This window comes from Protomyctophum bolini (assembly GCF_963924005.1).
Source record: "Protomyctophum bolini genome assembly, chromosome: 2".
NCBI classification, from domain to species: Eukaryota; Metazoa; Chordata; class Actinopteri; order Myctophiformes; family Myctophidae; genus Protomyctophum; species Protomyctophum bolini.
In genome coordinates, this window is record NC_137863.1 from 15,375,821 (window position 1) to 15,501,232 (window position 125,412).

A 125,412-nucleotide genomic window follows, 5' to 3' on the forward strand; every position below is an offset into this window, starting at 1 on the left:
AGTAGAAGACGTCATTAAAATTATGACAATGATAACGTAGACTACCACTTTTTATTTACTTATTAAAAGCCACTCTAGCTTTATAAAAGAAAGGCTGATAGAAGGCTATAAAATGCAAGGTCTGGAGACTGGAGGAAGCAAATAATTGTCTATCCACTTATCAAATTTATCAGCCTAGAATCTCAGGTGCCTCAGTTGTCTCATTAGGTGTGCCATCATCAATGCCGGCTAAACAGTGCTGTGTGTGTGTGTGTGTGTGTGTGTGTGTGTGTGTGTGTGTGTGTGTGTGTGTGTGTGTGTGTGTGTGTGTGTGTGTGTGTGTGTGCACGCGCATGCATGTGTCTGTGTGGAAGAGAGTCTGAAATGAAGGGGCTCTGTGATTTGATCTCTTGTGTCATGCACATGCACATGCATGGGTTCCCGTAGGGGAGAGGTGAACGTGCTAGGGACTGGGCTGATTGAGGGCACACAGAGAGCAGAGCAGGGATGTAACGCAGAGTACGGTACATGGATGCACATGCTGAGCATTGCATCATAAGAGAGACTTTATTCAGCATCAGCTCCCTGCGACTAGAATAATGAATAGGACAGACAGGAACCTTTTTTTTCTCTCTCTCTCTCTCTCTCTCTCCTTCTGTTGTTTAACCTCTATAGCATCCAAGTATATCTGATAATCTGTATGTACTGTACAGCATATGTTCCATCATATCAGGCCCTGTATATAAAAACTAGACCGGGAGGACTTGGAACGGTACATGAACTAATAGACGCACGCACACAGATAGACCGACAGATAATCTGTGCATTTATAGTATATAAAAATATAAATAGTAAATCAATTTGATTGATTTACTATATCAATTTGGTGGAATCTTGATTCCACCATGGTTTTATCGTTCAAGAAAGACATTCACACTTTGGATGATATTCCATTCATTGGTTTTATGTTTTATGTCAAAGCATGTTTTTGGAAAATACCATTCAGTGTTTTTAAATGACAATTTGGAATTGAACATTGCACCAAGGCCGCTGTTCAGACAAAACAATAGCACTTTTCCATATAGTCCTGGCTCACCACTCCTCTAGGCCTACTTTACTCAATTGACTTTTCCAATACATAGTAGTACCCCCTCCCACCAGAGATGATCATCATAGCAATGCCCATGAACACTGCTGTCTGTCTAAACAGTGCTGAAGCTTATGCTGTCTGGACACAATCTCCATTTTAACCTATAGGACATTGAAGCAAAGCAAAGCAAAGTTCTTTGTTTACCCAGGGAAGTGGACTAAGCCAAGGACTTGTTTACAGCCACACCCTGCTCATAGAACATTTCATGGTAGGGGTTCAATGCCTTGCTCAAGGGCACTTCAGCGGTGGTAATTTTAACGTGCCGGTCCGGGGATGCGAACTGGGGACCTTCCGGTATCAAGACCGCTCCACAAACCGTTCGGCCACCGCTGCCCTAATGAACCCCAATCTCTCACTCGCTAGACCGACACATAACCTGTCATGCCAATAGGGCTGAGCCCGATTGGCAGGGCTGTTGTGGGTGGGCCAGGTCTTGGCTGGGTGCTACAATCAGAGGCAACACCCAGGACTAATATCTTGTGCACTAAAATAGTCTATCACACAATGTATGGCTCTATTCTTTTTGACATTTACAGCAACAAACAAACATTTGACGTGTATACTTGCTTTGTCCAAACTAAAGGCCTCTATTACTTTTGATGGGAGTCCAGTGCAGATACATAGGCCCATATTTGCTCTATCAACTGTTTTAAGTCAGACAGAATCACTACAGTCATTCTGAATCTGACCGCAGTGATTCTGACCGCAGAAACACGACCACCGCATCACCTTTCCAGGTGATGTTGTAGCTTTTTACTGTCTGCATTTCTCCTTCCACCTGTGATCTTTTGATGAATTGAACAATGTGGACCCTGTTGTAAACAAGTGTAATGCTTAATTGGGTCGTCCACTCACAGTTAACATTGTATTGAGTTTGTGCTTGAAATGTACTGTAATTCTACAAACTGTTAATAAATATTTCAATCAATCAATCTCTCATCTCGGGCAGCCCGCGAATCCCACTCTAGACTAGAGGTGTGTCTTTTTGTTCTGCTCTGAACTACTGAGCATGAGGAGCCCTGAGCATCAGGAAGTTACCAGAGCGGGTATGGTATAGGGACTAGGGTTCTGAATCAACATAGAACAAATATAAGCATTCCTGCAATGGCAAATTAAATGAACAGATATCACGCCTCTCTGACAGAGAAGATAAGCCTGCATTCGATTCGCACACAATGGTGGGTACCAACTGTCACCCACCAATGGCCGCCATCTTAGAGCAGAATGGTATACAGCAGTGTCAAGGCACTTTAACAATTTATGGATTTGCAATCGAAAAGACATATAGATCATATTTTTCGGCATGCGACGCCGTCATGTGACAGAGCATACATTTGGCATTTTAGTGGCCTGCTGGTAGGCCTACAGCCAACAAATAGGCAGTGAAGCCTCCCTGGGAATGGAACACACACACACACACACACACACACACACACACACACACACACACACACACACACACACACACACACACACACACACACACACACACACACACACACACACACACACACACACACACACACACACACACACACACACACACACACACACACACACACACACACACACACACACACACACACACACACACACACACACACACACACACACACACACACACACACACACACACACACACACACACACACACGCACAGCATCAGTAACCTGATTACCCATAGCTGTCAGGCTGGATAAGGCCAGGCCAGGGAGCTCTCCATCACTTCCCATCCTCAGTATGGGACGGTCCTGCTCCGCCAGTCTGGAGACGGACTCGGAATAAGATGGTCGCAACAGTGCACAGGGTAGAGAAAGATACAACACAGAGGACTATATCTAAGATATCAACAGTGCACAGGGTAGAGAAAGCTACAACACAGAGGACTATATCTAAGATATCAACAGTGCACAGGGTAGAGAAAGCTACAACAGTGCACAGGGTAGAGAAAGCTACAACAGTGCACAGGGTAGAGAAAGCTACAACAGTGCACAGGGTAGAGAAAGCTACAACAGTGCACAGGGTAGAGAAAGCTACAACAGTGCACAGGGTAGAGAAAGCTACAACAGTGCACAGGGTAGAGAAAGCTACAACAGTGCACAGGGTAGAGAAAGCTACAACAGTGCACAGGGTAGAGAAAGCTACAACACAGAGGACTATATCTAAGTCAGCAGGTAAGACGGCGGCTAATGTATGAAGGGTGTGCTGTTATGCTGCTGCAGTGCTAAAGTTGTTATGAAGTTAGCTGTAATTGGTGAAGTGTGTGTGTGTGTGTGTGTGTGTGTGTGTGCGTGTGTTATTATGATTAGGCACAGGCATGTGACCTTTAAATCCCTTTCAAATGTATGGCATCTGATTATATGTGTGCGCCCGTCCGTGCGTGTAACACAGTACATTTGTGCGTATGTGCCCACGAGTGCATTTAGTTTGCCCGTGCCTTTGTTTGTCTCATCATATACTATCCTCTTTCATATAAACCTCTCCATGGGGAACATGACCACATGACACTCAATACGTTGCCGGATAAGGGATAACAAAAGCACACTACTATGAAAGGGATATGCAGAAAGTAAGTATGAGTAAAATGGAACAGGAAAGGAAACCATGAGCAGGAAAAGGGCGAGGGAGGGAGGAATCTCCAAGGCAGTCAGTCACACAGTCAGTTCATTTAACTCAGTCACCAAGGGGAGGGCCACAGGATACAACTTAGTGGGTGGACCCAGATGACATGCACACAGCCGCGCACCCACGCACCCACGCACGCACGCACACACGCACACACACACACACACACACCAAGCCTCTCATCATGCTGTTTCTCTCCCCGAACTACAATGCATTTTGTATTAATTTAGACTAGACGTTTATGTAGGTGGATTCTCATTCATATACAATAGGTTTAGGGCTAGAGCAGGAGATCCCTCTCGTGCGTGTCTAACATTCAACCCTTTCCTTCCGTTTTAACTGGTTTTCCACAGAATTGACCGGGAAAATTTGCGCACAAGGCAGCTGGACGGGTCGCTCTCTGAGACCAGTAACAGGAGCTATACTGAAACGTGGGGGGTGAGGGGGTGGCAGAGGACTCTGGGGGTCCCCTCTGGAAACATGGCAGAGTGCCCAGCACTGAATCCCACCGACCCACCCCGCGTGGTGGTCCACAGTCCAGGGGACAGGGTTTCATCTGAGGCTGTTCCGTTAGCACCCAGAATCAGACCATCGGAGCTGAAGTTGACACGGGGTCGGGCATTGTCCAAGTCGGACTCCGACTTGCTCGCCTCCCCGGCTGGAGGGGAGGACAGAGCTGGGGTCGACTGCAGGACCTCGGTGGAAAGCAGCAGCTCTGTGAAGCGGCCGTCCATGGAGCACTCCTTCGCCTCCGAGTGGGATGAGGTAAGAGTGAAAGAACAGTGGATGGACAGCAGTGACCTTGTAGGGGTTACAGCTTTTCAAACGTGTTTAGTATGAGTCTGTTTCTCTCTCTCTCTCTGTGTGTGTGTGTGTGTGTGTGTGTGTGTGTGTGTGTGTGTGTGTGTGTGTGTGTGTGTGTGTGTGTGTGTGTGTGTGTGCATGCGATATGAGTTTATGCATGTGTGAGAGAGAGAGAGAGAGAGAGAGAGAGAGAGAGAGAGAGAGAGAGAGAGAGAGAGAGAGAGAGAGAGAGAGAGAGAAGCAGTAGTTGTAGGCTTTCGGAGGCAGAGATAAAGGAATGTATGTTCAGACAGGTTGACTGAAAGCTAGTGTGACAAAATGTATACACATTAAGTTAGGAAAGAGAGGAGGAAGTAAAGGCAAGAGAGAAATAGTAGAGATTATACAGTATTACTGCAAAAGCAAGATAAGGATTCATAAGAGACAGAGACTGACTGACAGACTGATTAAAAACTAGTTTGAGAACTAGTGTGGTGAGAAAACAATAGAAAAGTGCAGTCATTGGAACACAGATTCCTGGAATCAGCTAAATCTAACTGATACACCTTGGCAAGACCCCAGAGAAAAAGAAGAGAGTGTGTAGGTGTAGTAGTAGGTGTAGAAGGTAGTAGTAGGTGTAGGTGTAGTAGCAAAAAGTGTGTTTTGAAGAAAACGCGAAAATCTAGTCTGGCACAATGTGGAGTTGCGTCATGATCCAAGGAATCCAGGGGAAAAAGGTTCAAGAGATATCGGCCAAAATGTGAACCGGGCTGTTATAGTGCCACCATGAGACAGATTTTAAATATTTGGGGTGGAGGGTCTTCCTAGGTCTACTGGCAGTGTGTGTGCAAAGTTTCATGACAATCAGTAATCATTCATGGAAATCGTTCACAATTTGAAGCATTTTGTGCAAAGCAGGCCCCTGCCGCACATTTTGAAAGCCAATAATAGCTTAGGAAGGGAAGGGAATAGCTGACATACTGTATGCGTGAGTTTTGGACAAAATCGGTAGGATAGTAGCCAGGCAACAAGTGTGTTTGGCATAGCCATATAGGCCAAAACGTAATGTTATAGCACCAACATGAGGCCAATTTGAAATTGGTTCCTCTTTGGTCTACTGGGAGTGTGATGGTCCAACAGTGCCTGAGATTAGCTGTTCACAGAGACAGACAGTCAGACAGACAGACAGACTCAAAGGAGCGATAACATAATCTCCCACCTTTAGGCCTCCTGGCGGGGATATACAAATTATCCTGTACTAGTGATCTAGTGAAGCAGGAAGGTAGAGAAGGGGAGAAGGCAGAGCCAGGAGAAGGAGGCCACAGGAGTCCAGCAGTATCTTTTGTACATCGCAGTAACTGCTACCCAGGCTGTTGTCAGCAGTGCCTCCGGGGCGAGCGCTGAATGCATGAATGGCTTGATCATTCCCTCCGACCTCCCTGTACCAGCCTCGGCATCTAACGCTAATTGGGCTTGTGCTGTCATCCTACATCCACTCAGCCTGCTTCCCAAGGGCTAGCAGCCCACGCTCTCCACTGTCTTTCTCTCTACCTCCCTTGCTCCTGTGCTCTCTCCCGCCTCCCTCCTTCCTTAAGCCTCATTTAGTCGCATGACCATCTCCTGGGTTCTTGCACAAATTTTAAAAGTAAAATTGAGTGCTTTTTCAGGCCTTTTGAAGACCTCAGCAATTATAATTTAAACCCCAGTGCCTAAAATAGGTGCTACACTCATGAAAGATTTAAGTATACAAAAGTTGAATATATAACCTCGCCTCACCAGGCTTTCCAAATGTGTGTAGGGCATTGGGGTAAAAGGTGGTACAAAAAAAAAGCGATTCTGGCTCAAATTATGTAGAACAAACACCTCGGAGGAAAGCCTGGTTGTTGGTTCCGGCATCACTTTATTTTGGTCCCCCTGTCCCGCCAGTCGCTACGAGTTGCAATAAAAGATGGATATACCAAACGAACTATTCCAAGAAGTATACTTGAAGAAACGTTGCATTAAGGGTTTTATTTTGTAGGCCCTACAATTATATAATTCCCTTGATCACGGGCAGTGGCGTGCACAGATATTTAGAGGGGCAGGTGCTCAAGTGAAAAAAGGGCACCTTGTGCAGCGCGTGGAACCGGCTGGTTTCCTTAATAGTGTGAAATGTATAGATTTTGGGGCATAAATAATATATTAGAAGCTTTTTTATCAAGAATTGATCAATGTCACCATGGTCCACATACTGTACAGTGTACACTGTACAAAAAAACTAAACAAAAAGAAAATCAAAAGGGCCTTAGATCTCCATATACAGTATAGATACAGTATATGTCAGAACCTGTTCTGACATTCCATATGTTGAGCCTTCCCCATCCTTTGATGTCTACCTTTTGTCTGAATGACACCTGTCCATTCAAATTTCAAACTCTAGACGGACCTGCCCCAAAGTCATTAGTGCAGCTGCTCCCGGCAGCTGGCGAAAACTAGAGTTCTCAACAGGCTCCAAAAGTAAGGCCCGGCCATACCTGGGCCCTCGTCAAACCCTGTACACTCAAGAGAATGTCCCCGCTACCACCTTTAGATCTCCATATGCTGTATGGAGCTGACCAGTTCTGACATTCCATATGTTGATCTGACCTCATCAAACCCTGGACACTCAAGACATGCTCCAGTACAGTACAGAATGCATTCCATGTCGATCTGATCCCGGATGCCAAAGTGCCAGCGCTCGCCCAGCAGTCTTCCGTCAACAAGGCGGATGTGTGCACGCAACGCTTCTCGCCCTCAGGCTTCTTACTGGTAGATTGGCTATTTATAGTGTCAAAATATGAAATATAAATCAGGCTTTTTTTTTCACTTTAGAGTGGAAGTACCAGTACATAGAAGTTATGTTATGAGTTGTACACAAAAATGTGCACTATCCAGTTATGACAGAACATTTAAAGTCAAATCATTTAAAATACCAGTAAGACGCGCAAACGCGGGAAGCGAACGCAGCTCGTACATATTTGGGTTCTTTTAAGATTTATTTTTAAGTTATTATTTTTTTAAGTCTCATGTCACCATGACTCAGCCATAACCATATAAGGAGTCCCCAAAGCAGCTATACGTCCAAATATGGAGTGTGTTGCATCAATCACAAACAAATCACTCAGCTCCATATATGGGCACAAAGGGGGGACACACGCACGCACAGACAGACATGATCTGCTAGGTCTCATAGTAAGTGCTCACTGAGTTCGCAATAAATATTCTATATATTTTCCCTACCGTGCCGCTATAGCAGCGCATACGTGCTTGTTCAGCTTCAGAGTTCTCAGATTGGATTCTAGCACATTAATTAATTCTAGAAGTGCTTGGTTCTAATATGGCATGCGTGTCACGTAGCCTACTAGTGATGGTTGAACAAGTAGTGCTCAGTCACGACCCACAGGGTGATTAACATTAACTTTATCTGGTTGGATTCCTGTATGTTGCTGACGGCCACTAAATCTATAAATAGCCTATTAACTAAGGGGGAAAGGCAGCTTTGTATTATAGGATATAACCCCCATTTAGTTTCACTTTGGTTTTTAATGGATTGCGACATGAACGTCTTTTGGCATAAATTGCTCTTTGCCTTGCCATCCCTCCATTTCTTTCCTCCAAATATTTTTCACTGAACTTGTATTTCATGGCATAAATAATCTGCGTTGTGAGCTAGATCAGCTATTTTTGGTAAAGAGCTTTGTTGTTGAGCGCGATGCGATGTGAGCTTGTAGATCTGCTATTTTCGGGAAATGGTTCCCCGAGTAATGCTAGGGTTCAAGAGGTTAATAAAAAATATAATAAAAAAGGACACAAAGACTTGGCAGACTTTGACCCCAGCCCCATCATTACGTCATACCATTTTCTACTAAACAACTTTTGCAACTGCTCATAACATCCCTTAACATTTTCAGATTACACTCATGACTGAATTCCAAACATTGCTGGGCCACAATAATCTACCTGGCCTGGCGGTCACCTTTGTTTTCAAATGGCCTCCACCCATCCGCTGGTGTTTCCCCCCCTGCGCGAGATTCTAATTAGCCCAGTCACATTTTTAATCCACGCTACGTGCCTGCGGTAGGCGCAGAATAGGCCACCCCTCATGACAACTGAACTTTCCCATTAGCCTTAAACACGTCATCAGTAAATGTATTACCAACAGCAGGTGTACGGTGAATTTAAGACAATTTATGTCTTATATTTCCCTGAATGTATTTGAATAAAGAAGAAGCATGAACCCTGGTATTCACGGCGCACACTGTCCTTGGCTTTTATTCTGCCTGGCTGTCTGTCGTTGCCATCGCTGCCACACTAATGGCAGTCCCCCACCCCACCCTGCTACTGTACGCCAACACCTTCATCTGTTGAGCTTCTATTAATTCACTTCATTGGAGGATATAGTGCTGCACGAGCAGCCATGACATGTCTCTTCGATTGTCATTCTTCCAGGAGCGTGCCTGAGGCGATGTCACGTAAAATGTTGTGGGCTGTTGACTCGTAAATACATACTGCACTGTATGTATATTTAATTGTACGTCAGTGTACAGTATGTTCCCAATAGTGATGCTGCTGTTGACTTGATATTTGTTAAAAAGCTTATTTTTTACTCTTGCACAGCAGTGAAAACACTATGGGCTCCAATTTTGTCGCCGCCATTACCCGAGACGCGGCCCGCAATTCAGCTGCTGCCCGAAAATTACGAATATAGGAACTTGCTTAATGGTATTTTGGTCACCCGTTATCTTTTTTGCCGACACCGGTATTTGCGCCTAGACGTGTGGTCATGGGCATGTTGGCACGCTTTCCCCTAAATTGCTATTTTGGTCACACATTTGGGAAGACGATAGTGGAGTTTAAAACCACCCGTAACTTATACCCGTAAGCCGTGCCAAATGACTTTGGTAGAGCGGCACACGCTGCACGCCTGCATGGAGATGTCCTTGGACTGGAGTAAGGCTGCGTCATCTCTCCTTATTCTCTTATACGCATCTCTTTGTCATTTTCCTATAATCAGCAGAATTGAGTGCCTGCCACTTCCTTGTGTCCATTGTGTTTATAATTATATAGTCAAAGACGTTATTTGGCTTGTGCCAGGCATTGTGCGGTGTGCGTAATTCCAATCCAATTGATTTAATTCCAATTGACCGACCTTTCCTTTTCGCTTGATACCGTTTTGTAGATACCTACACGCACGATCTATATACCAAATGAAAGCCCGGATTTCATAGTTTACATAGTAGTAGTAGTTTTTAAAAATGAGCCTGATTTGAGAGAGTTGTGACTGAATGAAAAGGCTCTGTGTGGGGTGGAGAAAAATAAAAGAACGGCACGCGGGGTTTGCAGCACAAGTGAGACTTCAAGGCAGCAACGCAACACTCTTCCATGGGATATAGACCGTAAGGCTATGAAGCAATATAGAACTGGGCATAACAGGCAACAGATCTCTTAAAGGCAATGGCACGTGGACTGGTGATTGGTTTAATTATTGTAACGCCCAAACCACACCTATGCATAATATAACGGATAGGTGTTTTAGGGATTTAGACAGGTAACCAAAATACCAACTTTAGTGGGGGAACACCCCTTCCCCACTGCTAAATCCCAAAACAGTGTATTTAGAAAGATCAGACGAAAATGGAGCCCTAGGGCAGTGGTTCCCATTTCCCAAACGCTTCAGGTCAAGACCCCAAAGAGATATTAGACTTGACTCAAACTAGTGAAAATTGCAGATCTACAAGTACACAGTGCTTGCCGTGACCCACAAATGGTTCCTGACCCACTGTTTGGGAAACAGTGGGTCAAAATTTACCATTACATCCAAGATACATGAATGCAAGCTGGCTTTGTGCTCATCTTGGCAAAGACACATACTGTACGTATTTCTCTCTGTCCAGTCTATGCAGTATAATGCCATTAGAGTACACTGTGCTGTCTGGATAGTGAGGGCATGTTGCTCATTTTCGACTTGCTTGTGTCTGTGCGGTGCGGCCACTTCGTACTGTATTTATTGTCTGTTCATATCTTCCATCAAGGACAAGACAAGAAAGTGAAAAGATAATCAGAAAGAGAGAGTAGAATAGACAATAGACAAAGACAATTATGTAGCCTATACTGTAGGTCTGTTATGGACAAACATATTTCCTCTCGGGGAGAAGGAATAGATCAAGATTGCTCTGATGAAGGCTCTGAGTACTTCATCCTCCATTGATTTGGAATTTGGGATGTGCTACCTTTTGAGGATTTTTTTTTAAAATTCCTGTTTTTGTTAAATAGACAATGCTTATTATAAGGAAATCATCACAGTAGGACCAAACAGCCCAATACCCCAAGAGGGCAAAACTATTGTATCACTTCTTCTACACAGGCCTGCTACAATTTAATAGAACGCTGATAGGTTAAGTTGGAAATAGCAGTGTAGAGCAGGGGTGCCCAAAAGGTAGATTGCGATCTACTAGTAGATCACAATGGCTGTGCAGGTAGAAAGCCATTTTCAGCAAGAATATTATGTTTTTGGTGGGTAGATCATGTTGAGCTGGTCATTTTGAAAGTAGCTCTCAAGTAAAAAAAGTGTGGGCACCCCTGGTGTAGAGTAATCCTTGTAAATCAGCTGTTAAGGGTTTATGACCAGGTGACCACAGGACATTCCTAATGCTCTACTATTTTGTACAAACGATATATACTGTAGGCACATTCGGCATTCTATAAATTCCTCCCACTACAGTCTTGCTCCACCCTCTGCCCTGTCTGCTGTCCCCTGTTCCCCTCTGTCCCCCATGCCCTCTGACAGTAAGTATTGTTTACTCAGACATTGGGTGGGGTGTCCTGTTCTCAAGGGCATCCTGTTTTGCAGCTGACCCTCCCCCAGTAGTGAGTGAGTGAGTGAGTGCGTGTGTAGAAGTGGACTGCCTGGTCACTAAACTGCCTCCCCCTGGCCAGCCGGGGCGCCTGATGGAGGGGAAAGGAACTGGTTGGAATAACGTGTTCCTTCCACACGCTACGTCCAACCAGGGAAACTCCCCCCTGTCAGGTGTAAAGGAGCAACTTGGACACTCAGGCATGAAGGAAGCACGAGTTCAAGTCCGTTGCTCTCCCCTTGTCCCCCATATATGGGGACTAGGTTGGTGGAGGTTGTGTAGAGCCCAGGATCACATTAGATGATTGACACAGGGGTGAAAAATGGGTTACAAAATCGTGGGATAAAAAAAATATAAATAAAAAAAAGTGGACTGCCTCCAGGCCGTAGCTCTGGTACATACGTAGCATTAAGGAGAACTCCTAAATAACGCTATATGGACCAGACACGGGAGCTCAGCCACAATGTAAACACTGCCGGGCACAGAAGGTCAGATTCATTAACCTCTGCCTCTCTTGTACACACACACACACACAAAGATTGGGGGCACCAACAACTATGAGCTTTGAATAACATTCAGTGAGTGACAGGGCAGGCTGTTTAGCATCTTACTCAAAGGCAATTTGACAGAGTGCATTCACCCATTCACACGCACATTCATACACAGATGGTCCGATGATGGAGGAAACCATGCAAGGCTACACATCGGGAGCAATTAGGGGTTCAGTGTCTTGCTCAACGACACTTCGACACCAACTCTGGGTGAGCCCGGGATAAAAATGGGAACCTTGCGATTCCCTTCCGGCCGCTCTACCGGCCACTCTACCCCATGAGCCACTGCCACCCCAAATTGACCCTTACATTGATTCCCTGTGGTTCTGGGTTATTTCAGGCATAACTTTGGCAATCTGTGAGCCACAGAGAAGTTTGTTTTAATCTCCACACTTCAGTGGGTGCAGCAGAGCTTGAAAAGCTCCACTGAATGTTTCATAGGTACAAGAAGTTGTCTATTTTTGTAATTTTGCTAGAATTACATTACCATGTGATGTAACGAACAGTCTTCCATGGGTGGATGTGTGGATTTTTGCTGCGTATGTAGGCCTGTCCTCGGTGGTCCCTAATTGGCTGTTGATGGTGATGACGTACTAACTAAGGTATGTTTGGTGATAGGCTATGGGTATTTATCTATGTACAGTATGTCAGGGTAAGAATGGTGGTCCCTTATTGGCTGTTGATGGTGACGCAACTAAGGTACGTTTCAAGGTTGGTTTAAGGACCTTGAAACGTACCTTAGTCCTAAAGGATTTAGAACAGCAGTTGTAAATAGACATTAGTTAGTAGCAGTACTTGCGCGCTCTGCGTGTGCTACTTGTGTGCAAGGCGCAAGTTGGCACCTCAGAGTGCATTTCTAGTTAGTCTCTGTGGTGTAGTAGAGTAGAATTATAAAATATCAGGAAATGGAAACACTCCAGTATAAGGTAAAAGTACCGTGACATTGTAGTGATCATTGTATTACTGCACAAGAATACTCTCACTGTGCGGAGGACGTATATGTATGATGATGATTAAAAGCAATATGTCTTCAGTTAATCTGTTCGATAACTATCTAAACTAACTATCACAAACACATCTTGCACATGATTGAATAGCTGTATGTGTGCATTACCCAGTGGTACTGTAGGCATTATTATGGATGCAAGCTTTTAAAGCCCATGTAATATATTGTGTGTGTGTGTGTGTGTGTGTGTGTGTGTGTGTGTGTGTGTGGGTTGAATGTTCATGCATTTCCTTGCTTGTGGTCGGCAGTGTTTTACATAACAACAGTCACCAGGGACCTGTGGTGGAAATTCCCACGTGGAACGGATTCATAAGAGATCTAAGAATATTCAATATTATATGTAAATGATAACTTATGCATCATCAGGTTAGCTTAAAGCTCTTGTACTTCATGACAAGACCTGGTTAAAAATGCACAGTGACACAAAAACTCATGCATGCGCCATATATAGACTATTGAACATCAATAAGTAAAGTCTGTATCAAATATCTCTTTAATAGCTTAGGCTACAGTGGCCACATTTCCAAAGCCTCGTGACTGATTTATACTTGGTTGTGCGGTGTGTTGCGCACTGAAAATAGCCCATCTACAAGGTCACAATGCGTCGAGCTGTGATACATTGTGAGCTTCAGATCAGCAACTTCTGGTGAAAACATCACGTATAAACCCAGGCTTTATTTCTTTGCTTGGGTGATTTCAATTGTAAGAGACGTCACGTATGCATGCACGTATGCACTGGTTTATAATTCATATGGCGGGCTATGGTAGAGTGAGCACATCCTAAGATTTGGTTTGACAGATGTATACATGAATACGAGCGGTAATGAAATAAATTTAAAAAAAGCTTCCATCTACCTGCCACATTTTCCTCTGACGATTCTCGTCATCAGGTGGAAGACGAAGGTTATATGCCACATCCGATTCAGAGCTCCGCTATTTGATGCTCATGACCCCATATACACTCTCCCAGGCAGACAGGGACTGTGATGATCTTGTCATGAAGAAGGAGAAGAGGGAGAACTTAAGAAGCTATATAGTGTGAAAACCTCTCAAGATTTATGTTTTCTTCTTCCATTTTTTACAACGTGGCTCTAGAGGTGAGCTGTCCGGAAGATCTGGCCTGTCTGACAGAGATTCCGTGAATATCTAGATAGGTTGATAATGGAAGTGAACAGGTGTCAGATCAGATTTAGGCCAAAATCTTGGCCTATACAGTCATACGTCATAGTTGACGGTGATGCCATAGACTGACCCTGTCTTGTTTTCCTTGTCCTAGCTCAGTGGTTCCCAAACTGTGGTGCGTGCACCCCTTGTGGTGCGTGAGCGCCTTCTAGGGGGTGCGCGACATGGTTTTATTTTAAATATATTAACATATTATGCCAATATATGGCAAGTATACAGAATATGGCCTATGCTGCATATATATGCCAGATATGTGAATATATGTGGATGAATTGGAAATATATGTCTCTATATAGCTTATGCAATTTATATTTCCATTTGGGGGGGTGCGTCAGGGGGGGAATGAAAAAACGAATTTTCAATTGAAATGAGCTAGGGCCTAGGCCTATAGCTCATTTCAACTGAAAATTAGTGTTTTCCCCCTGCCTCCTTCCACTGTACACTGAGAGTTACAGGGTCAGTCTGTAAAAAATATAATATCACACTCATGTGAACTAAGTGAGTGTCGCTCTTATCATCATACATACATCACATTCCGTGCTCAGCCAATCAGCCGAGAACATTTCGTGCTATACGGACAGACACACATACACAAAAAGCTATGCCTAGGAGCTGCATAGGAGCGGCTAGTGCCGCTATATACCTGTATAGTATAAGCTTATATTAGATTCTCATATCCTGACATTTATTTTTCTGGAGATACAAGTCTGTTCATCACAGGAAGGTTAAGCAGGGAGAGTGAATACACCTGAATGAGTAGCAAGGCATAAGTCTCATACATAGTATGGATTTATGGTGGTTAGGTGACCACGTGACCGAACTACAACATGACGTCACGAGCCGCGGTGAAGAGCAAACCACCGCCACCGCTCCAGCCCTTCTCTCTGTTTTTACTCACCACCGCTCAATGTTATTTCAGCTCCGGTGGTCAGCTCACCACCGGAGCGGTGGTCACCGCATCATCGAAAATCCAGACTATGAATAGACCTTTACCATTGACATTATGCTCCCATGCCAAACCAGTACACTGATCCCTTAACACCCAGACAACGACTCTATACCTCCTCCATACACTGTGGCGTGTGGCCCCCCCATTGAAGCCACAGTAGAATCTACACACCATAGAGTGCCGAAGTCCTGACGTCACTCGCTCATCCCCTGGTTCTGCCTGGTTCACAGAAGTAATTTATCTATGGAGAATAACATGAGGTCATCTTAAAATCGTTTCATATAAGCATTGTGGTCCAAAAATAAACAAGCTGTCTCAGCGTTATTGTCAGGGAGGTGTCTCTGTATCGTTTGTGACAGTCAGTCACTCATATGATACAGTCTGTCTCTAGCGAAAATGTAACTAATTCAGTAGCAGTAACAATAGCGTTTTCTCTCAGTCAGTTGATTCTTCATATCCATAATATGAGTGAAACGGCCGGGATGACATGTTTACTATATAAGGCGATCTAAAATCCCCCTATGGGGATTACAATGCAAATAAAAAGTACACGAACCCGTGGATTTGCGCCCTCTACCGATATTGACTTCAGACTTCGGTGCTCTATTTAGACATAAATAACATTTTGTTTGTGAATAAAACATTATTTTAAACAATCTGTAATGACAGGGTATGTTAATACAAAATAACTAACAACTGCTTCTCAAAGCTTCTCAACCTTTTTATGTTTTATGTAATTTTTGCCATAGCAGTTATTTTAGGACGGAAAGCAATCTCTGCCAGATGGTGGGTTATGTAATTTCAGAACACTTCACATCCAAGAAACAGTTGTGCAAACACGAGCACCATTTGCCAGAATTAGGACACCAAGCATAGCATAATATAGAATGAATAGTCCATCTGTGTTTTGTTTATTGACGCTGAGGAAGTAATTTAGCTTGCAGATGAATTTATAATATTCAGTCAACATGACTCATCCTGCAATTATTTTGGCACAATTTGCGTATAGGCACATGAACAATACTGCACAGGGATGTGAATTATCGATTAATGCATTAATTGTTAATTGCTAAGATTTGATAATCTTATCGATCCTGATTACTTTGATAAGCTGAGTTTTTGTAAAAAATCTGATCTGAATCTTTTCAGATTGGCAACCCACCTCAAAATGTATGGGATGGACCAGGATGCACGCAGGCTTGCAGGTGAAAAAAGGCCAGCAGAATGTGCACCTTCTGTGCATGGGAACCCGGGCGGTTAATTGCACTACGCAAACTACGCAATTGCTGGTGGAGGTGGACTCGGTAGAGCCCCCGCAAGGCATGGCCTCCTGGGTTGTCCTGTCCCCGAAAAATCAACATTGCAGATAGTGCCCGTTCCGCAGCAGTTGATTTTTTCCAATTAATAGTTTTCTAGGCTATAATATACCTGGCTTGGCTACTTGGCTGCCTATACTTCTATTTTACAGTACAATTTCAAAATATAACATGTACGGTATGCCTCGCTATCGCATTCAAATATCCAAATGAAATTGTAAAATAATAATAATAATAAAAACTCTTGTTTTCAAATGCGCGCCGGGGCCGGCCGCGGCGCTGTCGTCTACCGTGCGTTCTCCACGTGCGTAAAACAAAACAAACAAACACCATGGACATGAACACAAGACTTTGGGGCAAAACTTCATATTATTTACCAATTACCATGCTGTGTGTAACCAACAAAAGTGCGCTCTTTCATGGCATGCTCCTTGGCAGCACTCGGTGAGTAAATTGCTATTAATGCTGGCTTAGCCTAAACAAAGCCATATGGGTTCACATGACGCACAGTCATACAGTCATGTTGTTCCTGGGCTAATGCCGCTGGCTAAAGTTTTCTTTCCTACAACATTGCATTGCATCGGTCTATTGGAACACAGTCACCGACTCACATTCAGCCTAATAAGATTTAGACTCTCGTATATGTATTTATCGATCGATAAATACATTATGATATAGGCTATTTATCGCCTAAGATTTAGACTCTCGTCTAAATCTTAACTCACAATTCAACAATTCAACTCACACTGCTGCTCACAGATGCGTTGCTTCGTTCGTTGCCGTCACAATACAAACTGTCTGCCATTATCTTCTCTTGTTGCACAAATGTTACATGGTCTAGGGCTAGGCTACTCAGCTGTTTGCAATTCTAGGCATATTTTGTGAAGACAATAAATAACATATGATGACCTATGCTATGCTGAGCTTGTAGTAGCATTTTTTCGAGAAAATCACAGATTTCCTGCCTGGTAAATTCTTTGGAACGGTTTGACTACCAATTTGAGTGAAGTTCTCCCGCAGCTGAGGCAATTAAGGAATCTACTCTTAACTAGAAAAAGTGCCCTTCTGGGCACAAGTCTCCACCAGGAGGATAGGAGTGTGTGTGATGTTTGGCAAAATGTTTAGGCGTAATAGATTTTTGTTTTTGTTTTTTGCAACAATTTTCTTCATTTTGTTGAGGAAATGCAGAGCCAGATCACTCATAACTCATATTTAAGAGTAGACTATACACTACAGCTTCACTGCAAATATTCAATGACCGATCAATAAAATATATAAATTCAATTTAAATATCAATTAGGGATGCTCAAATCAGGTTTTTTGGGACCGATTGTTTTACTCATGATCAGCCGATACCGATCTTGGCAAATTTGAATATTTCCAAAATTATTATATTTCAAAACCCACATTAAAACTGTTCCTGGCTGTGTGTGGGGAGGAAGAGCAGAATGTTTAGGCCTGTCACAAAGATGAAAAATGATATTATACATCTGATTTACATTTATACCACTTAACTGGTGTGAGAGATTGGTTTTCCAGGAACGGTAAATTGCCGATCAGAGTGAATATCGTCCAGAACCGATCTGTGGCCGATTATCGGAGCATCTCTAATATCAATGCCTGTACAAAACCATAATCATCAGTATGAACACTGCAGACTGTCGAAGCCCCAAGTTTACATTATAGAATATATCAATACAAAGTTACAAACACAACTATAAAACAAACTGGCTGTATTCGGGCCAAGTAGGACGGACGGACGACAAGCTTGAATTATCCTCTTTTAATCAACAAAGTGTTTGTTTCATAAACATCCACTGTAGACATGTTATGAGCTTTCTTATGAGTTATGCTTCCAACTCCAACACAAAATATCACGGCATGGAATTTCTTAGCAATTTCTTAACGTTATGCAGATAATTCAAGCTTGCCCTACAGCTGCAATGTTGGTGAGTTTAACATCGTTTAATACAAGCGGAAATTCGATTTTCGATCAATGGTCTGTCAATGGAGGGTATTGCAACTCTAGATTCATCCCATTATACAAAAATCTAGAGTTCATAGGACCTACTCAATTATGACACGTTTTTCAGTATAGGTATTATACAGTTGGAGGAGGGGGGTCGGGGGGAGCTCACACCTCACACTGTCTTTGTAGCAGCCATCCCAACACACAACAGTAAGTACAAAGGTAATGCATTACTTGGCATTTATGGATTATGGATTGTTTTAATCATTCCTGGAGAGTGTTTTATTGTGCACTTATGATAAACGTAATTGATATGGGCCAGTAAGTTCACTGTGAAATAAGGAGTTACAAGTATTACAAATTAATTCATATTATCAAAGCCTTCATCTTTTACTGTTTGATATTCTGATGGAACAGTGTGGTAAGGCAGCTGGCAGGGAGGGAACTGCCTGCTGGGGGAATTGTTGGATCAGGTATATTAAGCATTTGTGTATGAAATAGGCTACACATCAGCATTCTGAAAGAGAGATCACAGCCAGTCAAGGGAGCAACACCCCGTTTAGTATGACAAGTACAACATTGCCATCTAATCTAATTGTCATCTTAAACAGGTTTCCTTTCAAGGCATTTCACACTTTATTGAACAGTACAGTGGATAGATGGGACAGATGGGGAGTGTCATGTTATGTAATAATACAGGTCATGACTCATGAGACAGATTTTAATGATGCCTGACATGATATCGCAGGCTCGCAGCAAGGTCTACCTGTCTGAGATAAGATGCCCATGAATTATCTTCTTCGTTTCACTATTAAAGTACATGCCCAAATTATTGGGCCATCGGACTCCTGTATGTGTGTATGTGTGTATGTGTGTATGTGTGTGTGTGTGTGTGTGTGTGTGTGTGTGTGTGTGTGTGTGTGTGTGTGTGTGTGTGTGTGTGTGTGTGTGTACAGTATTGTGTCATGCTTTTTTCAGAGAATTTTCCCTCCAGAATACGGATGCTAGGGTTCAACTGGTTGAGTCTATAAACCATTCATGTCTTTATGGGTTCCTGCCACCCCAGGAATTACTTACTTACTTGATTTAACTTACTTACACTGATTGACATAGTGCTGAGCACCATGACATGAGATATAGGCTTTGCTGGATAACACGATTAATAAATATCACTTTGCAATGCAGTTCTGTCACTTAGAGATGGGATCACTTGATGAAATTGTACACTCCACTCAGATCACTTCCAAACTGTGCCATCAATCCCATCGCCATGTGATTACATTTTCATCTTTGATTGCTTCCATCCTGCCCCTTCTCACTATTCACTGATAAATAAGCCACTCTGTGTGTCTGTCAAACATATTTCCACTGGGATATGTCTCACTTGACATTTACCATTCATGCCATGCTAATGACTTCCAGTCCAGACAATTGAAGGTTTTGTTTTATTACATGTGTAGCAAAATTTGCATAAGCTATTGTTGGTTCTGTGTACTGTATATCGTTCCATCCATCATGTCATGAACATTTTTAACATTTGCATAAAAAAATAACATTCTGGTTGAGGTATCAAGTCTAGTCTCACAATCTGAAAAAGAAAAAAAACGTTAGACCTGCATGTTTATTTTCAACTGCCATAGAAATATATTAGTCTATTCGTTATATCATCTACAATCTACATTGCCCATTCACTTTTATGAATGTAATGTGTAGTGAAAACCAGAGGCCTATTTGGTTATACTGCAGGCTGCTAGTTGTTTGTCCAGACTCAGAACAGGTCGAGTGTGAGGTATACACTGTACATTTATATTTTAAAAAGCCATAACACAAATTAGCTCATGTGTTGTTAGTGAAGTAACCTAAACTGCCTCCTTTTAAAGTTGCGAAACATGTTCAGCGCCAATACCCCGATCCCAAAACATCTGGCGAGCGTAATTTAACGAGCACGTGTGTTTATAGCTGCATGCTGCTGACGCATTTCGGCGTATTCATTGTACAGAGGCTGAAAAGAAGCATTTGGGGTGTGACTGTGAGGTGTATGAAAGGTGCACTTATACTCGGATGTAATGCTGTCCTGGGTAAGTGTGTGATATAGAATGCAACTGGGTTAATTCAAAGTGGAATATGTGAGGTCTGTATCGCTGGAGGCATATGCCATGCGTCCCACGTGCCTGACTTCCAAATGAATCAAGGCTTTTCCACAGTGTTGATGCCACTAGCAAAGTGCATATAGGGCTTTTTCAAACACTAAATATTACATCAAATAACCCTGGCGATGTCTCTGGTGTTTCTACTGAAAGCAGATTCCGTTTTTCATGCTTTTACCGCTTTCACCATATGCAGATTTCATCACTGATTTAGAATAGGATTCTGTATCTGTAACGTTTCTAAATTTAGCCCCCTCCCTTGATTTGGAAAGTATGTGCTTAGAATTTAAATCTGTAAGAAATCGATTAATTATGGACCCACATTATTTTAACCATACTGCATATAGGCCTATGTAATGTTTATTTGAAATGCAAATAAACAGAATAATGAATACAGAATATAGTGTGAGTTGTCGATTTCCCTTTGTCTGCCTGGATTTGCATATGTGGTCATATTGCCATGCCTTAATGTGTCCATTAATTAAAGTTGGAACTCAAAAATGGAAAAGTTGAAGGTTAGAAATAATATAATTTCTTGTGAAATTTCCATTTCATCGTCTTAGTTTTTCCTTACGGCAAAAAGGTAATGAGCTCTATTTTTGCTAAAAAATGTCAGGATGTTAATGAGAAGGGGAAAATCTCCTGGAGAGACAGATCGCACAGTTCTCACTCCAGGCCTTTAAATAGTTAGTTTTGTTCTGTAATCTACAGTGTGCAGCTTTGTGCTAGCATAAGAATGCAGTCACCTCACCTGACTGTTTCTTTATCCTGTTCACTCTTTGAAAAGGCAATCAGGGGGCATGGTGGCACAGTCGGTCGTGCTGTTGCCTCACAGCTAGAAGGTCCCGCTGGGGACACTGTGGGTGCTGGGGGCGTGTTCTCTCCTCCGCGTCATCAGTGCCCATACCCGAGGTGGGGTTGGCGAAAGGGCCTTTCTGTGTGGAGTTTGCATGTTCTCCTCCTGTCCCCTCACAAAAAACATGCAGTAATCCTGGTCTAGGAACTAGATCTAAACTGCCTCCACCTGGCCAGGGAAGGAGAAAGGAACTGGTTGGAATAACGTGTTCCTTCCATGCGCTACTTCCAACAGGGGAAACTCCCCCCGGTCAGGTGAAAAGAAGCGGCTGGACTCCTCATGCATTGAAGGAAGCATGAGGTCAGTCCGTTGCTCTCCCCAGAGTAGAGCCCAGGATTATATTAGATAATTGACACTGGGTAAAAAAATTGTTAGAAAATCGTGGGAGAAAGCTGCAAGATTGTAATTCACCTTATGACTCTGTTCTTTCACTGAGCCGTGGGGTGGATGGGTCGCCATTGAACTGCGGATCACGTTGGACTGTTTGTTGTACTTCATCACTGTAAAGCAGGGCACTGCCTGCCCTATAACAAGGCTTCTCAGCGTTAAGGTTCTTAGAATGACAGCTTTCTGGCTCTGGGATATCAAGGAGACGGGGGAAAATTGTTATTTGTATGTAATGGTTGAACTTGATCATTATAGAGTCCGCACACTAGTAATGCTGAAAATTCTCATCTGAAGTGTTATTGCTCATATACACAATATTTCTTTACATACACATTACACGTACTGTATGTCCTGATGAAGATCGAAATGTTGATGAGTGATACAACTTCAGAGGAGCTTTTCCAGCATTACCAGTGTGCAGACTCTTTTCTTCCTTTTGATATTCCTGTTTGTCTTACACCTAGGAGCCCACGGGTGTGCGTGCACTACCTTCTTCATGAACTTGATCATTAACATGTAACCTAATGTTTCATGCTTGTCCTCTTTGACAGATTGAGAAAATCATGAATCTGATCGGGGCTGGCATCGAGACGTCCAACAGTCACCAAGTGACACCAAGTACAGGTAGGCCTAATAGTTTACCATCATACGGTCATAACATTTATTTATCCCCAAGAATAGTGCAACTCAGGTACTTATTTTTTTTTACATATCAGAGGGTGGTTATTGGTTAATATTGACCATACTAACCCCCCCACCACCACACCCTCACTGTGATTGTATAATTTGTGAACAGTGCAGCCAGCCTCCCTCATAGACATGAATTTAATTTACCTCGCATATCTCCATAAGAGATAAAGAGGCGTTCTGTTTTTCTTTTTTAAATTGCTGTTATTTTTTCCACCAAGAATTCTCTTTAGTTGTTTGACCAAAGGTCAACTTTTCCTCATTATGATTCAACCCCGGTACCCTCCCTCGCCCAGCCACCCACTCAACCACGCACGCACGCACGCACGCACGCACGCACGCGCGCACACACACACACACACACACACACACACACACACACACACACACACACACACACACACACACACACACACACACATGCATTGGATGTCCTTCGGGCTGCACAGAGGGAGAAGCCAGCTGGCATCATGCTCATTTTGTTTAGATTACACCGCTAGTTTGATCCAATGTAAGGCACCCCCACTGCTCACATTAGACACCTTGCCATAAGGTAATTTCATCACACAGTATTGTATAACAGACCTTTACTAGGGTCCACTATGGACTGACTGCCTTTTAAAAATCTCATCTACTGAGATGACATCTTTCATTTGTTATGTATGGTCCATGCACTTAAGATGGGCTGAGCAGAGCAAGGTGGAGCTCCACTCAAGTTGAAAGTTATATCCCAGTACGAGGGAAATGCCTTGACCGTGCACAATATGCAAAGTCAGAGCCTGGAAAAGAGATAAAATACCCAAACGCTGGAATAAGATTTCAAGCCTAAAAATGAAGCCTTGGATGCCTCCAATTGCACAGTTCTGACCGAGTGAGTCGACCCCTTACAGAGTAGGTCAGTTAAATAATGAGTGCACAAAATGTTTTTTGCTCTTTTTATAATGTGAACAGACCAGATGAACAGCAAAATAAATGTTAATGAAGGAAACACTAAAGGAGAATCTTTAAGCCTAAAATAAGTCGTTTTGTAATATTCTATATGGACCACATTTTCTACAGGAAGACGGCTCTTTCTGGCCGTTACTGCAGTTCATTATCTTTTTTCAACTTGACGTACAGTACAGTGCACAAAGAAGCATTCCTAAATTAATTGTGGTCCAGTTACGACCTGGGATTGGGTGTTACATAACAGGAAACGTGTTTATATATATCTAAATGTGTGTGCTATTCATAGGCTTTGTTTGAACAACTGCATACTGAAACCATCCCAGATTCAGCTGAGTCACTCATGCCGTAGCTTTTGTACACAAGCAAAGTTGGAGGTTGTGAATTGTGAAGGGGGGTGGAGTTGCTTCTTGGTAAAGGGTGATTTTTCATTACACATAATGTAACAGAAGTGAAGAAACAGGTGCCCCTTTAGAGACACAGTAGGGAGGGAGAGGAGGGCAGAGGGATAGAGAGTTATGCAAAGATGGGAAGCCAAATTGTCACTCTTCATACCTCCTTCATCAATTTATTATGACATTTAATCAGGATAGCCCTTATCGTTTATCTGTATTTTCCCTTCCTTACTTCCCTTCCATCCTTCTTTCCTCGACTGCAGCCTCCGTTCGTTGCACTCTTTACAACAGAGCTCATTTTCCGACGGCTCGGAGCCAAGAAGTGTTGCCAATTAATTTTCAGGTAGCGGATCAGGTTACTTACTTACTTACTACATTTCCCCACGAAAAACAGACATTTTTGTATCCCTCTATGCATGCTCAGGAATGCAGCTGCTGGCGTTCTGACTGAGTACCTTGATTGTCTGATACGAGAGCACTGAGTAAATGAGCTTAAAAAGGGAGAAAGAGAGACGTACCGAGAGCTAGCACCTCACTATAGATGCTTTAGCTTGGGTTGTGTACTGGCACACACTGAAGTTCAAAGAGAAAATATCCTGTCTTCTCTTTCCCTGAATTAATTCAGCTTTGCGGCTCATTTTCTCCAGCACATGGGATGTGGTGACAACGAGCTTGTGACATTTCTCCTGACTGATAAAGAGACGCTGTTTTATCTAGGCACAACCTCTAACGCTGCCAGTAAACAAGCCTTCATGGCTGCTCTCTCTGCTATATGAGTCTAGAGCTAACTGGATTGAGACAGTACAGAAACCCACAGCTCGGCCCACTCGGCAGCAGTAGGTGCAGTAGGCGCCGCCACCCATACCAGACCCTCCATCAGTCAGTAATTAGGCCCTGTTTTGCCCTGTGTTGTTGTCCCTGATGAATGGCTGTAATTGGACGGTGGAGTATTCATTTGAGTGAAGCTGACTTTGGCGTTGGGCTCAGGAGTGACAAGTAAATAGATGAGTGGCGGTAGTGGGGGGTAGGGGATCTTTTGGTGAATCATAATTAGCCCACTTCAATCTTCCTTACTTCCCATTAGCATCTTATCCACTGCACACGTTTCATCACCAACCCCCTCTATTATTAGTCTTTGTCTATCCTCTTATCTATTTCCTGCTCTCGCTCTCTCTCTCTCTTTCCAGTTGTCACATGGTTCCCGTTCTTTCCTTTTTCCCTGCATCCTCTTCTTTCAATGTCTTTGCACTTGATGTTTTTCCCCTTTCTTGTCCTCTCCCTCTGTTCTTCCTCCTCATTTTTGGTCTCTCTCGTTCTGCCTCTCCTGTCTCTCTCTCTCTCTCCTCCTGGTATTCTAAAATGGTAAATGGTGCATTTATTTAGTCTTTTTATCCAAATCGCTTTACACAGATTGTGCATTACATTCACGCATTCATACACCCATGGCGAAGGAAACCATTGCAAGGCACCAACCTACACATTGGGAGCAATTAGGGGTTCAGGGTCTTGCTCAAGGACACTTCGACACTAACTCTGGGGGAGCCCAGGATCGAACTGGGAACATCCTGCTGCTCTTCCCGGCCACTCTACCCCTGAGCCACTGCCGTCCCTTCTGGCAGTAGGGTAGTCAAATACTCAATGTTCATTTAATTCTGAGCATGGGTCAATTGGGCCAATTTTGATTCTGAGCATGGGTCAATTGGGTCAATTTTGACACACTCAAGAAATGAACAACGAGGATGTTACTGTGTGCCGCCTTCTGATCTGGAGCCATGTTGAGCCATGACTAGAGACCTGGCCTGGCCTTTTACTTGACCACAACGGACTGCCGCAACTGGGCAACACGCAGCCATTTCTGGATGGGGCTCTCAATCAATACACCTCCTCACTTCGCCTCCTCTCTGTTTTGGCACAAACTCCCCCCCTCTGTTCTGGATGGCTGACTGGCTGCTTTGCTGGATGCATGGCGCTCTCAAATTGGCACAGGGGATGTAAGACGATTGCACGTAGCCTGAAAAACCTGCATAATTATGCTCCGCCTGCAGCTGCACTCAGATAAGGCCAGTGATGGACATAAGGGAGCGAGGCTGCATAGACAGTGTATAGTGCTGCTGTAGTCTACCGAGACGTCTTGCTGCATGGATGTAAAAGTCCGTGTCGAAACGCCGTAAACAGTCCTGCGGTAGCATCTATTTGTCTTTGCAACGGCGTTCCTGATAAAGTTTATGTAGCCTAATCGTGCTTGTTGTCTAAACCTGGGCACAGCAAGCTGCCACTGCTGTATTCTAAAAGGGTTGATGTGACATGAGCATCTGGCGCTAATGGAATTTGCATCCGCTCCGTCATGCAGCCGGAACGGCTGATACAGAAATGAAATGGGACTAGAGAGCTGTAGTTATGCGCTATAGTGTGTGTGTGTGTGTGTGTGTGTATGCGTGCGTGTGTGCGTGTGTTTTTTCTTCTCCCCCCCACTCCCAGCCGACAGCAGAGTTCTGCTGAAATTAATCAATACTGGTCGTCCCGTACCCCCCTCCCCCTCCCCCGGTCCATCATCAAAGTGCGATCTAAATGAATTAAAGCTATCTGCTAATAAGCGAAGGGGTTGGAAATGGCCTTCATTTTAATACCGCTTGTCAAAGAAGAAGCTGTGGAATCAGTGCTCAAGCTGCAGAATGAGGCCAGAGTAAGACCATCATCCCTTTATATTCTAGTGAGTCATTCCTTACAGTTGGGGCTCCCAATGCTTGTTCATTGTCTCTGATGTTGTCCTTTCCGCAGTGGCAAGATCAGAGTACCTCTGTGCAAGTCAAATCAGTGCAGAGGACAGACAGACAGACAGACAGACAGACAGACAGACAGACAGACAGGCAGGCAGGCAGGCAGGCAGGCAGGATTGTTAGACTGACTGACTGACTGACTGACTGACTGACTGACTGACTGACTGACTGACTGACTGACTGACTTACTCTGAGACAGAATGAGAGAGACAGAGCGAGATGGAGCGGAATTGTGTTTAAGAAGAGGGGGTGAGGGTACAGAGATAGGTGTGTGTGTGTGTGTGTGTGTGTGTGTGTGTGTGTGTGTGGCTGTGTGCATGTGCATGTGTGTGTGAGAGAGAGAGAGAGAGAGAGAGAGAGAGAGAGAGAGAGACACAGAGAGAGACAAAAAGAGTAAAAGAAGAAGAAGAGAGAATCGAGAGACGAGTGAAGTGCATGTGTGAATACTGTATATAAGAGTATGTATGTGTGTGAGAGAGAGAGAGAGAGAGAGAGAGAGAGAGAGAGAGAGAGAGAGAGTGAGTGAGAGTGAGTGCGGAGCTGATACAGTATAGTGGGAGGGAGACAAGGGGAGGAACAGAGTGTTGGTTACGCGGAGCAGCACCCATCAGGCAGCATACGGCAACCCTGCAGTGCAAACACATAGCATGGGGATGGGAGCATGATGAGATAGAGCGAGAGACAGAGAGAACGAGAAAGAGAGAGACAGAGAGAGATTTGCGCGGATGAGGAGGGGGATGAGCATTACGATTGTCCCCTTGCTTTTCTGGATGCAGGAAGGACGTGGTGACTGTGGCAGCTGAGCCAGGGGCAGTGCTGTGGTCTCGTGTGTAGCCTCCCCAGCATCGGGGACACTATGCCCTGCGAACGCTGAGGAGGAGGAGGAGGAGGAGGAAGGAAGGAGGGGGCGTAGTGTGCGAGCCAGGAGCAGCCGCTGTGACCGTGTCTGCCCCTGCCTGCGTGTCTGAGACAGGCAGGGGATGCAGCAAACCTCTGCCTTGAGCAGCATAGGGGCTTGTGGTGCTGTCCGTACCCCACCGCAGGAGGAGAACCGGGTGGGCTAGAACAGGGCTGATCGCCCCTAGAAATAGTGCCGGCGGAACCCGCTCCACGTTCCAGTGGGCACCCTCCGCTTCAGAATCAAAAGGCTTATACCTGCCATCCGCTGTCGGATCGAGCGTGGATTTTACAGCTCTGTAGAAACGATAAGGACGTTCTCTGGCTGAGCAGAGCAGCAGTCAAAGCAAGCCAGCCTCCTGGTGAGAGTGAATGCTGGGCAACACCGGCAGTGCTGGCAACACCAAGGACAACTGAGCCGCTTTCTGACGGCTTACCTGGAGCCTTATCAAGGAATCTTTCATTGGATTTCATTGCAAAATCAGGAGTTTGGAATCAACAACAACGCTGGAAATCCTCAGTCAACCTTTGTTCTTTTCTCTTTTTCTTGATGTAGGATTTACAATATCTCTGTCTGCCTGAGCATATATTCCTCATCATTCTGGAGTGCAAAGAACAAAACAGAAAAGGGGTGTAAGCATACGTGTGTTCCACGAGTACCTCCACAGTACAATAGAATGCTGCTACCTTCATTCTATGAGACGTGTTCCTAGCTCTCAAAGAGGTTGACCAATGAAGCCATGGGACTCAGCCAGAGCTTTACAAGTATGTGTGGTGAAAACCCTGACCAATTTAAATTTGGGGATAGTGACATATTTCTAAATCTAACCCTAAAGGTGTAAAACTAAATTATGGAGATGATTTAAGCCGAGTATGTGGGATTTAGGAAAATGTGGGATTTTGTTGTAGTACTAACTAGTTTCCATTTTGTCTTGGCCTGAAAGTTATTTCCTCTCTTTTGACTTGTAGTGATACTCTATTGTTATATACAGTATACACATATTTATATATATTTTCCCCCCTTTTGGACAAGCTATACCCGTTTGGTTTTTTTTTTCACTCGCTCATCTGCTCACTAAAGAAATGTTTAGTGAGCCCTGTTTGTTGGAAGATGCCACAATGGCTCGGTCCAACGTGTAACTAACACTACCCAGCTTCAGATGGGCTTCCTTTTCCTCCACCCTCACCTGACACCATCAAGCACTAACAGAGTCTTATAGAGATTAAGCCTAGTCGTATCACCCAGACCCCCCACCCCCTACTCCCACACCCCACCCCGCGCAGGGCTCGAACCGGGGCCGACCTGCGATCACCTCCTACCCTCCTTCCCCGCTGTGTCTTTTTGAGTTAGACCCTGGACCCTTGTCTCCCTCTCACTCCGCCTGGTGCTGCCGCACTTGGCCCTGCCCCTGCTGGCCGAGGATGATGTGGCAATGCCATGTGTCGTCCTCGGAGTGCCGCTGCTACCGGCTGAACGGCTTCTCCCTGCTGAAGCGCTTCCCTCTCTCGGCAGATGGGGCCTGCGGTAAAGCCCTGGACCAGCCAGTGGGGGAGTGGCTGGAGCATGTGGGGCTGCCGCAGTACGAGAGCAAGTTCCTGCTCAACGGCTTTGACGACCTGCGATTCATGGTGAGTCACGTGCAGTGCAAACTATCAACCTCTTGTCGGAGTCTGTCTGCTCCAGTTCACAACACTCCCTATGGTCCTGCCTACCTGCTTCTCTCTCTCTCTCTCTCTCTCTCTCTCACTCGGGCACTTGACTCTAGTGGCCTTGCCATTCTCTTCTCTCCTCACCTCACCCTCTTGCAGTGCATGACCCCATGCATAAAGATTTATGGCCCTACTATGAATCCCCGGTAAAGTATATGAGCTGTCACCAATGGTAAGACAAATCACGACCAAAACCTATTAACTTTTCCCAGCATCCTCCCCATGCCATCTCATTTACTGTACAGCCCCACAGCCCCCACCCGGCCCACCCCTCGCCTTCCTTCAGCAAATCCTCTGATTTATGCGGCTTCTGGCCTGGACCTTTGTGTAGATCCAGGCGGATCGCCTGGCCGCACAATCCCTGAGCCTCGCTCAATCTGTACACATACAGCACTGTGCTTTATTCTAAATATGCTTCTTGCATACAGTGTGGTTAAACTCAATCTCACTAAACCAGTTCTGCTCTGTTACACACACACACACACACACACACACACACACACACACACGCACGCATGCACGCACGCACGCACCACATCACATCACATCACATCACATCACATGCCTGGGAGATGCAATAACTGTAGCATGTGCAATAACACTAACACAGCATGCAATAATACTCATATAGCCGTTAACCACTTTAACCCTGGCGTCCCAATTTCGGCAAGTCATTAACGGTGAGAGAATTAACAAACAAAAAAGGAATCTGATCTATGCGCTTGTAGTAGAGCTTGTGAGCTTGTAGATTGGCTATTTTATAATAGTTTATAGTTGTTTTGTGGTTGAGTGGTGTTAGTTTGCCCGTTAACATTTGAGCACATAGAAAAGGATATTGATTATTATATTTGACTTATTCTTTATATTTTGTTACAGGGGTTATGTTATGGTACAGTTGTTAAGTAATGTATGCAAAGCTCTACTGGCTGCCCTCATCTGATGGTATCATGAAATTGGACAAATCCATGTTTCTGGAAAGCAGTGACACATTTCATACGAAGTGCACTGCATTTTTTAAAGGTTCTGTCAAATTACGTATTGATGAGTTCATTTAACTTCTGCAGTCCGACTAAGAGCGATATCATGTTCCCCCTAGCATACAGCTCTAGGACACTTGATCTGTAACATTTGGAAATGACTGCACAAAACACCTACAGTATTACTCTTTAAAAAAAGGCTGGTAGTACATTATGAGTAACCAGGCCAGCCCCAGACCATGGTGTAGCATTACAGCAGTGCTAAGGGCCAATGAGATGCATCTGCTTGCCACAAGTGGAAGTTCGTCAAGGGGAGATAATATCAGGAATTGCTCTTACAAAGAATGTCTGAATGTCATCTTTTTATAATGAATAAGGTCGCGTTGACAATCAATAACAGCTGATCTGTGGATTTAAAACCGTGCTATCACTGAACATGAGCATACACTGTATAGCGGTTAATAAGGACAGAACAGCTTTTTCGGTATCTCTGCATTATGGGCGGAGCGGAACTCTTCATTGTGATAGAGTGTTTCGGGACATAATGTGATGAGGAACATGGGTCATTAAGCATTCTGATGTTCACTCTCATGCCTTGACTAATGTGTCTCCTGGACTTGAAGCATCGAGGAGATAAATCGTTTGCCTCGTAGGACAAATTACCCAAGGATATTTACAGGGGTGTGGAGAGTTTACAAACGAGGGAAAAGGTCAGAGGAGAAGGCAGTGATTGTTTCTGATGCCCTTTCACAATTTCACCCGTCAGTGAAGACACCAGCATATACAGCATGAATGAAGTGGACAGATGAGCTATGGGAAGTATTAGTGGAATACAATACAATGTAGACCAGACAGGATAGCAGAATATGAGCTGAGATGTTCACAAATTAATTAATTCAGATTGTTAGAATTGTTATCATTGAGTGAGTGTAATATAATAATATAAGTGATGAAACCACATGTACACATGCATGCACGCACGCACGCACGCCTGCACGCACGCACGCACGCACGCCTGCACGCACACACACGCACACACACACACACACACACACACACACACACACACACACACACACACACACACACACACACACACACGTGCACGCATAATAAAACACAGCTGGACAGCCAGGCCTTGGCCAACCCCTTACACAGAACGTTGGTAGCGAGATTCTGCTCCAGTTCATAACAGAAAGTTTCTCAAAGTACGTGCGCCCCCAGAGAAAGCTAGAGTGCAGGAACATCCATTCTGCAGCGTGCTCTGCATATTGATTGCCCTGGGATGGGATGTAACTTTTGAGAGATCATACATTATAGACAACTGTGTGCCCGTAATTTTAACAAGATGATTATCATTTTGTGATCCTTTCATGCAACCAGAAATGGGACGCCCATGGCTATTACTAGATAGGGGAGAGAGAGAACCTCTTTAAAACCTGAATATGCTGATCATTGTCACGGCAATAACACCACCAATGCAAGCTAATACCACTTTCGTTACTAATATAAAGGGCCTAAATATGGACATGCGTGACCTCACAGCGGTGACGGCACGCAGATCAGCGTCGTTAATGGTTTCTGTCGTGTGTGATGGATGACCAGAGCTTGATCAGTGAGAGAGGCACGGAAGGAGAGAGCAAGGGACAGTGTAGTGAGAGAGAGAGAGAGAGAAAGAGAGCAAGGAGGAGGGAGGAGGGGGAGAGGGGAATGGGGGGGAAGGGAAGGAGGGAGAGTGATAGAGGGACCATTTCACCCACGCCATAACCCACCCAACGCCCATTAATGTTATCATTGCAATAACCCAAGCTAGGCAAGTTGATAAACTTGGCGGCACAAGGCTTGTCCTCTATTGTATAAAGTCATGGTGTGTGTGAGTTTGTACAGTATACTGTGTTTACTCTGGACACTCTGGGGGGAGAGAGAGCCAATTTTCCTACACAATAACTCTGGGTAACACCTGAACACTGATTGAGGCATGGCTGATTTACTATACATACAACATACTGTACGACATACATACATACATACATACATTTCAGAAGTTTTAGCAGTTTTTAAGGACCCACTTTTAGGCCAGTGCACCAGAGCAAGCTCTTGCCTTTTTTTAAACCCTACCCATTTTAACCAAATACATACAGATACAGTATATTGTGTGTGTGCGTGCGTGCGTGCGTGCGTGCGTGCGTGCGTGCGACTTTTCCAAACTGTAATTCATGAATGCATCAATGCTTACGACAAGCATGTACGTACATTAAAATGAGCGACTTAGAGTTACTACAGCATCTGCCAGTCATACCAAGTCAAAATCAAAACTAGCACAGCGCGTAAGCGATGCGAGAACTGAACCACACATTCCCATCACATGGTCAAAAGGCAGTATGAATAATAAGTCCATCGTCTCTCCCAGTCCCAGGGCACCATGCAGCCGACTCTAAACTCTCATTAATAAAAGTAGTGAATCTATTTTTGGCTCCATCTCTTACATCAGACCTCCTTGCTTCCTATTTTGATCCTTATTCCAGCGATCAGCGTGTAATCTTACAGTCCCCAACTGCGCCACGCTAAAGGCTCTCCAAACTCACAGCTGCATTGTGCTCTGAAAGCCACCATCAGGAGCAGATTGATTAAAGACTACAGCATGTTTTAACATTCTTGGCAAGGGAGAATCAATCTGCAGCACAACCCACTGGGAGAAAACGCTTAGCTCCACATTTTCAAGGCCTTCCTTGAAGCTTCATTCCTCCCTATAAACTTGAACAGGATGACAACGCAAGCAGAGCTCTGAATATGAACAGTGATGAGGGGCAAAAATTAAGTGACAATGATTTCAGTCATAAATAATTTTAGGGGAAACATTACGGCCTATATTTAGGCTTCCGCTATAAACTGCAGTGCTGAATGTGGGGGTTGTGTGTTAATTACTGTAACTCATGGATCATTTCATTTATGTATCGCTAATGTAACAGAGCAGTTCAGGGCCACTGTAGACATGGCTGCAGTTGCATGAGGCCAGATTGATTACTTACTTTTGGCAAGGACAATTGATTTGACTTCCAAAGTCCTTCCACCACGCAACGCCGGCTTGTGTATGTGTATGAGTAAATCTCTATTTGTGTATGCGTATACACTGCATATACACCGTGTATATGGATGCAAGCCATTGTGTTTGAGTTATAGTCATTGTACTATACTAATATGTTCTTGTTTGATTACTGTATGTCTATCTATTGTCTATATGTGTGTGTGCGTGTGCATGTGCGTGTGTGTGTGTGTGTGTGTGTGTGTGTGTGTGTGTGTGTGTGTGTGTGTGTGTGTGTGTTTGTGTGCGTGTGCGTGCGTGCGTGTGCGTGCGTGTCTGTCAATCCTTGTGTGTCTGTACATGTGTTTGTGTGTCTACGCATATCTATGTGTGTGTTTTCTGTCTCTGTTTGTGTGTGTCTGTGTGATGTGATCTCACAAATAGGGAAGTAACGTGATGGAGGACCAGGATCTCAGAGACATGGGGATCACTGACCCAGGACACAGGAAGAAGATCCTCCATGCAGCACGCGGCTTGCCCAAGGTATTTATTCACCATCAACCCAGCAGGGTTCTCACACATTTTTATTTTAAGCACCATTAATGCACTGAGCTCACCTGTGCATGGGCGTGTTGGTCTACTCTTAACATTATGTCAAAATGCAAGCCCCTCGGGGCACAGGTCTCCACCATGCAGGTCAGGTTGTGGCCTCCTGGTGGCGCTGTAAGTCAATGTGAAAAGGGTGCCATTTCTTCTTACAATGGCAATTGGATGATTTGAGGCATTTTGTTCCAAAAATGTGTTTTGCAAAACTCCACCTGTTGGTGGCGCTATAACAGGCCAATGAGGCACTTTTAGAAATGTCTTTAGTCTGGAGTCATGGGGTAGCAGAGTTTCAATGTATAAAGTCCTATTAAACCTTTTAGATATTGAATTTTATTTTCTGACTTCTGGACTATTTCAAGAAAAGCCAATTCACTGAAGTTTGTACCAGAGCTAGCTACTAGCCAATTTCAGTTCTATGGGCAAGTTTAGTGTGTGCCATGCCAAAACCATAGATTCTATAAATGAGTGAAAGTACCTTTTACTTATACCTGCCTGTCTGTTTGATGCTTAACAGCTGTCGGTTTAAAGTGACATCAGTCATTGGAGGAGTATAGGCTACTTGGAAGTTGAGACCGTGACATACAGCTGGCAGGCACATACTCAAAAGAGGCATTTTCAACCAGTGATTGAAAAGTTCTATAGCTCCAATTTTCATTTTATATAAAACAGATCGCACAAATGTCACCATTGTGAATAAAAGATAATTAAAAAAAAATACTGTATGTATAAACCAATTCCAAGACAGCCACTATCATAGCCCCCATTTGCCCTTTGAGCACCAACAGGTGTTCACATGCACCACACAGACACAATGATGGAGGGAAGTGAGGCTCCTCCTCACTGCATACCTCTTTTATGCAGTCAATGGGCTAAACAACGATATGTTAACTTCTGATCCTATCCATACCAGTGTTATTGTGCTATTTTAGCAGAGGTGGGGGAGCGTACCTCAGGGCATGCTGACTGTTCACCCACCATGCGCAACCACCTACTGAGAAACACTGTTCGCGATGCTGAAAGGTAGAAGTTACCAGTCACTTATGTGTTTGAAACATGGGATGAGCAGATGACAGTTCACGAAGGGGTACAAGTCCAGGTGGAACTTTTCTCCTCACCACAGTCTGACTAGTCCCTAAAAGCTGTAACTGTAGCTGCGCACAGAAGGCTGGACTTCTCACGTATAGAATTCTGCTGCTCCTTATAACACCTGTTGTGTCATTTTTCCACTCCCGTCAGAATCTAACTGTGCTCACATTGAAGAGAGAACGGACCCCCCGTGTCCGTGACCGGCGTCCCTCCTGTCACTGTCCCCCATCAGTGCCATCACTCCTGGTCACTGTCCCCCGGCAACAGATCACTGTATGTCCCCGGCTGTCTCTCTTCAATGTGAGCACCGGTGGGGAGTGGAAAAATGACACCGTAACTCTTATATGACTTGTTTTGTACGGAACGTTTGAATGAAGTAGTGGCAAATATACAGTGTGATGAACTATTGAACCCCCTTTATGTCTGTTTGTTGGTTAAACAATTATTGAACCAAAATTATTAAAGGCGCTTCTGACAAAACCTAACTCTGTTGGATCCTCAAACTGCCTGCTAAACCAGTTACTCCACCAGGGGTTTGATCCCAGCTCAGTGTATACTGTAAGTAGCATAGCATGACTGACTTGGGTGTGGCAAGCCATGTGGTAAGGACCTGGAAATTCTTTCTAGTGTTATTAATTAGGTTGTTAAAATGCAGTTGTTTAATGGCCATTGTCTAACAGAGAAACGGACCCAAATGTGCCCTCTACTGCAGGGATTTTAGCCTCAAGTGTTTAATGTGCCAGGTTTCGCTTTCAGCGAATGATAATAAAACATCAATAAAGCTAATGCTGCATTATGATGATTAGTGCATATTCTGCATAAACTGGCTGTGGGTCTCTGTAGTAGGCCATTTCAGCACATCATACACAAGGCCCAAGACAGTTTAAATTAAGGACATTTGTTTTTTGTCTGCTTGAGTCATCAAATTTGGCTTTTGCAATACGTGAGAGTGCTTTCAAATTATTCCAGACTGCTGCGACTGTGTGACCTTACCACCCAGCATGTTATGAGACCTTCTGGTGTAGCTGATGCTAACTATCTTTGATTCTGTGGGGATCGGCTGTATAATGTATGTATCCATGAGCATGAAGGACTGGAAGTGATTAACCCCGGCAACGTATGCATCTTTACAGTCTATGGTATGCATGCAGTTTTTTGCGCATTTCTCTTTCTCCGGCAACATGGTTAGTAATTTCAGCAGCACTGTATCTTGAATGAAGAGCATGTCCAAAGTCCACACGATTTAGCTGTGGAGTATCGTCAGAGTATCGTCTGTCTTTCTTGTCGAGAAGGTAGGCTGACCTGAAGACAGCAGTCTTGCCTGTAGGCAGGACTCATTCATAAATAGTCTCCTTGCTTTGCTCCTTTGCTGTGTCCATAATTTAATAATAACTTGACAAGGGTGCAGGTTCTGTGGACAGGATGGAAGTGGCACCGCCATCTGAAGGGCATAATAAAACCATTCCATTTGATTACCTTCCTTGAACTGTCTAAAAAATATCCTCTGCAGCAGCAGCAGCAGCAGCACTGACCTTATAGTATATGTAGGCCAAGAACAGTGGCGAGGATTCTAAAACTGGGTGACTTCAGTTCACAAAATACATAGCTAGCAATTATTCTTTTGCATACTTTGTGCGCATACACAATATAGACACAAATAAAACATATTTTGGACTGCCCATAGATCCGAAGTCCCGTTAGTCCGAACATGCAATAAGGTTGGCGAACATGCATTATTATTAAGGTTGGTGAACATGCATTAAGGTTGGCGAACATGTGCTGCTCCCGTGCTTGAGATGGGCCACATTAAGTCAGTCTGCCCTGGACAGCATGGACCTTTGTAGTCATCAGTAACATTAGTCAGCTCATTGGATTGTTGTAGTTTACTAGTTTTATTCATGAATTGTAATATCTGCGTCGACACATTCACAATACAAAGATACAAAACAACGCACATTATCTGTTGATCAACATGCTCGCTCTGATGTCTCATTCATCCGACGATTAAGAAATAATATATGAAGGAAAATATAAAGCTTGGGCTGATAATAACTTGCTTTCCCCCCATTACAAGCAGGAATTGTGTGAAAGGCAGGTGAGTGGAAATGGTTATTCAACACATTGTGCGTCGCTTTGGCTTCTATTGAAAAGGAATATAGCCTGTAGCTTTGTAGCTGCCAGTGTGAACGCTACATAATGATTGAGTTAGTTTAGAGTCTAAGGTAGAAACTAAAGCAATCAATGTGCATTTGGATAGGCATTCCTGCATGCGTGTGTATGTAGTCAGTGTATATATACACACATTGGTTTCGGGGGTCACAACTCATGAGACATGGCCACAGCATTTTCCGTTGAGAACCCCTGATCTAGGGCTTTAAATGGACAATAACATATATCCAGTGAAAGAATGGAGCTAGGAAACTGATGTTTAAAATGAACTCAAGAGTTTTATTTAACATATTCTGAACAAAAGGCAGGGAAACAAAATGGTGAGTGCCAAATCTAAATACCATGAAACCAAAACTACCATCAGTTTAAAAATGTAAATAACTTCTCTATAGACAACCTAACCTAATGTGTCTAACAGAAAATAACGTGATAATGTGATGCAAATGTACAGGGTACCCGGGCGGTCTTACCTAGTTTCCCTGATAGAAACAATAATTAAATATTGAATAGAAGGCTGAGACACAAAACAGGCCTGAATTTGACACAAAGCCCAACCAGCACTTTCTCTGTCTGACACGGTGGAAGGCAGAGGGGCTGATTGCAAGTACACAGCTGAATTTATTGGAATGGAAATTATGGAATGGAGATGAGCAATGTTTATTCACTGATGAGCTGGAACTGGGATTTTAGGACAGCAGGAGGAACTCAGTAGAGGGAGGAGAGAAACACAGAATGCAGTGCATGCTCCAAGGCCCATTTACACGGGCAGACAAATCTAGCCTGAATCAGATCTGTGCCACAGATCGGCTGTCATCACTTTTGTTGTACAAATAAAATATCTTCCACAACAAGTAGAGCATAATGTTAGTTCTGGCAGGACACAATAGTCAAGCTTACTTCTGAGCATCAGATGATTCCTAACTCAGCTGATGCTCGGCTCTCAGCCTGTCATTAGCCATTCACATTATGGAGCACTCAGTCATAACTGCTTCATCTAGCCTATTTCTGCCACAGCGTATACGCACGCTTACCCGCAAGCTCTTAGTAAACCCTCCTCCACCCCAGCTCCTCCTTCTCATGTCCGTCTGATACTTATCATGCATTGTCTGATGTCATTGTTGCTGCCGCTCTGTTCTGTAGTGTGTGTGTGTGGGGAGGGGTCTCTGCTTGCGGCATTCATGCCTATGACGACATCCCATGTGTGTGTATGGAAGGGCAGAGATCCCACAACAGAGCCGTGCTGCCAAAACATAATGAATGCTTGAATAGTCATTCATTTTTTTATTCAAATGGAACTATTATTTTCAAAGACATTTGAACTATTTAATCATTTTTCATGCGCGAGAGGACAACTGCATGCAGAAATGCCACGATGCGTAGGAACCCCGCAACCTCTGCCCTAGATGTAAAGAAAACAGTGACACTTGGTGATGAAAACCAACCACTATTTTCGTGCTCGGACACAGGGACACAGCCAGAGACACACAAAGCTCTGAATAGGAGTGGTTGCACTCAAAAAACATAGGCGGAATGTGCATACTACATTAATCTCACATGAGGCTCTTGAATGTTTCAACAGCACACACGTACTATCACACTTGGGAGTAGAATTAGAAATGGCCTAGCTAAGGCTTGAGAACTCAGCCATGCATGTAGCTAATGTAAATATAATCACTGATTGAGAGTTGCTCGGTAGCTGCTGACAGCGACATAAGCTGCTGCCTTCAGTGGGACAGCCTCAGAAGGAATAGTGCACTAATTAACAGTACACAAGTTTGAATAATCTCTTCAACTCTGTTTACCAAACAATCTGGAACATCTCCCCAACTCCCTTGTGCACCTTGAGGTGCACAGTATTTAACAAATCTATTGCTGTCATCTGAATATAATAGGTCATTGGCCAGATGCAGTGTGCCATATACACTTGAAGATTGTAGATCAGCTATTGACCATTTGCAGACCACGGCCATCAGAGTTAGGAAACACTCGTTTTCAGTAAAGCTATGTCCTGCTGCCTCCTGCATTATGTGCAAAACAGGTGGTACGCAGGGAAGTTGAGTGATATCCAACGAGCACTTAAGCTTTTCGTACAGCTGCAATGTTGGCGAGTTTGACGTTGTGTAATACAATCAGAATTCTGTTTGGATGAATGGGCTGCCAATGGGCAGTGCACCTTGTTAGCACCTTGCCATTAACTTATATGGTTATATGATTACGACGCACCGCCATTCCGACTACGTGGCTTTTGCATACAGTTAGGGTTAGAATAGCGGACTTCGGAATGCCGCTGTGTAACCATCAGCTAGGCCATTTGTAAATTGTGTTTGAGACAAGAAAAAAAAAAGTCCTGATAAAACAACCTGGTCAACACCAATAATGTTATTTCAGTGGCCGATGCCGATCAGCAACACTCATCTAAAAACAACTGCAGAGTGCAGACAGGGAAGCGCCATAGAAGACAAGGCAGCACTACACCATTGAAAAATTCCATATTTAGAGAATTGATTAGGCCTTAACAGTAATAATGTGAAACAAGAACTCTCATAACTAAAAACAATAGAACTGCCCTGTGTCACAGTGGCAGAATGACTGAACCCAAAATGCAGAGCAGAGTAGTTTCAAACTGTTTTATTATTAAAGAAGCAGCCTAGCTTACAAACACAGCAGCAAGGCAAGCACAAGCAAATAACTCAGGGAATCCAAAGGGCTAAACTATTCAAAAGTACAAAGCAAAATCCAAAAAGGCTAAACAAAACACAAGGCAAAACACAGGAAGTCCAAAGAACCTTACAGAACGAGAATATTCCAGGTACAGGAGAAATCACAGGAAACATCCAAGTAGAGCACCAGACAATGGCATATGTTCTGACAGTGTGAGTGTGGAATGAGTCTAGTCTTATAGTGAGCAGGTTGATTGTGGAAGTGTTTGTTTTGTGGGCATGGCCCTGCTGGGCTGGGGATGGAGTGGGAACAGGTGTGTGACAATGACTGAGGGTAGGAATGGAGAGTGGGAGTGGCTGACAGGGAGACTGCAGACCATGACACCCTGGCTGGTAGTTCTCTCCCACAAACAAATATCCCCAGTTCCCCAGACGTTATCCTTTTAGCCTAAATGTCTGTACATCGTGCTGTTTCTGACTAGTATTCAATCAATCACTCAATCAATCAACAAGTTATGAACCTGTGTATAGTATACCAGTGCACTTGCTCAATGCTCTAAAGCTGTGATAAAGATAGGCCAAAGAAAAGGAAATCGACATACATTTGACCAATATTGATAAATCATTACCGATTCATCAATATCGGACGCTTTTCTCTTTTGTTAGTCTGTAAAGAGTAAAAAAATACCTATCTGATTAAAACACCACAGGCAGAATTTTCATAGTCCGTATCATTCGAAAAATAATTGACTGATGCTGATTATATTTAATATATATATATATATATATATATATATATATTTAAAAAAAAAAAATATATATATATATATATATATATATATATATATATCGGTGCCAATGTCCACCAGTATATGGTTGAAGTTGTGAACACGTCATACTTCCCTCTCATCATCTCTCTCTTTCTAGGTGAAAGCGCTGGGTTGTGACGGCAGCACCTCTCTGGCCTCCTGGCTGGATGGCTTGGGTCTTCATGAGTACCTGCCCAACTTCCTCTCCAGTGGATACCGCACGCTGGAATGTGTCAAAAACCTGTGGGAGCTGGAGATTGTTAACGTAAGGGTTAATTACTGTAACTGATAAACCTGTGGGAGCTGGAGATTGTTAACGTAAGGGATACTGTAACTGATCCACTCTTACTTTACTTTCAGTCAATTTAATTGTGACACTGTTAAAGGCCAGATTTGTGTGCACTTAGTTGACCCTAGCTCATATACAGGGCAATTTTCAATGAATGAGCAAGCAGGGACTCAGTTGTCTCGCTCAAGGGCACTTAAGGATATGTGGTGTGGAGTGTGGTCGTTAGCAGCGAACACATTAGCTGTCTTACACCTTCCAGCTATGTGATTGTCCACTCACCAAGTAGTCTCTTGAGGCAGATAATTTTCAAATGCTTCCGCCTAAAGCTAGATTCATAATTCATGGTGCAATGGTGTTGCACGCAGAGAATAGCCAAACTGCAAGCTCACAATGTGCCATGGACGTGACCCGTTGTGAGCTGGTAGGTCTGCTATTCTCGCCTGTTCTAAATTAGGCTTAACAGTATCTACTTCTGAAGTGCTGCATATGTTTAAAAATAGCCCCACTTCCGTTTCGCCTTTGCAGTCATGCAAACAAGTACTGTAAATGAAAATAGTCAAAGCCTAGCTGTCTAGTTTAAAGCCTTGCAGAAGTGGAATTACAAAAATATATTTTAAAATAATGAAATGACAAAGAGATGACAGCTTCCTTCCTGGTTATAACGTTTGCAGATTCTCTGTAGCAGTCAAAGATTGTGGAAGAGTTGTCTGGCTTGAGACTACTCACCCAGAGGCCAGACCGACATTGTTTTTTGTATTTATTAGTGCATTAAAATTTCCCATCAACTTGAGGTCCTAACGAAGCCCTTTTTTCACTAAAACAAAATATTGATTCATAATTAATTTATTAGTGCATTACAATTACAACAAAAAGTATTTTTTTCTCAGAAACCATCGGAGCTACAGTTACAACACTTGGAGGGGAGATTCATAATAATTATTAAAATTAATCAGGAATGGTGGCGCTATAACAGCCCACTTTACATTTCGCCTTATAACTTGAACCGTAGGTCATAAAATCAAAATGTCACGCCCATTTGCGTCAGGATAGACTTTCCGCCATTTTGACTTTTCTTCAAAACACACTTTTTGGTCTTCCACCTACAGCTTTTGTGCAAATCTCACAAAAACGGTAAACATGATCTCTTGACCTATCTGATTAAAACACCACAGGCAGAATTTTCATAGTCCGTATGTTCGACTGTAATCGGCGTCCAAAGTTACTGGGAGGGGCCTGTTTTACAAAACATTACACAGGATAACAGGCATCTGCGAGAGTCTTAATCAGATTGTAATGCTGAAATTAAAAAAAGCCTAATAAAAGCATTAGTAACACCAACATTAGTTGCTTATTGCTAATTGCTTAGAACATAAATTGATGATTGCTGACAGGTGATATGTAAATTACTAAGTAAGCTGTTGACTACTATTAGGCAATGTGCAATTTACTCATTACTTGCAGCTTAATAGCAGGCAATTAGAAAGCAATTTGTGGAGACATTTTAAGCCAGTTGAAAAGATAATGTGGGCACTGGTGTGAGGACATGTGTGCGTGTACTTGGCTGTGTGTGACGAGGGATTACTACTTTAGACAGTCTTGATATTTTCCAGTGAATGATTGTCCAGTCAGTGTTCAATTAGTCACACAACATTGACCATTTACTCCACTTTCTTGGCAGAATGGTCTCTTTAGATTATATTTTCCAGCTGTAGGAGTAGCATAATCAGACACAAGCAAGTATGCAGGGTGTCACACACCTAGTGTACGGGTTGAAAAATTGCCCAAAACTGGAAAATTACTAAAAGAAATCACCAGACAGAGATGACATGGTTTCTTTATACACTTTGATACACAGAGTGCAGTGATCAAAATTAAGAACAAAAGTATCTAAAATAAGTGTCACATATTACTCAACAAAATATCCACATAATAATATAAACATAATAATTTGTACTCAATTTCCCACTTTACACAAATCCAATGTTGGTATGTTCCCTATACAGGAGCCAACAATCACTCATCGTTCAACAATCAACAATAACACACTATATGAAGTCAAATAAATATCACTCTGCAACATAAAGAATAATTCAAACTTGAACCCTGTTTGTGTGAAACATTCCTGTTATAAGTTACAGGTTGTTAAATACAGTCAGTGGCAGGGTGAACCATATAAGGCTAGATGGCTCATCTTGCTGACAGTACAGTATGTTCTATGGCAGCTCAAACAAAAATAGTCATAACTCGCTCAAGTCTTGATGGATTTACAAACGGGTTGGTTTATTACAAATGTTATCAACGTGGCTATGTGGACGTCTCTGACGTTTATAACAAACCAAACTGTTTGAAAATCGGTTGAAAATTGAGCAAGTTATGGTTATTTAAAAAGTACATGCCCTAGGCGTCTATCTATTCCACGTCCGAGCATAGACATGGTAACGCCCCGCCTGCCTCTGATTGGCCTACAGACACTGCCGGCGTTACCAGACTTTGAGGTGGATAGCTATATGCTGGATAGTCTGCCGCGAGGTTACTCCGTGGTGGGAAATAAATAAATACATACATACATACCGGTACATAAATAATACACGATACACGATATAAATATATATTTTTTTGGATAATAGTATTAGTTTACTATAATTAGATTAATACACGATAATCAACAATTCAAGTAAAACAGCACGGGTGAGCCATCTAGGCTTTCTTATATGGGGTGAACTGCCACACAGGGAGCATAACTAAAGTTAAAGTGTCCAAATGAATCGTCTGAGGTGCAACTAACTTGCTAACGTTGCCACTGCCACCATCTCTGTATAGCATCTCAAATTAGTATAACATTTATAATAGAACACATTATTAGCTGTGTCCCAATTCAGGGTCTGCTTATTACCCTCTTGCAGTCTTGGAAGAGTCTTGGAAGGACTTCTGGTACCCTTGGCTCGAGGTCTATGTTTTTTTTTTAATGGGTTAGATGCCTGAAATAACGTCTGTGGTTAACATAAGCTGGTGAATTTTCACATTTGGTTCAAAGACATAAAATACATCAGTGAATGTCCCAGTCGTTAATTCTGAAGCTTTTACATCTCTTTAAAAAAAAGACGTGGTGAAATGAAGTCGCTAAATGAGGCCGCAGAGGTAGTCGGGGACATTAAGTCATCACACTGTAGTGATGGTGACGTTGCGTCTTAGTGTGTTTATAAAGGGCTGTTCATTTGTGAAGTTTATCTTGCTGAACAAGTATCATTAACTTTTATTTGCCACAGAGTTTATGTTTGGCACAAAACGTCCTCTTTCTGCCTGCAATCCCATGATATCTCTAAACTAGTGTAGTGCTCTATAAATAAAATAAGTGCCAACCTGTAAAGTCTGATTTATACTTTGTTGCGTGCGGTGCCGTGTCATGCACCGAAAATAGCCCATACAAACTCGCAATGTGTTGCAGCATGAGTCATGACGTGCTGTGAGCTTGTAGATCTGCTATTTATATGATAGAGTATAAATTAAGCGTTGGTGCTTGTGTAAGGGTGGAGGCCAATAGTCTGCAGTAACAGCAGCAGCAAGAAAACAGAAAGCAAATATTTTATCTCATATTTAAACTTGTTAATATACTTCGCTATATTACAGATTACCAAAACGCTCCGTAGGCCTACAGCCCCATGTCTGACTCACAGAATGCTCTGTATAACGGCCCGGCTTGGTGAGAACAGTCGGTAGCTTACCAGAATGCTCTGTATAACGGCCCGGCTTGGTGAGAACAGTCGGTAGCTTACCAGAATGCTCTGTATAACGGCCCGGCTTGGTGAGAACAGTCGGTAGCTTACCAGAATGCTCTGTATAACGGCCCGGCTTGGTGAGAATAGTCAGTAGCTTACCAGAATGCTCTGTATAACGGCCCGGCTTGGTGAGAACAGTCAGTAGCTTACCAGCGAGGTAAAATGAAGCCCCTTACATAAAGTTGGTTCGAGAACAAACTACATCTCCTGAGATCAGATTCTAAAAATGTCTTCTACATCCTGACAGTTTTCTGAAAAAGCCATGGTTCTTCGATTTAAAGAAAATAGCAGACCTACAAGCTCGTAGCGCGCCACTCGGTGTCACGCTATGAGCTTGTAGATCTGCTATTTTTCAATAGCTAAAGCATAACATAATGCTAACACCAAAAGGGGTTCCCACCCAAAATGGGTTAAGTTAGTCAAAAACAGTTAAAACGACGAAGACGCCAGATTTGTGGGCCTAAATGTTCAGAGGTCGCCGAATTTGACCGGGTCCGACACCGACTACCACGACTAGGTTGTTGTACCGCGTGCTTGTATACTAGTAGTAGTATTACAGTGTCACACAAAAGTAGCAAAAACATCCGGACTACACAAGCTCAGAACACACGTATCGCGATGCATTGTAAGATTGCAGATTGGGTATTTTTGCATGCGATTTGTGCAACTGTGGGTTTTATTATTATTTTAAGTATCGTGCCACAATTTTCGTATTTTTCCAGTACTTCATTAGACACCCTGGAGTCGTTTTTATGTGCAATGGTGTATTAACTTTGTATTTAGGGTTTCTTCCTGGAGGCTGAACCATTGACAGACAAACGGGCCAATGAAATAAACCGTAATATAGTGACATGACACCATCAGCCCCTCCCCTAACCACTCCACCTTTATCATACAACTACAGCTGTGGGTGCAGCTTCAGTTCAGGTGGTCACCCATCACCACCCACCAGGTAAACCAGGCATACTTAATGAACTGGTGGGCGTGTCCACATAAAAGCATGATTTTAACAAATACTTGTGCACACTTTTTGGAAAATGTTCTTCCTCCTTATATTAATACCTGATGATCATGTTTTAATAATACCTACACTGGATCCATTGGAACACAGGTTTTCCATTTTGTGTAAAGATACAGTTTTGGACATACAAGGTTCCAAGTGACGATATGAGCAATGTGAAAAATGGTGTGCAGCTCAGTGTGATGCAGTGTAGTAGCAGCGTTGGTATTAATGGGTTATTACAGCAGGCTGCACAGTCATTCACAGAAAACTGCCTGTGAGCATCCAGAACTCTTTACTGTCCCAACACACAGCAGTGTGCCGCATCAAAATGATCTATGAGGTGATTTTCTTTCTCAAATCATCCGGAGGTTCTTTATTGTTATTTAAGTCTTCTCTCATTTCACACACTGTAGGCTAAAGATCCCTGCATGCACACTGCTGCGTTTTTCGGATTTGTAGCAGCGTCGGTTTTCCGAAAAACGCGTCCAGTCTCCTTGTCCTCTCTCTGGAATCTGTGAGAAGAACGATGCTGGCAACAGCTATATAAAAAATTGGCCTTTCATTTTTCCTCTTTTCTTAACCTGAAGCCTATAAAGTAAGAATGTATTGTAAAAAAACAATGACATTTCAAATGTACAGTGACTCCCAAACCATTTCGAATAATCAAGAAGCATATTTTTAAATAATTTGTGAATATTTTGCATAAACCAACAAATACTAAATTATGATTTGTGTTACATGAAACTACTACTACTACTAATCTACAAGTGCACTTGTGAGTGTCTTGTGAGCTTGCAGATCTGCTATTTTCGCATAATAAACTAAATTCAAAATGATTAAGAAAGTCTATTATTTATTATTAAAATTGATTCATCATTGATTATTATTTTATATACCGTAATTGATTAGTTTGATTAACTGTTCTAATTAAAGCCATATACAGTAGTGTTAGATGTACAGTAATATTGAGCTGCTAAGGAGGCACTGGGTGTTTATATGAAAACAGTAAATTAAAAACAGCTCAAAACAACGTACAAAAAATATAATGAAACAGGTCGTTGACATACTACGTCCTAGTATATGCATACCATTAACACATCACAGCCGTATTTGCATATAGTGCCTGTTATCTTGTCCATAAATCAGCCAGTCCTTTACTGTTATCTCAGCACTATATCACAAAGCGCTACAGTGAATTATAGCATCCCGAGAAGACAGGGCTGTGAGCTTGCTGTGAAACAGACTGAGGCTGAATTATTCAGCAGAGTCATTTCTGTTTGCTCGTGGAGGCATGCCAGGTTGTGTGCCACGGCACAGACTGTGTGTCGGGTGTATTTTGGATCATGTATTTGTATTAGTTCAGTCTCTATAAATGACGTTGCATAAGAAATTGATGTGGCTGAATAGTCCAGCTAATGTTAGTGCCCCGTTGTGCTTGTGCTCCAGGTTATTAAGATCAGTGCTCTGGGACACAGGAGGAGGATCATTGCCTCATTAGCGGAAAGGCCCTATGAAGAGGCACCAACCAAGTCCAACCGTCTCTCCAATATGATGGTAAGAAGTGGTAGTGAGTTAATATACAATATAATATACAGGGTGACAATAACAAAGTACATTTATGAGTACTGTACATTATTTTAGTATCTGTACTTTACTTGAGTATTTGCATATTTAATACTTATGACAATCACCCCACTACATTTCAAAGACAACTATTGTACTTCTTCTGACTCCACTACATTTCCAGGAAGGGAAAAAAAAGTAGGCTATACATTAGGTTGTGAACTTGTAGAATTGCTATTTTGCCAAATGTTGGTTCCAGAAATCCAGAATAGAAAAAGGTTCTGAGAACTTTATCTGAATCAATCTTAGCTATAGTGTACAGTATGCTAACAAATCCAGAACCAAATACGATCCAAATATGTTTCAAGACAAGGCACAGTTTACTAAGTAATGTAGACTAAAAGAGCCATTAGATTAATATGGTATTGGGTTAGGGCTGTTCTTCCTAGTCTCCATATTAAAGATACAGTACATTTGAAAATGTAGTGGGCATACTGGTGCGGAAGAGGTGTCAGTACTGTGATGCTTAGTTTACAGTATAATATACAATAATTATCCCTCTCCAACCCATTCTTGTCCAATAGACACGTTAGCAGAGAGGAGACAGGGCAAGCTCCCCTATGGATTTCTCCATATACATAATCGATCATTTCAGTAGCAAGAGCATCAAAATATCTTCTAAATCTAGTCAACCAGGCCTGCAGTAGGCTATGCACTGGACAAATGTGCATGACATTATTTCAATAAACTAGAAATACAAGGAAATGACAGAGGGAGAAACAGTATATTAGTATTATTGCCATCACCTGGGTGGGACAGTCGTGTAACTTTCTTGACGTTAAGCTGTGTATGTGTTCAACAACACAGCCATGCAAAATAACATTGACAGCTATGAGACCAACGAAAGCTTGTCCTGCATAGCAATGGTTAAATTCTCAAATTTTAGGCCAATTTCTCATTATCTAAAGCTCTCGTTTTTAATTTTACATGGCATCCATGAACAATTTCAATCCGGTTTCAAACTAGGCCGCAAGACAGAAACGGCTCTACTCAAGGTCTTTAATGACCAAATGTTTACCTCGGACTCTGGGCAACCAGCAGCCCTGGTACTCCTTGACTTATCACAGGTATCACTTTAGCATGGTTTATCATACCTGTAGAGGCATTCGACATCCAAACCTCTAACTCCACATGGTGAGGGCCCTGGGGTGTTTTGACTCGTACTCCATCCAACAGAAAAAAGGTGCAGAGAGGATTTGTAGTTCAACTGAAGACTCTTTATTATCTCCAAATATATCTCCAAACAAAACATGAAATAATAAGTGAGTAAGCGGTCAAAAACTGTATGCCTTCCTGGCCTCACCAAACATTTTCTATTGTTCCCAAAATGCATGTCAAGTGACCTTAAACAAGCAACGGTGCTTCCTGGCTCCCAGTGAACCTTTCAAAATAAAAGTTACAAATAACTGTTCCACAATCACTGCAGGGGAGCTTTTACTTTGAAGGGGAGAAATTATACAGGAAGTGCACTAAATTGACATGACATACCTAATCCAAATGAACAAATAATGAAAACATAAAACTGGCTCCAACAATACCTATCTGATAGGAGTTTCTTGGGCCAATTAGGCCAATTCTCCTCTCCTGCCACCATTGGGGTGTGAATGTGGGAAGTGAAGACGCTGGCCTCGACTGTTTGCCGCTTCACCTCCGAATAAATGAACCATTTTAAAGCGCTTTGAGCACTTGGAAAAGCGCTATAAAAATGCAATTCATTATAAAAATGCAATTCATTCCAACTCCTTGCAAAGGTCAAACCATATCTTCCCCCAAAACAGTTAGAAAATGCAATCCACGCTTTTATTTCTTCTAGGCTCTATATTGCAATTCGCTCTATATTGGCATCGAACAGTCGTCAATTAGACGACTGCAATTGGTCCAGAACGCCGCTGCTCGCCTATTGACTGGCACTAAAAAGAACATATAACCCCCGTACTGGCCTCCCTTCACTGGCTCCCGGTTCATTTTAGAATCGATTTTAAAGTTCTCTTATTTGCTACTCATTCCGCGCTTTATAGTCTATAATTACATGTTACATTGACTGCCGGTGTTTACAGTTACCTTTGAGGCATCAAAGGTAACTGTAAACATGATGAAAATCCGGCTGAAAATAGTCCGAACGTTTGTTTTTGCGCAGACACAAAAGCCACTTACGCGATCCCACTCATAGACAAAGAGCAAAGCGAGCTAAGACTGTCCATACCACCTCGTTCACTTTGCATTGGACTCAGATTCCCAGAAGCCCTTGCAAGCCAGTTATATGCCGATTTCCGGTTACGTCATCATAACGCGAATTAAACACATAAAACAAATAGCGGGTTTAGCGTATTATGCAGGGAAAGACAATGGAATAAATGTTGTGTATGGGGGGTTATGCAGTCAATGTATTAAATGATTAAATGGACTGGCCCCCCGGGCCCCCAGTATCTCTCCGAGCTCGTGAACCCTTTACCCCAGCTAGAGCTCTGAGATCTGCTGATCAGCTACTGCTGGTCGACCTAACTACTAAAAAAAGTAACAGGGGCGCACACGCTTTTGCGGCAGCCCTTCTATATTACAGCAGATCTGCCTAGTCTATAAATGTCTTTAAGCCTCAGCTCAAGACTAATTTAGTTCTTCTGGCTTTTAATCCCATTTGAGACTTTGAGTCCACATAATCAAAGTCAAAGTCGTACGATTAGTCACACACGTTACCGCAGTGAAATTTGTTCTCCGCATTTGACCTCTTGGAGCGGGAATCATTAGTTGATTTGACCCCCAATCCAACCCATTGATGCTGAGTGCCAAGCAGGGAGGCATTGGGTCCCATTTTTACAGTCTTTGGTATGACCCGGCCGGGGATCGAACCCCCGACCTACCAGTTTCAGGGCGGACAGGGGACACTCTAACCACAAGGCCACTGTCTGTTTTATTTTAGCTTTCTTTGTTTTTTATCTTTCATGCTTATGCTTCCTGTGGTCATGTCAACATTCCTCATATTGTGTTGTTTTTTGCTTGTATATTGTGTTTCTTGCTTGTTCTGTTTTGCCTCTGATCTGTACAGCACTTTGGTCAATCTTGGTTGTTTTAAACGTGCTTTATAAATAAAGTGTGATTTGATTTGATAATCACAACTGGAAATAATGCTCTGGTAGTGTTGGTGCCATGTTCTATCCACAAACCTATAGGACCTATAAGACATTATAACATAATTGTGTGTTAATGTTTGCATCAGAAATCACTTTGTGACAGCAGGTACAGTGTTAAACAGTGGATATCACATTCTGGAATTCTCAACAGTCAAGCTGATTTATCCGACAAAAGAGAGCAGTGAATCTCCACTGAGAATGTCCTATTGTTAAGGATTAATTCTGGATGTTGACTAGGGAATAACCAGTATTGTGTGTGCGCACGTGCGTGTGTGCGTGCATGTGTACTGTGGCAACCCAGGGGAGAATAGGCAAGATACACAATAAAATAAGAGATACCTATTCATACAGTATATTTGCGTAGGCATAATAAAATAACCTAAAACATTTGAGGACAATAAAATAAAGACAATAAAATCCGGGACAAATTTCTGTGCTTCTTGTGGCGTGTATATGGCGTATTCTGTGTGCGTGCACGGCTGCGCGTGCGTGTGCGTGTGTGTGTGTGTGTGTGTGTCTGACAGTTCCACGACCTCCTGTCCCAGAACCCGTCACCTCTTGGCCAGATGGACCCGTACACCAGCAGGTCCATGGACATGCTGCTTCCTCCCAGCGAGTCTGGTCGCAGGAGGAGAGGACTGGACCAAGACGCTACGGCATCTCTGCGCTCCTACAGCGAGAGACCACGCTCAGTAGTCAGTCTCCTGGCCCCTCTGTTCAGTGTGGTTTAACCACTAGATATTAGATACTTAGTAAACTGGACATGAGTTGCCGCTGTTTAAGCCAAAGTGCAGTATCTGCAGGAAAATAAATTGGCTGACATTGGGTTTAAAAGTGTTTCAACTGGTCAGCCAAATGAGATATCGGCAAATAAGTGATATATATATTTCAGTAATTGTTCTTGAGGTAATTGTTTATCCCCCAAAATCATGAAGGCTTAACCTTTGGGATACACAAATAAGTCGGTGTGTCCAAAAACGTAGTTACTGCACTTTGGCTTTGTAGGGCAGTGTACATGGTGTGCTCTTTTTTCCCCTCTGCACCAAATGTCTTTGCCAAAAATAGCCGATCTACAAGCTCACATGCTGTGAGCTTGTAGATCTGCTATTTGGGCCCAGAATCGTGTACACTCTCTGCGAGTTACAAATGGTAAATGAATAAATTAAGACTGAGGATTTCATAGTGTAAATTAAAAAGTAAGTCCCAGTTTAGTCAGAATTGAAACTGCTAAAAGTAGCCAATACAGATGTAGATGCTACATACCGAGTACTACTACAGCTGTACTACAGATAATATGTAGTACAGCATATTTGCTTGGCTAGCAGGCTGAAAGTAGAAGCCAGAGAAAAACGAATTAGATGAAGATGAGAGTTCAGCTTCATTTGGTACAAGCCATTGGGATCGGTTGTGGTTCTGCATGTGGTTCTGCATGACTGCACCTGTCAACGTCCATGTCATTGTCCATGGCTCACTGAAGCTCTGCATGTCATCCGGTGTCAAAATGAATGTTAGTTGCAGAGAGAATAAACAGCACCTGTTGTAGCATCTTTGATCTTTTGATCATCCCGTGTTAACCTGAAAGCAGTTTGTACCTAGCCTGGGATCCAGACTGCTTGCTACTCCTCTGCGTTTACTTTTTTCTCACGTCGCTTCACAGTAGTAACGCAGTGAGAAATACACGAACGTAGCAAATCAGGATGGATGCCAGGCTAGTTTGTACCATGTATTGTACTCAACCTGAGTGACCTACTGTAAGAAATACAAGCATACAAGTATTCAGGCCACATGTTTCAGTTAGCTGCTGAGTTACCAGTTCCTTCTTTTTGAGAATGTCCACCATCCCAATCGTCCCTACAGGATAGACAGAGTGATCGACAACGAGACTCTCGGTTAAACCTCCGGCCGCCGAGCCAATCTGCTACCTATGCCACGGTGTCTGCCTGGCACCACCAGCCTGAAAAACTGATCCTGGACTCCTGCGGGTATGAGGCAACTGTAAGTCACCGCCATGGATTAAAATTCTCAGTCGCCAAGACTGATTTCCGTCATTTGGATTCCATAGAAGCCAGCATACACATGTCTTCTAAATTTGCATATTACATCATATAATCCTAGGCATTTTCCATTGTTCCTCATTCCCCCATACCCTTAATCTTTATGTTCGGTCTTAAAAATTGTCCATTTAATTTCAACCATTTGTCCTCCATTTGTTCTTCCTGCAGTCTCAAACGGTGTGTCAATTTCCCCATTAGATATATTTAATGAATCAACTCTTCCCATTGTTCCTGTGTTGGAGGTTCCATCTGTCCCCATTTCCTTGTGCCTTCTTTCCTGCTGCCAATAAAATGTTTACCAGATATCTATCCTCTCCTTGTATCTTTCCCTCCATCACGTTTCTTAAATACAAAACTTTGTATTGGTACCGTACCTCATATCCCAATATCTGATCATGTATCATTTTCCAAAAACCATCCATTTTGGGACATTTCCAAAACACATGAGTGATCCACATTTACATCTCCACATCCTCTCCAACATTGTATCTGTTTCTTTCACTGTTTACTCTTAATTCTTGGTGTTGCATAGATCTGCATAGATTTTTCCAAGAGATATGATATTTCATTTTGCTTTATTCCATGCACCCCCATGCATTATCTCCACTCTTGAATGGTGGCGTTGTGTGTAGCTCGAGAATTATAATTTTTCACTTGGAAAGCCTTATGTTTTCAATATGTAAAATCATAAATCCTTCTATTTACACCTTTTGGTGTGCTCTCTTGTGTGCTTAATGTGACTGCTGTCTCTCTTCTAGTACCTAGGATCAATGATAATCAGGGATCTACGAGGGATTGAGTCCACTCAAGATGCTTGTGCTAAAATTAGGGTAGGTCTGCCTGATTCCGTATAGTGTAACGTCATCATGTAATGTGAATGAACCTTCGTGTGTCAATGGATAGCTGCTGTCCTCTCATGCTTTCATTGGTTCTGTTTACAATAGAAATCTAAGGATGCCAGAAAGGGTCCTGTTGTCATTCTATCCATCACTTATAGAGGCGTCAAGTTCATTGATGCAGCCACTAAGGTATGTGTGTGTAATGTGTATATGTCCATGTATACACGTGTGTACACCGCACGCACGCACGCAAGCATGCACACACGCACGCAGCCACGCACGCGCGCACACACACACACACACACACACACACACACATCTTCCTCTTTCTCCTCCTCTGCGTACTGCTCTCCTCTCTATCGATCTCTTGAAGCCAAACATTCTAGCAGTTTAAAGACTCTCCATTAGCAGTACATTTCCAGCTGTCCCTCACCTTCTTTCCTTCCCTCCTCTCCCCTCTTATACCCACTGTTGCCGGCCTCCTATCATCAGACCATCGTGGCAGAGCACGAGATCAGGAACATCTCGTGTGCGGCCCAAGATCCAGATGACCTCTGCACCTTTGCCTATATTACCAAGGATCTGAAGAGTGGACACCAGTTCTGTCATGTATTCAGCACTGTGGAAGTGGTGAGTGATGCACCCACGCAGCAGGGGCACAAACATCTATAGAGTAGTATACATAAAAAGATCACTTTAAAATGCAAAGAAATATACCAATAATTCTCCACAGAGACTGCCAACACATCTAAATAGATAAAATAAACATGAAGATAAAGTACTGACTGCAAAACAGCAAATGTGAAACTGGATATCTACATGGGCTTGCCCACTTCCAACCCATGCTAGTTAGCCCACATTAGTGCTGCCAACGAATATTCTATATCCGAATATAGATTCGAATCAAAAAAAATAATTAATAACCGAATATATAAAATTAAGGTTCGAATTAAAAATAATAAAAAATATTTATTTATTTATTATTATTATTAGTTTTCGGTGCCATGGGTAAGCGTTGTGACTTGTGAGCTTGTAGATTAGTTATATTTGCCACGCGACACGCCAACAACGGCATACATTGAAGAATAAATCATTTCCTAAACACAGACTATACAGCGCAGCGCAGCGCAGTTCTGATTGGCTGCCTCGTCTCCAGCCGTGTTGCCTCAGAATTCTTTAGGGTCACTAATTTGAGCATAACAGCGGAGCGCAGGCGCTAGCCAGCCATAAAGTTTCATAACGTCGGCACTCGGCAGCAGACCCACAGTCCACAGATAATAATAATGCAGCAGAATTAACACTGCCTCCGTGCCTCGTTTTGATAAGGCTGTGTGGTAGGATTGCTCATTTAAGAAAAATGTTTTACTGGAGAAGGGAGAATGTATGCGTTCCGTTCCATCTCAGTTTTCAGCAACACCAATGCGCGGAGAGAGAGAGTTGCGCCAGCAATGCGATCTTAAATGTTATGTCTCAGGTTGTATTGGTGTAAATATAATTATTTAAAAATCCGATTGGCTCGAATTAAAATCCGAAATCCGAATGGCTCGAATTGTTCGAATCCACGTGGGTTTTTAAAACGAATATCCGAATCCAATTTTTGGACAATTACGGCAGCCCTAGCCCACATGTAGACCATGTGGGACCTACATGGGCTTGCCCACTTCCAACAGGAAAGAATATAGAATAATTAAACATAAAGGCTTTCTACATTAAATGACTAACGATGTGGGGTTTTGAAGCTGTTCTTCATGGGTTTGTGATTTCCAGGGAGAGCTAACCAGGCTACGGAATTATTTGAAGTCGCTTTCTTGACGTTGTCAAAAGTGGATTGAGCAAATAATATAATTGACTCATTGGGAGATCTAAAAGTCAGAGGTCCTTTGATAAATGACTGTGAGCTTCAGTGCTTGACTGTTTCCTATATGACCCTCTACCATATTACCGAATTCCGTGGAAAACGACTGTGAAAAATGGCGGAATCCATAGGAATAAAAAATAAAGGGGAACCATAAAAATGTGTCCGTGACACACAAATAGGTCCCGAGTCCTGACCCAGTGTTTGTGGAACCAGTGCTCTACACCAGTGGTTCCCCTCACAGTACCACCCCCTCCCCCCGGGGTTCTGACCCAGTGTTTGTGGAACCAGTGCTCTACACCAGTGGTTCCCCTCACATTACCACTCCCTCCCCCCGGGGTTCTGACCCAGTGTTTGTGGAACCAGTGCTCTACACCAGTGGTTCCCCTCACAGTACCACTCCCTCCCCCCGGGGTTCTGACCCAGTGTTTGTGGAACCAGTGCTCTACACCAGTGGTTCCCCTCACAGTACCACCCCCTCCCCCCGGGGTTCTGACCCAGTGTTTGTGGAACCAGTGCTCTACACCAGTGGTTCCCCTCACAGTACCACTCCCTCCCCCCGGGGTTCTTCATCCTTTAGCGATGCCCAGAAAGACCAAACAAAAGTAAAAGTAAAAACCTAGACGAGAGTAAACTGAACAGAACGTTACAAGAAACATCCTATGGACAGGAATCTTCCTGATTGGTTCATTGAATCAGTTATATTGAAATTCAACTCATGTTCACAGTGAAGGTCAATGTTGCACTCCGGCCTTCTGCAGAGGGAACATTGCTCATCTCTTTAGTAACACTTAACAGACACCAATGCATTTCTTTGAGGACATGTTTCTAAAGGCCATCAGACAATGCTATATTTCACTGAATAAGAATGAGAGCAGCCTGCACTGAGTGTTCCGTATGATCAAATAAAAATCTTGCTATTCTGGTGTCCATACGTATTCACACCCCAGCCAAAGCCTTGGGGTAGAAATGCCTATAATACTGTATAGACCAAATGATTCATTATAGGATATCTTGGAAGCACAAAAGAACGAAGGGCAAATAAAATAGCTTAAAGGATTATTAAAGTGAGGTCCATTAAAGAAGTAATTCAAATGCTGGTACTGATTTTGCTAAGCCAAGCTCTGTGGGATAAAGCAGTCCAACGTCCGGAATATTAATAGCAAAGATAGACTCTTTTCACAGCCGATAAAGGCTCTGTTCAGACTGCAGGCAAAGCCAATTTGTTTCTCAACAATCTTCAGGACTGGCTGTACACACTGTTCTTTGGAAGTGATCAGAGGAGATGAGTACAAAGAAACCAGTGCCAAACAACAAAACAGCAATCGATGGAAGATGGAGATCTATTATCTCACCCTTCATGCAATTCCTTTAGTCACAGACGGTACAGAAGGGGCTATTTTTGTCCTACACAAACATTAAATTCCCATTGACAATGAATGGAGAATTTTACATCATAGTGTCTGAGCAAATAGGCATAGTGTCTATTTTACGTAATGATGATGTACGATGATACACACGTGTGATTTTTTATCTAAGTTTAATTTTCTGATGGAAGTCAATGGAGCTTTTTGAGATGACTAACATCATCAATGTAACGTTATTGATATGAGCAAATGACATCATCGATATAATAAATGATCAAACCTGTGTGCGATGCATGTGCCATCACTGTCGCTAAGGGTCCATATGGTTCTTAACCCATTCAGGCCTGACGTCGAAATAAAAAAAAACGTTCTGAAACTAAATATACCTATTCAAAGATTTGTGCCGCATTTTTACGATTTTTCTAAAATAGCAGACCTACAAGTTCTACAAGCTATGAGCTTGTAGATCTGCTATTTTTCAATAGCTAACGTATAACAAAATGGGTTAAAGTGTAATGTCACTTATTTTGCTTTAACACTGAAAAAAAAAATGATGAACTGAGAGAAAAATGAACATGTCTTATAAAATTAAACAAATTGCCTGTAAATGAGCTTATAATGGCAATATATACAAGTTAGAAAAAAATTAATCTTGATGAAAAACAAAAACAGGTATGTTTAAAGAACATTGGTAGTAAAAGTATATCCATAAAAAAGAGGGATGTCATTAAGGGAGTAAGGGAGGTGGTCAAATGGAGTTGTTTTGGAGTTGTGAACTGTTAAATGCCCGGATGCAAACTGTAACCCAGATGAAACCATAGAGAACCTGCTAGTGGACTGTCAGAGGTCAAGAGATGTATGGGGAATGCCACAGATCGGTTTTTAACATTAACGTTACTTATATAATGCAGTATTGTATGGAGTCTTTGATGAAAAACATGTCTGCTATGGAACAAGACTTTTATTGGGCTGTGGTTTGCACTGTGGTCAATAAGATCTGGAACACCAGGAGTGATCAGGAGGGCCATCTCTGGAGAGGTGGTCTTCATACAAATAGTAACTGAACTGAAAAGACAGAGAACCCTGGACTCAAGACAGAAAAACTGATACCAACACTCTGTGTGTGTATTGCAATTCCTTACTACTATACTGCCAAACTCAATGTAATAGGAGTGCCATGAATAATTTCAGGACACACACTCTTACACCAAATGGTAGGGCTGTAACGATTACAAATATAAGTTTATGATTAAGTGTCACACATAATTGGGTGCTTGGACATCACGCAGGCGTCACGCATCACTAACATGTCCTACACATACAAGACAAAGGAAGTGTCCCTCTCTCACACAGCAGTCATCAGTGCTGCTGTACGGTACCTTCTCTATGGGGCCGAGACATGGACACACAGGACAAGGGCCCTGGATGGAGTCAGTCTGCACAAGAATGTACTAACTAGGTGTCACATGGACGGACCACACCAGAAATGTGAACCTCAGTCTACTCTACAGGGACCTACAGTATACCAGGGGTCGGGTCACAGACAGACAGAGACAGAGAGAGAGAAGGATGAGGCTACATGCAGAGAGAGAGAGAGAGGCCTACATTGACAGAGGTGTTGACACAAGCCAGTGTCATATGAACCAACCAGAGAGAGAGCGAGAGCAAGAAAAGAAAGAAAGAAAGAAAGAAATAATTATGGCCACGGCGGGCCATGAGGAATTGACCAGTACATAGAGATAAGTTTTACCATCAAGCCAGTCATTAAACAATAGCCGTCACAACACATTCTTCAACACACCCACAACACAGCAGCCGCACACTTAGTAACAATAACTAACTATCTATACTAACTATAGTGTAGATGAACATCAGTCTTAAATGATGGCGGTCGTCATGTGAAAGCCCAAAACCTCTAGCTTGAACTTAAAAGGCTAATTGAAGTGGCCAAGATCCACATGATAATACTATTCTCTGTTACAACAACTCAGTTTGTTCAGTGGCAAACACAACACAACACAGACTGCAGCATCCACCCAATCCCAGAGCAGACACAACACAGACTGCAGCATCCACCCAATCCCAGAGCAGACACAACACAGACTGCAGCATCCACCCAATCCCAGAGCAGACACAACACAGACTGCAGCATCCACCCAATCCCAGAGCAGACACAACACATACTGCAGCATCCACCACCCTGGGCAAGACCTAAGCTGAAAAGACTATCAGCGGATGTTGCAGGATTTTAGCGGAAGTTAAATAGTTGATGCTTTACAAATCAGTTTACATTCTCTGCGAATGAAACAAGTGTTGTGATTGGTCGGGAAAATATCGTATCCGGGGGAAATACATTTGACGGCTGTTCCGTAGGATAGAACCGCCGATAGCTTCTCTGCCTTAGGTTGTGACCAGGCTTTTCTTTTCGCAGATAAGTAAGCCTGGGACCGAGGCTAAGCATCCACCCAATCCCAGAGCAGACACAACACAGACTGCAGCATCCACCCAATCCCAGAGCAGACACAACACAGACTGCAGCATCCACCCAATCCCAGAGCAGACACAACACAGACTGCAGCATCCACGAAATCCCAGAGCAGACACAACACAGACTGCAGCGTCCAATCCCAGAGCAGAAACACAACACAACACAGACTGCAGCATCCAATCCCAGAGACACAAACAGTCACTGACTGAACATGTTTCATTAATTGCCACCCAATCATTGCGTCCTAAAATCACAGCAACAGCTTGCAGTGTACACACAGCTTAATTTTCTTACAACACAAGCAGCAGCAGCAAAGATGGGGAAAAGGGTTCGTACCTTGAGCTGTCTTCTACTTCAGTTGTAGAAGAAGGGATGGCGGCCAGCAGGGTCAAAGTTTGGAACCCACCAATGGATAGAGAGAGATAGAGCAGTCCTCTTTTAGTTCGTCCTTAGATGAGCCCTCCAGCGGGGTCTCCAGTCCTCTCCATCCTCCATACATCCCGACTGTGGCGTCTGTGGCTCAGGAGGTAGAGCAGGTCCTTGGGCAAAATTGCTCCCGATGTGCAGGTTGGTACCTTGCATGGCTTCCGCCGCAATCAGTGTATGAATGTGTGTGTGTGTGTGTGTGTGTGTGTGTGTGTGTGTGAGAGAATGTAATGCATATGTAAAGCGCCTTGGATAAAGGCGCTATATAAATGGCACCGTTTACCATTTAATCCCAGTGTCAATGGCACCGACCAGGCTCATTCTCCTCCTCCTGGAGGCCATCTTCTCTCACCCACTCTCGGTATCACTCCATACAGATGCATGTTGGTAACGTGTTCAATTCATCCTGGTTGATGTTTAGCACTGCACGTAGCATTCTGGTGTAGCACAGTGGGGCCAGGGACGATAGAGCAGGCTTCAGGGTCCAGCATTCAGAGCTATAGGAGAGCGGACATCATGAATGGTAAATGGTGCATTTATATAGCGCCTTTATCCAAGGCGCCTTACATAGATTGTGCATTACTGTACATTCACCCATTCACACATACATTCATACACAGATGGTGGCGGAAACCATGCAAGGCACCAACCTGCACATCAGGAGCCATTAGGGGTTCATAAATCATAAATAATAATAACTTGAATTTATATAGCACCTTAAAAAAACAAGGACACTTTACATGAATATACTATGAATATAGTAGAGTATATTTTTTACATTGTATGGTTTTATTACTGTAAATTGTTTGACATTGACTTACATTTGCACATAGCTTGTATAAATGCCTATTCTCATACTTTAGTGTGACAGTCTTGTATGAAGAAGTATAGGGCATTAAGCCCATTTTGGGGCGGGAACCCCTTTTGGTGTTTTAAACATTATGCTATACTTTAGCTATTGAAAAATAGCAGATCTACAAGCTCATAGCGCGCTATGAACTTGTAGGTCTGCTATTTTTGAAAAAATAGTGAAAATTTGCCTCAAATCTTTGAATATATATTCTTTCAGAGTTTCAGTTCAAATATTTGCTTCTGGGGGGTCCCTGGAACAACATATTTTCAATGGGGGTCGGTGGCATATTACATATCATTTTTGGGGTCCTTGACATGAAATATTGAGAACCACTGATATAGAAACATGAGGTTTTTCAGAAAAAAATATTTTCTTTAAATTTCAGGCCTAAATGGGGATATGATATTTCTGCCTAACAGCAAACAAACAATATTATTCACTTCACAGGCACAGCACACAAACAATGCTTTATATCCTGACTAGTTCTTTCATTTTACTTTTTGTAAATATAATTAGTGACATGACATTACACACAAACAAACAATTCACCTCTATTAACCATGAATGCTAAAGCAGCTAATTAACTGTAGGTAGTAGCTAGGTAAGCTAACGCACCTGGTCTCTTGGGGAATGGACTCCCTTTTTTTCCAAGGACGATAATTAAACTTCTCCTCCTGCTGTCACCGTCATGTCTCTGGGCAGTTTCCACTCCCTGACAACACTGACAACTCTCCTCAACTTCCATGAGGTGGAAGTTGGTACGTTTTAACTTGTTTATTTATTTCACTGTTTTACTAACAAACACGAAGGAGTTTGAAGCCCACCACACACCGGCTGCGACTGTCTGCGGCGCGGCGCGTTGCCGCGCGTCGGCGCGCGGCGCCGCCTGTGTTCTATCGGCGCGCCGGGCGGCGCGGCGCGGCTCCGCGCGGCTCCGCGCGGCGGACGGAGCCGGTGTGCGTTAGGTTCATTGAAAATAATGGAGGCGGCTGTGTGCGCCGCGCATTTTTAGCTGCAACCCCCTCAAAGACTCCCGGATCCCCACTTTGAGAACCACTGGTCAATGCTTTACAACAAATTGATCGATTGTGCAACTGCAAAGCACAGACAAATAGATTCAGAGAGAAAACAAAAGGCTGGAATAACAGAAACACCAGAAGCTGCAGACCTTCTGCGATAGTCAATCAAACACAAACCGCTCGACCCAACAGCGGCAAAAACAATTGCTTTAGAATTTGTTTTTTACATTTCTCCTATTCCATTTATCCTACCCATTGTTGTTCTCCCTCCCTCTGTTTGCCTCCCCAACTGCAAGGCACATGGAAAAGAATCACACGTGTCGCGTGTGAACGGTGAAGTGAGGGGCGCTCTTATCATCGTACATCATCATGATGTAAAATAGACACTAACTATGCTTATTTGCTCAGACACTATGACGTAAAATTCTCCATTCATTTTAATAGGAATTGTTAAAGTCCTTTTTTAAGTCCTTTCAGTTCTTGAGTGATTCCCACAACCCTCTACTGTATATTGCCAAAAATGGCATACGAAAACCCATTCAGGCTTGACCCTTAATAATATAATAATAATAACATCAATCTCCAGTACACATAATAGTCTGTTTTACATTCAATACACTGCTTTCACTGACCTTATTGTTTTTTCTCTATATCTACACAGACCCAGACCTATGAGATCATCTTAACACTGGGACAGGCATTTGAGGTGGCCTATCAGCTGGCTATGCAGTCCAGAGCCAGACACTTTGTCCCGCCCTCAACTCTGAGCTCAGAGGTGATTGAGACAAAAACCAGCCGACCTGTGTCTCAGTCCTACAGTAGCATGAGGAGATCAACACCAGTGAGTACCACCCACACAAATACACGTCTGGTCCGGAGACCACTAGGGGTCCACTCCAAATTGACTCAGGGGTCATCGTCGCCATGTTGGCTTGTGGTGGACTGTGGACATGTTTTGTCCAAATATTTTTTTTTGCCAAGGACATACAAAATTAGTAGACAAAGATATGACCAGACAGACATAAAGAAGAGTCTAAATGACCATAGCAGGTCTGTAACTCTCAGAGTTATGGGGTTCCTTGCAAATAAAACGTTTAAGAAGTGTAGTAAATAAGTGTCGAACATATTCTGGAGAAAACCTGGAAAGTTGGCATGCAGTAATTGGGTATTATGATGAAAATGTAAAATAATAAAATCTAAAATGTGCCACGGACAAGACCAAGTCTTTGCCACAGACAGTCTTTGCCACAGACAGTCTTTGCCACGGTCCGTGTACGAACTTATTGATGACCCCTGATTAAAGGACCTCACGCATTTGTAACTCTGTGAGTCTACAAATGCAAATATTTTAAATCTTTGGGACCTCAATCTACCCTGTAAATATTCTCAGGGTTAATTTAACTCTTGAGAGCATACAAATGGGTTGAGAACGTTGAGAACCAGTGATCCTATAGAATTGACCTTTCCATTCAGAGCAGAGTTGTGCCTCCGTGCGAAACATGAGAGAATTATTTTATTTCATACAGAAGGATGGTCTTCCTGCTTTCGTTGTCGCACCTCCAACGGTGCCATGGCGGACTATGCATGGCAGGGGCGTCCTCTTCCCTGAGCCAAGCCCATGCCTGACCGCATACCAATCGATGATTGATTTGTCAATACTAAGACATGTAGGTTATGCTAGTGTCACTGTGTCCCCTAAGAAAGCTGCGGTGAACAAAGAAGTAGGGATTATCTGTGCTAACCATCCTATGAAAAAAAAACATGATGAAACATGGTGCTGCGCGCACAGTCGTGTGTGTGTGTGTGTGTGTGTGTGTGTGTGTGTGTGTGTGTGCATATTTGAGAGGGTTTTTGTGAAGATGTGTGTGTGCTTGTATGTGCCGCTGCATACTTTATTCTGAAGGTGCCCTCTTCGGCTCAAATTAGACTAGAGGAATGTCAGTGTGCCTCCATACTCCATAGCCACATCAGGAACACAGACAAACCTGTGACTGACGTTCCCTCTGCCACCTACAAAGGAAGCTTTGCTGTGTGCAGCGGTGAAAGTGATGACTCATTATTTCTCTACCAATCTTGTCTAGTCCCCCCCCCCCTGCTCCCCAAACTCTGAGTCACGCAGTCCATTTTTTTGTTTCTCTCCTGTGGGGCATACAGTATGCGAGGCATGATTAATACATAGCATTATTTCTTGCTCACAGTCAGGGGTGTATGATTTCCTCTGGGACACTTCATGGGAGTGCTTGTCTCCCTCCTGCAGGGGCCATGTGTATCCTATATTTGCTCAGCGTTGACTGAGTACGTTACGTAAATGTTTACGTATCATCCCCCTAGACTAGAGCTACGCATTGATGTATTGACCTCGTGGGCTGCATATAATGAGCACTCAGTGATCACTGTCACCTGAAAGAACTGCACCGTTGGGCAGCACACACTGCTGAGAAGCATGCTCCTGCGGGCCTAACAAATCACTCTGCTTTACTTTACTATCAGCCCATAAAGATAATATATGGAGTAATCACTGAGATGCATAATGATGAGGAAACAGTCGTAAAAACTCTTATCAGCAATTCTCTTCCTTTTTTGGGGGGGGTTTATGTACTTGAAATGTGTCATAGACCATAATGTGACAAATTACAAATGATACCAACGTGTTTCTTAATCTCCCAATGTTTCTCACCTCCCAATGTATGAATGAATGAACCATTGTAAATCGCTTTGAGCACTTCGAAAAGCACTATAAAAATGCAATTAATTATTATTGTAAAAAAACAAAACAAAAGAACATTTACTGTAACAGAGTAGTCCTATCTGAATACCATAAGCCCAATATATCCCTTGGCCAGGAGGAATTCCTATTTTAGCTTGGTTTAAAAACAGATGGTTACATTGGGGGCTCGTCCGGGATCAGGCTTCTCTTGTGGGTGGGGGTGAAGCGCAGAAACCTAATAAAGCCTAATATCTCCCTTAGCCAAGGGGGATGAGTGGTGGATGTTTGTTTTCCCCCTTATAAATATTTAGACTTCTTTATTTTCCATTTGGTGCACTTTAATACTCTGTCCCTCTTCTCTTGCTCCCCCCTTTTTAACATTTCTTTATTCTTGTCTTCTTGGTCCTCCTGCTTTCCAGGGTGGCCCTCCGCTAGAATGCCGCTGCTGTCACTGTCACACGTGTACTACCCACCGTCCCTCCTTCCTCCCGTTGCACTCTGTTAGCCCTGGAGTCCAGGTCCTTCTATTTCCTTTCCTCTATTCATCCCTCCATCGTTCACGCATCTGTTCACGCCACCACTACCCCCCTTCTCCCTTCCTTTTTTTGCTCTGGTGTGCTGCAGTGCACTTTATCTCCCAGTTTTGTTGCCCTGAATATTTTGAACACAAAAAGTACTCCACGTTCCTGTTCCTTTCTCATTTCGCATCTTCATCTTACACGTTTTTTAGACATTACTACAGTAGCTCTGTTTTTATGTGATTATGTGGTTTTTCAGGAAAGAGCGGGTCTCTTTGTGACTTCCATTACTTGAAGTGCTTGGTTAATTGCAGGTGTTAATTTTGTAGCAGTCATTATTATAAATTATGGTAGTTGGTTGAAGTGGTTTCTGTAAGTTGTTTTCTCCTCTAAAGCTTCTGGAATTTTAATATTGGAGTTACTTTCTCTAATGTTTTCTTTAATAAACACAGATTTCCATGAACAGGTTATGGTGAAGATCAGAAATATTTTAACAGGCCATCTAGAAACTTGCTCATTCTAATTAATATGTTTATGATGTATACAATATACAAGGATGATGCATTACAAATCCTGTAACTGAATGATGTTAATCTTACATGTAGCCCTGCAGGCGATTGTTAGTGGTCTCATATTTCGGCAATGGCATATTGGCAAGACCTATCCGTGTTAGAGTGCCATCACTCTATTTGAACCTGGCTTCAGCTTGTTCGCTGTTTGTTACTCATGTGCACTCCGCCCCTCTAGTGGACCTACTTGTCAGACGTCATAACCCATGCTGGTGGATTTGAGCCCTGCTTGTCTGTGACGCTACCATGAATCGCTGGACTGTACCTCTGATCCACATGCACGTGTGTGAGCCGAGGCCATGTCAGTGCGGCCGTCACGGCACCTAACGCTGCCTCCACCAGTCTCACGTCCTCCCTCTCGACCCTTCCCCCCTTCCCCCTCGGCAGATGGATCCCCTGGAGATGGACGCAGACATGCAGTCCCTGGGCAGCACCACATGGCTCTTGGACCACCGGGACTCCAACAGGCGCCCCGCCAGCACCAAGTACGAGACCACCATATTCTGATAACTGATACCTGCGTCCCGTCTCGCCCCTTGCGCCCACCCCACCCCCCCCACCCGTTTCCTCTCTGCCCCATCTGCAGCAACATCCTGCCCTGTGGTCTCTACCTATACCTTCTCCCCACACTCTCTCTCTCTCTCTCTCTCTCTGTGCCACTCTCATACATACACGTGAGACCTGTGCCTTCTCACTGTGATGGTATCGCATTCTGCAGGGCTGCCAACTTCCCCTGCCCACTCGTTTTCCCCCGTCGACCTACGCCGACCTTCCACCTGCCATGACAGCCTCCTCCCTGGCTCTCCCTCCCTCCCCCCAACCACCACCACCACCACAACCCCCTTCTCTCCTGTTGCTGCTGCAGTTGATGGCAGCCTGGAATGGATGGTCCTGGATTGTACTCTACTTTTTTCCACGTCCTCTCAACCAATCTGCCTCCTCTTCCTCCTCTGACCGACATCTTGCGTCTGCATCCTAATCCCCCAGCCCCCCTCCTCCCAGCATTAGCCTCCTCATCTTTGAAGAGGTGCTGTTTTATTACACTACTATTTTCACACAATTTTGAAAACCAATCCCCCCCAGGCCTAATGAATCAGTGTAGTTTGACTAATGGCTAGGTTGACAATGTGAACTAATCTTGAGACTTTGTTACAATCCATCATGTATTGCTGAAGGGGCCAAAACTGTGAATGGGCCCACAAAAAAAAAAGCCAAGAGTTAATTCCCCAGCCTATCCAGTTACACCTTATGGATTCTGGTCCGTATCTAAAATGTATGAAGAATTTCTCCCTTATCTTCTCTTAACTCCCTGGATCATTTCATAACACTTATTTTGCCCCAAAGACAGTTAATTTGTTTCCCTTTTCCCATCTGTAGCTTGTCCTGTCTTACCAGGCATCTACCACTGTGAGGCACTATGAGGAGACTGATTTGCTAGCAAGGGATGCAAGATGGAGATTTACCCAGTGGAAAGACAAAAGCAGCAACGTACAGCTTTTCTACACATTTGTACAATAATCATGTGATGGATCGCTCATCAATCTTTCACTGATGTCTACAATGTCAAATCGGACCAAGTACTGAGCCCTGTGTGGCCCCTGTAAACACACACACACACACACACACACACACACACACACACACACACACACTCACACTCACACACAGTCACACACACACGCGCGCGTGCGCGCACAAAAGGCACACACACACACACACACACACACACACACACACACACACACACACACACACACACACACGCACGCACGGACACAGGAGGACACATTTTGCTACACTTTAAGGACAGTAGCCTTATTACCTGTCCGGTTACCTATAATCAGCTGAGCTTCCCTCAGATACCAAACCACGGTTCCCACCCTCCACAACTGCACGTCTCCCTCCTTGCTTTTGAAAAGACTCGACAGGACTTCTGAATTCCAGAATTTGGATGCGGAAGGAGAGGCGTTTCTATGATGGTACAGTTTTGTCCACGAAGACGATGTAGCCTCTTACTCAGTCTGGCCTTTGTTGTACTGCCCCTGTGCCTCTCAGCATCCATGGTAGCACTGAGAGTCTGCAGCTGTCAAATGCAGAACATACTGTGTTAAAAAAAAACATGGCACTATCCCTTTTAATGACTGCTTTTTCTTTCTTATGGTGCAAAATGCAAATAGGACACCGTAACGTAATTCAATTTGTAATGGATTTTTGATAGGCAGGGGTTTAGTGAAACACTTTGTTAAGAAGAGTAGGCTATGTTTAAAAAAAAAAAGGATCATGAAGGATCGTGATGCAATTGCAAATGAAAGAAACAATACCACCAACAAGTAAGTGTATAGAGCATAGTGGTATTGGGTTTACATTAAGCCTGAGTTGTACTTGGTTGCATGCCGTGTCGCACACTGAATATAGAAGTTCTACAAGCTCACAACACGTTGTGAGCTTGTAGATTAGGTATTTTTGGTACGCGTCACAGGCGCTAAACTAAGCATAAAACACCCTTTAGACTATTTTTGTCATCCACATGTAATATCCCCAACGTGATTTAATTTTATTACGTGTTAGTCAGCCAAAGCACAAAGTGCTACACATGTCCCAACATAGCATCTTAATATCATGATTACACGGGTAGCTATCCATGTCGTCTTACATCAATTCAACATTAGGTAAAGCTAGTGGAAAGTGTGTCATTTGGGAAATGAAGAGCAGTGGAAAGCGAGTAATTCCCTGTGTTTGAGGAGCCACATCTAAATGTTGCTGGGCACCACATCCATGGAAAATGGATTTGACATGCTGAAATTCTGACACCATTTTTGTTTTATTATGCACTGTGACTCAATGCTCTTCGTGCGGGTCTGCACACACAGCCCTGTGGGTTCCCCCTCGTCTGCACTACTGCCTACTGTGCGTGCTGTATGCCTTGTTTCCTTGTCTTGTCCTCATGAGGGACCGTTACATCACTGTCCTCATTGTTATGTGTGTGTGCTGCAGGAGTAGTGAGGTATTGCATTGATCCCCTCTCCAGAAGACAGTGTTTGTTGAATACAGGTCTCTCTGCAGACCGACTGGGAGGCATTGGCTGGCCTGTGTGTGTGGTGCTTATGGCGCTATGTTCTGACCGTTATCCGTCAGCTTCCACTGACCGATGCATGACGTGGCAGTTGACGTGTGTGTTTTTGTACTCTGATGCACTTGGCCTTGTTGCAGTCTCTGTCTGTACTGTAGCAGTGTCTTGTTTCGTTTCACCCAATATACCATTTGCTTTTTTAAATTTTGTTATGTTCTCCTCTCTTCGTTTCCACGCCACAGCAACTCCACTCATCCATCCATGTATCCACCGTCGTCATTTCTCAGGCATTTAGTAATTTGATGTTTGTTCTGTGTGTGTATGTCGCCAAGACACTTTCAACCTGCTCTAGTATGTATGGATGCATAAATATAAAAGCATTACATTTTTGATGAGCAGAAGCTTTATAAAGCGAACACAAGTTGTTGGTGGCATGATATGGCTGTGCATGTTCTGGTCTTTTTAACATCAGTGTTTCTCCTGTGTAGCTCACTCCAACCTTCAAGTTTCCGGATACCAAGCTGTGAGTTGAAGGGGAGCAGCCGATGTGAGTGCGTTTGCGTGTGTGTAAAAGTAGCAAGGGGGCAGACGAGTGGGAAGACATAGAAAGAAAGGAGAGAAAATAAGAAGAGGTAAGCGCTGTGTGAAGTGCTCGGAGACAAACAGAACTACCTTTGCCAATTAGATCTCACGCTATATGTAGCACCATTTTCTCCCTACACTGACCCGATATGAATCCCAACACACAAGAAGGTAACCCGCTTAGCATTGGCTAGGTAGGGCCTGTCTCTCACTCCTGTCTTGAGAAAGGTCAGTCAGAAAGGTCAGGTCTATTTAATGCCCTCCTTGTGACTGTCTGATCTTGTCAATGTAGGTACTGTAATGCATAGAGACACATTAGAGCATTATAGAGAGCATTTATATTGATTCAGGTCTATTGGAGATATTGTTACTGTGAGAAAATATTAAGGGTATACAGAAATGTAATTAAAATGTAGAGAAAAAAACTGTACCAGCATACAATGCTTTGCCCATGTTTGTGGACAGAGTATGGTTTGTCAATGATAATGTGATACTGTTTAAAATTTCAAAGCAATATATAAATGAAATTAAATAATATATGGGAAAAAAGAAGAATCATTTTCAAGTATCATTTGCTTTCTTTACAGAGTAATTGATCAAGACATACAACACAACATGAATCACAAGACCATTAATGTACAGTATACTATATATTTGGTTAATATTCAAAAGTGTGGCACTTTTTATGATAAGTGCTTATGCTTAGGTTATACATGCTCATTCTTAAACAAATCTCACGTCATGATATAAGATTACAAAAATAAAGACAATAAAGGAAGAAAAATATAACATCAATTCTCACTCTAATTACGGTATTTACAGTATTATTATTTTTACAGGGAATTTTCACAATGTCTTTGGTACGTTGCTTTTTCCTGAGGACAATGACTCCCGGTGTGGTTGTGAACTGAAACTGACCAAATAATCTCCCAGCCTGTGGAGCTTTGTGTTTGTCATCATGTGACATAATGCAGTGATTCTCAACCTGTGGGCCTCCAAATAATTGGCAAAACACACTTTAACGATAATATAACAAAAAAAAAAAAGAAAGTATGGTATTTTATGATGCTCTTAGTTACTTCGATCCTATCTATTGAGTGATCATTAAAATAAACGTGTCCTGAAAATGCATGGCATGGCCACAGAGGTTTCAAAGTGGGCTCTGAGCCTCTGATACAGAAACAGTTGAGAACCATTGACGTAATGTCACTTTCACATTTGGTCCAGGGTCTTGCTGCAAGCAGGAATGAATGCCAGTAACCAGCACTGATAGAGGTTTAACCTTGATAGTAGGGTGCAACTAATCAAGTTGAGCAAATTATATATATATAATTATATATATATTAAAATAATTAAAAAAAAATAACATTTTATAAATGCATGTATTAGTTGAAAACTTTTAACAGACCCACAAGCTCACAACGTGGAGTGATGCGACGTGTTGTGAGTTTGTAGATCATCTATTTTAACTAGCCATAATCGATGGCTGCAGCCCTACTTGATAGTCAAAGCAAATTGGACAAATGGACACGGCCATCATTGCAAATGTTTTTTGGCCTTTAGGTTATTACAAAATAATGCAGCATCAACAAGGTTAAAGTTCTGCAAGTGCTGATGTTTTTACCCACTAAAGGCAATGCACCTGCAGGGTTTTTGTTGACACACTGAGTGTGCGAAACATTAGGAACAAACTGTATCTGGGAAAGAGTCTGAAGCCAAATGATTTGTCATACAACAGTGTCACATGCCAAAGATTGCAGATGTACAAGCTCACAACACATCGCGGAGGTGACACATTGTGAACTTGTAGATCTGCTATTTTTGGCATGTGACCATAGTACAACAGAGCATAAATTAAGCATAACCCTATTGACCAGAGAGGGGATTTTAATCCACTTCATTCATGCAGAGATATTCTATTTAAAGTTGGATTATAAATGGGGAGCGTAACACAATCAGCAGGATGTTCCTAATGTTTTGCACACTCAGTGAGTAACATTGTCAATTCTAAGAAAAACAGTAAATGTGCCGACCTCATCCATGATTTCATTTTGAGGTTTTTCTGGTAAGCATTCCATTCCTGTCTGTACGCAAATTACAAAATGACAATTACAACCACAGAGGGAAAAGAAAAAGAAACACAGATGGACTGAACACAAATCTGCAAAACAGAAAACAGCACACAAATTCGATACATTTCTGAAAATCCAATTTCCAAAGTAATGCCTTCGAATGAAGAACCAGTACATTTTACATCATAAAGCTCCAGGCTTCTGCTTTGCATTTGTTTACATTCATAATTAAACACAGCAGAATTTGTGCACTTGTACTAGTTCTTATGTAACATTTGCATTCCCACATTATTTGAATTGCAACTGTAAGTGTGTGTGCAGTAAAAGCTACAAAATGGAGTACACTACTACTTGTTGTCTTTTTAAGGATGTCTTTTGTGGAGTTTGTCTTTGAGTATGGCATCCCAATATTGAGATTAATGCTCAAGCATTGTATTTACATGCTATTTAGTTAACATAATTTGAATCTAATTTAAAGTTGTTTTTTTTACACAATACGATTTTCACCATTACTGATGTTATGATTGATAGCAAAAAAAGAAACCCACTTTTTTCTGGTGTATACATTCAGGTTACAAATGATAATACATTCTCATACTGGCCATAATATTTAAAATCATACAGTATATAAAACAAAGATCTTGGAAATGCTTTAAATGCCAGCTTATGAAGGTGACCGTGATCTATGAGCTGAGCTGAGCCTAGCGCGAGTCATCCCCTGCCTCCGCCTCTCCCGCTGGGAACAGAATTTTCCTGAGGATGGGGGCATAGAAGGGGCCGAAGACTGAGCGGTTGAAATGGACCAGTTGCCCGAAGGCCGCCCCCAGCTGGGCGAGCTCAGCGCTCAGCAGCCGCAGGCAGGCAGGCGGCCCTGGAGTCCTTTGAGTGGGTCCGCCCCGCAGCATGGCCTGGAGGTAGCCCTGTACTCTCTCTCCTGCGGTGTGGAGTCAAACAAAGATGCCAGCACTCAGCAGAGTCAGCACACATTACAACTAGGACCAACGCTACAGTATGTAGGCCAGGCATATTTAGAGCACGGTTTCCCAAACAGTGGATCGAGTAATTTTCGTTTCCTACATCTGTTTTCTAAAGAATTTCACTAGTTTGGGTCGCGGGGAGACATCAAATTTCTCTTTTGGGTCTCCTGTGCCCATATTATTATATGGGTCTTTGACCACGGGCCAACATCTGACAATATTTTGAGCCAGCGACCCCCATAAAAGATTTCTGTATTTATTAATTTTTTTTCAAAATTGTTCCAAATCGGACTTTTTCAAGATAAAAGAAAAGCAGAGGTACACACTTGCATTGCGACCTGTTGCAAGCTTGTAGATGTGGTTAACTAATTTAGCTCTGGATCCCATGGAACCCCGTCAAGGATCGCTGGGGGTCCCCGGACCCCACTTTGAGAACCATTGATATAAAGAACACATTGTACTTTCGAGAGTTAAATATCACTTGTCATATTCACACAGCTATAAAGTGTTGGGATTCTTACAGAATGCCATACTGTCAGTGTACATGAAGGAGTTATGTGTTTGGCATTCCCACTCTTCAGCTGAGAACTGACCTATAAGTGAGCGAACAGGATTATTTGGCTTCCACAGGTCTGCTATTTGACCCCTCAGTAAATCCTGGTGGTCCTGAGGCAGGTCAGCTCCATCATGGGCGGTCAGTGCCTCCTTCACCTGTGCCAGTACTTGCTCTGAGAGTCCCAGCAGTGCACCCTTCAGGTCAAAGTCCCTGTAGCGCCAGAGAGAGCCATTGCTTGATCATGCATCTTTGGCTTGTAAATATTATTATCTGTCCTGTCTTAACCCATTTTAGGCGGGAACCACTTTTGGTGTTAGCATTACGTTATGCTTTAGCTATTTTTGAAAAATCGAACATAGAAACATAGCATTTTCAGAAAACTGTCAGGATGTATAAGACATTTTTAGAATCTGATCTCAGGTCATAATGGGTTAATAGAAATAAATTATTAAAACAGAGAAATGCCCTGCTTGTCACTATATTTTCCTGTAAGGGGTTAGGGGTTAGGTTTCAAATGTCATGGGCACACAAATCAGTCAAGAATCAATCAAGATTATTAGTCTGTCTTTCATATGAAAGGATGTTTTAGTTTAAATTCTCTACAAATGCAATGATAAATAGATTTAGACTTTTTGCTCATACATTTTGTGTATTCTTTAGTATTTTCTATTTGTATTGTAATTATTTAAAGTGATTGAAATGATAGTGGAATTGAACTGGGAACCCCTGGAGGTCCCCAGACACCACTTAGATAATCACTGGCCTATGACCGTACCTAGGTCTTAAATCACAAGTTGTTGTTCCACATTATCACCAAATCATGATGTAGCTTCTCCCGAACTGGAAGGAATGAGGTTAGCTGAATCCACTTAATGGATCCTGTCCCCTGTCCCTTTCAGTGCTTTCCATTCCCATACATTACCTGTCCCCAGTGACAGCCAGTGCACACATCACAATATTCTCTTCTTACCTGCTGTGACAGCCCTCCAGCAGGGCAACGGTGGTCTGCTTGAGTTTACCTACAAACCCGTGCAGAGAAAAGAGAGCTCCACCGCAATGAGTGCTGGTCAGCAGTAGCACTGCCGCCTCCAGAACCAGCCTATTGAGGGTCTGCCCCAGGGTGTCCAAGCGTGCGCGATCCATCAGCAAGGTCTGTGATGGGACCATAAATGATAGATAAACAACTTATAACAACAATGTTTATAAATGTGACTATAATGCATTATAGGCCCAACCTTAAAGTAAAGTGTTACCTAGTAGTTGTAATGTGCTGTTCCACTGAGTTTATAAGTTGAAAGAGAGCCAAAAATACACGCACATGCAAAACTAGTTTGGGGGCTGGACCAAAAACAGTAAAAGTATAAGAATAAGTCCACACATCAATTGATACTCCCACAATCATGTTTACTAGCTGTAACGTTTCAAGCCAACCAGGCTCTTCTTCAGACCACTGAGTTTATAAAGCATATGGCCAGCACTTGTGAATTATATTATATTAGTTATAATACTTCATAAACCTCGTTATAAAGTTGTTAAGCCTAATTATACAATTTATAACAAATGTTATAAATGTATAAATCTAGTTATAACGCATTATATACCCAACCTTAATATAAAGTCTTACCAAAATGGGTTCTGTACTGTTTCTGCATATATAATTGTGCTTTTGAAATACTGACATTGAACATAGTTATTATTACACTGGGTTTGAGGCAGCCATTACAACTATCCATGTGACGCGACTCGTCTCTCTGGATAAAATACCACTCTGCCAGATATTTACACCACCGCTCCTGAATGGCCTGTACCTGTGAATGAAAGTCTTGCCCACAACTAACCTCAGGATACTTGTGGTCCTGTGGATCCCAGCGGAGAAGGTGCAGATAGGCCCGGGTGAGGACTGCAGTGGGGCTGACTGGACCAGGCTGGCTGGGAACATTGGTGGGGGCTTCGTCTGGAACCAATTCAAATGGAGATCTGGCAACCGATACCTCTTCTTGTGCTGCTATCTGCAGCCAAGCAGTGGTATTATCCAGAGAGCCTGCAGAGACACAAAGTCAATCTGTAGACTAAAGAAGAATTTGTCTTACTGTAATAACATTGGCAGAGAACATAACACTCAGTATTCACCCACAGCATTAAATCAGTCAACAGATGAGAGGATGGAATATTAAAGCCACATAGCCTTTTCTTTAAAGTGTATATCTATGGTGCAGGAGGTGCATCAGCATAACATCGGAATCCCTCACCTGGCTGCTTGTCCAGAATCTGCTGGAATTTGGCTCTCTCGTACTGAACAGCCTGCTGGAGGAGATGAGGCCTCAGGCTCTGGACTGTGAAGTTTACCATATCCGTCTTCATCAGCCCCAGGACACTGAATATTTCCCTGAGTGAAAGGTGACAAAAAAGGCCACTTTTATACACGTCTTGTTATCACTGATTAGGCCTATATGAATTAACTATGCTCACATTTACATTGTATACATTTTATCAAGCTCTATGTCAATAGGTAATTAAGCTGAAACGGCTGTTAAATCCCACTACAGCTGGGCATGCTGATTGAAGAGTTGTCCTTTTCCACAAGGGAACACGTTATTGGTATGACAGTAAATCCTCAAAAACTCCCCCTTTGTTTTCCTCTCTGACCAAAACCCCAGAGCATTTCAGGGTTCTTATGGCCCTCAACAGGTTAGGTCTCAGAAATGTCTCACCTGAAGAGCTCCACAGGGTCAGCTCTGAGCTGAGTGAGCTCCCTTAATGCCCTGATCTCCGGGTCCCTGACTGGAGCACACAAGGAACCCATGGTGTTGACGATGTATGCCGCCAGTCTGCGGAGATCCAATGCACCGTGATCAGCTTCCTGACGGATCAGTTCGAGGTCCAGAACCTCATCAAACTGAGACCTCAGTCTCACATGGCCCGGTAAGAGCAGAGCCTGCAGTGCCTAATATAAATCATGAGACCACGTTCAATGTTAATGGAATTATAGAACTGAGCAAAACGGCATAGAAAGAACATTACTGTCCACACAAACTAACTTAATCGTTATACAATTAAGAAGGACACGAATACAGGGTCAACATTTCGTTTCCACATTGTTTTTGTGGTTCTTGTGGATGTGCTGATGTGTTTACACAACCACCTTGACTGTACCGGCTACAGTACTATCATGTTAAATACTCACAGTCTTGACCTCCTGGAGCAGAATGATGGCATGGCTGTAGTCTATAGGAATGCTGGATAGCTGCTCTCTAAGACAGTCCCAAAATGCACGGTGCACTATCTCTGTGATTTTTCCTTCCAAGCTATATAAGGAGGGAGCATTGGTTTAGGAAGAAGGAAAAACAGCAAACACCACCATTTACATTAATTGTACTTTTTCAATTGAAAAGAAGGTTAAACACGTGTGGTTAGTGGTTTATCTTGCCTGTCTTTCGGAGGGTTGTTAGGTTTGAAGTGGAAGTCCCTGTTCACTACTATCTCGTGCGCAAGACTCAGGTTGGAAACACAGTTCTCCAGTTGTATCCTATCTGATAAAGAGGCACTTTGAGGTGGGCTTCCTACAGAGACAGAAATATAAAAAGGATTTTGAGCTTCTTGAGGCCTATGAGCAAGTTGAGCACTATTACACACACACACACACACACACACACACACACACACACGCACACGCACACACACAGTATCGTAAGTTTAAAGATGGAGAACCACAATTTTTGTATTTTTTCCAGTTTTTCATGTGTCTATGAGGTGACAGTACTTCGTTAGACAGACACCATGGAGTCCTTTTTATGTGCAATGATGTATTCCCTTTGTATTTAGGGTTTCTTCCTGGAGGCTAAACCCTTGATAGTCAAACATGCCAATGGAAGAAAAAAAAAACAGTAATACACACACTATCAGCCCCTCCCCCTTTATCATACAACTACAGATGTGGGTGTTCAGGTGGATCACATCACCCACCAGGCATACTTAATGAACTACATGGTGGGGGTCAACATACAAACGACATTTAACAAATACTGTACACAGATTATTCCTCCTTATATAACAATAAGACCTGATGATCATGTTTTAGGGTGGAAAAAACCTTGCACTCCATCTTTAAGTAGACCTGTCGTTTTTCATGGTTTTCGACGATTAAAAACTGATGAAAATCATAAGAAACAATTGACATATATTACATTAATGTTAATATGTCGTTATAACATAGTTATATGGCCTACCATATTTAAGGTCCATTTATTAGCCTACCTGTTGGAGAGTCAAGTTTCTCCAGATGTGGCACGTCAGTGTGCGTGTCTTCGTCTGTGTTATTTGGCATTGCTGCAAGAGGAGACTTTAATTGGAAGATTAAAAAATTACCTGGCAGTATAACGCATAAAACAAATAACGTATCATTTATAACAATATTGGAAAAAAAATTGTAATTTCTAGATCACAGTCACACTTAGGTTAAAATACATACCTGCTGTTGTTTCAAGTAATGGTCATGCGAATGTAGGACTACCGTATATTGCAAAGTAGCCCCAACACCACGTAATAGTAGGCTACGCTTAGCTATTAATGTCAGATATATATCGCACTCAGTCAGCAGCACTGAGCAAAAAACAGCTGCTTGTACAGTAACACCACACCACACACCGTGTCTTGCAACTTCTGTCTATATTAACGTCAGCGCTGAAGTTTAAAAGAGGACCAAACCATTACACGTTTGTGAAGGGGCGGACGTTTAAAATCAGACGTTTAAAACTACTCCAGTAGTTACAACTAACTCGCTCGATTTAATCACACCCACACCTATTTCTAAATGTGACGAAGCGGATCATCGGATGTGAATCTGAATGTGTATGTGTATGCAGTTTTTTTTAACTGTACGAGAAGTAGGCCTATTTCAGTGCCATGTGGTACAGTCCATGATACTCAAATCAAAACATAACAGAGGGCGTCAGCGTCACCAACAAACACTACTGTAATAGCCTAGTGCATGCCATGCGTGTTACGTACAGTTCAGTGTGAATGATCTGTCCACTGGTTCTCTGATCCGTTTCTATTTTGATCTAAAGCAACTTTCATTAGACTAGAACATATAAGAATATATTAAAAATAAGCTAGAACGTTTGTTCAGGAGATGGGACAAAGACTACATTATATTTGCAACTCTGTTGAACTCGACTCGTAATTTCGTAAACGTTTAATAATATTGCTTACAAAGAAAAGCGGGGTTGGTTGTTGTCAATGTCAGTCACGCCACGGTCGGGCATCGTCTATTGGGGTCCAGTGTTGCAGGATAATAGGAACACTGAACGATCTGTCGACAGTACACAACGGGAAGCTTCCTTGTTCCTCTGCCGACCAGAAGGGACCGAGACCACTGAGACCAGTCATAATAATATTTTCATTTGTGAAAGCTGCCTGTAACTGTAAATACTGGAATAGCTAACCTACTAGGTGGAAAGCCTGGTGAGGTTTTACTAATAAGTAGATGTTCTTAGAATTATAATCACATTATGCGCACACACAGGAAACGGACCAAATCGTGAATCGGGTTAATTTTATCACTGAAAAAAATGTTGTGTAACAAGTCATTTCTTTGATAAATAGGCCTACAGTCATTTGAGCAGTCTCATAAAAAACGAAAAACTCATCACAGCCACAAAACTTTTTTTTTCTCAATAAAAAAAACTTTCCTTGAGTCATATTTCACCCATTCTTGAGATAAGGGACAAAACTTTTTTCAAACTGGATTTTTTTTTTTTTTAAGATACATTCAAATCAAATAGATGTATTTGTAGACACAGGTCTCAACTACCAATCTTGAGAAGGAACAGGTTTTTCGCATAACATTTCTTTCTAAAATGGGACATTTATGCACTTAATACCTGATTCATGTCAACTCCGTCAGACACACTAAAATCCCTTTTAATTTAATTTTATCATTTCAACAATAATATAAAGTCCTCAGTTATCTTATAATGGCTTTCAGTAATCAAGTTAAGTAATACAAATCTTTTAATATTATTTTGTTCCAATATCACACTATTGTGAAATATCCAATTTCTCAAAACCGTCATTTCAACCTTTATTTTCAATATTATAACATGAAAACCATGTAAAAAAAAAAAAAAATCATCATTACGTATCATTTCAGTTGGTGTTTCAATACATAAGCACAAAAGATTTGACAGCGAATTTTCTATTTCTTTGGAAATTAACAAAAACATCACGGGACGAACGTCTGACGGAGTTGACGAACATCTGACGGAGTTGACAAGTTTAAATGATTTAGGTTCTAGACCACCTAGGATCTTGATTCTGGTGACTAATCCCACATTTTCAAGGATGAGGAATACAGTGGTACTATTTAGATTTGCCCTGTGAACATGGCAGCCATTTTTCAAAATGGCCGCCAACTTTCTGTTATTTCCCAATAACTCAAGTTCTACACCACCTAGGATCTTGATTCTGGTGACTAATCATACATTTTCAAGGATGTGGGATACATTGGTACTATTTAGATTTGTCCTGTGACCATGGTAGACATTTTTCAAAATGGCCGCCAACTTTCTGTTATTTCCCAATAACTCAAGTTCTACACCACCTAGGATCTTGATTCTGGTGACTAATCATACATTTTCAAGGGTGAGGAATACAGTTGTACTATTTAGATTTATCCTGTGACCATGGATGGTAGACATTTAAAAAAATGGTGGACCTGCTATTATTTTACCAATTTACTCAGGGAATATTATCAGAATAATATAAAATCTGTGAATACATTTCTTACCAAGAATTTTCTTCACCAATGTTTGTAAAGGTGTCTACTAACATATCCCACATTGGTTTCTATTTGACCACCCTAGGGGCATGTTTGACAGCTGCTGAAAGTTGGGTACCATCAACAAACAATATAAGGCTAAATGTTTTAAATTTCATTATGCTTTAAGTAGCATGTGGCATGTCAAACTAGGGGCTTTTCATGATTCTGGATCCATTCCAAGCATTAGTTTTGCACAAAAAACACTACGTTGGCTAAAAACGGCCATAGCCATCATCACAGATGTGATGAGGTCAGCACATGTCGGCACATTTGGGCAAGTGGCTATGGCCAAACTAGGGGGTCTATGGCCAAACTAGGGGTCAAACTCCTTGGGCTAAATTCGGTGAGGTGAACAGTGAGCAGTGAACAGTGAGCGAAAGACTGAAGACAGAAGATTTGGCTTCAGGACCATCAGGCAGGATGTGCAGACACTGAAGGCATCAGTGTCTTTCTCTGTGTCCCCAGCATGTCAACCAAAGCAATGTTACCAAATCAAAGGAGCCTTCACCTCATGTCACCTGGGGCTGGGTGAGCAATCGTATCCTGTATCTAAACTCACAACTAAATACAGACACTTGGCCAGACTGCCGTTTGAAAGGGTCAAACCCCTCATCCTGATTGGGGAAGACCACCCCACCTAATCACACCAACCGAACAAGTGAGGTTGGGGCCTCCAGGTGGGCCAGCAGCCATCTGCACAAGACTGGGCTGGACCCTGCAGGAAAGCAATCTCCAGCCAAGACAATGTAAGTTGACTATAACAGAGCCCCAGAACACAGAGCTCAGGAGAAGGATGGAGAAACACTGGCAGGAGGCCACCAAGATACAATGCCCCAGAGACCCAGAGTGTGCCACCACTGGCAATAAGGAGATCAACTGCTGCAGCAAAGATGTCATGAAAGGCAAGTCTCCACCAAAAAAAACCCTGAACCTAATCGGGGTGTCAAGAGACCAAAGTTTCTCCCCCACAGTTCCCTGCAGTGGCCAGTGAAGTCAAACTGTGCATCTGTACCTGAAAGGGGCAAGTCAAAGGCCAGAAAGCCCACCTCCTTTTAATGTCCTGTCAGTAGAAACTCAACCTGCACCTGAAATAAGCCCTTACCTCTCCCAGAGAAAGATCATCCTTGAAAATGTAATGATTAGTCGCCAGAATCAAGATCCTTGGTGGTCTAAAACTTGAGTTATTGGTAAAATAACAGCAGGTTGGTGGTCATTTTGAAAAACAATGGCTGCCATGGTCACAGGACAAATCTAAATAGTACCACTGTATTTCTCATCTTTTAAAATGTATGATTAGTCGCCAAAATCAAGATCCTAGGTGGTCTAAAACTTGAGTTATTGTAAAATAACAGCAGGTGGCGGCCATTTTGAAAAAAAAATGGCTGCTATGGTCACAGGACAAATCTAAATATTACCAATGTACCCCACATCCTTGAAAATGTATGATTAGTCACCAGAATCAAGATCCTAGGTGGTGTAGAACTTGAGTTATTGTAAAATAACAGCAGGTGGCGGCCATTTTGAAAAATGGCTGCCATGGTCACAGGGAAAGTCTAAATTGTACCACTGTATCCCTCATCCTTGAAAATGAGGTCTTAGTCACCAGAATCAAGATCCTAGGTGGTGTAGAACTTGAGTTATTGTAAAATAACATCAGGTGGCGGCTCTTTTGTAATATGGCTGCCATGGTCACCACGAGACAAATCTGTGATGGCCCCATAGCCAAAAATGTTCCTTAAGGCATGCTCTAACTGTGTGCCAAATTAGAATACTGCCCATTATTCAAAAACAATAATTTTATTGTTTTAGGAACACTTTTGTCAACTCCGTCAGATACACGTCAACTCCGTCAGACACAAAATCTGACGGAGTTGACGTCTGACGGAGTTGACAAAATGGCATTTGTTTTCATCTTAACCCTCTTTAGTACAATGTAGCCATTTTGTTTTTGCTTAATTTTGTTAGCTAAACCTAACCCCTAAACTAAAATAATAAACATTATTTTTGAATTCTTAACAAAGATCATAATAATGTCCTGACGGAGTTGACATGTAAAAGCTGTGACCACATTGTTATCAACATTGTTTGTTTAAAATATCAAACAATTGAATGCTTGTCAGACCAGGTACTCCACTGTTGCAACAAATATAAATGGGACTTGGAAAAGGAGTCTTCAGGCTAAATCTGTCGACAATATTTTCTGATTAATTTAAGACTTTAAAAAAACCTGACGGAGTTGACGGAGACGTGGGACGAACATTTGATATGAGATATTTAATAGAAAATATGAATTAAAATTAACTGTGTATATTATTTGCTATGTTGTTGACAATCTACTTTAATGTAGTATGTATATTTATGTGATTGTGACAGTATTAGACACTTTTTTGGCAGTTTGAAATTGTGGCCACTTGCTGGGGACAGGCTAAATACAGGCCTTTTTGGGTACAGGGCCTGCTTTTAACTAATTCAGATGGAATATGAAAACAATTATAATGAAATTAAGGGCATAATAATACACAACTGTATTACACTTAACTTTGCAAGTGCTTTTATTTTTATGAATTAATTTATTTTTTACATAAAATAAGGCTCTTATGTGTGGGACATGTTTTTTCCACTTTTGTCCCTCATCTCAAGAATGAGTGATTTACATAATTGCATAATTCAAAATAAACACCATTAATAGCATTAAAAAAGATAACTTAAGGAAAAGGAAATGGCATATAATTCCTCACAGGTAGTCTTGTCAGACTCATGACTCATGTTTAACAGTCTTTTTTTCCACCTCTCAATAGTATATACAGACCTTTGACTCGTAGGTACATACAGCAAACCTCTGGGACACAGGTTTTCATTGATCTCCAGGTCTAGCTCTTTAGAAAGAATAAAATCAATGATTACATAAGTGCTAAAAGTGGTACTGTGAGTATCAAACCACCGGAGTGCTTAGTGTAACTTAATCGAATACGTCTTATATCTGTGAAAAATTGGGATTGGCTATAAATAAGCTACCGGTATGCATTTTCATGAATCAATTCAGGGACAGAAAACATATTTTAAACTAACTGAAGAGAGAAATCGATGTGAAAAGAAGCTGCCTCAACCGTTTCTCAGCACAGGGAAACGCTTTGCTTGATAGTGGAAAACAAAGCAAAAATAACCATCTATTAAAGAATGGCAACATACAGGCCTTTTTTGTCAGTTTTACACACTCTCCCTCTCAAGTACACACATTGCTGACATGACAAAACAACCCAAAACTAACATGTATAATAATATAATATAATAATAATAATAATATAAAATATGCAAGTCATTCAGAATTTCAGATGTACCCACATTTCATGTCATCATGAATGTATTTTTTTGCAGCTCTCCACCTTGGCACTCCAGAGAACACAAGTAGTGCCCTTTGACACATGTACGTATGCTGCATTCACTGGCAGATAGAAATGAAACAAAGATCCAAAGCTACAGAGCAAATTTGTAGCTTTGCATCTTTGTAGCTGAAGTTGAAACCAGCTCAACCTTTATTTGTAGCTTTATAGCTGTTGTAGCTTTTGTAGCAGCTACAAATGTCAAATGTATCATTGTATCTTCATGTCACTGGCTTAAGGAGCTTTCAGACAGGGAGCAAGGTGTTGTCGCCTGGATCAGCGACAGGTCTGCTCATGAGGGGGCGCGGGACGCGTAGCGTGAAACAAGCTCTCCACAATCCAGGTCTAGTTGCCCGCGGGCGTATGCACGTAATGAGCATGCGCCAGTGAAAATACGCTTGTGTAATCGCCCATCAACTTCTCTGCACGTCCGAAATAAACGCATGCCTCCCATTTCGGACTTGTTGTACAATTGTGTCCAATAGCCTGCCAAAGGAACTGATCTAAAAGTTGGGGTGAGCAATCATGAGATCCTAGTGCAGAGGTAAGGTGGTCATCAGTGCTATGGTGATGGACTTCTCACTCATATCATACGCGCACACACACACACACACACACACACACACACACACACACACACACACACACACACACACACACACACACACACTTCATGGCTAAGAGTCTTTTAGCATGTTGATGCGTGCAAAGATCTTGAGTGCAGGTCCCAGTTTAATGTTCATGGCGCTCATGAGGTGGTCCTCCTTTAACAAGAGCAATGCCTGTCCATCTATCTCCTGAGAGCGGAACTCATCTGCTATCTCCTGGCAACCTGGTATAAAGGTATAAAATCAGCTTAGATTTTGCATTTGTACAAGGTAAGAGTGATTTTGAGGCACAAACGTTGCTCTGCGCGACCATATTTGGGTGTAGCTCCATTTAGACTCTCGTAGAGAGATTCGTCAGAATCGAGAAAAAAAACCCTCTACGAGTCTAATGTTTGGGCTAATACAAGCTGTTCAACGAAGGCCAGCAAATTTTTGGGTATGTGCATTTTTCAATCAATATGGTTAAAATATTCAAAATAATAAAGCATTGAAATTAAAATGGGATTATAGAGGAAAACTGACAGCACTAGTGTGTATATCCTGTTTATTGTGAGCAAAAGTTGACAAATGTTTTTAAAGTACTAGCTCAAACGGTTTCCCTTTTAGGACAATAAAATCCTTGAACCGGGAAGTCATGATTCACAACACTGACCTGGTAAAGAACGGATGAACTCGTAAACTTCTTCCACGTTCCACTTGGTGGGGTCATTCCGTGCGAAGTGCTGAGAGAGACTAGGCACATCTCTAACACCGCCACCCGCACAGCCGTCCTGGTCAGATGCCCTGCTTGGCTGCCGGTGAACAGGTACCTGCACTGATGCTAGGGCTGGAGCTGGAGCTGTGGGCCCTGAGCTGGCTGCAGACAGGGGAGAAGGTGGCTCCTCATAGCTGGACATGTCTGAACATGGGCTGGACTCCCCCTGACTGGGCTGTGAGGGCTGAGGGGAAGACACAGAGCCTCCACCCTGGGTCTGCTGTGCCGAGGGAGACAGTTTCTGGAACATACCATCAAGACCAGCGAGAGAGACAGAGGGCAAGTCAGCCATGATGTAGGCAAGAATTAGATACTATACTATTTGTTCAAAATGCTGCCGCACGACTTTTAACAGGAACCCGGAAATATGAACACATCACGCCCATTTTAGCAGCACTCCACTGGCTCCCAGTACGTTTTAGAATCCATTTTAAGATTTTATTGTTTGATTACTGTATTGCATTGTATTATGTTTTGCTTTGCCTAATTGTACAGCACTTTGGTCAACTTTGTTGTTTTAAATGTGCTCTATAAATAAAATTGGATTGGATTGGATATAAAAGAAAGCAGGTGTTATAGCAGTAACACAGCATTAGTCAACTGCTGTTGACTAATTATTTGGACAATTATTTTTTGTGGAATTAATTTGAAGAATTGACAGTGGACTTCAAATTCAAAGTTCTAAAACATTATTCTCTATCCTCTATGAAAACTTCTATAGCCAGGGACAATTAGCATTTGGTCTGGACAGTAACTTTGAGGCTCTTGTACACACAATTGCTCACCTAATAAACCTGCCAGCCTATTTAAGGCTGGCCTGGTGATAAGACCAAACCAGTTGCATTAAAGGGGTCTGAGAAATTGGTTGCAATGCAATGAATGCAGTGAACTTAACATCTTAAAGGGACACTTGCAAAAAAGAATAGTTAATGACGTTTAAAAGACCTAGAACACTTCCATGGGGGTCTTTTGGATTTAGATATTTTTGATTTTAGCAGTGAGCCCAGTGTCTCCGATGTCATGGTGCACTGCTCCTCCTAGTGGATAGGGGGAGGGCTGTCCTACTGAGACAGCATGTAGTCGAGTTAGTAAGTGAGCCCTGTGTCCATGACATCAGAGACACTGGGCTCACTGTTAAAATCTAAAATATCTAAAACCACATATTACACACCAGGAAAGTGTTCTAAATCTCATTAACATATATTTTTTAGTAAAAAGGGTGAACTTTAATAATGGGCAAACCCCTCTTCATGCAGTTTGGATTTCACAAACTACAGTCATTTGTTTGTTGTTTGAGCTTTTAACGATGTACATAGTAGTGGTGTCAAAATGAATCGATTCAGCAATGCATCAAAATTCGGTCGTGCATCAATGCAATGCAATGCAGCAATGTGACATAATGATTCAAAATTGAATCTAAGTGAGGGCAGTGCCAATGCACCTCTACAATTTTATTTTTGAGTGGTGCAACCACTCCTACAACCAGCAATATCCGTGTACCTACCCGTTTGTATTAGTGGTCATGAGCACGAGTGGTGTGGCATGCCTGAAATTGGAACACGGGGTAATGCTGCGTGCGTGCATTTATTAATACCAGTAGGGGGTGCCAGAAACAGAGAGGGGTAGTGCTGTGTGAGAGAGAGAGAGAGAGAGAGAGAGAGAGAGAGAGAGGAGGGGTTGCACCACTTGGTTCACACAGGTGTGATTTTTACCTGTTTCTTGGCCTCGGCACTGGGGCGGCCCGGTGCTCTTCTTCTGAAACGATTGTTAGGCTTACTCCTCTCTGGACGGAAAAGGCCTATTCGCTTTGTGCAGCCCACATTGTACCTGTTTCATAGACAAAACATCCATGGTTATTAGGGCATTATTCATCTCCATCCTGTAAGCATATTTCCAGGAAAGGACTGACTGTAAAACCGAAGATCACTTACCTCTTTGCACACACCATTGAGCAGAATCTTTTAGAACCCTTGAACTTGAAGGCAAAATCGACCCAGCCGCAGTATTCACACGTCAGCTTGGGTTCATCGTCTTGTTCTTTCTCTGGTGGGATTCACATTTACACTACCATCATTAACACATTTTGGAATATAATTAAATCACATTTTGTAGCTTAATCTAAAATACCCAGTTTACCAGCATATCCTCAAGTGATCTTGACATTCTTATGGGAAAATAAATGTACACTAGTATTTCTGTAAATTTGTTAAATGCATTTAGTTCGTTGTTACCAGGCTGACTGACGTCCTCAGGCTCAGAGTCGGTAGTGTTGGCTGCGTTGCTGACCGGGGTCTTGTCAGGGTCAGAGGACAGCTGATGGTCCAACTTCTTTGGGCTGTCTATCAGGATGGGAAGACGCTCCACCTTCAGATGACCATGGGGAAAATAAAATGAGTGATACTCCTACAACCCCAACAAAATATGCCTGAGTGAATGGAATCGCGTGCAATCGTGCATCCTCCCACAGCTGTCACGAATTCTCTGCTATAACTAGTCTCTTACTTTATTTCGTTTAATTTGAAGATTACTTCGATTGGTATTATACAAGAAATCTGTGATGAGAGATGGAAAAAAAACAAGCCCTATATTATTAATAAACCTTTTGAGAGCCCTATAAACCATTTGAAATCCAACATTAGCAGACATAAATGTAGAATACTGTCCCTGGCTCCTATAACTACAAAATATTTCACAGAACAATGCGTTTTTTATTCTTCATATGAAATGATTGAACAAGGTACAGGAGTATTCAGTGCTCTTGCATATTCTTCTCAGTGTTACGTCTGTGTTGTTTGATGTTACAGTATTCCTTTTGCCAACAGTCAACATCCTTTTGCCAACAGGACACTGAGCTCTCATTTCCAAAATATCATGGAATGTGGCCTCCTACATCAACCTTTCATTTTTGGACAGGATTTTGAACCACAGCAGAATACAGTCTCAGTTTTATACCCACCTACCAGAATATCCTCTGTGTGTTTATACCGTGTCTGATGAAGTAATTTATGCTGGCAAGGACTATGTTGGGAGACCACTGAGGTAACTGCCGTCTATTGTTATGCAAAATACAATCAGAGAGGAGGAGACTGGTACAAACAGCGAGCAGAAAGCGGTGAGGGTGGCATCAGAGGGCTTACATAAATAAATGTTGGTATTAGTTATTTTCTTTTTCTCATGTTGTCTGTCGGTGGTCAATTTGACACCTCTGCTTTAGCAGAACAGAGGAGTATAGTCAGCGACAGACTGATCTCACCCTAATACAAGGGGATTTCATGCTGACCCAGTCAGTCCAAGTGCAGAATAGATGTTCAGGAACGACTTTAACAGTTTTCTGAAAAACGTGTGTTTCTATGTCAGTGGTGCTCAAACCTTTTCATGTGAAGGACGCCCAAATATTATATGTATTTGGCTGCCGGACCCCCAACTAAAAATATGTTGTTCCAGGTAACCCCCAGAGTTAAAACCATTTGCTCCCCCTTAGATTCAAGAGAAGACGCACAGGTCAACCTCGCGTTACCAGACTTTCCAAGGCGCACCAGTGTTTACTACAATAACTGAAGGTAGTATGCATTATTGCATTTGCAACAGATATCCAGTAGGAGGCAGTAAGTCCAAATAAAAATTACAACTAGCAGTTCAAGTATTATATAATTGTATTGCTTGCAACCTTTCATAGTTTAATGTAAACTTTTTTGCTAATGGTTAAGGTTAGCTAGGACTAGCATGTGAACAAAGAGAAACGTCCAATATCTAACAATAATCCTTTGATTTAATTGTGGTTTTCAATACATTTGTTTAATAAAGCGAAGAAGTAATTAGTAAATTGATGGGTGGATATTCATTTAAGAAATCACACCTGTGTGAAGTGAGGGACGATCATTCATCATACATCATCATCTCATCAGAATTTGCGTCCTCAATGTTTGTGTTATGCAATGTTTGTGTTTACACAAACACTCAAAATTGTCCATTCATTGTCAGTGGGATTTAAATGCTTGTGTAGGACAAAGTTTGTGCACAGATACCAAAAGCTGGGCTAAAAAAGAAGAAAAAAAACTATTTACATTAATTACATGGAGTTCAACCTCCATGTAATTATTTATTAATGACCATTTCAAACAGCAGCAGCTCCGAAACTTATGGCGGTCACTCACTACCACTGGGACAGTGAGTCTAGTTAAAGTGTACATGACAATGTTTGCTTACTAATAAACATGGCAGGTCAATGACTGACACACACACACACACACACACACACACACACACACACACACACACACACCCCCCCCCCCCCCCCCCCCCCCCCACCTAAGTGAGAAGGGGAGAATATGCTATAGGGTAGAGGCAGAGATAGCTACTTACACACACAGGGAAGGGCTCAGCTCCTTCCTGGATGACAAAGCCCTCGATGACATGAGTGAGGACTTGCGGTTTGACAATAGCCTGGGGTGGCTTGTTCTCTCCATTCTGGGGTGCACTGCCTGGCACACTTGGCGCCTCGCTCTCATTTCCTGAGGTCATGGCTGGAGGTGGGGGGGTCCCGGGTGTGGTGCTCAGCCTCTTGGGAGTGACTGGTCCTTAAGAGGGAAATGAGCACACGACATCTCTTTTCAGTGGTGGTTCTCAAATTTTCAATAATTCTCAATCATTTCAAGGACGCCCATAACTCTGATTGTGTACACATTGATAAGGGTCCATTTGGTTCAGAGTTACAGACCTGAAAGGGTCCATTTGGAACTTCACAAGGAACCCCGGGGATCCCCCACTTTGAGAACCACTGACATAGATCAAAACACATCAAAATCTCTCATCAAAAAATAACCAAGCCCAAGGTATGAGGCTACCATTTATTCTGTGAGGAATTCATATTATTACAATGTAATGTAATATTAGTGCTTATATTCTGCCTGCCACCTGGTGAAAGGTTCTGTTATTTCTGAATGGACAAGAGTACTATACGAATAACAGTCCAAGTCCTAAATGTATTCTGACCCCTCCACGAAAAGGCTTAGTTGTCCTGACCCCTTATCCATCATTTATACATTATGGATAATTAGTGTGGACCTAGATTGTTTTTCGTCTATAACGAAGTGTAACAGACCAGATACAGACACATCGTATTAATAGCAACGATGCATCAATAATATGATATAGCTCGCACGAATGCACCTGCCAGTCCAGAAGCGGTTATGCCAGGGCTTCTCGGTTTGACGACGAGCAAATTATATACGCATATGACTATTCATCACATTAGACGGGATACAAGTTTATCAAGTTGATTCATTGACGCGTCCCTCCTCGCACAATCACAGGCAGCGTCTCTCTTCGCGATCATAATACTAAACACGAATGTAAATACACAACAGCGAAACCCCGAGTTGAGTAAATCAAAAGTATTCTCACCGTTCGAACCTCCCGTTTCTTTGAGCGACCAAACATGTGTCGCTCACCTACTTGTGGTTTGTAATTTTGTATCCATTCCAATAAACGTGAACTTGTTTTGACACGCACACGCAGTGACGCATATAAATATACGGCGACAGCCGACAGGCAGTCACATTGAACAATTTCAGACACACTTCTTCCAGTCAGACGGCAGTCAACTCCATAATAACTAACTATGATCCCCTCCCAGGCTCAGGTTGGAGACTGGAGAGCGACTCCAGCCCTTCTCCAGCCCCGGCCAGATGCTAACGTCGACCACGGGTGACGGGACCACTTTGAATATCCCGACCCTGGTCCAGTGCGTTGGACCCATAGAGTAGAGGGTTGGACCAGACCAGGCCTACACATTGTACACTACACAAGTACACAAACACACTTTGAACCCCCCCCCCAACCCCCGAACAGACTCCACTCCAATGATCCCATAGCCCGGAGGAACGGCCGTGCTGCGATTGGCTCATAATATTTCGACGCACGACGGTGTCGCGCGCTGAAAACAGGCGATCTGCCAAGCGTGTTGTGTTGTGTATTATTATAGTCTATAGACCAGTGGTTTTCATGTCAAGGACCCCCAAATTGTCACCAATTAGCCCGCGGACCCCAATTTGAAAAGATATGCTAGGGTCCCCCATAAGAGAACATCTTTACGGCTCTAGCAGTGATTCTCAACCATTTTAATTTCAAGCACCTTCAGTTTGATTAGCCCCACAAGCAGAACCCAATGGTAGTAAAGTTTCTGACATTTTTAAGAAGCTAAGTCCACATTTCATAAAAGCTTTATGGAGGGTTCCGAGAGGGGCTACAGTTTGATATGCAATAGGCTATGGACCCCCATTTAATGGCATTTCTATCTCTGGGACCCCCCAACTCTGAGATTGTACAAATGTAACCAAATGGACTCGTTAGGGTTAATTTGTACAGTTACAGACCCATAAGGGTCCATTTGGTTCCAAACTAATAATATCCCGTTGTCAACTTCATAGCACCCGTTTTAACTATCTGTCTGTGTCCCACACATAGACTGTAAAAAATAGGGTCCCACATGGAGATCTCTGTGTTTGCCTGTGTCTGAAGAGTGCAAACTGACCAGTAGGAGTGGTTAAGTAATCAATTTGCAGGTGTGGGGTTGCCAGGGCTGAGGCAGAGGCTGGAAATTGCACAGGTGAGAGGACTTTGGCTCATTAGGCCCACTGGCAGAGCCTGACCAGAGCCTTTTGTGGTGGTTCTGTTTCAGTGATGAGCATTTGTGTTCTAGCAAGAGAAGCAGAAGCAGGGGCACAGCTATGGGCGGGCCTCTATTTGACAAGAAATAGAGTAGGCCTATACCTGGCCAACAGTCTGAAGGACAGACAAAGTCACAGTAGAAACATGCTTTCTTCTCCTAAAATGGACAATATCCGCTTGTACTCTGTAAAAGTATCGAAATTCCGTAATTTACACTACCTTATCTCTGCCACACTGTCTTTGCATAAGACAAGTCACACAAAAACACGTTGTAATCCCATTATCTGAGCCAACGAGTCTAACAAATGTGCATAATAAGCAAGAAATGCAGCAATGTAAAAATAAGTTCTACTGACTCTGCAAAATGTCTTGGCATTTTGGTACTGATACTTGCAGTTTGCAGTCTATAAAACGGCACAGTTCTTCAGGGTATGTATCCTCGTTGTACAACTTGAATATGCCTTGCTTGGGCATTTCAATAGCCTACACTTATAGGGGAGCTACAGTTAATCGAATAAATGGATTTAATCGTAAAAAATATATATACGGTAGATTTTTTATAAATACCGGTAATACATTAAATATATATATTGTCACAGAAGACATATGCCATTGCCAAATCACACTAGTAAAAATTTAATCAATTCATCATATTTATGTCAAATCACAGCAAGTTGTCTCAAGACAATAATCTTACAGAAACAATTCCCCAAAGAGCAAGCACTTGGTGTAGGCAGAAAGGAAAAGCTGTTCTTTAACAGGACGTAACCTCAAGCCGAACCTGGCCCTAGATGGGCAGCCTAAATTAGTCACTGGTCACAGGTTTGATTCCCACATCAAACTATACAGTGTGTTACACAGTACAAACCCATAGGCAAGACAGTGCTCAGTGCTGCACAGCATGTGTAATCCATACTCGTTTCTTGGTAGTGTGCAAGTTACCACTTGGAATGCTTGAGTCAATAGAAAAGCCATTGCACCAACTGTAAAAGTATACTGCTTGAGTTTGGACATGATGGGAGGCAGCGGTACGTTTCATTCCGGCATTCTATATACTTAGTAGAAAACCATGAATGCTGATGTGTTACCTTGTGGCTGTACAGCTGGTGTGGCTGGGTCAACCTTGGGCAGTTCTATAGGCTTTGGAGGTTGTGGTGGAGAAGGTGTCGGCTGCTGCTTCTGCTGCTGCTGCTGTTGTTGCAGCAGCTGCTGTTGTTGCAGCTGCTGCTGTTGTTGCTGTTGTTGTTGTTGTTGTTGTTGTTGTTGTTGCTGTTGTTGTTGTTGTTGCAGCTGCTGCCGTTGTTGCAGCTGCTGTTGTTGTTGCTGTTGTTGCTGCTGTGGCGGCAGCGGCGGCTGTGGAGCGGGGGTGGAACACGTTTCTCGGACCACCAGTGAGGTTGGCTTATCTTTATTGTCCTGGAGCAGTCGAGAGGCCTAGGCATGCGTCACAGTAAACAAAAGGCCAGTGGAAGAACACATGTAAAGATAAATTATCCCAGAATATGATGCAAAGACAGATCAACCGTTAAGTCTCACGTAGCCAGACGAACAGAGTTCTCTTCCAACCGTCTATTTAATGTAGGGGCTATAGCACACCAGAGAAAACCTCTGCTAAAAACGTATTACCACTGCTTTAGAATCTAATCGTATCACATCGCAATTTTAGGGGACGCTCTAACCTTTGCAATGGTTCCACCGAATTACATTTAATTTATATGTGACCAGATGCATCGGTAGGCGGGGATTTTCAGATCGCCTGGCTGCGTGAGACTAATTGGCAGTTGACATTTTCTTTTAGCAGACCCCCAAACAGATCATTTAACAGTCTATGGATAACCATCTAAAGAGCCCAATTTTTTTGCATTTGTTTGTATGAGATACAATTCAGAATACAGAATACAGGTATCGGCCGATCACAGCATTTAAACACCGGTTTACCTGTGATGGTACTGTATAGTGGCCTTCCCTGGACCTCAGACCGATTATGCAATCTAATTGAATTCCACCAGTGCGCTAATGCTGTATGCAGTATGGATGCAGTCCCAAAATGTATATTGGATCATCACATGTTACACTTGTGGTTGTGGTGAGTAACTATTTACCGTCGGCTGTATCTGAAGGTTGATGGCCGTAAGCTGGACGGGCTGGGCCTTGGCGTGACACAGGGTGGAGTGGAGGGCGTGGGGGCTGATTGTGGAGTGGAAGATGGTGGCTTGCTGGCTAGGTGCTGATGGCTGGTGGGGTGCAGGTTTGGGCAGCACTGGGACTGGGTGCTGCGATGGCTGGATGGAGGCCGTTTGCAGCAGCTGTCCCTGGGTCCTGAGCGAAGCTTGACATGGTTGCACCACAAACTGCTGCGGTTTGTGGACCAGGGAGTGGGGTTGAAGCTGGGTGTATGCTGGGGACAAGAAAAGGACGCAGAAGGTAATGACAGTTGATGCAGTGGTTAAGATGCTTGCCACCAGAACCCCATACGTACCCCAGTCCAGTTACCCTACAATGTCTTCATCCTCTCGATGTTATTATTTTTGGTATTTGGACAATGGATGTCCATCTGTCTGCGGCTAATCCCACGAACACTGCCCATCAGCAGCAACTTTCTTGTGCACGCTGCAAGTAGGCCAAATTCCTCAATATATATTATAATATTCCTTTCACATATTGTGAATATACATATATTTTGAGTCCTGTCCAAATATGAGTTCCACACTGACTCGAGTTCTCAAATTCTGCCAGAACTCGACCCTACCGGGCCTAACATTATGCTAATTAAGTCTGGCGTGGCCACCCCATTCTCACTTCCAGGGATGCAAGCAGCGGCACCATCTCCTTCCACTCCTTTAATACAGCTATTTTGAATCGTCCAAAGTTGTATTGAAAGTGATGGTGAAATGGCATAGTGCAGGAAATATCTGAATGAGACCATGCGCGCGCGTGCGTGTGTGTAAGCATGCGCGCACCGTGATGTAGCTTCATGAAGCAGAGACATTCCTTTCCTCTCAATAGTTATTCATTAGTTAATTTGATTGGTTCAGGAAATGTCGCAGTGCTATGGCCGACACTCCATATCAGTTTCTCACTGACACGATATCAGATGGATCATGGCTCACTCACTGGCAGTCAGGATGAGGTGTAAGAATGGCACTAGAGGAAAGGAATGTTTTCATTCTGTTGTGTTATATGTATTGTTATGTTTGTTGTGAACCCCAGGAAGAGTAGCTGTTACTTTAGTGGCAGCTAATGGGGATCTGAATAAAAAACATAATTAAGACGTCAAGCTTGTTGGGACCAGTGTTTTTTTTACCCTCCCAATCACTACTAAAGAAAGAAAAACTGTGACCTTCTTTGAATCATAAATAAAGACATCTGCAAAAAGGAACTTGTTTAATTGCTAACCCTTCGGCCGTGTGCCCCTCATTAATGTAATAATTAAGAGCTTGTTGAAAGCTGTGCAGACAGGCTTGCTGCTGCTGTTTTGGCCCTGGTAATTACTCATAAAGCTTCTCAAAGTGTACCCATCACCGCCTGTCAAAACTGGGCTAGCACAGACAAAATGACAACTTAAGCGAATGACTTCCTGCAAACCTTCAAATAAGGCTCATCAATCATACGTTGTACTGTGTGTGTGTGTGTGTGTGTGTGTGTGTGTGTGTGTGTGTGTGTGTGTGTGTGTGTGTGTGTGTGAGAAAGAGCTCCTGAAAGTGTCGAAAGTAGCCCCGGGGAAGTATACTCACAGGACTGGTCTGGGGAGAGAGAGAAACCCATTGCACAGATAATTATCTATGACACATTATACAGTGAGTATGTAGTCAGTGGTGAGTCAGTGGGGCCCCAATCCTTTCGCTGCCTCCTTTCTTAAGACAGTGTCTCTCAACTCAACCAGGCAGGAGAACAGTGAGGACGAATTTAGTCATTGTATATCTTGTTGCCATCAGGCAGATACCTCATATCTTCATATTTCAAAGTTTTCATTTGTAAATTCATGGCCTACTTCATCCTACAACAGTGTCGCACAAAAGTGCAGATCTACAAGCTCACATGATGTCTATTTTCACTATTTTACAATGTTTTTAACACAATAAAAAAGGAATGGTTTTGGACACACAACACAAGGTTTAGCCTTGCAGTGGCCAGGAGGATTGTTTTTGCCAGTGAAAAAACTTTTGCCCGCATTGTTCTATACTAATATCCACGCAATGTGATATTAGTATGGCCAAGCCAGGCTACACAAGGTTATGAAACAGCTACATACTATAAAATAATATATATATATATATATATATATCTCTCTCTCTCTCTCTCTCTCTCAGGGATGTTCAACAGGAAGCTCTCCCAAGCGCTAGCACATGTCTCAAGCACTATTAGCACATCAGCAGCATGAGCTCTCCTGCCCAGGGATAAACAGTAGCGTTAGTCAGATGACTAGTGCGAACACAGAGAGTATGTGCTGCCGTGCCATTAACACCCTCATTTTTCCACACCCTCTCGTCCGCCCACCAATCTACGGATGGATTACCACCAAAAATGCCAGTGCTCGGTCTCCCAGACCACCCCCTCTCTCCCTTCCCCGCATGTTTTGCATGGGACAGACTCCATCTGGTTTTGAAGATTTTCCTGTGAAGCACTCACCGCCAACCACAGTCTGTAACCCACTATGGAAAATGTAGACGTTTCTGTCCCGGCAAAGGTAGATGTCTTTAGCCCCTTTAAATGTCATGGGACCGGGTGGAGAAGTGTTTATGTGGTGAGATGCAGTGGAAACCACATACAAGAATGTGGTAGCTACGCTACGGTATTGCAGCCTAGGAAGGAGCTAGGATGTGCATTGTGCACATTTCAGCCCACATGGTCTAAAAATGGTGTGGCTTCCCTGAGGATCTTTGACATCATGCTGGTGATTTCATATTGATGAAGTCAATGTGGAACTCCATATTTGGGTGAGACCGATAGGCGGATCAGCGGGACAGTGAATATGCTTGAGGAGTTGAGGTGAACACAAAGCGTGCTGTATGGGGTCTAAAGTTGTTTTATTTTAAGTGTGAAATCGGGGGAATACTGAAATAATAATAAGGGTGGGCAGATTTATAAAGGACTAAAATAAATGAGAGACCATCAGGGGGCTCGGGCTGCTAGGAATTTGATCAAGTGCTGCTGTAAGCGGACCTGTGATCAGATCAGATTACTGCAGCGAAATATAGGCTATGCACGCACGCAACGCAAAACCTCCGTGGACTCAAATCAATGGTTTTAGTGATCATCATAATCATGGTCATGGAATGGATTACTTCATCGATTCATCGAGGTGAAAACATGCGTGGGTACATTTTCTTTCTTTTCTGTCGGCTCCACTCCGATCCCAGAACCACCACCGGTTGTGTCCATCGTTTTGAACCTGTGAAGAGCTACGTGTATACTATAACTATATAATTGTGTGTGTGTGTGTGTGTGTGTGTGTGTCGTGAAACTTTGCCCTCACACACTCCCCCCCCCCCCCCCCCCCCCCCACAAAACGGGTGTGTATGCGACGACTATGCGTGTAAGGTTTTGAAAAGAAGAAAACATAAAGAATACTAATTGTGAGGTTTATTATCCTATATGTTACTATAACATTACTTTATTTACAATCTAGTCTTCATAACCAGCGAAATAATCAGCTAATTAAATCTTGAGGAGCCGGAGGACGCATCCATTTGATTTGGTTACACTTTTCGGAGCTACATGAAAACATAAACGGATGCTTGGGAGAATAATAACATCCATCAATCTGCCGGCTCTGAACATAACCGGGGGATATCATACAAGAACCAGCCCCCTCAGTGAATCTCCACAGCTTTCTCAGGCCCCTTAATGAGGAACAGAGAGAGGGGTCGAGGAAGAGAGGGAAATTAATTTAAATGCTATTCCCCCTCAAGGCCCTGGGATTAAGGAGTGGAATGACTCATGCCCCTACGCCCACACACATACTTATACAGTGTGTGTACTGTCTAATATCTATAGATACCGCACGCACACGCACACGCACACACACACACACACACACACACACACACACACACACACACACACACACACACACACACACACACACACACACACACACACACACACACACACACACACACACACACACACACACACACACACACACACACACACACACACACACACACACACACACAATCTGTTGTTGTCTCTAGGAAAGCACTCTACATGTTCCCAATGGGATTTTAACATCCCTGGAAAATCCCAGAGTTTCCACATTCTCACCATGGCTACTGCCTTGTCTTACTATTTCAGTGAAACACTTTCTAGACGCGTGTGTGTGTGTCATGAAACTTTGCCCTCACACTTTCCCTCAAAACGGGTGTGTATGTGTGTAAGGTTTTGAAAAGAAGAAAACATGCACACACACGCACACGTTTTGAAAAGAATACTAATTGTGAGGGGAATGTTTCATGTCGATCCGTCCAGCGGTGCAGGAGATTAGCTGCTCACAGTCACACAGGGACGAAAACATATATAGTCTCTGGCCTTCTGTCCAACTAACAAGTAACAACTACATGAACCCAAAGAAGAAAATGGGGGCTTCATGCTGGATGTTTTTTCTTTCTTTATTTTTATTCTTTTTACAAATAACAGCATCGCCTGCCTTTCGTTATCTATTCATTTATTTTTGTAATAATGTCCAACTTCAACCTGGCAGCTATTGGATGCCGTTGTCTGCAGCTACATTCATAAGCCAACATGCCGACAAGCCATCACTCTGTGTAAATGTAATCTGTGCCATTTAGCCTATGAGGTGGTGCTTTGCAAAAACACTAAAGAAACACAATGAACCATGCAGTGGAACAGCTGCCTCCCTGTCCGCTCCATATTCAAGATAAACGCTCTGTAGTCTGTGGTGGTTGGAATTACAACAACACAGCTCCCAGAAGATTTGCTCTCTCCCTTCCCTCTGACGGCTCAATTACAACCCCGAACCAAAAATAAACGAGTCCACGGCACAATAAACCACGCCTGCTCTTTCCGAATGTGCATTGTCTTGTTTCACATTGTGTTTGATCATGGGGCAGAGCTGCTGATGTTGACAATGAGAGTGACTGAGATATTACACCTCTGTTCTTTAAGCACTGAAACCCTACCAGTCACCAGTGTTCCCAGGTGTCTATACTTGGCCTGTAGATGCAGAGCCTGGGTACTATGGGCTCCATTTCCGTCACCGCTAAACCCCTTATCCCTAAACTTCTTTGCCTTTTGTTTTACTATTTTTTTTTTTTTTTTTTAATAGTTCAACTAGCCAATCTACATCGACACATTGAGCTTGTAAGACTGGCCATTTTAACTATTTAAAAATGTTTTGCAAAATAGTAAAAAAAAAAAAAAAAAAAAAAGGAAAAGAAGTTTAGGGATAAGAGGTATAGCAGTGACGAAAATGGAGCCGTATGCTATGTCCAAAACATCTACAACCTTGGAACCTTGGAAAACTAATGTTATGGGTAACATCTACAACCTTGGAACCTTGGAAAACTAATGTTATGGGTAACATCTACAACCTTGGAACCTTGGAAAACTAATGTTATGGGTAACATCTACAACTTATAATGCAATGAACAGAACATGCATGTCCAACAATTTAGGATAGCTGCAGGACAACATTCATACAAAATAACTAGTGAAATTAAGTCTGCACACCGCAAAGTAGATGACTTTTTGGCGTTCATGCCCACATTCTGAAGAACAGTAAAACATTATTGAAATCAACTTCTTTGCAATGTGCAAAGAAGTTGATTTTAGTTGACGTTATTTTCCATGTGCCACTAGCCTTACTGCCAAATCTTTGGTTTGTCTAAACTGACGGGTAACCATCGCGGGTAACCATGGCCTGTAATAAAACATGGGTTGCTTTCCTTGCATAATTGGATGCTGTAAATCAAAGTTCGGAATCTTTCAGTCACGATCAACTTGTAAAGAGAAAGTCTTCGCCCTGTCTTGCGTTCCGGCAGCACACCATGGCCCTGTTCTCTCCTAATCCTCAACATTCTTCCCTCAGCATCTCACACAAGCACACCTGTCCGTCGTGGTTGCCTGCCATGGCAACCCATGTTAATTTTTCAGACAGCACGCAGCCATGTTTTCAGCTTCCATCCCGCTTTCATTTCATGTAAATCCATTACGGCAAGAAAGCCGGACAAAGCCACAGTTGTGTGCTCACATGCTCAACCCGCAGTTAATCAGTGTAAACTTCTGGCATATTCAGATATTCATGCATTCAAAATCTTTTTAAGGGAGAAAAGCTGCTGACTTAAGGCTCATACATAGTCTGGATTTTCGGTGGTGGGGTGACCACCACCGAACCACTGTTTTTACTCACCACCGCTCAACGTTATTTCAGCTCCGGTGGTCAGCTCACCACCGGAGCGGTGGTCACCTCACCACCGAAAATCTAGACTATGAATAGGCCTTTACAGGCACACAATAACTGGTCTACAAAGGCTCATGTGTGGTGGTGTTTTTCACAGCTTAGCAATCATGTAGTTTTGGTTACAATTTCATAATACGGTATAACATTTTCTCTTGTAATGAAAATCAGTAGTATTACATTCAGAATCCATCCCTGTTTTTAGGCCAAAAAAATCTATTTGGCACAATTTAGAAATTTCTGCTGGCTAAATGGCATTTGGAGGAGGTGCAATTCAGAGTTGGACCAAGGTACACCTTTGAATTTCTGCTGTAACTCTGGCCTGGTGAAATTGTATCTGCATTCTCCCAGGTGGTATCTATCCATCTATAGACACCAAGATTGTGTATCCAGACCTTACTGTTGTAACTTGTAATGTTAGACCTTACAGTTGTGGAGCTATTCAGGATTGACGTTGGGTATGTCAGTCATTGAAAATCCTTGAAAATAACCTAGGCCTAATTGGTTAATTGGGCAACAAAATCATAATCTGCACATAATCTGCCTAGTGTCCCTAAAAGGAATGATCAAAAGTAGCTAAAACAGATGATCCACAAGCTCCCCGCAATGTGAGCACTATTTATAAACATTTTTGTTATAGTATATTTATAAAATAAGCCTTGTAGTGGTGGTTTCGATGTATAATAAGTGTCAAAGGGAAAATAAAATGCACCTCTGATGCAGGGGATGAAATCATGGGGGAATCAAGGCAATGCGCAGAGTGTAATGTTCCAGACAGGATCAGCCACACTCTCCTTCTCTCTTCTAACACACAGTAGTGAGTGAGTGAGTGTGTGGTTATGTGTGGTGCAGGTCCAGACATGCCACACGTATATACAGTGGAAAAATCTATCAAAAAGCAACAACAACTCTCTATTCTTATCTTACTGTAAACACAGGGGCATGCAGCTTCTATATGTGATGACTGCCCGAAGCCCCAAGGATAATTTGAGGCTTCAAGTGTACATCTGCTACATAAAGGGAGTGGGAGTGCATTGGTTTGCAGACCATTTGGCAGTTTTGATGTATCAGCCAATGAAAATGACAGCAAAGAGCCACAGCAGTGAATATTTAGTTTTATCTCTGCATACAAAAAAACCCCACATACCAGCTAAGAATAGCGAGTGGACTCTTAGAAGTAATCTCTTTTTATCTCTTGTATCATACTTGATACTACTGATAACATAACCATGAACTGTAAATCTCTTATCAAAGCAAAAAGACTTCAAGTAGGAAACTAGCTTCTCCATCCGCTGGCCACTATTGGCTGCTGACCTTGACCATTTATAGATCAATAAAATAAAAACTGAAGGTACTTGTATGTATTGGAGTGTCTAACCGGATTGTCTAGTAAAAATGCCAATTAATCAAAACACGATAATAATGCGGTATAGCCGTTTTGAAGTTCTACATACCTGGAGCAATAAGCGGCTGTGCGCCGACGGCTGTGACACTGCGACTCATGTTTATGGCGACCGCCGGCCCAGCGTTCTCCCCTTTCCTCCCTCCTTCAATGAGGCTGTCAGAGGAGGCAGACCTCCCCCCTACAGAGCCCTGCTGCTGGGACCCCTGGCTGACATTCTTGATCAATGAGGCGGGCTGGATGGGGACAGGGGTCTGCTTCAAGCTCAGTGCCTGCAGGCTCTGGGTCTGAGAGGAGGACATGGGGGCCCCCTGCTGGCCGCGAATAGCCAGGTTCTGGACCTGGTTCTGCAGAGATACACAAGGGACAGGAGGATTGTTGATGTTCTGGACCTGGCTCTACAGGAGGTACGCAAGGACAGTAGACAGAATTGTTGATCTGGTTCTACAGAGATACTGTACACATGGACAGGAGGATTGTTGGATGCACAGATTAGTTGGAACTGGGTGGGATGATCATTTAACCACTTAAAACTCCATATTCTGTTGAGCAAAGCCCACCGGGGCTCTATGCAGGTGACTTTTCTGTTTTGGCTCTATATTAAATAAATATCTATACATCGAGTTCCTCTGTTGATGTAATGAACATAAAGTGTGCTTTTTTTTTTACCTATCTGAGACAGAGATAATGCTTTATGTGTACTTATTAGGAAAAACTATGACAGAAAAATTTCATCACATAAATGCCCACATTAATATTTTCCATTAGCATCTGATTCTGCCTGCCATATGATGCCCTCTAGTGCACGTTAATGTTACTACAATAATACAGTTTTAGATTACTGAATATTCTGAGCCACTTTCAACCTGGAAACCCCATTTTGGGCATCTCATTAAAAAAATTAAAATTAATACATAAATAATTAAATTGGCAGCTTTATCAGCTCACAACACATTGCGATGAGCCATGTTGAGATTCTAGATCTTCTATTTTATCAATTTGCCATTGAACAAAATATACTGTAGTCTAGTGCTTAAAGCATTTAGTGTCGTTTCTAAACTAAATATAATAACCTATTATATAATATTATAATACAAGCTTGTAGATCTGCTATTCTCACAAATATATTTTGGAAAATCATCTATAATGGCATGCCCAAAATAGCGATAGATTATTGTTTTTTTTAATTACCTTATAAATTATATTTTTTCCCCTACATGGAACATCTATTATTCTAAACTGTCTTCACTGTTTTTTCAGTCATTGAGCCAGCTGCTTACCTGTGAGCAGCTCTCTGATTGTACGGCCGTCACCGTTGCGGTTGGTGTGAAGATGAGCTGTGGAGAGAGAGGAACGGCCCGGCCCAGACTCCTAGCCACCTGGACGAGGTTGCTCTGCTGGGCCTGGGGGGGAGAGACACACGCACGCGCACACGCACACACACACACACACACACACACACACACACACACACACACACACACACACACAAACACACAGTGAGCTTGAAGATCCGCTATAATCGCTACATGATACCAGTGCACAATGAACCATGCAGTGGAACACTAAATCATCCGTAAAACAAACTCTAAAAATAATTTCTGGACCAGGTGGCTGGCGTAGCCATCTGGGCACCTAGAATGGTAATCCATCTTGCCAGTGTGTCGCGGGTTCGAGTCCCAATCCAGACGACCTTTGCTGCGTGTCACCCCGGCCCCCATGTCTGCCAGAAGGACTACAGCCACAACTGTACCCAAAGTGCCAGCAAAAGCCTGATTGATACTTCCGTTGCCATGTTGTAGGTTAGCCATTTTAGGCGTACTGAACATAAATTAGGCTCAACTAATGCTGATCTGGCAGCCATCCAGCAATATGAGAATATGGTGGACAGAGCACTGAAAATGCATTTACTTCTTGCTTAAATGTGGGGGCTTTAAACAACTCAACAGGATAAACAGCCAGAAACAAAAGCTTGAAGTGTCCTCAGCACATTAGGGACAGATATGATATAAACTAAAATATCAACCAAAATGGGTCTGTCCTGTAAGTGAACCCCCATGCCTTCCAAGTTCCTATGTTGTATACAGGCACTACATTCCTACCATCTAAGTCTTTTTAGATCACCTACTGAAAAAGCACGAAAAGTTAATGTAAGTTATAACCCTTGCAAGCACTCTCTTCCTCATGTTTGTAATTAATCCTGCGGGACCAGTCGGGTGAAACTCATTAACAACAACAACAACAAGGCGGAGCTGCCAGAGTAGTGACATGAAAACCGCACAAACTCTCATCTCCTATGGCAAATACACATTGAGTGGCCAACACACGACACATGCACACACCTAGGCCCTTATTTAATTTTGGGTTGCACAAAATCATAACTCTCTTTCATCCACTGTCTAACTGTATGTTCTCAATGTGATATCAGTCAAAGCTGTCGTATAGAAAACATTTTTACTCAATATTATTCAAAAAAGCTTAAAAAATAGCTCATCTACTTGCTATTGATCATAAGGGAAGTGTAGGGCTTAAGTGGTTAACACAAATGTGTGCATATACTAAATGTGTGCATATACTGTATGTGTACGTGCGTGTGTGCGTGTGTGTGTGTGTGTGTGTGCATACATGTGGAGGGTCTCAGCGTTTGTCAGATGTAAAAAATAAACGTAGGGCGGAAAGGGAAAAGGGTTGGAAACAACCTAGCTAGAGCATACTGTATATATATATATATATGTTATTTACGCATGCATTCTGCATACAAGAGGACAAAGGTTGGAGTTTGTGCGCTCGCTTGCGTGCACACAACGCTTGCATGTAATATCACTTATATGCCAATATCTCATTTGGCTGACCAGTTGAAACACTTTTAAACCCATTTATCATCTTAGTTACTACTGCACTTTGGCTCTGTAGGGCAGAATAGGGCTAAGTGGTTGTGTACAAGCGCCAGCGGGCATGATGCCCTGGTGCCCTGGCTGCGGCTGTCAGTGTCTCACCATCTGTGCACGGAGGTACATGTGTGCCTGGCTGGCAGTGAGGGTGGTGCTGGAGGGGCTGCCCAGCAGCACGGCCTGGGAAATAGTGACGGGGGGGGCGGAGCTGATGCTCTGCGCTCGGCTGATCAGCTGGGCTGCAGCTGGAGAGGTGGTCAGGTTGATCTGATTGGGGGAAACATGTACAATGGAGAATAGAGGGACGAGGTTTGTAAACATCTGCTGAGAAAACGCATGAACAGCAGACTACTGTGTTCGACAGAGGTAATCAAATTATCTCAGAACTGACTGCAGTAAGATCCTTTTTTTTTGTTTTTAATTTTACTTGTAGATTCATTATCGTCACGAATTGACGTAAAAACATTCTAATAGATTTATTTTATAATCAGACTTAAATGAATTAGTCTGATTAACCACTTAAGCCCCAGGTTATTTTTCGCCGTACGATGATGCTTGGCAAAAACACAGACAAAAGCCGATCTACAAGCTCACAACAAGTGGCATCTCGACGCGTTGAGAGCTTGTGAGAGCATCGGAGCTCGTAACAGATCGGACCACTAACAGCCCTGTGTCAAACTGAGCGTGCAAGACTGTAGATTTCCCTCACCGTAGCCTGAGAGGATCCCGTTTGTTGTGATGAAGTGCTGTTCTGGGAGACACTTTGTCTGCCTGCAGCAATACTGGCCTGGTGCAGTTAGACAGAGGGCAAGAGCTTGTTAACCCATTCTGACCTGAGATCAGATTCATACGAGGTTTCCACTGGACACACACTGGTCTGATTAACCCATTCTGACCTGAGATCAGATTCTAAAAATGTCAGTCGTTCTTCGAATTTTTCAAAAATAGCAGACCTACAAGCTCGTATCGCGCCACTCGGTGGCGCGATATGAGCTTGTAGATCTGCTATTTTTCAATAGGTAAAGCATAACATGATGCTAAACACCAAAATGGGTGCCCGGTCAGAATGGGTTAATGGCAGCATACAGTAAATAAACCTCCAGTCAAAACATAAAAATGTGATTATATCCAAGTCTGCACATGACTGTGAATTACTGGTCCAATTACTTTAAATGTAGCCGTCAAGTTCAGTAAGTTGCAACGAATCAGCATGTTTGGTAGAAAGTATCAAAATAGTATATGGCTGGGCAATTAACCCAAAATACAGAAACCCATATTTAGACCCAACTAGGACGGCGACTTTTGATAGTCGCAGTTCAATACGGATCACACAGACAGGTTTGTGATGATTGCTCCAACATGGCAGCCATTTGGCTGATATAATCACTTTTTAATATTAATGTTGTTATATATATATTATCATTAAAATATTACTGTTTCACCAATTATTTGCAACACCCTCACGGCCCACAGGCTGAGAACCGCTGAGCTACAGGTGAACATGTACTGACTAAGGCTTTCACGATTACAAATCATAGGAGGGCGCTAGACCCTCCTATGTCCAGCTTTGAGGGTTTGTGTAAACGACAAAAGTGAGAATGCGAATTGAGATTGGCCAGAATGAGATGATGACGACGACGTATGATGATAAAGAGCGCCCCTCACTTCACACGGGTGTGATTTCTTATGTATGGACGGACTGTGGACATTTTTCAACTTGGAAGCGATTGACGATTAGGCAAAAATACTTTTACGGTTATCTCAACTAAATGTAATAACAGTGACAGGCCTGGTGCTGACCTGCTGCACGGCGGCCAGGCTCTGGAGCTGAGCGGCGCTGAGGTTGTGCTGCTGCTGCAGCGCTGCTGTCTGCAGCATGAGGTGCTGCTGCTGCGCCGCGTACATCTGCTGCAGGTACTGCGCCGCCGTGTTGGGACGGCCGTGCAAGGCCTGCTGGATCACCTTCAGGAAGGGACAAACACCACAGTGTGACTGTGGAGTTGGTCGAGTGGCAGCAGGGCTGCAACAGTTAATCCACCTCATTGATTTAGGGGAAAATGTTGAAAATCCAAGTTCGCTCTGGAAAGGCATCATTCTCAAGATGGCGTCCACGATGGCTGCCGAGAGCTTAAAATGCCTATAAACTGGGATTTAATATTTAAATATCACAACAATGATGTACTTGGTTTTAGATTTTTGGCATGGTATCTTCAAAATGATACCTTTCCAGTGAACAATTTTGATGATTTCCCTCCCAGCTAAGTTACAGATTTTGACTTCAGACTTCATGTAACAGCATGTCACACATGTCGTTTATTGCTGACAGAGACAATTCTGTGTGAAATTAATATTTTGTTCAAAGTCAGAATCAGAGACACTATTGTGTCTAATTGTACAAAAATCGCTAACAACGTCTAGACAGGTTAGACATGTCAAAAATGTCTACAAAAATCTCTAACAATGTCTAGACTCTAGTCTAGACAGGTTAGATATGTCAAAAATGTCAAAGAATAGTCTAGACAGGTTAGACAACATTAGTCAACAATGTCTAAACAATATGTATAGCTTTTCCCAGGTAAGAGCAAAGAGACTGAAGATAACCTGCTCCATTCATTCAGTGTTGAGAAATGTATATTTTCTCAAGTAGGTAATTGCAGGGAAGGGGTCACAGAATGAATTATCCCTTCTTTACCAGGAACAGAACTCATCGTGCACCAGAATGTCTCTCTTGTCTATTCACCCGCCATCCCTGACATTGAATGACAGCCTCCGCCTGGTTGCCAGGCAACCAGAGTGCAACTTTGACCTGTGGCCTAATGGATTTTAAAACCACCCAGACCCAAACCTCATGGGGAACAAGATGAGAGGATTCTGTACGTAGTAGACACATTTTTGCAAGCCCTTGCTGATCTTAAACGACCGCTGTGGCTTTAGGCTGAGTGTGCTGCTGCTGGATGACAATGACTTCAATGACTTAATTGCTGGAAAGAGGATCCACCAGGCCAGAGTGGCATTGTCACAGCATAAAAAGCAGGGTGACCCCCGCCGTGGAAGGGGATAATTCTAGGGGGTCAAGAGCACTACAACAGAGGATAATGGAGATAAGTCTCAGGGCCCGATTTTCACCAGTGCTCTACCCCTTATCCCTAAACTTATTTGCCTTTTTTTTTTTTTTACTATTTTGAAAAACCTTTTTTCCTTTGTTCAACTAGGCTATCTACAACTAGGCTTTCTACATCACTATTAACTTGTGTTTTTCAAAATAGTAGAAAAATGCAAAGAAGTTTAGGGATAAGGAGTAAGGGACTGCCGAAAATAGGGCCCTCAGAGCTTTTTGGATTTAGTTGTTTTTAACAGGGACGTCGCTGACGATTTGGTTGCCCCATTCGCATATATTTGTGTGTGTGTGTGTGTGTGTGTGTGTCCCGAGAGCGCTGCGTTATCTATGCAGATCGGCTACTTTCGCCATTTGTAAGGACGCACACATGGGCGTGCATTATTACGCGGCAGAGCCACGGAGAAAATTGTTATTAGGAGGGTCGGCTTGACACTTTTTGGCACATTTTGTTTCCCCCCCGGAGGGTTGCCCTACTCGCAGTGTGTATTGCGCATTATGCTACTTGTTCTGTTTTTGTGCAAACAAACTAAACTTTAAAACATAATCTTTGCATTCGACATGCACTACTACTTTAACACGATAGTTTCATCAGAAGGCTGTGGAATTCAAATACCTGCCGTCTTGATTCATGGAAGAGGAGAGTGGTGCAAATCCACCTACTGCTCTGGGAAGGATGGCTCGAAATGTACCAACAGAGGGCAGTAGAAGCACAACACTTAAGTGTGCCTGTGCTGGATTGTTAGTGCATGAGACAACACATGCCACACATTTTTCATCGCAGAAGGAACATACCTGAACTGTCTGTCGGTCAGAAATCCCACTGTAGACGGATATCTGAGGTATTGCCTGTCTTCCCATGGTAGTACTACTAGTACTAGTAGTACTACTACTAGCAGTACTACTACTATTAGAACTGCTGGTAGTGGTGCTGCTGCTGCTGGCAGCGGTGCTGCTTGTGCTGGTATTGGTGCTGGGCGTGGTTGTGGTTCCTGTGCTGCCCGTCGTAGAGGCAGGGGTCCCCGGCTCACTCTCCATGGTACCCTCTGCTCTTCTCACCTTTGACCCCCGGCTCTTCTGAATGGCTCTCCGGTGCCTGGAGGAACGGAAGGACACATCATTCATACTGTACAATTCAATACATAACATATAAGCTACTCATATATTTATTGGCAATGGATGTGTTTAGTGACATTCTTATTATTATCTGAACAGTTATATTTATTGACACTGACTGTATATAATGGTACTCTCCTTCATGGACGCAGTGCAAATGTCTAGTGCCAGAATATAAGTTCAATTTCTATTCTCTCTTATTTATCTTGGTTTGGTCCCTGTGTTACATTCTTACTGGTGGTGCTGCTATGACCTGAATCTCCCTCCAGAGATCAATAAAGGTTTAGTTTGTTAAATGTCTTATCTGGTACACCCGTTTCGCAGTGATGAAGCTTTTTTCTCCAATAAATTAAACCAATCTGTATTTGAAAGCTCCTATGGAGGAAGCCGTTGCTGTGTGGAATGTTAAGCTACTGTTTTTCTTCTGCTAATGCCTACAGGCAAGACACATTAGAATTCTGCACCAGGAGTCAACTTTCTTCTTAGATCAATTCTGCTGAAAAGCACCTTTTCATTTTCAAGTACAAATCACAGATTTGAATCAAAGTATTACTATTAAGCCCAGTATACGATATATGATGAATACAGAAAATAGTCTAAATACAAGCTCAGTCACTCTACATTGCAAGCTTATAGATCTGCCATTTTCAGTGTGAGACAGTCCGTCATATGACGTATGACTGTATGATAAGTAGTCTAGATGAACATAGACTCATAGCTTTGTAGAGAAACCCTAACCCTAAATGCTCTGTAGAGAGGAGAGAGATCACAGTCCATCACAGCATTTCCAGGCAGTGTTCCAACATTCTCACTGGCTGATTAACATCGCTGTGTGGGGAATCTCCTCCATTTTAAGTGGGAATCAAATAAATCGTGTAAAATACCTGCAATTCCGAGCCAAAATTCAGGCCGTCTTTGACCAAGAGGAGAAGAATGTTATGTCTTTGTCAGATGGACAGGGTCAGAAGTAAATGTTTGACATTTCAGACCACAAGTACACTTAATGTACTTCACAGTGACAGACGACAAAAACAAGTCTAGCTGAGCTCTGAGGAAGCCACATGGTATTTGTAGGCACAGGTAGGCAAAGTGTGTGTCCATTAGGGCAGTGGTTCTCAAACATCATGTCAAGGACGGCACAAATGTATACACCGTATATTTGGCAGCGGACGCCAATCTAAGAGAAGATTTATTAAAAAAAAATAAAGATTTTTTTAAATGTTCGGAAAAAAGCAGATCTACTAACTCACATTTGGCAACGCGTTGTGTGTGAGCTTATAAATTAAAGCTAGTGCCTCAACTGCTCCTTATTTTGCTGGGGACCACCTGGAAAACTCATAAGGAGCCCTAGGGGCATTTGCCCGACTCAAGGCCGGGCAGTGTACTCCCTGTGGTGGTGTGGAACGCGTGTGTAGAATTTGAAGTCGGGGGGTGAAAGTTTCTTGAGTTAGGGGGATTACAGACGTAAAGTACATACACACACAATCACACATACAGAGAGTCGGGGCATTTAAGATCATATGAGCTATAAAGTATTATGCATCCGTGCAGTTTACTTAGTGTAAGTGTAAAGGATATTTATTTATTGTTAATGAAACAAATAATGTGCAGGCACGTGCATGTGAGAGTATCTCTGAATACCGTATGTGTATTCTACAGAATTATGATGAAACGTCTCCCTGAAAGTCTCCCCCACCCCCCCGAGGGCCAGAGGCAAAATTACCATTACCTGTGTATGTTTCCCCTTTCTACAGAAATAGCACATGGTCCGGCAAAAATAACCACTCCTTTCATTCCACAACTGAAGCAAGCACTGAAGCGTTCTCTATTTAGATGAACTGACAATGCCATGCTGTCAAGTTCATTGTAAAATAATACGTATTAATAATAATAAAGCTATTAATTACATGCATTTACCACAAATGTTGTGACGGGACAAATTGACCTGGTTTGAAAACTCATTATCTTCTCATAGCAATATTGCATAGTGGATTTACTTCTCCTGAATTGCTTTTCTTACCCCACACAACACGTGCCATGCGCACGCACACGGGCACGCACACGGACATGCACAACGGCACGGACACGCACACAAACACAAATTAATGGCCCTCTTGAAGCCTGTTTGTTTTCACAGTTAAATTAATACCAGAGGAATGAAATCTAATTTGAGATCCATCCAGTTTAAATAAACCATCTTGGTAGTCCGACCTACAGGATTGCAGGTCACTTTTTTGAAACACTATACAAGGTGTTTTGACTTGTATGGATAAAAAGTGGACTGGATCCGATCCAAAAAGCAGGGTGAGTATGAGAAGCACAAAAGAATGCATGCTTTCAAAGCTAATGAATGCCAGTGACTTCAGAGAAAAATTACAGGGCTCTTTAACTCAAAACAAGCACACTACATTTGGTGAATGTTAATAGCGGAAAAGGGTTATTGTTGTTGTTGTTGTGGTGGTGGTGGGGGGTTTCTGTGCCAGGGGTTCTTATGGCAAATTGGCAATAAACAAACCCCTCCCCCACGAGTAGAAATGACGCCGGTCAAAGTTACATTTTTCACCTGGACTCTGTTCTTAATCGAACAATGTTGGTCTACTCTCGCTTAAGTTATAGGTTTCTTTTCAACACCAAATGTAAAGTATTTATCGAAACTTTAATATCCTGCACACAGCTAATACAAAAGCAGCATACCGAGACATGACCAAAGAAAGTAACAAGACAAAAAGAACTGTCTGGCATGATAAAGCGGCGGCCTTCCTGTCCTGAACCCATTTGTCAGCCATCAAAACTAAAAGCGTGTGAGAATGAGGAGGGTAGAAGATTTAGGGCCGCCTTGTAAAAGCCTTTTTAAGTATGGCCCCTTGGTACCCTATCCTTTATCACAGGGGGGGGGGGGGGGGTCTCCATGCTTGTTGTCAGCAGATGAGATGGAAGGCCTCAGACGGACGGCGTGATAGTTGAAGTTATAGACGTGATTGGATAGGAAATGAGGAGATGGAATCTGTAAGCAAGGGCATACAAATGAGAGAGAGAAAGAGATAGAGAGAGAGAGATGGATGGTTTAAACGGTTGGAACAAATGGGATAAGGAAGAACATGGGCTGGTGTGACCTCAGTATGAGTATACTAGATTATAGTTCTAGTAACTAGAATAAAAAGAGTGTTCTAGGACTAGGTCATCAAGCAGATGAGGTAGTGGTGGTTAGGTTATCAAACACTGTGTGTGTGTGTGTGTGTGTGTGTGTGTGTGTGTGTGTGTGTGTGTGTGTGTGTGTGTGTGTGTGTGTGTGTGTGTGTGTGAAAGATACTTGTGCTAATAGAGTGTGTGGGTGGTTATGGAATTGATGGTGGGGGTTCAAACAGCTGATGCTAGTACAGACTACAGAGCATGTCGCGAGACACAGAAAAACGGGAGGGTGGCATTTCTAGCCTCTGGGCCTAGAGCGGTATAGGTGAGGTGTAAAGTTAAAAGGGCTGGAGGTTGCTGGGTAGAGACTAGAGAGAGGGGGATGCGAATGTGGGCTGAGTGGGTGGGTTATGGATATTAAAGGGGTTTGGGAATGGGGAGAGAGGGCGCGATGGAAGTAATTAAATGAGAAGCAACGCTGCCGTGCTGCAATTCCTAAGCCACCCCAACCCCCCCTACCTCATCAGTATTCTATTTCAAGTTAAATTAAGACATGTGGGACAGATCTATAGCCCACTTTCAGAAAATGCTCTGTGTGGTGATAATAATGTGCTGCTCCTATAAAAACGGCATAACCAGACAAGCCTGAAAAGCAGCAGACAATTTGTCAACATTTCATACTAGAAAAGCAAGGTTACTTTCAGTTACTCAGAAATGAAGGCTTAGTAAGTATGTGTACCCTTTTAGTGAAAGTGAAACAAAATGTACTTGACACAGACACACACACACACACACACACACACACACCCTGAGCGCCATATGAAAACTAACCAAAACAAAAATTCAATGCAATCAGATTTGGAAATACAATAAAACCACTAATGGGAATCCTACATCCATAATGAGCGAAAAACAAAGAAACCATAACATCAGTGTTGCATTAGTTCTGTACTGGATTCTACATTTCACAACATATGAACGTGCCTCCGACCTATAATTAAGTCTTTTAGTGAAAAACTGATGGCTGACATCCAGTCTGGCTCGAGCACGTTTTATTTTTCTATGGCTGTATACATCATCATCCCCAATCATGGCTCTCCCTGCATGTTGTATGTGGTCATTTTAGCCATTGTCTGGTTGTCATTGCCACATCGTGTTGTGAGGGGATGTGGGGGTGAGAGGAGGGAATCCCCTCTGGTAATAATGCCTCCTGCCCCCCCCCTCCTCCTCCCCATCTCTCAGAGACGAGTCACTCATCCATCAGTGCAGGAGAGCTAAGGAGAACCCCCCCGCCCCCTTTGAAAAGCTTGAAAATTCTGGCTGAGACTAACGTTTTCATTAAATGGGTGCGCCAAATCTGGTACACCTTGAGAGCTGGTGAACCCACTGAGAATGACAAGAGGGCACGGTGGCAGGCAGGCAGGCCTCTCTCGTCTCCTCTCTTTTAAAAAAAAGATACGTGTAAAACTGTAAATGCTTGGGCGCCAACAAAAAATACTTATTGATCTTGTGGTCTGCTCAAGCCGGCATGATGACTGTATACAGTAATAATAAGCGGCTGTCTGATGTTCGTCTGAGGATCTACATAGTCCATAGTCTGCAAGAGCTGTTAGGACAGAGGCAGGGGGGGGGAGACAGACTGGCTGTCTCTACAACACTAAGAGCCCTAGTATAAGCAAGTGCAAGCTCCATCAGCATCCATCCCCTAAGTCCCCTCCTAGACACATACAACAGCCCACATTAACACAGGTGCACATTTGTCAAAATACGAGTACAGTAGATCGATAGCAAAGAGAGCACACAGTGCATGATATTGGCTTTGAATGATGCTGAGAGAGGGTTACTCTGCTGTTGCTGAGACAAAGCCCCCCCCCCCCCCCCCCCCCATTAACCCTGGTGTTTTCCCCCCCTACCTCCTCTGGCTCCCCCAACGCGATGCAGGGGTATGATGCCCCATCCCCAGGGACTGTGCTGTCCTCCTCTACGGTCCTCCTGCTCCTCTCTGTCTGTCTGAGTCTCCGGCTTGTTGTGACTGAGCCAGCGAGTGAGCGAGTGTTTTGAGTACTGGATTTCCAAAACCCCCTCTGCCCCGGTTGTCTAACACCCCCCCACACACACCCCAATGTGTGCGCTCACACACACACGCATGCATTCACACAGATACAGTTAGCTCCTCGTCCCAGCATCAACACTCTACTCCACCAACCAGGGCCCGGCCTGACTCCTGATTATCTGGTATCCTAGCGACAGCCAACGGGGTGCCTATGGAATCCCTGTGTGAAGCGCAGCGCGCTGATTGGGTCAGCGGATCCCTCTCTAATGAAGATGATGGTAATGAATTTACTCCGTCTACCCTCCCCCTTCTGCCAGAATACTGAATTTTGAGAGCCACCATCACATATTAATGTGGAAAATAATCACCATTTTTTGATATTCAACCCTCTTAAATAGTCACTACACGACAAAATATATATAATAATCAGAAATCATTGGCATTTTGAGTGGCACAACAGACTCAGGATATTTGACAGATTATTCAGGTTCAACACCAGTCACTAAGCAAAATGCTCCTAAATTAAAACTGTCCTTGGAATAAATATTTTTTTGTCCTGAACTCTAGTCCCATTTGCCGTTGACAATGAAAGGAAAATGTACGCATATGTGGACGAGCAAATCGTGTTTTCTAAACACAGTGCAACTGTTTTAATTCAGCTCGGGGCTTATATATCACATAAATTCGGTTGTCATCTTACATGGTCATGGTGAAAAGACGAGGTTTTTTTAAACATTGTATCATGGTTAAAAGATAATAACAAATTGACAAATGAATTCATGAAGAAGTATATTCATTTTTTATTGGATGATGTACGACAACAAATCACATGGGTGTGATTTGTATTTATATTATTCACCTACTTTGGCTAATAAACAGTTTTGGGGAGAGGTCTTACATTTTCAGTTTAGCTGTTAAACATATCGAGTGGCTCGATGCCCTCTTCCAGATGACTGGACAACACACAAAGGAGTTAATATCGACATTGTTCTTATACTGTATTTGACAGCTAGAACATAGGTTGGGTCATTTGCATGTACAGACCTGGTTTTCTAAATGCATGTCATACATTTTTCACAAATAATCTGCAGCTTATTTCGTTTTATATTGTTTAGCCTAGATCAAAGTCTAGAACAGTTAGGGAATCTAACCGATTATCATTGCAGTTAGACTGTAATCTAAATTTTGAGATGCAATTGAGCCAGAGGGATTACCAACAATTATGGCCCTCTAAAATAACCCAGGCCATTACCTACTAAATGGCGACTAAATCTGTGGCGACTAAAGGATTAGCCAAATCATCACGTCCAGCTTAATGCCGTAATTATATATAAATTGGAATGTGTGAGTAAAGTAGCACATTCATTACTGATGGGGAAAAGATGAAAAGCCATCTCATTATTGGGGGGGGGGGGGGGGGGGGTGTAAAGAAGAAAAGCAATGGAATGACAATCTGCCCATCAAAAAGTAAAATGGTAATGCTTTTGTTTTTGTGCAAGGGGCTTGAGATAAACCAGCTGGGGAAATGGCCTGATAATAGCATACTTAATACTTATGGTCCTTCTACTCCTCCACATTAACTGTCTGGAGTGAGTCTGGACATATCATAGCAGGCAGTCTGGACATATCATAGCAGGCATAGCAGTCGGATACGTGGCTCCGGACAACCAGATGTCCATACATGCCTATATTATGTGGGCGCATCAGGGTTTGTTTGTGTTTGTCGGAGTCATCTTGACGTGGCTGGATGGCCGTGGTCCTGTCTATATAATATGGGCGTATAGTGTTTGTTTATGGTTATGTCCGAGTCATAGTGACGTGACCATGGTCCTGCCTATATGGGTGTAGTTATGTCAGAGTCCAAGTGGCCCTCAGATGGACACCCCCAGGGAAAAGGAAACAGGGCTGACCTGGCGCAGAACTGGGGTGCATGCGTTTGGTCCGACATACCATTGGTCCGAACGACAACCTACCACAAACCCTCACCCTACCATAACCGCAAGCACGGGGCAGCACACCTAAACCTAACCCCAACCCTCTCCTGCCCCATTGGAGGCGAAGAGTGTAAGTAAGTAAGTATGTCAGAGTCATACTAATCTCAATACAGATTCAGCTCAATTTCTTTTTTTTTAAACCTGATGGGTTCCGAGATGGTACATATACAGTAGTTGTTCATTTTTATTGCAACGAGCACCTTATCGATCAGGTTCATCGAGCCGGGTTCTTATCGAGCCCACTATCGAGCATTTTGTATCATCTTGTGGGAACTGTAAACTGGTTAATGTGAATACCATCACTTTAAAAGTGTAATTTTGTTTACCCGGACAGCACTGGTTGTCAAGTATCAATCAATACACTTTTAGACCGACATTTTTGTGCCAGCTGAGTAATTAGATTTATTTCTTGATCGCCCCTCGTCTTGATTCTTTAAAAAAAACATGACGTCATGGGCCTATATGCTCGATAACGGGCTTCATAAGCCCAATGCTTATTGATACCAGGTACTCAATATACTCAAATTATCGAGTCTTTTCAGGTATCGGGTTTCGAGCTCCATCCCTATAGTACCCATAAGCCAATTTTAATATAGGATGTTCAAAAGTGAAAGTGGTTAAGTGTCTGTGGGTTTAAGAAATATTGAACCAATGAAAGTATTTACCAAGTGCTTGTGACTAAATAATAACTACATTGAACAATAATTTCCTGGAAAGTAACCGTTTGGAACATACCAGGTTTCTACCCAACAGGATATGAAATGTAGCCAGTCATGTGCTAGTGTATTGATTGGGGCCACCCATGCACGAACCCCATTGATTATAATCTATCCATTAGCATATAGATTAGCTGGCGGAGGAGACTATGGTCGGCGGGGGGGGGGGGGGGTCAGAAATTCAGATTAGGGTGGAAAGAATAGGGATTGATGTGTCTCGGTTTGATATGAACCATTGATGATGGACCTTTAAAATCTGACAGCCTGGGGCCTCAAGTAGCCAAGACTTACTTGGGTAAACAGAAATGAGAGATACAAAGGGCTGGTAATGCATAGGTCTCCAATACAAACAAACCCCTCCTTCAGCACAATAGCTAGACGCATCATCAATTCTGAGAACACTAACACCCTAATAAGCTCTTCTGGAGAGCTGGCTAAAAGAAAATAAATGGCCTGTACAAACTGAAGCCCTAGGCCTCTAGTCTGCTACTGAACTGTCCTGGTATCAAAGCAAAAGGCAGCTACGATGGAAGTCTACAGAATGTATCTCTGTTTAAATACAAAGATTCTTTTAAATGGAGATGCAGCTAAAAGCTGCAGGTTAGCGTTTGTTTCCCCAAAAGAACTGTGCATGTGTCATGAGTAAAGATGGAGATTATAGGCCGAGAATGTCCTGGAGAACTGGAAACCGTTTGGGCAAGCATGTTTAACAAGTCAAATATCATTTCAAATTCCTCCCTTCAGTAGAGTAATGGCATGATTAACACGATGATGTGGCTCATCTACAAGAACAGATTCTCAAGATTACATTTCACTTCTGTTATAATCTATTATTTTCAAGTAACGAGCAACACTTTCACATAACAGATCACAAATTAGGTTTAAGCAGGAGACCAAATACATGACAAATAGTGTCAATTCATTTTTAAATAATTGTTTTTGTGTGAGGAGCGGCATTTGATCATATAACCCACACAGACTACTGGTCTAATAATCTCAGCACTCTGAATGAATGATTCACTGTATGAGGGGCATTTGGGAGGTGCAGGGGAAATCTTCCTGTACAACTCTGCAGAGTGTAGGGATTTACCAGCTTTTTGTATCTCTCATTTCTGTTTACCCAAGTATGTCTTGGCTACTTGGGGCCCCGGGCTGTCAGATTTCAAAGGTCCATCATCAATTGTGTTTGTTTCCCCAAAAGAACTGTGTATGTGTCATGATTAAAGGTGGAGATGAACTATATGCCGAGCATGTCCTGGAGAACTGGAAACTGTTTGGGCAAGCATGTTTAACAAGTCAATATAATTTCAATTTCCTCCGTTCAGTAGAATGATGACATGATTAACGTTTAATTAATGTGGCTTCAAAAGAACAGATTTTGAAGATTACATTTCACGTGAAAATCTGTTATTTTCAACACTTTGACATACTGTAACAGCTTATAACTTAGGTTTAAGCAGGAAGCCAAATACACAAACGGTGTCAATTCATTCTAGAATAATTATTTTTCTGTGAGGAGCGGCATTTGATCACATTTAACCCACACAGACGACTGGTTTAATAATATCAGCACTGTGAATGAATGAACCACTCAGAGGGGCATCTGGGAGGTGCAGGGGAACAAATCTGCAGATTTGAATCCTCTGTCTGTGGTGCATCCCGCCTTGGCTGGGTGCTCTGGCTGTATTCAAGGAACCGGGCGGGGAGGGCAGTCTCTGTTCTTGCCTGCACTAGCGACTGGTCAGGGTATCTACCTGTTCCAACAGGGAGAAGACTGGGTCGGATAGCATGTTATTCTGCATGCGTTATGCCCTCCCAGTGAACTTCCTCACTGTCAGGTGACACAGAATTAAGCGCCTGGCAATTGGAGGAATCAAACTGTGCTCTTCTAAACCCTCCCATATGACCAACTGTAGGGGTTATAGTAATGACAGGGATAATGGCAAATTGAAAGAAAAAGGGGGAGAGGGGGGGAAACTGAGAAAAAAAAAAAACACCATCGCTGTGTGCCAGCCAACATTAAGTCCATCGTTTTAGAATAGCAGTCAATAATATAAACCATCCCACTCTTAAAATCAGTATTCTAACTTGAGTGGTTAAGCATGAGGAGTAGGATATACCCTGACGAGTTGAAGATGGCTGAAGGGTCCTGGCTATGACCAAACACAACTAAAGCAGGCCACGCAGCCTTTGTTGGAATACGTAATGTAACTATCAGATACCCATGATTGCCCGGCCAGATCCGCCTGATAGCTGTAATTGAGACATCTGATTCAGATGCACTCCTTCTTACACAGCTGAGTAGGCCAACACAAAAGAGACCCTGGCTGGCCACATTCCAGGTACATGTACACAGCTTTCTGAACACGTGCCTGTGACCGTGTAAGTGTGTGTGTGTGTGTGTGTGTGTGTGTGCACCCGCGTGTGTGTGTGTGTGTGTGTGTGTGTGTGTGTGTGTGTGTGTTCATTCCAGCCCCAGCAGCCACACACAAAAACGCAACAAACTATCACACTAGAACTAGATGGTCCCCAGCAAACCTTGGTCTTTTTCTGTTGAGGTTCATTTTAGACATTGCCTACATCTGTGGGATGCAACCCCTATCCCGTTGTGTCAAGAGTTCTAAAATCCTGGACAATTTAAACATCCATCCATGTGACTCTAATAATGGCTATGAAAATAAACATGCAGAGAAAACTGGCAGAAAGAGGGGAGGGGAGCAGGAAGAAAGACAAAAGCTTCTTTCTCAGATCTATAAATACCTCCAAAGCCATCAGATTAGCAACTTGCTTCAATCAGGACCGCTCTATCAAGGCAATCAAATGCAGGCTGCTTCGTATGCAAGGGCAAAAATAAACAAGGCATGAGCAGCAGTGAAGAACACGTGAAAGTGCTTTCTTCGCCTCATCAGAAGAGCTTCACACTAGATTTATGTTAATGTGTCAGCTGTGGACCTGCCACCTTATCTGTCTGACTCGAGGTCATGACATGAAAGGATCAGCTAGGCCAAGAGATAACAGTGAACATTATTAGAGAATCATTGTGGATACAGCTTGATAATCAGCCACAATAAAGTTTCTGTGGTACGAGTTCCTGTTTTGTGACACCAAAATATATTATAATAAAATAAATGTGATAAAAACACAAAACCACCATGAGTCTTAACCCGGTCAATGCCAAACTTTGCACACACTCCCTGGATGCCAACGATAAACCTCTGCCCCAAATGTTCCAGAACAGCCTGTTATAGCGACACTGATTGATCTTTCACAGACGTTCCTACTAGGATGAGGAATATATCCCACCCTTTTCACATTGGCCTGTTATAGCGCCACCAGGAGGCCGACTTTTATAAAACACATTTTGATATTACTCAGTCATATTTTGTCCAGATATTCTGCAAATCGTTACACAGTCTATAGTCATGTGCTCAACACAGATCTGTCCGATATTTCATATTCCATCCTGATTGCCCAACATTGGCTTTCAAAGTTTACTGTACTGTGTACTGTATAATGGGATGTAACAATAAAGATCTGTAAAATACACTGGGAGGAGATAAGATCCGGGGCAGACCAAGGCGCAGTTCGAGGAAACACATCGACTCACTGGCCTTGGAACTAATGTTGCTCTGGAGAGGGAAGTCTGGAACACTGGTGGAGCTGTTGCCCCCGCGACCCGACTACGGCTAAGCGGTTGCAGATGGATGGATGGAAGATACAGTGGAAGATGATTTTCAGTTCAGAAAAGTAAACAATGATGACCTGATCTGAACTCACCAACTTACAGTGAGCAAGTCATGCACTATTCCAAAGTATTCAACATCAGTGAATAGATGCTAGTGGTGTTGACAACTCTTTGGAAATTTCTGTTCACTGACCTTCACTGTTGAAACAAAGTAAAAATTAAAAAAGCAGCTTATTCAGGGCTGTCCCTGTATCTTTTTAGCTTCACTCCCACACACAACACTAGGCAAAACATCCACAAACAGCCAGCGGTTGAAACATTTGAATACTGAAATCATTGTTTGAATAATAGAAACCTGTTAAATGACCATCCGAATATTTGGGGCCAGCCAGCCTTACTCAACACACCAGTAACATTACAATAACATACTGTAGTGACTGTAGTGAGTGGGAATGATGGCAAAATAACATAATGGCTTTTTATAACCACAGCTGTTAATTGAAATTACTATTTGCAGTAGGGAAGCTGGTGCGTAGGAGGGATGGAGAGGTATTTCAATGAGCAGCACTAAATGTACTGTATTTTAGTATGCGTTCGGTTCACCTGAAGACACAATTGCACAAATCTAATTTAAACGCATGCCAATTGTAAAATAAGCCTAGCAGACAGCCAGGCGCTCAAACATAAAACAAAAAGCAAAAACCTTTCATATCAACATGGAAACGCTTTCACCATGCCATCCTCCCTCAACTACTCTTCTTCTTCTCACTTCTCAATTTCGATATCAAAGCCTTAATTAAGCCTATGCAATAAGAAGGATTGGCACAGAAATGATCCTGTCATATAGGCCTACAACAAAAATGATATTGTAACATTAGACATGGCAGTTTGCACATGCCTAAGGATTGGACTTTTGTTACCTGACAAAGACCCATAGGGGGGCGAAACGTTGTCATCCTTATATCTAAATAGAAATTCCCGTGGGAGCTACAAAACAGTGTGCAGACTACATCTCTTTTTACTTTATTTGCCAAGCCATGCAAAAGTATCTCATGTACATTTTAGCCGATATCAATATAGTATTATATAATCATTACATTAATCAATCATCATAATTGCCCCATGATAACATCCCAGGCAGTGAAGTCGGAAAGTCCCTACTTGAAATGTATGGACTTGAGCCCTGTATTGATAAGATCACTATTTACTGTAAATATACTGTACAGTACACCCCCCCCCACACACACACACACACACAATTAAATCACAGCCCAAAGCATTTATACCTAATAAATTGCAATATCTTATCTAAATATATCAACGTATTGTACTGGATTGCACTAGACAAGCTTCAGCTACTGCAGTGCTATGTGGATGAAATTGGTAAGAATTGTGTTTGGCTGATTCTCCCAGCACTGTGTGACTGTGACCTAAGGTCCCGAGGGAGACACTGTATCCCGTAATAATAGCCTTGCTGTCATATTGAGCGGATAAAACAGGCTCCCTGCAATTAACCTCAGAAGCCTTATGGAAATTCTAGAAGCTTCTATGGGGACAGTCACCGTTGAGCCTATTCATTCATTCGATAAGAAAAGTACTGTTCAAACACACTTCTCCAGAGTTCAGGCTGACTGTTGGTAGATGATGGCAGGGGGCGTGTAGTGACTGTCATACACAAACACATGCTTGAGTGAACAATGGACATTACAGGGGGTTCATTAGATCCATTCATGTTGTTTTGGTTACATTTGGGTCAGTGAAAAGACATGGGCACATTGCTCCAAATCTACCATGCCCCCTGCCCAGTGCCCACTACAGAGATGAGAGTGTGCACTTGTCAAAATAGCAAGGCCCCTCCCCCATCTAAAGGGTCGTGACCCAAAGGACAAAGTTGAAACCTCTCAAAAGACCACTTCGCTAAATTTTCCACCCCACTTCCGAATTCAAAGTGCATGGGGTTCAACCACCAAGTACATACATCCTCAGAATTAACAGTACCGTAGTACCGTTCATATTAGACAGCCTCCCAGTTACAGCAACTTCTCACAAACACACACACACACACACATACACAGCAAAGGCTTACTTTTTACTACTAGTACTAGTGCAAGTTCCGTAGAGCCTCTCTGAACAGTAGACGCTGCGGACTACGGTTGGTTAGCGATAAACGCCGAACGCGTTGACGTTAGCGATCAAGCTAAACGTGATGATGTGTGTCTGCGCCGCGGAGAGGGGCGATCGATCAGATTAGGATCTTAATCTTATAGACTGGATCAACTCAACGGCGTTCCGATACACTAGGCAAGGCTACGACCATTTGGTCGTCATGCAAGCCTTGGGGGAGTCTCAAGGCCGCCTGAGAGGCACAACATGCACTTGAATGTCTTGAAATCAACGTGTTTTTAAACGCCATACCTTTCGGCGGTAGGCCTTGTGGGGTACTCCTCCGGGTGCTCCTGGCACTGCTGCACACTCTGTTTCCCTGATATTCTACACCATTTCTGGATGATTGTGGTTGGTGGATTTTTTATTTATCCGACAGTCTTGGAATGAACCAGCTACAGTGGCGGAGCAGGGGTGAGAGAGGAACCCGTGACTCACGTGACCGCGCTCGTCCAATGGCCGGAGGAATTGCGGTATTTGACCCCGCCCCCGTCCCATCGGACCCCCCCGCCCCTCTTCATCCGCTGTCAAATCCCAGCTAACTGTCATGATCTCCATATAATAAAATAGTAACAAAAGTGTGTGTGTGTGTGTGTGTGTGTGTGTGTGTGTGTGTGTGTGTGTGTGTGTGTGTGTGTGTGTGTGTGTGCGTGTGCGTGTGCGTGTGCGTGTGTGTGTGTGTGTGTGTGTGTGTGTGTGTGTGTGTGATTATTATCTACAAGCATATGTTTAATATAGCATTATATATTTTTTACTTAAATACTGAATATGAATGTACAATATGAAGGCACATTGGGTTACCCAACACCCATCATAACATGGACAGCAATAGTGTTTCACGGTCACGTAACCCCTTTGTGTTGTGTGCAATATGAGGAGGAACTTGGAAGTGTATTCCTGAAAACACTGAATAATTGATCAGAATATGACTTACCGTATTTGGTTGGCCCACTAGTTAATTATCTGGTATTTAATAGCTCCCCCGATACCTTCATCTATCAGCGTGGACATGGTATTAGTCCAGTAAACTCAACTTTATTCCCCAGTGGCCTGTGATATGGCCTTGCAGCCAGCCAGGCTACATGTCTTTATTCCCCAGTGGCCTGTGATATGGCCTTGCAGCCAGCCAGGCTACATGTCAAATCACTGGTGCGTCAAGCTCTACAGCACTATAAACGCACCTTAACATACACAATATCATGAGCAAAATGTAATATGGTGTCATGTGTATTAATACATGAGAAAAGTAGGATATAGGCTTACTGGAATATTTATGAACTTCCTTTTCAGTTTTGATGAACCACAGGTTTAAGAAAACCTGCAGGAACGGTGTGTTCTGGTGTCTGTTCTCTGTCATTGCTCAAAGTTGCCTCTCTTTTCCTAGTCGACAGTTGCCAAATGCTTGTTTCAGCCAAGAACACTGACGAATATGCAAATGCATCCCAGACGCAGACATTCAGATACAGACAATCAAGATTATGTTTTATTTGTCCAAGAAAAAATAAAATAATAATAATCAAATATAGCTTTAAGTTAAATAGTTAAAATTATAAAAGTTCATCCATAGTGTATTTCATTTTCTCAGATGGTTTTGTCTTATAAAACCATATGAGAAAATCTTGTGGTTAGTCTTTTCTACTAAAATTGTCTTCCTTGCCTACCAAAGACACATTCAGAGCTATAGCTCAACTGTGCCACAAGGGGGCATTACACTCCAGTGAACGCTACAGGTCAGAATTCAGTCAGTCAACGGAAGCCAATACGTCCCTGTATTATTGTATAGACTGATGTGAATGATGTATTGCATTTCACAGTAGCTGGGGTTGCGACAGCTTGTACACGACCTCACCCAAAGCCTGTCTGGTCTCACATGGTATGAGACTGTAATCCATTGCCTGGAAGACAATAGGTTAGGGAAGAGGACTAACAAACCGACCCCAAACAATCTTGAACCCAGAAATGGGGGAAGGTTGGGCTTGAGGCCAGCAACCCCAAACCGTAAAAAACCCACATATAGCCTACTACAGAAACGTTGAAACAGAACAGAAAGGAACTGTATAGTCAACAGCCTATATATGCTCCATGAAAAGGAGCGAAGTAAGTAAGTATTGTGAAATGTGAATGATGATGCAGGCTGGACAAAAACATTGTTTGTGTTTATTGTCTTGTTTGTTGCAGGTGATATATCAGTTAGACACGGGAAGTAGCCTAGTGTATATATTGATAGTGGAAAAGTTGGCTGTAGTGTGTCTCCACTCTCCACAATGTTTGGTGTACTAAGCCCTTTGAATTGAATTGTGTAGTAATGTGACTCCTGCTAGCTTAGCAGCTAAAAGCTAGCTAAAAGCAAGCTGCTACAGTGTGACTGATATGATGTTAATGCAATTATCCCAAACCACGATAATAGTAATATGCTATTTTGGAAACAGAACTATTTGGTGTCATGTATTTTTTTGAGGGGCGCCCTCAGCTTATGACCCCACACGTCTCAATATTTGCCATTGACAATGAAAGGAGAAATTAGATCAAATGTCCGCCTAATATGACGTAAATTTGTGACAACAGGCATTCTGGTTGGCCAGTATGAGATGATGCATGATGATGTACGATAATAAGAGCATCCCTCACTTCACACAGGTATGATTTATTTATTTTAATGTCAAGTCACAGTCTAGCGACAAAGCCAATATAGAATGATGATGCAGGCTTGACAGAAACGTGTCTTAAACATTGTGTTTAATTGTCTTGTTGCAGAATGTCAAACCAAATCAAACCACACTGATAGTCAAGTCAGTTATTTTAGTGAAGTTAATTCAAGTGTACGTGTAACATATACAGATCTTCCATTATATAATGATAATAGGCCTATAACAAGAAAATGTAAATTTCTTCTTTTCTTTTCTTTTCTTTTCCTTTCCTTTCCTTTCCTTTCCTTTCCTTTCCTTTCCTTTCCTTTCCTTTCCTTTCCTTTCCTTTCCTTTCCTTTCCTTTCCTTTCCTTTCCTTTCCTTTCCTTTCCTTTCCTTTCCTTTCCTTTCCTTTCCTTTCCTTTCCTTTCCTTTCCTTTCCTTTCCTTTCCTTTCCTTTCCTTTCCTTTCCTTTCCTTTCCTTTCCTTTCCTTTCCTTTCCTTTCCTTTCCTTTCCTTTCCTTTCCTTTCCTTTCCTTTCCTTTCCTTTCCTTTCCTTTCCTTTCCTTTCCTTTCCTTTCCTTTCCTTTCCTTTCCTTTCCTTTCCTTTCCTTTCCTTTCCTTTCCTTTCCTTTCCTTTCCTTTCCTTTCCTTTCCTTTCCTTTCCTTTCCTTTCCTTTCCTTTCCTTTCCTTTCCTTTCCTTTCCTTTCCTTTCCTTTCCTTTCCTTTCCTTTCCTTTCCTTTCCTTTTCTTTTCTCAAAACATCCAGACAGATGTAGGCCTATATATCGTCTATTGGAAATTCCATGAACCCAGAAGTGGTGAGTAGTCTAAACTACTGTATGTTTCTTTTCCCTTTTTACCTCCTTTATGATGAATTCCTGTTCTGTTCTTTGGCTTTATAGAAGTGTATATTTGTACGTCTCTAAATGTTTTGATGAATTGAACAAGGTAGACCTCTTGTAAACAAATGTAATGCTTTATTGAGTCGTCCACTCACAGTTAACAGTCCTTGTATTGAGTTGTGCTTGAATTGTACTGTATAATTCTTCAAACTGTTAATACATATTTCAATCAATCAATCAATCAATCAATCAAAACTATTATGATAGGAATGTTATCTTGCCTATCACTTCATCACATTTGTGATGACGGCTACGGCCGTTTTTAGCCCAAGGAGTGTTTTTTGTGCAAAACTAATGCTTGGAATGGATTCAGAATCATGAAAACCCCCTAGTTTGACACGTCAAATGCTACTTAAAGAATGATGACATTTTCTATTAAATATTATTTTGCCTTACATAGGTTGTTACAGTACGTGCAACTTTTAGCAAACAAGCTTCATCTCATCTGCTAAGCCTATAGATGACATTTGAATCATAAAAGTTTAGACTACTCAACATGTCTGGGTTGGAAACTGTGTTATCTTCATTTTGAAGATAACACAGCCCCCTGCTGGTAGAAAACATCATGAACTTTCATAAAGCAACTCCCATCTAAAAAACAAATGCAACCTCTGCTCCCATGACCTGCCACTTTTTGAGTGGTGCAACCACTCCAAGGAACAGCTATGTCCCTATGTCCCTAT

At 42.7% G+C, this 125,412-nt stretch overlaps 3 protein-coding genes across 7 annotated transcripts; 1 reads left to right on the forward strand and 2 right to left on the reverse strand.

Annotated features, from left to right (window-relative positions):
• The first annotated feature begins 4,114 nt into the window (after nucleotides 1-4,114).
• Nucleotides 4,115-66,520, forward strand: anks1ab (ankyrin repeat and sterile alpha motif domain containing 1Ab). Its single transcript, XM_080773239.1, has 14 exons — nucleotides 4,115-4,519; nucleotides 22,324-22,396; nucleotides 28,987-29,102; nucleotides 33,627-33,725; nucleotides 40,631-40,777; nucleotides 47,027-47,134; nucleotides 50,856-51,026; nucleotides 52,189-52,326; nucleotides 53,144-53,215; nucleotides 53,330-53,413; nucleotides 53,717-53,854; nucleotides 61,894-62,073; nucleotides 65,414-65,511; nucleotides 65,745-66,520. Exons 1-14 carry the CDS (start codon nucleotides 4,235-4,237, stop codon nucleotides 65,809-65,811), a joined length of 1,776 nt encoding a protein of 591 aa, XP_080629365.1. The 5' UTR covers nucleotides 4,115-4,234; the 3' UTR covers nucleotides 65,812-66,520.
• On the reverse strand, nucleotides 65,535-77,790 carry LOC308322058 (T-complex protein 11-like protein 1). 4 transcript variants are annotated; one of them, XM_080773255.1, is made up of 10 exons: nucleotides 77,495-77,790; nucleotides 76,538-76,609; nucleotides 75,711-75,843; nucleotides 75,468-75,588; nucleotides 74,995-75,227; nucleotides 74,533-74,669; nucleotides 74,122-74,324; nucleotides 73,254-73,435; nucleotides 72,321-72,493; nucleotides 65,535-71,684 (listed from the first exon to the last, which is right to left on the reverse strand). In XM_080773255.1, the coding sequence occupies exons 2-10, from the start codon at nucleotides 76,605-76,607 to the stop codon at nucleotides 71,452-71,454; spliced, it is 1,485 nt and encodes a 494-aa protein (XP_080629381.1). In that variant the 5' UTR covers nucleotides 76,608-76,609; nucleotides 77,495-77,790; the 3' UTR covers nucleotides 65,535-71,451. The 4 variants fall into 4 exon arrangements, with proteins under 4 accessions (XP_080629381.1, XP_080629380.1, XP_080629379.1 ...); XM_080773254.1 differs by having other exon boundaries at nucleotides 76,538-76,622; XM_080773253.1 differs by lacking the exon at nucleotides 77,495-77,790 and adding an exon at nucleotides 76,752-76,924.
• A 4,902-nt stretch (nucleotides 77,791-82,692) lies between these two features.
• Nucleotides 82,693-121,581, reverse strand: phc2b (polyhomeotic homolog 2b). Of its 2 annotated transcripts, none has more exons than XM_080787396.1 (15): nucleotides 121,450-121,581; nucleotides 107,137-107,437; nucleotides 105,027-105,188; nucleotides 103,936-104,013; nucleotides 103,332-103,493; nucleotides 101,616-101,738; nucleotides 100,388-100,682; nucleotides 92,617-92,912; nucleotides 91,603-91,948; nucleotides 88,208-88,422; nucleotides 86,077-86,209; nucleotides 85,777-85,888; nucleotides 85,558-85,672; nucleotides 83,744-84,086; nucleotides 82,693-83,315 (listed from the first exon to the last, which is right to left on the reverse strand). In XM_080787396.1, exons 2-15 carry the CDS (start codon nucleotides 107,377-107,379, stop codon nucleotides 83,161-83,163), a joined length of 2,778 nt encoding a protein of 925 aa, XP_080643522.1. In that variant the 5' UTR covers nucleotides 107,380-107,437; nucleotides 121,450-121,581; the 3' UTR covers nucleotides 82,693-83,160. The 2 variants fall into 2 exon arrangements, with proteins under 2 accessions (XP_080643522.1, XP_080643523.1); XM_080787397.1 differs by lacking the exon at nucleotides 121,450-121,581 and adding an exon at nucleotides 121,121-121,138.
• Between the last annotated feature and the right edge of the window lie 3,831 nt (nucleotides 121,582-125,412).

What these genes read in the sequence shown, in the direction of transcription:
- anks1ab (XM_080773239.1), top strand. Translation starts at nt 4,235, where the DNA reads ATGGCAGAGTGCCCAGCACTGAATCCCACCGACCCACCCCGCGTGGTG. An exon ending in CCAAGTGACACCAAGTACAG is followed by an intron (nt 22,397 to 28,986) that starts GTAGGCCTAATA and finishes CTCTCTCGGCAG; the next exon opens with ATGGGGCCTGCGGTAAAGCC. An exon ending in GGGAGCTGGAGATTGTTAAC is followed by an intron (nt 40,778 to 47,026) that starts GTAAGGGTTAAT and finishes CTTGTGCTCCAG; the next exon opens with GTTATTAAGATCAGTGCTCT.
- LOC308322058 (XM_080773255.1), bottom strand. Translation starts at nt 76,607, where the DNA reads ATGCCAAATAACACAGACGAAGACACGCACACTGACGTGCCACATCTG. An exon ending in GATTCTGGACAAGCAGCCAG is followed by an intron (nt 74,325 to 74,532) that starts GTGAGGGATTCC and finishes GTGTCTCTGCAG; the next exon opens with GCTCTCTGGATAATACCACT. An exon ending in AGGACCACAAGTATCCTGAG is followed by an intron (nt 73,436 to 74,121) that starts GTTAGTTGTGGG and finishes GTCCCATCACAG; the next exon opens with ACCTTGCTGATGGATCGCGC.
- phc2b (XM_080787396.1), bottom strand. Translation starts at nt 107,379, where the DNA reads ATGGAGAGTGAGCCGGGGACCCCTGCCTCTACGACGGGCAGCACAGGA. An exon ending in CGGGATCCTCTCAGGCTACG is followed by an intron (nt 103,494 to 103,935) that starts GTGAGGGAAATC and finishes TCCCCCAATCAG; the next exon opens with ATCAACCTGACCACCTCTCC. An exon ending in ACCTTCAGATACAGCCGACG is followed by an intron (nt 91,949 to 92,616) that starts GTAAATAGTTAC and finishes ACGCATGCCTAG; the next exon opens with GCCTCTCGACTGCTCCAGGA.